Source organism: Mustelus asterias, chromosome 2 (assembly GCF_964213995.1).
Source record: "Mustelus asterias chromosome 2, sMusAst1.hap1.1, whole genome shotgun sequence".
Taxonomy (NCBI): Eukaryota; Metazoa; Chordata; class Chondrichthyes; order Carcharhiniformes; family Triakidae; genus Mustelus; species Mustelus asterias.
Genome location: NC_135802.1, coordinates 108,268,285 through 108,411,925, shown reverse-complemented (window position 1 = coordinate 108,411,925; position 143,641 = coordinate 108,268,285). Strand labels below are relative to the sequence as shown.

Sequence of the window (143,641 nt, the reverse complement as noted above, 5' to 3'; positions counted from 1 at the left end):
AAGATGCAACATTCCATTCTCTCTGAACACATTGGTCAAATGTAATCCACATAGGAATTCCAGCAAGTATTCCTTTCCAGTCTCAGCCAGTTTTTGCTTGTCCTTTTTAAAAAAAATCATGTCTTAAATTGTTTATAAGTTCACAAATAATTCTGGGCTTGATCCATTATGTTAATGGAATCTAGACAAGTTAAATGAGTTGCCAAGAAAGGGGCAGGTGGAATATAAGGTAGGGAAATGGGAAATGATTAACTTTATAGAAAGAATGGAAAAGCAGGACATGTTTAAAATGGTGAGAGACAAATATCTGTTGGGCTGTAGTGGAATTTAAATCCCCTTGCACATAAATCACAACATTAACATGCATGTATGACAAACACGGTAGCACAGTGGTTAGCACTGCTGCTTCACAGCTCCAGGGTCCCGGGTTCGATTCCCGGCTCGGGTCACTGTCTGTGTGGAGTTTGCATGTTCTCCTCGTGTCTGCGTGGGTTTCCTCCGGGTGCTCCTGTTTCCTCCCACAGTCCAAAGATGTGCGGGTTAGGTTGATTGGCCAGGTTAAAAATTGCCCCTTAGAGTCCTGAGATGCATAGGTTAGAGGGATTAGCGGGTAAATATGTGGGGGTAGGGCCTGGGTGGGAATGTGGTCGGTGCAGACTCGATGGGCCGAATGGCCTCCTTCTGCACTGTAGGGTTTCTATGACTTTCTATGACTTCTATGACAATTAGGTAAGCAAATGGTAAATCGGATTTTATTGCGAAGAGGTTTGAGGAAGTCTTGCTGCACTTAAATGGCTGGGGTACTGTTTTGATTTTATTTAAAGAAATATATGCTTGCCTTGGAGGTGATGCAGCAAATGTTCACTCATTTCTGGGACGAGAGGATTGACTTTTGAGGATGGATTGAATAGAATGAACCTGTAAATGCCAGAGTTTAGATAAAAGAAGGGTGGTCTCATTGCACTGTATATAATTCTTAGAGATTTTAAAAAGGAAGATGCTGAGAGGCTGCTCCCTTGACAGGGGAGTCAAGAACTAGAAGTCATAGTCTCAGGATAAAAGGGTCAGCTATTTATGATTATACAGAAAATATATTTCTGTCTTTAGAAAGTTGTGAATCTTTGGATTTATGTACCATAGAGTGATATGGATGTTGAATTGATTAATACTTATATTTTTGACCAAACATCCACCCCATCAACTACCCTGTGACACTGGAGCCTGCCTCAATCCTCTTGTGACTGAAACCTTCACACATGCCTTCACTACCTCTGGACAACTATTCCAATGTTGTCTGGCTGGCCTCCCAACTTCTATCCTATGTAAACTAGTCCTCACCACAAACTGCTGCCTCTATCTTATCTCACTCCAAACCTCATTTATCCATCACCCCTCATGCTTTACCTGCCCGACAATACCTCAAGTTTAAAATTTTAATTCCTGTCTTTAAATCCCTTCATGGCCTCATCCCTCCCCATCACTGTAGCTTCCCCCAGCTCTCCCAAGTCTTCAAGATCCCTACAATCCATCAAATCAGATCTCTCTAATGTGACCCATTAGTGATTGTACTTTCAACTGCCCTGGAATTTCCTCCCTAAACCTCTCTGTTTCTCTGTCTCACTTTTCTCCTTTAAAATACTACTTATTTGATCAAACCTTTGGCATTCTGTCCTGGTTTCTTTTTCTGCGGCTTGGTGTCAGAATTGTTTTATTGATATCATGCTTGTTAAGAGATGCTTCACTATGTGAAATGAGCTGTATAAATGTGTTATATTCAAGATAGGATGAGTTAATATTCTCACGTGATCAGACAAAAGAGTCCCAAAGTTCCATATGATTTCAAAAAATCTCCATCTACACCATCAGTAGGAGAGAATCCTCATCAAAATAAAGGAGACTGGGAAACATCAGGGGTGGGATCTTCCTGGCTGGCCATGTCAGGTAATTGGCGTGGAAAGCCAATAAGGTCAGGTGAAAAATCCAGTGCAGCGAATCGGGGGGGGGGGGGGGGGGGGGGGTGGCAGTGCACTGGGAGATTGGAGCCCCTAGAGCTCAGCAGTTGGCTTCCCAGCATGAATAGGCTCTGACTACTCCCCCTGACATTGCAACTTCTGTATTGTACAGAGTGCCTTAAATTACAACCACTTACCTCGCTGGAAAAACCTCCCGTTTTCTCACCTGTTCGACACAGAATGTTTCTGAGAAAATTCCGCCCCAGATATCTGTTGTTTCGATGGTACTCTGTACTCATCTTAGGAAGCAAATGAGGCCCAGAGTTGCAGGCACAACCAGGGCAAGGATTTCTGAATGTGTAATTCCCACTCCTGAGATTCACTATGGTAATGGTGTGAAGCCTCTGTTAGGTATATGAGGGCCTCTCAGGTGGATGTAAACAGCCTGGACCTCCAAAGGAGGAACAATAGATATCTAAAACAGCTTATCCTAGATCAGCTGTCTAGCTTAGAATGTTAATTGGTGCATTTCTGGAGGTAGGGGTACCTGGGAAATAACACTACTCCCCCTCCCCCACAATATTCTTGGGACAGATGAATGCCAAAGAAATGGCCCCAAGCTGCATGTCAGCTTGTCAGCTCCACAAAAATGATATGCCTGTCTGGGACCCTGGAATCTCTACCAGAGATCAGTGACCTGAAGTCAAATTTCAGCACAACTCTGGGATTGGTGATTATAGTATTTAGGACCTCAAATTTATATTAAAGCAATAATGAAATAAGGTCATTTATATCTTTTGGTAGAGTAAATGTCATCCCATTTCAATGGCTTAGTTTTGGTACATTTTAAATGTGGCAATTTTGGAATGGGCATAGTACTTTAGGCAATGATCACTTCTACAAAGTACTTTATCACTCTGATTTTTCATGTTTGCCTGGTTTTGTGCTGGCCAATTTCAGACCCCAACCAATATCTCTACAACTGCTGCTTGCTTGCACAAGAGTTTTGCACTTTGCATTGTTAAGCACTTTATTACCAAGTACATGGTCAACATGATAGCCCATAGGAAGATTCATGGGTGCACTTCTGCAGGATCTTTTGAGTGTTTTAGTCATCCCTGATACGTTTACGGATACTAGAAACAGAAAGTGCTGGAAAAACTCAGCAGGTCTGGCAGCATCTATGGGGAAAGAAAATAGAGTTCGTTTTTCAAGTCCATATTACTTCTTCAGAGCTTGACTCTCCTTCAGAGTTTTGAGTGCTATGGACTGGAAAATTGGCCAATAACTTCTGATTAGCGGTGGAAAGCTATGGGCTGCCAAAAGTGGAAGAGTTTTCTGCATTCTTTCCTGCCTTGGAAAGTGGAGCCCAAGCTCCTGATGGGAGCAGCAGCCTTCGGCCTTCAGCAGAGCCAACTCTGCCAGCCCCAACATGACGCAGGAGGATCTTTATCACGTGGCCAGACTAGCAACCATTGAGGTCCAACTTGGAAATAGCAGTTTTGCACTGAAAAGAGAAGGATTTTCCTGCTATTATAAAAGGTATGTTGAAACTTTTTAATTTTTTTTTTGCTATTTATTTTAAGTAGTTAATCCTATTGATATTGGCTCATTTAAAGTGTGATTTTTAGTTTTATTTTTATGATTGAAGAGGAGTATTTAATATGTATAAATGCACATAAGTTTTGTGATTTGTTCTAAATCTGTGAAACCACTATTTAAATCTGCATTATATTATTATATAACTTTACGTGTGGCACACTTATAAGGGTTCATATGTTTTAATTTAGAATATAGAAACTGAAAATGTAATTGGGAAGAAGAGAGGTCAGAAATTCTCAGACCATGATTTGGATGCCTTATTGCATGAGGTTGAGCAAAGGAGAGTTCACATTTTGGGCTGTGGAAGATCTAAATGTGTTCTTCACTAGTATTCTGCCTTGCTTACTTCGTTTATAATTCTCATATTTGACTGCTCTGTTTTGATGTTTCAATAAAGCATTTTTTATAATTTCATATTTAAATATTTTGTTTTAAGATTTCAATAAAGTAGTAGTAGAATTTTGCAAAGTTTAATGGAAATCATTTATTTAAAAAAATAATGTGACAAATACACTTGTATTTGTAATGCAACTAAACACTTTACTTTAGCAGCTGCACCATGACATTTTGTTTAATTACCTCATCTTTTCAAATTTCATATAAAATATATCTTTTCTCTAACACAGCGGTCTCCAAACTCTTCAGTACGAGGGGCCACATCGTATATTCTACACATCTTCGCGGGCCAAAGAAAAAAATCAGTTCTGTAAATGAATGAATAAAATTTATTGTATCTGGGCCGGATGTGACCCGCCGCGGAACAGATGTGGCCCACGGGCCATAGTTTGGAGACCCCTGCGCTAACACAACGATCAACAAAATATTTTTATACATTAACTCAACAGTTCAGTTGTTGCTAAACAAGGATATGAGGGGAAGGGGAGGGAGGATGTAGCCTGACTCTTCCATGCCTATGTCAAAGCCTCAAAAAGAACTTCAGTTAAGAAGCCAAGCTAAAAGTGTGATGTACCAGCCCAGTGGTGGAACATGACTCCGGATTTTCAATCTGCAATGGATTCTGCAATGCTTATCAGAGAGATAGTTCGCATCAGCTTACAGGAGGCTTGCATATGCCAATTTAAGGAATACTTTCGGAAAGCATTCGTACTAGCCAAGTTGCAAAAGGATCAATGTTGCATCAGGGAGACTCTTAAAATTGGCATAAACACTGCTTAAAATATATAGCAAAATCCAAATGGACTTCAGCTGAAACTTATTCCAGACACTAACACCTTGTTATGTATGAATGTACTTTTTCACTGGAATCAATTGTCATGACAATGTTGTACAATTAAAAAAAAATTATTTCACTTCCGTATTTATGTTAAACATCTTTTTAAAACATTTACAAAAACATTTAATCCACCCAAATAATATCTGCTGCCTCTACTCGCCGCAGCTAGACCACAAATAAGTGTGCAAATAAATAAGGGCAAAAACTCACCTATCATCAGCACAAGTGACAGAAGTTAGGGAGAGACTGCAGCTCAGCGCTTCAATACTGGCAGCTTTCCAAATCCGAATCGGAAGTTCAAACTTGGCACTCTTCCAGCGCGCATGTCCACGCGCCAGGACCTCTGTATCGTCCACACAATCCGCGCACAATCAGCTTAAGTCAGGATTCAGGGCAGAAGTTACATGCCATTAACTCTATTTTCTCTCTCCACAGATGCTGCCAGACCTGCTGAGTTTTTTCAGCATTTTCTGTTTCTATTTCAGATTTTCAGAATCTGTCATATTTTGCTTTTGTTTACAGATAATGTTTGCCAATTTGGCTTTTGTCAGTCAATCTTAAAGTTGGAACAGTAAGTTAGCTGTGTCATCTGCGAGGCTACCCAGATGTCCATGCAGAATCACAGCACTAATTTTTGCAGATGTGAAAATTTACTTTATAACACTGTTCCAGAAGGAATTTTTATTCAGCATATATGCACTGGATAAACGAGAATTTAAAATATTATTGCTCTGCATTGTGGACACAGTTTTAGATATATATATCTCTAAGTGCAGCGAGTACATCTATACCAGCAATACCCAACTTCAAATCATAAACTATAACTTGTGATGTACATCACAGAAGTTGTTAACAGCATTAAGAGCACATCACAAACTAAACCGAAAACCTCATCTAAAATTGTATGCCTTCACAAATTTTATTCATAGGAACATAGGAATTAGGAGCAGAAGTAAGCAATTCAGCCCTTTGAGCCTGCTCCACCATTCGATCAGATCATGGCTGATCTCTTCCTGGTCTCAAATCCACCTCCCCACCTATTCCTCATATCCCTTTAACCTGTTTTTGATCAGAGATATGTCTATCTCAATCTTACTGTTCAATTTTCAACAGTGAAATTAAAGTTTTCCACACAATTTCTTGGAAATTTCTTCAATATTGCCGGAACAATGATCATTGATCTCAGATTCATGCGGACAGGATTCCGAGCCATTTCAGCATTGGAGAGAGTTTCTGGAATTGGGAATGGAGGCAGGTCTGGCAGCCCATGAGATCAGTTAATGAAATTTGCCACCACAGCAGAGCCTGCCCTTTGCCTCAACTGCACTGCATGTTGCTCCGAGACATCCATGTCTCGGTGACATCACCCCATAGTACTACAGGAAACCATGAACGGCCGGAGTGTTAGCAACAGTCTGGGAGGGTCAGCGGGGGGTGGGGGGTGGGGGGGGGGGGGGGTGGGAGCGGGTGGTTAAGCTTCTGTAGAGTTTGGGAATGGGGCTGAGGGAAAGAGGGTGGTGATTGGGAAATGGAGACTGGGGGAAGGAAGAGTGGGTACTTGGTGAATGGTTGAGATGGGGATAAAGTGAGACTGAGGAATGATCTCGTCTGGGAGAAGAATGAGATAATGGGGGGCTATGGGGAGTGCAGGAGGCATCAGGAAGCATCAGAAGATGGAAGGTTGGGAGGAAAGCATAGAAAATGGGAGCAGTAGTAGGCCATTCAGTCCTTTGAGCTTGCTCCACCATTCATTATGATAATGGCTGATCATCCATGATCCTGCCTTCCCCCCACATCCTTTGATCCCCTTCTTGAAAATGTACAATGTTTTAGCACAACTGTTTTCTGTGATAGTAAATTCCACAGCCTCACCACTCCCTGGATGAAGAAATTTCTCCTCATCTCAGCCCTAAGAGAATCATAGAGGAATAATTGAATCCCTACAGTGCAGAAGGCGGCTATTTGGCCCGACAACCATCTTACCCAGGCGTTATCCAGTAACCCCACGTATTTACCCTGCTAATCTCCCTGAAACTAAGGGGCAATTTAGCATGGCCAATCAACTTAATCTGCACATCTTTGGGCTGTGGGAGGAAACTGGAGCACCTGGAGGAAACCCACAGATGTGGGAGAATGTGCAAACTCCACAGTCACCCAAGTCCAGAATTGAACCCGGGTCCCTGGCGCTGTGAGGTAGCAGTTCTAACCATTGTGCCACCATGCCCCCAAAAGGTTTACCTGTATCCATAGACTGTGACCCCTGCTTTTTGACACCCCTCCATCATTGGGAACATCCTTCCAGCACCTACTATGTCCAGTCCTGTTAGAATTTTATAGGTTTCTATGAGATCTTCCCTCATTCTTCTGAACCCCAGTAAATATAATCCTAACCGACTCAATCACTCCTCATATGTGAGTCCCACCATCCCAGCAATGAGTCTAATAAACCCTCTCTGCACTCCCTGTATAGCAAGAACATCCTTCTTCAGATAAGGAGACCAAAACTGCACCAGGTCTGGCCTCACTCACCAAGGCTCTGTGTAATTGTAGCAATGATGTGGAGATGCCGGCGTTGGACTGGGGTACACACAGTAAGAGTTTTAACAACACCAGGTTAAAGTCCAACAGGTTTATTTGGTAGCAAATGCCATTAGCTTTCGGAGCGCTGCTCCTTCGTCAGATGGAGTGGAAATCTGCTCTCAAACAGGGCACAGAGACACAAAATCAAGTTACAGAATACTGATTAGAATGCGAATCTCTACAGCCAACCAGGTCTTAAAGATACAATGTGAGTGGAGGGAGCATTAAGCACAGGTTAAAGAGATGTGTATTGTCTCCAGACAGGACAGCCAGTGAGATTCTGCAAGTCCAGGAGGCAAGCTGTGGGGGTTACTGATAGTGTGACATAAACCCAACATCCCGGTTTAGGCCGTCCTCATGTGTGCGGAACTTGGCTATCAGTTTCTGCTCAGCGACTCTGCGCTGTCGTGTGTCGTGAAGGCCGCCTTGGAGAACGCTTACCCGAAGATCAGAGGCTGAATGCCCGTGACCGCTGAAGTGCTCCCCTACAGGAAGAGAACAGTCTTGCCTGGTGATTGTCGAGTGGTGTTCATTCATCCGTTGTCGTAGCGTCTGCATGGTTTCCCCAATGTACCATGCCTCGGGACATCGTTTCCTGCAGCGTATCAGGTAGACAACGTTGGCCAAGTTGCAAGAGTAGGTACCGTGTACCTGATAGATGGTGTTCTCACGTGAGATGATGGCATCCGTGTCGATGATCCGGCACGTCTTGCAGAGGTTGCTGTGGCAGGGTTATGTGGTGTCGTGGTCACTGTTCTCCTGAAGGCTGGGTAGTTTGCTGTGGACAATGGTCTGAGGTTGTGCGGTTGTTTGAAGGCAAGAAGTGGGGGTGTGGGGATGGCCTTGGCGAGATGTTCGTCTTCATCAATGACATGTTGAAGGCTCCGGAGGAGATGCTGTAGCTTCTCCACTCCGGGGGAGTACTGGACGATGAAGGGTACTCTGTCCACCATGTCCCGTGTTTGTCTTCTGAGGAGGTCGGTGCGGTTTTTCGCTGTGGCGCGTCGGAACTGTCGATCGATGAGTCGAGCACCATATCCTGTTCTCATGAGGGCATCTTTCAGCGTCTGTTGCGATCCTCCTCATCCGAGCAGATCCTATGTATACGGAGGGCTTGTCCGTAGGGGATGGCTTTAACATGTTTAGGGTGGAAGCTGGAGAAATTGGGCATCGTGAGGTTATCCGTGCGCTTGCGGTACAGTGAGGTGCTGAGGTGGCCGTCCTTAATGGAGATGCGTGTGTCCAAGAATGCAACTGATTCTGGAGAGTAGAACATGGTGAGTCTGATGGTGGGATGGAACTTGTTGATGTCATCATATAGTTGTTTCAGTGATTGTTCACCATGACTCCAAAGGAAGAAAATGTCATCGATGTATCTAGTGTATAGCATCGGTTGAAGGTCCGACGCCGACAACTCCCAGTTTCCAGATGCAATTTTACAACTCATCCGCTTCATCCTGGACCACAATGTCTTCACCTTCAACAACCAGTTCTTCATCCAGACACACGGACCAGCCATGGGGACCAAATTCGCACCTCAATATGCCAACATCTTCATGCACAGGTTCGAACAAGACTTCTTCACCGCACGGGACCTTCAACCGATGCTATACACTAGATACATCAATGACATTTTCTTCCTTTGGACTCATGGTGAACAATCACTGAAACAACTATATGATGACATCAACAAGTTCCATCCCGCCATCAGACTCACCATGAACTACTCTCCGGAATCAGTTGCATTCGTGGACACACGCATCTCCATTAAGGACGGTCACCTCAGCACTTCACTGCACCGCAAGCCCACGGATAACCTCACGATGCTCCACTTCTCCAGCTTCCACCCTAAACACGTTAAAGAAGCCATCCCCTACGGACAAGCCTTCCGAATACACAGGATCTGTTCGGATGAGGAGGATCGCAACAGACACCTCCAGACGCTGAAAGATGCCCTCATAAGAACAGGATATGGCGCTCGACTCATCGATCGACAGTTCCGATGCACCACAGCGAAAAACCGCACCGACCTCCTCAGAAGACAAACACGGGACAAGGTGGACAGAGTACCCTTCGTCATCCAGTACTCCCCCGGAGCGGAGAAGCTACAGCATCTCCTCCGGAGCCTTCAACATGTCATTGATGAAGACAAACATCTCGCCAAGGCCATCGCCACACCCCCACTTCTTGCCTTCAAACAACCGCACAACGTCAACAGACCATTGTCCGCAGCAAACTACCCAGCCTTCAGGAGAACAGTGACCACGACACCACACAACCCTGCCACAGCAACCTCTGCAAGACGTGCCGGATCATCGACACGGATGCCATCATCTCACGTGAGAACACCATTTACCAGGTACACGGTACCTACTCTTGCAACACGGCCAACGTTGTCTACCTGATATGTTGCAGGAAACGATGTCCCGAGGCATGGTACATTGGGGAAATCCTGCAGACGCTACGACAACGGATGAATGAACACCGCTCGACAATCACCAGGCAAGACTGTTCTCTTCCTGTGGGGGAGCACTTCAGCGGTCATGGGCATTCAGCCTCTGATCTTCGGGTAAGCGTTCTCCAAGGCGGCCTTCACGACACCCGACAGCACAGAGTCACAGAGCAGAAACTGATAGCCAAGTTCCGCACACATGAGGACGGCCTAAACCGGGATGTTGGGTTTATGTCACACTATCAGTAACCCCCACAGCTTGCCTCCTGGACTTGCAGAATCTCACTGGCTGTCCTGTCTGGAGACAATACACATCTCTTTAACCTGTGCTTAATGCTCCCTCCACTAACATTGTCTGTATCTTTAAGACCTGGCTGGCTGTAGAGATTCGCATTCTAATCAGTATTCTATAACTTGAGTTTGTGTCTCTGTGCCTTGTTTGAGAGCAGATATCCACTCCATCTGACGAAGGAGCAACGCTCCGAAAGCTAATGGCATTTGCTACCAAATATACCTGTTGGACATTAACCTGGTGTTGTTAAAACTCTTACTGTAATTGCAGCAAGACATTCCTGCATCTGAACTCGAATCCTCTCACTATGAAGGCCAACATTCCATTTACTTTTTGCACCACCTGCTGCACCTGCATTCTTACCTTCAATGACTTGTGTATGAGGACACCCAGGTCTCATTGCATATTCCCCTCTCTCAATTTATAGCCATTTATATAGGTTCAGTGTGTGGGCATCTGCATGGCAGATGCAGTATAACATGGATAAATGTGAGGTTATCCATTTTGGTAGCAATAATAGGAATGCAGATTATTACTTGAATGGGTGTAAATTGAGAGAGGTGGATATTCAACAAGACCTTGGAGTCCTTGTGCATTAGTTGCTGAAAGTAAGCGCGCAGGTACAGCAAGCAGTAAAGAAGGCAATTGATATGTTGGCCTTCATATCGAGAGGATTTGAGTATAGGGATAGAAATGGTTTGCTGCAATTGTATAGGGCATTGGTGAGGCCACACCTGGAGTATTGGTATCCTTATCTGAGGAATCATTTCCTTTCTATAGAGAGAGTACAGCAAAGGTTTCCCAGGCTGATTCCTGGGATTGCAGGTCAGTCATATGAGGAGAGACTAAGTCGGTTAGGATTATATTCACTGGAGTTTAGAAGAGTGAGAGGGGATCTCATAGAAACTTATAAAATTCTAACAGAGTTATACAGGGTAGATTCAGAAAGAATGTTTCCAAAGGAGGGGGAGTCCAGAACTAGAGAGCATAATTTGAGGATAAGGGGTAAACCTTTTAGAACTGAGGTGAGGAGAAATGTCTTCACCCAGAGGGTGGTGAATGTGTGGAATTCACTATCACAGAATGTAATTGAGGCCAAAACGTTGTCTGATTTCAAAAATAAATTAGACACAGCTCTTGGGGCTAAAGGGATCAAGGGATATGGGGGGAAGGGAGGGTTCAGGATATTGAATTCGATGATCAGCCATGGTCCAAATGAATGGCGGAGCAGGCTCAATGGGCTAAATGGCCTACTCCGCTTCTAGTTTCTATGTTTCTATAATCTGCCTTCTTGTTTTTGCTAAAGTGGATAACCTCACATTTAACCACATTATACTGCTTCTGCCATGCATTTGCCACTCACTCAGCTTGTCCAAATAACACTGAAGCATCTCTGCATCCTCCTCACAGCTCAACCTCCTACCCAGCTTTGTGTCATGTGCAAATTTGGATTAGTTCCCTCATCTAAAATATTAATATCTATTGTGAATAGTTGGGGTCTCAGCACCGATCCCTATGGTACCTCACTAGTCACTGCCTGCAATTTGGAAAAAGACCGGGGAAAAAAGAAGACTGGGATATTGTGGATAGGTGGGAATATTGGGTCAGTGGTTGGGCTCAAGTGGAAGGGGAAAATGGAGTGGGGTCGGCATTGCCTGCAAATCTAGGAGCAGCGGTAACATGGTGAGTGGGAGGAGCATTGAGAGTATAAAGGAATGCTATATCCTGAGGACAATACTATAAACGGTGAAAAATTGTTTCCATTGATGGGCAAATGGGGAACCAGGAAAGAAGGACCCAAAATTCCCATTGGAAGAACCAAGGGGGAGAGGAGGGGAAAGTTTCTTTGAACTGAGGATAATTGGGCTGTGGAATCCATTACCACAGGTAGAGATTGAAATATTGGCTGGGATTCTCCAATCTCACTCGCTCCGCTACTCTGCCAGTGAGAACAGTGAATTTGGTGCTCAGCCAAAACTCCACTCACTGCAGCAGGACCGGAGAATCCCAGCCGTGGGCGAGGTCAGAGAATTTCGACCATTATTTAAAAGGGAAGAAGACAAATATTTGAAAATCATAGAAATCATAAAAACCCTACAGTACAGAAAGAGGCTATTCGGCCCATCGAGTCTGCACCGAACACAATCCCACCCAGGCCCTACCCCCATATCCCTACATATTTTACCCGCTAATCTACGCATCCCAGGACACTAAGGGGCAATTTTAGCATGGCCAATCAACCTAACCCGCACATCTTTGGACTGTGGGAGGAAACCGGAGCACCCGGAGGAAACCCACACAGACACAAGGAGAATGTGCAAACTCCACACAGACAGTGACCCAAGCCGGGATTCGAACCCAGGTCCCTGGAGCTGTGAAGCAGCAGTGCTAACCACTGTGCTACCGTGCCGCCCCAAGAATATAAAAGGATCTGGGGGGAAATAGGGTTACAGAGATAGCATGAGCACTTGGGGCCAAATGGCCGCCTGTGTTTTAATTTCTAAAATGCTATGAGAATTTTCTTCTGTTAAAACTGAGTCCTGAGAGTAGTTTATAAATGTTACTGAGCAGAGATGTAGGTGCAGCCCTGTGAGAAGTGCCCACAAGCCTACTGTGCGATCTATTGATTTGGTTCAGGTTGGTCTGTGCCACCCGATTTTGGTGCCTGAAGTCCCACTACAGATCACCCCTGAGGTTTCCCAGTTCAGAGTTATTACCATCACTTGAAACTGGAGTCCAAACAAGAATCAAAGGGAATTAGAAGAATATAGGCCAATTAGAAATGAATGAGCTGGGGAGACTGATTACAGATTGTGCAGTGCAGGAAGATTCTGGCAATGGTTTCAGGGTGAGTGCAGGGGTTTCTAGGGTTAAAATTAGTAGGATATTGGAGCAATGCATTTATTACTACCAGTTACATTACAGGAATACAATAACACAGATAGTCACAAACTGTCTATGTTATTGTATTCCTTCGTAAGAAGTCTCACAACACCAGGTTAAAGTCCAACAGGTTTATTTGGAACCACAAGCTTTTGGAGCGCTGGCACTCATCTGATGAAGGAGCAGCGCTCCGAAAGCTTGTGATTCCAAATAAATCTGTTGGACTTTAACCTGGTGTTGTGAGACTTGTTACTGTGCCAACCCAGTCCAACGCCGGCATCTCCACATCATTGTATTCCTTGTCATTGCAATGAGAATGGCTGCGACCCGTAACACTATTAGTTAACATTATAATTTCAGTCTTACCATGAATTGCTGGTGAAATCAAGGCTCTTTTGTCCTTCAGATTTCCCTCTTCCAAGGAGGGGTTACCTCCTGGTTCTTGGAATTTTCTGCACTATAGTTGCTGGAGTGGAACTCAGGTCACATGGGATTCTCAATAGTCATCCCGTATGAGTTATTTTATGGAGCAAATGTAGGAGCAATTCAAGATGGACTCATGGAGGACAAGCAGCATTTGAGATAAATGCACATCACAAAATATTACCCTACTCAAAGAACTTACAGCAAATGCAGATCCAAAGATGTGGAGCTCACTCTGAGAGAAATGTGCATCATCAAAAAGGCTGCAGAAGACTCTATGACATTCTGTATGGAGATCTTCGCCAGTCAAAAGATGTGTGGCTTAGGTTGATTGGGACATGCTAAATTGACCTTAGTGTCAGGGATTAGCAGGGTAAGTAAGTGGTGTTATGGGAATAGGGACTGGGTGGGATTGTGGTCGGTGCAGATTCAATGGGCTGAATGATCTCCTTCTGCACTGTAGGGATTCTATGATTCTAGGATTCTAGGATTAACTGTCCAGACAGCTGTGGCTATAGCAGCAATGGTTATCCTGGCACTTTTATAACACACACTCATTCAAGCAACCAAATATCACTAATTGCCCTCTTAAGGGATCAGTTGGTGGCGGGGTGGAATATATACTTACAAGCCTCCAACCAAGGATTTAATCGGCGTAGAGGCAGGAAAGTGGTGGGGTCCCCACCTTTGCCATGGGGATGAGCTTTAAATTCTATTCCAAGTCTCACAGGGAGTTGTTAGGAATGTCAACTTTTGTAAAGGGTTATTCTTTAAAATATCCATTTAATTCCAAGATAGAATAGAATTGGTGTCGAGAGGATAGCTAATTAGTATTTCCACATGGGCACAATGCTCATGTGATTTTTGTCACCACGGAGATGGGCTCTGAAAGGGGATGGGTGCATAGTAAGCCACTGTAGTATTGACTTACAGTGTTTTCTAAGATATCACTGAACCTGACAGAAATAGATCAATCTGCAAGAAAAAGAGGGAGATGGAGAGAGGCAGAGAGATAGATACAGCCATTCTTTATTGTTAACCACACAGAATGCAGATGGGAGTTCACACTCAAATTGAAGAGACTAAGTTCAAGAGGAATTATACAGGTCTGGAAGATTCACCTAACTTTAGGTAGAGGAAGGAATCTCCGCAGTAACCCTCCCCATGAAAGTCAGGTCAAGGATTAGAAGTTATCCAAGCGGAAAAAGAAAAAGAAAGCAAGTCATCGGGAGCTCAGAATAACTTTGGACTGGTTACTGGAGTATCAAGTCCCACTTAAGAGACAAAGTAAAGTAAACTGTGAAGGGGGATTTTGATTATTTAAAAGTGTGAATAGTGCTGAGATAATATTGGGTGGGATTCTCCGGCTGCGTTTGCCCTCAAATCAAAGAATCCCACCTGAGGTCATTGTTTCTTTGCGTGTCCGCCCCGCCCCCTGCCCGCTATGATTCCCGTGGTGAGCAGGATTGGAGAATTCATCCCATTGTGTTTTGTTTGTTCATTACAATAAAAAAATTAACTTTGAAATCTTGTCAAGTGATTCCTCCAGTTAGTCACTGGAAATTCCATATTGGCTGGGATTCTCGGATCTCGTTCGCCCCACCACTGCTGCCAGGGAGAATTGAGAATTTGGTGCTCAGCCAAAACTTCATTCACTGGAGCAAGACCAGAGAATCCCAGCCGCATGCGAGGTCTGAGAGTTATGGCCCTTATTTTAAAAGTTATTGGTCATTTCAGCATCGTAAAAATCATTACCTCTATTTTTATAACAGCAAAGTTTGATCTGAAACAATCCATGTATGGAATAATAATGAAGGACCTCTGATGAGTGAATGAGTAAATGCAATACATGCCATTGTGCTGAGTTAACTGATTTTAGACAGGAAATCAGAGAGGCTTTTGTATTAGTTTCAATATCCCTGACAGTAAAAGAAATATTGGTTATGGTTCCTGTTCCTTGCTTTTGTGGGTAGCTCCAGTTCATGACAACTAAGGACAAACTCAGGTCCGAGTTATAATCTTCACCATGTTTTGCTCTGTATAAGATAAGACAAATAAAAAGAGTAAATTCATTGCTTGTGAGTCATGTCAATTAGGGTGGTTGTGTGAAGGAAGGGTAAAATGTTAAGTTCAAAGGAAGTATGAACAGAATTAATCATAGATTGAGAATATTATGGTCATATCACTCCTATTAATTCATCCTTAACTGATAGCTTTGACCCAACTCTGTTGGCAGTCTGAGTGAATACACTTTTTGGCAGTATTGTTATGACCTTAGGTGGCAGCAATAGATCACTCCTAAAGAACATCCTCAATTGCAGGAGCAGGAAAGGTAACTGAAAGGAGATGTGCAATGGAAGGAGAGAGAAAAGAAGAGTGCAACACTTTCATAACTATCAGATATTCCTGAATGAAATGTGGTGAAGGAGAAAAACAGCTGGATTCCCTGGGAGGGAGGCTCAGGAAAAGTGTTTCATGTGCTACCTAACTTGCTGCCTACAACTGCACACTAGTGCCAGAAACGGTTCAATGACATGATGAGGACAGACAAGGTAACATATTGCTGACTCCTCCACTGCAACCAGGTGATATCAGCATATCTATAATCTGAGATATCCACTGGAACCTGAGGAGGAGTATAATGATAACAATGAGGATAATGATGAAGTGGAAGAGAATAATGCTGCCTCGGCAGAGAAGAATCCTTGAAGCAGGACTCAGCAAAGCAGCTTATGTCAACTTCTCAGGAATCCACATGTCCAAGCCTTTACATGTACACAGGAAAATAAGCTGCCACTATGCGAAATGTCCATTTGAAAGTGTATTGAAAAAGTCCCTCTTAATCTCTCATATTGGAAAAGCAGCTTTATAAGACCACAAGAGTACTCTCACCGACAACTCTTGAAGAAGTTGAGTCTCTTTGTAACACCACTCAGCTGCGAGTTGTAGAGAGGTCATGATCTATGCAGCAGGGGATAAACATTGTCACCCGTTTTCCACTTTGTTACATGAGATCAGGGTGGCAGAATTCTGAAGAACAAAGTGTTCTACTCAGCATGAGTTGTGCATTCAGCGAGTGATGGCCCCATCTATTCAGAAAGACCATGGGGTTTAGTGCTAAGTGAGTGCCATTTATTAAATTCTTTACTCTGTGGGATCTATCATAATGTTGCAAGGTGTTGACATCAAATTGAGCGCACTCCGCTGCCACTAATATTAACTCAGTGATGGGTAGGGGGCTTGCCCATGCATCAAGCACAAAAAGCTGACCCTTAGTGAAAAAGACTCAGCCTTTTTGAAGGACCCAGCATTGGGAAGGGGGGAGGGGGCACTGAGAGCCCATTGCTGCTGAACCCCTTACCCCTTCCCTGTGACACCTGCCCCACCATAGCTCCTCCCACCATCACTCTAGGCCACAGGTGGGTGTTGAACTAACAACAACTGCTGCCTCCTTGGTGTTGCAGCCTGTCCATAGAGCTGCTGGTCTCTCATTGGCTGGCAGATCTCGGTGGACAGGATTTCTGTCCCCATTGTCCCTGATCCCGGGGAAGGCTGCCGCGGTCCAGTTAACTGCCTGAGTGGTGGGCCTTCCCTAAAAGAGGTGATGTGGAGCTCTCGCTGAATCTCTAGGCAGCAGGCGAGACCCCCATCACCCCCAATAATTGCCCCAAAAGATTGACAGATAAGGGTAGGGCAGTAGATGTTGTCTATATGGACTTCAGTAAGGCCTTTGACAAGGTCCCCCATGGCAAACTGGTCCAGAAGGTAAAGTCGCATGGGATCAGAGGTGAGCTGGCAAGGTGGATACAGAACTGGCTTGGTCATAGGAAGAAGTCTCACAACACCAGGTTCAAGTCCAACAGGTTTATTTGGTAGCAAAAGCCACTCTCTTTCAGAGTGCTGCCCCTTCGTCAGGTGAGTGGGAGTTCTGTTCACAAACAGGGCATATAAAGACACAAACTCAATTTACAAAATAATGATTGGAATCCGAGTCTTTACAGGTAATCAAGTCTTAAAGGTACAGACAATGTGAGTGGAGAGAGTGTTAAGCACAGGTTAAAGAGATGTGTATTGTCTCCAGCCAGGACAGTTAGTGAGATTTTGCAAGCCCAGGCAAGTCGTGGGGGTTACAGATAGTGTGACATGAACCCAAGATCCCGGTTGAGGCCGTCCTCATGTGTGCGGAACTTGGCTATCAGTCTCTGCTCAGCGACTCTGCACTGTCGTGTGTCGTGAAGGCCGCCTTGGAGAACGCTTACCCGGAGATCAGAGGCCGATTGCCCGTGACCGCTGAAATGTTCCCCAACAGGAAGAGAGCACTCTTGCCTGGTGATTGTCGAACGGTGTTCATTCATCCGTTGTCGTGGCGTCTGCATGGTCTCCCCAATGTACCATGCCTCGGGACATCCTTTCCTGCAGCGTATCAGAGGGACAACGTTGGCCGAGTTGCAAGAGTATGTACGTCAAGAGTATGCAAGGGTATGGAAGAGTATACAAGAGTATGCAAGAGTATGGAAGAGTATACAAGCGTATGCAAGAGTATGGAAGAGTATGGTGCGTCAACACCAGATTCATCAGCCGCACTCACAAGACAACTCCGAACATCACCCAAGCACAACGCAATGCCATCCGCGCTCTCAAGACCAACTGCAACATTGTCATCAAACCAGCAGACAAAGGAGGGGCCATCATCATACTGAACAGAACGGATTACTGCAAAGATGTGTACCGACAACTGAACAACGGGGAACACGACAGACAGTTACCCGCAGATCCGAACAAACAACACCCCCGTCAACTCAATAGACTGGTCAAGACCTTTGATCCGGACCTTCAGAGCACCCTCCATGCTCTCATCCCACGTACTCCCCGCGTTGGAGATCTCTACTGCCTCCCGAAGATACACAAGGCAAACACACCTGGCCGTCCCATCGTATCGGGCAATGGGACCCTGTGTGAGAACCTCTCCGGCTACGTCAGGAGCATCCTGAAACCCATTGTACAAAGAACCCCCAGCTTTTGTCGCGACACTATGGACTTCCTACAGAAACTCAGCACACATGGAGCAGTTGAATCAGGAGCACTCCTCGTCACAATGGATGTCTCAGCACTCTACACCAGCATCCCCCACGATGATGGCATTGCTGCAACTGCCTCAGTACTCAACGTCGACAACTGCCAGTTTCCAGATGCAATTTTACAACTCATCTGCTTCACCCTGGACCACAATGTCTTCACCTTCAACAACCAGTTCTTCATCCAGACACACGGAACAGCCATGGAACCAAATTCGCACCTCAATATGCCAACATCTTCATGCACAGGTTCAAACAAGACTTCTTCACCGCACAGGACCTTCAACCAATGCTGTACACTACATACATCGATGACATTTTCTTCCTTTGGAGTTATGGTGAACAATCACTGAAGCAACTCTATGATGACATCAACAAGATCCATCGCACCATCAGACTCACCATGGACTACTCTCCAGAATCGGTTGCATTCTTGGACACACGCATCTCCATTAAGGACGGTCACCTCAGCACCTCACTGTACTGCAAGCCCACGGATAACCTCACGATGCTCCACTTTTCCAGCTTCCACTCTAAACACGTTAAAGAAGTCATCCCCTATGGACAAGCCCTCCGTATACACAGGATCTGCTCAGATGAGGAGGATTGCAACAGACACCTCCAGACGCTGAAAGATGCCCTCATAAGAACAGGATATGGCGCTCGACTCATCGATCGAACGTTCTGACGCACCACAGCGAAAAACCGCACCGACCTCCTCAGAAGACAAACACGAGACACAGTGGACAGAGTATCCTTCGTCGTCCAGTGCTTCTCCGGAGCAGAGAAGCTACAACATCTTCTCCAGAGCCTTCAACATGTCATTGATGAAGACGAACATCTCGCCAAGGCCATCTCCACACCCCCACTTCTTGCCTTCAAACAGACCATTGTCCGCAGCAAACTACCCAGCCTTCAGGAGAACAGTGACCACAACACCACACAACCCTGCCACAGCAACCTCTACAAGACGTGCCGGATCATCGACACGGATGCCATCATCTCATGTGAGAACACCATCCACGAAGTACCCGGTACCTACTCTTGCAACTCGGCCAACGTTGTCTACCTGATACGCTGCAGGAAAAGATGTCCCGAGGCATGGTACATTGGGGAGACCAAGCAGACGCTACGACAACGGATGAATGAACATCACTCGACAATCACCAGGCAAGAGTGTTCTCTTCCTGTTGGGGACCACTTCAGCGGTCACGGGCATTCGGCCTCTGATCTTCGGGTAAGTGTTCGCCAAGGCAGCCTTCACGACACACGACAACGCAGAGTCGCTGAGCAGAGACTGATAGCCAAGTTCCGCACACAAGGACGGCCTCAACCGGGATCTTGGGTTCATGTCACACTATCTGTAACCCCCACGACTTGCCTGGGCTTGCAAAATCTCACTAACTGTCCTGGTTGGAGACAATACACATCTCTTTAACCTGTGCTTAACGCTCTCTCCACTCACATTGTCTGTACCTTTAAGACTTGATTACCTGTAAAGACTCGCATTCCAACCATTATTTTGTAAATTGAGTTTGTGTCTTTTTATGCCCTGTTTGTGAATAGAACTCCCACTCACCTGACGAAGGAGCAGCGCTCTGAAAGCTAGTGGCTTTTCCTCCCAATAAAGCTGTTTGACTTTAACCTGGTGTTATGAGACTTCTTTCTGTGGTTACCCCAGTCCAACGCCGGCATCTCCACATCTTGGTCATAGAAGACAGAGGGTAGCAGTGGAAGGGTGTGTTTCTGAATGGAGGGCTGTGACAAGTGGTGTTCCTCAGGGATCAGCGCTGGGACCTTTGCTGTTCATAATATATATATAAATGATTTGGAAGAAAATGTAACTGGTTTGATAAGTAAATTTGCGGATGACACAAAGGTTGGTGGATTTGCGGATAGCGATGAGGACCATCAGAGGATACAGCAGAATATAGATCGGTTGGAGGCTTGGGCGGAGAGATGGCAGATGGAGTTTAATCCAGACAAATGTGAGGTAATGCATTTTGGAAGGTCTAATAAAGATAGGATATATACAGTAATTGGCAGAACCCTTAATAGTATTGATAGGGCGAGGATCTGGGTGTACAGGTACACGGATCACTGAAAGTGGCAACGCAGGTGGAGAAGGTAGTCAAGAAGGCATACGGCATGCTTGCCTTCATCAGCTGGGGCATTTGAGTTTAAAAATTGGCAAGTCGTATTGCAGCTTTTTAGAACCTTAGTTAGGCCGCACTTGGAATATAGTGTTCAATTCTGGTCGCCACACTACCAGAAGGATGTGGAGGCTTTGGAGAGGGTACAGAAAAGAGTTTTCCAGGATGTTGCCTGGCATGGATGGCATTAGCTATGAGGAGAGGTTGGAGAAACTTGGTTTGTTCTCACTGGAACGACGGAGGTTGAAGGGCGACCTGATGGAAGTCTACAAGATTATGAGGGGAATGGACAGAGTGGATAGACAGAAGCTTTTTCCCAGGGTGGAAGAGTCAATTACTAGGGAGCTTAGGTTTAAGGTGCGAGAGGTAAGGTTTAAAGGAGATGTACGAGGCAAGTCTTTTACACAGAGGGTGGTGGGTGCATGGAACTCACTGCCGAGAAAGGTAGTGGAAGCAGATACGATAATGAGTTTTAAGGGGCGTCTTGACAAATACATGAATAGGATCGGAATAGAGGGATATGGTCCCCGGAAGGGTAGGGGGTTTTAGTTCACCCAGGCAGCATGATCGGTGCAGGCTTGGAGGGCTGAAGGGCCTGTTCCTGTGCTGTAATTTTCTTTGTTCTTTGTTCTAATCTCCCCTCAGCCATTACCGATGCTCTTGCCTTGGTCTACAGATGTGAACATCTTGCACCTTTTTCCCAGCAAAACAACCTGGACTCCTCTTTCACTTTTAAAAACCAAGCCACTCAAACCTGTTGTTGGGCAAATTTAGCACAGCTCACACTTCATTCCTCCATTTTACCCTAAAGAGACAGTCCCAAAACATAAGAACATTATAAACTTTATATTTGTAACACAATAAAAGTATTTTGATAATTTTGTAAACATTGCAGCATCCATTGAAGATTTTACGGTCACGGACTGAGGTACGGTGGCACAGTGGTTAGCACTGTTACCTCACAGCGCCAGTGATCCCCGGGTTCGATCTCGGTATGGGTCACTGTGCGGAGTCTGCACGTTCTCCCTGTGTCTGCGTGGATGTAGCCCCAGTGTTCCAGTTTCCTCCCACAGTCCGAAAGACGTGCTGGTTAGGTGCATTGGCCATGCTAAATTCTCCCTCAGTGTACCCGAACAGGTGCCTGAGTGTGGCGACTAGGGGATTTTCACAGTAACTTAATTGCACTGTTAATGTAAGCCTACTTGTGACACTAATAACGTTAAAACTGTTGCTGGATGACATTCACACTCCCATCAATAAATGACAGAGTAATTAATCTTCACCAAATATTCAGTCAGATTGATAAGGCAAGGTGTATATCACAACAAACCCAGACTTACCTCTGTTTTATTTGCTGGCAAATCCCATTGTCGGCTTAAATGATTTTTCTAATGCTGTTCAATAAACACAGAGTAAACTGGTTCTGCACATGATATGGTTCCGATTATTTTACAAATAAGGCACTTTGCAAAATACTCTAAAATGCAATTTTAACACTTCCATATTTATAGAATCAAACTACGGCAGATTTATTGTGTATTTCCAATATTTTCTAATCTTATTTCAGATTATTGACTTGTAGATTTTTTTCCTTTGGTTCCAATCATATTCTTTATGCTTTGTGCTATTATGTCATTGTGCTTTTTATTAAGAGTTACACACTTTCTTTCACATTCCTGTGACAGTATCACTAAAAGTAAAAGAAAACATGGTGGCACAGTGGTTAGCACTGCTGCTTCACAGCACCAGGGACCTGGGTTCAATTCCAGCCATGGTTGACTGCCTATGTTGGGTTTGCACATTCTCCCTGTGTCTACGTGGATTTCCTCCGGGTGTTCCCACAGTCCAAAGAAGTGCAGGTTAGGTGGATTGACAATGCTAAATTGTCCCTTAATGTCCCAAGATGTGTCGATTAGGGGGATTAGTGGGGTAAATACGTGGGGTCACAGGTGTCGGGCCTGGGTAAGATGCTCTGTCGGAGAGTTGGTGCAAACACGATGGGCCGAAAATATTTCAAAATATAGTCCTCCTCCCCTCTCTGCTCTCTCTACTGTTCTTTTCTTTCGCGCCCGGGCGCGCTGCTTCAGATTTTTTTTCGAACTGCGCATGCGCAGTTCAGAGCTCTGATCGTTCCAGCAGCACTAAGCCCCGCCCACTGCACGGATCGGACCGGAGCCGGCAAAAAGCATATGGGCGCGCTGCAAAGAGGATTCCGGGCTCGGATCTATTTGATGCCCAGATTCGGCACTTAGACTCAAAATGGTAAAATCAGGCCCCTAATGACAGCCTCCCATGTTCACTTGCTCAGTGGAAACTAGTATAATTGACCTTCTCATCTCTTACTTTTCACAGCAGTAACATCACCATATCACAGCAGTGTACTCATATAGCATAGCCAATGGCAGATACTGTTCAAAACACATCAGGCAAGATCCCCCATTGAACGGACTAACATTAGTCCCTAAAGCAACATCACTAAAACCTAATCGTTTATCTTATTGCTGTTTGTGGGACCATGCTGTGTTCAAAATGGCTACCAGGTTCTCCACAATAGAACAGTGATTACAGCTCAAAAGAATTTAATTGGTTGTGAAGCACTTTGGAATGTCTTGAGATTGTGAAAGGCGCAATGCATTTTTCCTTTTTCATGCGGCTGTCTTTTGAGTTAGTAGCTCATATGGTGTGAAGTTTCTTCTGGGCTGTGAACAATACATTTCCTTTTTTTTCATCTAGTAAACTGTTAGGGAATCAGGACTGACCGTGACTCTGTGTCTTTACCCACAGAGGGAGACCGATTAACTAACGAAAAGAAAACACTTATTAGTTTTGTGGGCTTTATTTTGTGGAGTGCTTTAGGATCCTACAAGTGTGGAACTTAACTGATCCAGTTAAGTTCCACACTTGTAGGATGACAGTTGGTAAATTTGATATTGTGACATTGAGTTACAGATTTTACTGAATGTAACAATCTTTGATCTCACCACTAACTGAAATGCCAAGACCTACACAAAGTAGACTTTCAATGAATCTTTTCTCCATGTCATTTTGAATTCATGGCTTTCATTTCCTTTAGGTAATTCAAGAATGCAGGAGAACTGGAGCAGGAGAGGCATGGCTGCCTTCAGAGATGGATACTATCGCAAGTCTCATACACACTCTCCACCAGTGCAGAAACACACACCTCAGTGGAGATTCCAACAGAGATCTGTCATGTTGTGAGGCACATATTGCAGTATCAAGTGTAGATGCTGGAAAGAGAGAGAGACAACAATGGAGGGCTCCCATCGGTGGACTTAAGATACTTCAAACTCTGCTCAGCTGTATACAAAAAACTGAGCCTCAGGAGTCATCCATGGAAAGAACAATTCTGAAATAGCAATGAAAAATGTGTGTGGTTCAAGCAACCATGCAAGCATCCCCTGGGAGAGAGATTGGAGGAGTCTGCCTCTACCATGGGTGCCGTGATATCTCATGTATTAGCTCTGATATCCATCTCTGTGAAAAAGAGTGACAAGCTGCATGCTCATCCTCACCACTGGTCTGCGCACTCAATCTGCCACTTCAAACAGGATGGAGGAAACCTCCTCACTGAAGTGCGGCAAAATGCTGTCCAGAACTTGGCTGGTGGAAAAATACAGGTTAAGGTGAACCATGAGAGGGAAAATGAAGAAAGAGTTCATGGAAGTGGGGACTCTTCTCAAGGTGCATCCATATCTCATTCCTTGATAATGCACCATCTTTCCCCCAGCTCAGTCAGAACACCACATGCTAACTCCTTACTGAGCTTGCCCCTGCATAGCTCCAGGTGGGGCAGTTTCTGGCAGGGTCCTGATGAACTCTGGAATCCAGAGAATTCACCCATGGGCATCTCATCTGTCAGAGCAGGAGAACGAGCAACCTGCTTTTAGCTCTGTGGAAGCCACAAGGGTAGCTCTGTGTCATAGTAATAAAAATGGAAGATTGAGTCCTTTTAGTGCAGACCAGGCCTGATTTGGGTGTTTATACCAATATCAACCCTGTTATGTCTATGAAAATGAATCAAGCACTGTATTTGAACTCACTATTGTCCTGTCATGTCCATTGTTGAATCCTGAATTCCCAATGGGCATTAGCCTCGAGGAGAATGGAAATTATGGAAATTAGAGTGGAAAATGAGTAGAGGGAGTGAATCTGTCGGAAGAATTTATGACCATTTGTTTTTGGGGGGGTTGGGACCCAGGATTTAGTATTCTTGTACTGTGTAACTTCACACAGTCAGGTTACCTGAATCATTTCCAGATGAGCCCCATCACCAGCTTTCAAGACGAGAAGCCGCAGGCACCTTGAGCACATCAGGGTCATCCTCTCCTTCCTCCTCCACTGGGTCAGAGGAAGCCAAGCAGTCTGTACCTTCCTTCTCCTGCAGTTCCAGCTCCATTCCTCTCTACAGTTGAATTTTATACAGGGCATAGTAGGCCACTCACAGTCTGGAGACCCTTGCTGGTGCTTACTGAAGGGCACTCCATACCAGCTCCAGGCAACAGAACTGCACTTCACTAACCCAATGACTTATCCAATAATTACCCATTTGATTCTTGTTGTACCTCATCATCAGGGATAGGGTTAGGGCTATGAGTCAGGTCCTCAGAGGATAGCCTTTGTCTCGAAGTAGCCACCGACTCACTCTGCAGAGGTATAAAAACCTCTGGGGGATGTGATTGTTGAGGAATGAAGTTCCAGGTTATCTTGCAGAGACATGCATCAATACTTTCTGGTGGTCACATGATACATTGATGGAGTGGAATCTCATGATTTGTAAATACTCCAGGATAATGTGAGGGTGTCTTGATTACCATGTGTGCAGTTTAAGATTTTCTGTATTTGTGGGAATCCAGGCTGTGCACTAAACGTAAGAACCCTCCTTGTCGGTCTGGCCTCATCAGTGTCAAAACGAACATAGTCGACAAACCTGGCATTGGTCACCTGAGAGAATCAATTGTAGGCAGCAGATTGTGAAATCCTGAAGATGGATAATATATGGCACTGAAAGAGGCCATTCAGCCCATTGGGTCCATGTCAGCTCCCTGGGGAGCAATCCAGTCAGAAGCACTCCCCTGCTCAGTCTCTAATGCCCTCCAGCTTTATTTCCTTCAAGTCCCTGTCCAATTTCCTTTTGGAATCGCTGATTGTTGCTGCATCCACCACCCTCATGGCAGCGACTTTCAGTTTATAATGACACGCTGTTTAAAGTTAAATTTTTCCTCACATTTTCCCTGCATCTCTTGTCCAAGATATAGTCTGAAATCTTCCTTCCTCATTCGCAGTTGTGATTTTCCGGTGCTGCTGAAAGTTAATGGAATTTTGGCTGGAATGCCAAATTTTCCATTCTTGCTCGTAACAAGACTAGTGAATCCTGCTCAGAGTCCTTGTACAATCATCGAATATGAAGAGTTTTGACTTGTCTAAGCCTATCATAATCTTGTATAGTTGTCAAATCATCCCTCAATCTCCTTTGCTCCGAGGACAACAACCTTAGTTCTTCCAGTCTAACCTTGTAGCAACCACTCACACCTCCCAAAGATCCTATATGCTTTGCTAACTACTCTCTCAATATATCCTGTCACCTTCAAAGATCTATCGCTCAGGCATCTACAGGCTCCTCTCTTCCTGCACAGTTTTTAGAACTGTGCCATTTAGCCTATATTGCCTCTCCCCATCCCTCTGCCCAAATGCATTATCTCACACTTCTCTGTATTAAATTCCACCTGCCACTTGTCTGCCAATTCTGCCCACCTATCTATGTCCTGATGCATTTATATCCCGCGTTCGATTCCCAGCTTGGGTCACTATCTGTGTGGAGTTTGCACGATCTCCCCGTATCTGCGTGGGTTTCCTCCGGGTGCTCCGGTTTCCTCCCACAGTGCAAAGATGTGTGGGTTAGGTGGAATGGCCATATTAAATTGCCCCTTAGTGTCAGGGGGACTAGGTAGGGTAAATGCATGGGGTTGTGAGGATAGGGTCTGGGTGGGATTGTGGTCAGTGCAGACTTGATGGGCCGAATGGCCTCCTTCCGCACCATATGATTCTGTGATTCTATTCTATGATTCTATGATCTTCCTTGCTGTTTGCCACTCCTTCAAGTTTGGTATCATTGACAAATTTTCTCCATATTCCAAAATCCAAATCATTTATTAGAGCAAAATCAGCAGTGGTCTAGCACTAACCCTTGGAAAATGGCACTGTCTACCACCTTCAGATCCAAAAACAATTTATCACCACTCATTGCTTTCCAACCTCAAGCCATTTTTCTATCCAACAGTACACTGTCCTATTCCATAATTTTGCAAACCAGTCTTTTAAGTGTTAATTTGTTGAATCTGTTCTTAACTTCCATATAGACAACATCCACTGTATTCCTTTCATCAACCTTCTCTGCTACTTCACCAAAACATTGGGTCAAGCATGGTCTGCCTTTCCAAATCCGAGTTGGCTATTTTAATTAACTCAAACTGCTCCAAGTACCTTTTGTTTTTTCCCTGATTAAAGATTCTAAAACTTTATCCAGGACTGATGTTAGACTAAATGGCCTGTCGTTGCTAGGACTATCCTTACACCCTCTCTTAAGGGTGTCACATTTGCTACTCTCCAAACCTCAGGCACCTCCCCATACCTAGGGAAGCTTGAAAAATTAAGGCACACCCTTCTGTTATCTCCACCACCACTTCTTTCAGCCATTCAGGCCAAGTGACTTATCTACTCTAAACATAAGCAGCTTGTTTACTGCACCTCCTACCTTTCAATTTTCATTCTATCTATTACCTCCACTACCTCTGCTTCTCCTGATACGTTGTCAGATTCCTCTTCCTTAATATCAGCCTTGTCCTGCACCTCTAAGCATATTTCACCCTCTTTGTCCCTAATAGAATCCACTCCACCACTGCTACCTGTTTACTATATACATCTTCCCTTTTCTGTTTACTCTCATTCTGTTCTAATATTCTCTTTCTCAGTTTTTTCTTTCTGCTTCCTCTCAACCCAGCATTTGATCTGGTTTTCACTTGAAGAATTTACCTGAGATGCATCATTTTTGTTTCATCATAATCTCTTATCTTTTACCCTTTGCCAGCAGATTCATAGAAACATAGAAAATGGGAGCACCAATAGGCCATTCAGCTCACTGAGCCTGTTCCACCATTCAATAAAAAATAAAAAGAGTTTATTTATTAGTGTCACAAGTAGGCTTACATTAACACTGCAATGAAGTTACTGTGAAAATCCCCTAGTCGTCATACTCCGGCGCCTGTTTGGGTACACTGAGGGAGAATTTAGCATGGCCAGCACGTCTTTCAGACTGTAGGAGGAAACCGGAGCACTCGGAGGAAATCCACACAGACACGGGGAGAATGTGCAGACTCCGCACAGACAGTGACCCAAGCCGGGAATCGAACCCGGGTCCCTGGCACTGTGAAGCAGCAATGCTAACCATTGTATCACCATGTCACCCTGTGATCAAGGCTGATCTTCTAGCTCAATGCCATACTCCCACTCTCTCCCCATATCCCTTTAGTGTCCAGAAATCTATCTGTTTCTTTTTAAAATATATTCAGTGACTCGGCCTTATGTGGTAGAAAATTCCACAGGTTCACCACTCTTTGAGTGAAGAAATTTCTCCTCATCTCAGACCTAAGTGGCTTATCTCCATATTCTGAGACTGTGACCCTTTGTTCTAGACCCCTGCCCATAGCCAGGGGAACATTATCCCTGCATCCAGTGTCCAGCCCTGTCAGAACTTCATACGTTTCTTGAAAGATTTGGAGGTAAAGGAATTGAGGGTCATAAAGACCTTGATGGCCACTTGCAATCCATACCCACATTGCTCTCTTTGATGGGGGGGGTGGAGGGGTTATGTTCCAGGAGGCTGCAAAAAGCCTGTGTTTCCTGAGGTAGTGTTGCTCCATCATGTCAAGGAAGGTAACCATCAGAGGATACAGGGTAGACCATTTAGGGTGGCGATGAGGAGACATTTCTTCACCCAAAGAGTGGTGAGCCTGTGGAATTCATTACCACAGAAAGTATTCAAGAGGCGGCTAGATATAACACTTGGGGTGAATGGGATCAAAGGTTATGGGGAGAAAGCAGGATTAGGCTATTGAGTTGGATGATCAGCCATGATCATGATGAATGGTGGAACAGGCTTGAAGGGCCGAATGGTCTCCTCCTGCTCCTATCTTCTATGTTTCCATCTGCCTGTATACCTTGTTGCAGGGGATACCTCCTCCTTTGAGCTTGAATGCTGTGTCCGTCCCCTCTGTCCTGTAGAGTGGCAGGTGCTTGCAGAGAAGTATAGCGGCTGTTGCTGTTCCTGTTGCTGTTGCCATGGCTGACCCTACTGTTCTCATGATGTGGAGATAACCACTCCATCTGACGAAGGAGCAGCACGCTCCGAAAGCTTATGGTATTTGCTACCAAATAAACCTGTTGGACTTTAACCTGGTGTTGTGAGACTTCTTACTCTACTGTTCTCATCAGAGTTCCATGTTAAAGCTGCATAGGCTGGTTCTATGCTTCAGTGAAAGCTGACAGCAGGGAAGATCAGATCAAGGTGAGTGAAATGAAAGGTAGGTGAAATGACTTGCAAAAAGTTGGAAGGCACCCGTAAAGTAGTGAAAGCACGGTCTCAGAACAAGTCCTGTGAGCAAAAGTATTTATTTCATGCAAGGCAGGGCAGCAGTCACACAATTGCACTGTTTAACAGCATCCATGAATGTCAGTTTCATTGTTCAGCAAGTTCTGCGTTCACCTTGTTGGCCCTAGTGAATTTCACACAGCTCAGGAAAACTTAAAGCCAGAATTTGGCTTCAAAGGTTCAGTTAATTGGATATTTGAATGACAGCTCCATGGGATTTTCTATTACATTCCTGGAGTACTGTGAACAGTTTTGTTTTGTCCCCTTATTTAAGGAGAGATATACTGACATTGGAGGCAGTCCAGAGAAGATTCACTAGGTTGATCCTGGATATGGAGGGATTTTCTTATGAGGAGAGGTTGAATAGGTTGGGCCTGTGCTCAATGAAGTTTAGAAGAATGCAATGTGACCTTATTGAGACATATAGGATTCTCAGGGGGCTTGACAGGGTAGAAGCTGAGAGGTTTTTATCGTCTTGTGGAGAGTCTAGGACCAGAGGGCATAATCTCACAGGAAGTGGTCACCCATTTATGACAGATGAGGAGGAATGTCTTGTCTCAGCGGGTAGGTTGTTGCATAAAGTTAAATCTCACGGGATCCAGGGTGAGGTAGCTAAATGGATACAAAATTGGCTTCTGGACAGAAGCCAGAGGGTGGTTGTAGAGAATTGTTTTTCAAACTGGAGGCCTGTGACCAGCGGTGTGCCTCAGGGATCAGTGCTGGGCCCACTGTTATTTGTCATTTATATTAATGATTTGGATGAGAATATAGGGGGCATGGTTAGTAAGTTTGCAGATGACACCAAGATTGGTGGCAGAGTGGACAGTGAAGAAAGTTATCTCCAATTGCAATGGGATCTTGATCAATTGGGCCAGTGGGCTGCCGAATGGCAGATGGAGTTTAATTTAGACAAATGTGAGGTGATCATTTTGGTAGATTGAACCAGGGCTGGACTTACTCATTTAATGTTAGGGCGTTGGGGAGAGTTACAGAACAAAGAGATCTAGGGGTACATGTTCATAGCTCCTTGAAAGTGGAGTTACAGGTGGACAGAGTGGTGAAGAAGGCATTCGGCATGCTTGGTTTCATTGGTCAGAACATTGAATACAGGAGTTGGGACGTCTTGTTAAAGTTGTACATTGACATTGGCAAGGCCACACTTGGAATACTGTGTGCAATTCTGGTCACCCTATTATAGAAAGGATATTATTAAACTAGAAAGAGTGCAGAAAAGCTTTAGAATCATAGAAACCCTACAGTGCAGAAAGAGGCCATCTGGCCCATCGAGTCTGCATCAACCACAATCCCACCCAGGCCCTACCCCCATATCCCTACACATTTACCCGCTAATCCCTCTAACCTACGCATCTCAGGACACAAAGCAGCAATTTTAGCATGGCCAATCAACCTAACCCGCACATCTTTGGACTGTGGGAGGAAACTTGAGCACCCGGAGGAAGCCCACGCAGACATGAGGAGAATGTGCAAACTCCACACAGACAGTGACCCAAGCCAGGAATCAAACCCAGGTCCCTGGAGCTGTGAAGCAGCAGTGCTAACCACTGTGCTACCGTGCTACCTAGGATACTAGGATGCTACCGGGACTTGATGGATTGAGTTATAAGGAGAGGCTGAATAAACTGGGAGTTTTTTCTCTGGAGCGTAGGAGGTTGAGGGGTGACCTTATAGAGGTCTATAAAATAATAAGGAGCATAGACAAAGTAGATAGTCAATATCTTTTCCCAAAGGTAGGGGAGTCTAAAACTAGAGGGCATAGGTTTAAGGTGAGAGGGGAGAGATACAAAAGTATCGGGAGGAGCACGTTTTTCACAGAGACGGTGGTGAGTGTCTGGAACAAGCTGCCAGAGGTAGTAGTAGAGGTGGGTACAATTTTATCTTTTAAAAAGCATTTAGATAGTTACATGGGTACGATGGGTATAGAGGGATATGGGTAGGGAGGCCACGTCTGGCTTTAGGCCGGACAGTCCGGCTTTTGAGCACTCTGTCCTCCGTCCGGCGCTACCTCGAGCCGGATGTTAATTTGTCCTCCTTTTTTGGGTCTGACTAAAAAAGGGCAGGCGCTCGGCTCTTTCCGGAGGATTTCTGAAGTCAGCTTCATTCCGTGGAGTGCCCGAAGGCCGGTGACGCAACCTCCGCGCCTCTGAAGATGACGCAATGCTCGGTCGGAACGCAGCGCCCTCGGCTCATTCCGATCGGTGGCCGAAGATGAGTCAGGAGTGCTCGTTTGGGTGGTGACGTTCTCGGCTGTGTGGAGGCGATTGCCGAAGCTGACGCAATGGGCGAGTGTTTCCGGAGGGATCCGAAGATGAGTCGGGTGGAGCTCGGATGGTGACGCGATGACGTTCTGGTCTGAGCCAGCACGTTGCCGAAGATGACCCAGTGGGGGGGTGAGGGGGTGGATGGAATGGGTTGGAGCGGCTCTCCCGGAGATCTTCGGCTATTTCCGGCGGGTGGCCGAAGCTGACTCGGGAGGGGACGGCGGGGAGAGGCTGCCGAGGATGATGCAATGGTGCGCTCGGCTGTTTCCGGACGGTTTCTGATGATGACGCGATGCGGGGAGGCTGGCTGAGTGGATGTTGTCAGTGCGCACGCGCGGCTGCCCTTTGTCCTCCTTTTTGGAAATTTGGAAATGGCCACCCTAGATATGGGCCAAATGCGGGCAATTGGGATTAGCTTAGGGGTTTTTTAAAAAAAGGCGGCATGGACAAGTTGGGCCGAAGGGCCTGTTTCCATGCTGTAAACCTCTATGACTCTGGTGAATCTGTGGGTTTCTTTAAAGGGTTGTAAAGGCTGGGTTCTTACGTATGTTCAAGGCTGAGAAAAACAGATTTTTAATCAGTAAAGGAATCAAGAGTTATGGGGATAAAATAGGAAAGTGGAGTTGAGGGTTATATCCAATCAGTCATAATCCCATTGAATGGCGGAGCAGACTCAATGAGCCCAATGGCCTATTTCTGCTCCTATGTCTTATGCTCTAAATCTTTTTTATTCTTTCATGGGATGTGGGTGTCGCTGGCCAGGCCAGCATTTATATTGTCCTTCCCTAATTGCCCTTGAGAAGGTAGTGGCTAGCCACCTTCTTGAACTGCTGCAGCCCATGTGATTTAGGATTTTGACTCAGTGACAGTGAAGGAAGGCGATATAATTTTAAATCACGATGGTGTTTGTCTTGGAGGGAAACTTGCAGGTGGTGATGTTCCTTTGCATCTACTAGCCTTGTTCTTCTAGTCAGTGATGGGCAACCTGTGGCCCAGGGGAAACATGCGGCTCATCTGGGTTCTGAGTATGGCCCACGAGACATTTAGTTGACCGTTGCCATGCACAGGGTTGCCACATTCTGTCCACATGGCGTTTTCCTACCACTATGACTGATGTAATATGCACATAAAGCTGGGGCAAGTGAAGTGAGGTGCATACTGATTGCACACAACATTGGCTGAAAGCCGTGCACCCCCTCTGCTTCCAAAGTGTAAATATTTGCTTTGTTTTTATCATTTGAATTTGATGGTAGTTCTATTTATATATGATTAGCATTTTCTATAATTTGTTACAAAATATTCAGCATTATTTTTAGGTTAAATGTATTTAATCCTATTCATGGGATGATAGTTAGTGAACAAGCCTGATTTCAATCTTGCAGCCCATTGAGATGAAGAAGGACCAAACACTAGTCTAGAGGTTACCCATCCCTGTTCTAGATGGTTGAGGTTGTGAGTTTGGCAGGGGCTGATGAAGTTGGTGAGTTGTTGCAGTGCATCTTGTAGATGGTACACATTACTGCAACTGTGTTGGTGGTGGAGAGAATGAATGTTTCAGGTGATGGATGGGATGCCAATCAAGTGGGCTGCTTTGTCCTGGATGCCGTTAAGCTTCTTGATTGTTGATGGAACTGCACTTATCCAAGCAAGTGGAAATTGTTTCACCACACTCCTGACTTGTGCTTGTAGTGGATAGACTTTGGGGAGTCAGGTAGTCAGTTACTCTCCTCAGACTTTCGAACCTCTGACTTGCTCATGTGGCAACAGTATTTAAATGGCTGATCCTGTTCAGTTTCTGGTCAAAGTAACCCCAGGATGCAGCTAATGGGGGATTCAGTGATGGTAATGCCATTGAATGTCAAGGGGAGATGGTTAGATTCTCTTTTGTTGGAGAAGGTCATTGCCTGGCACTTGTTGGTGCAAATGTTACTTGCCACTTCCCAGCCCAAGCTGATTATTGTCTAGGTGTTGCTGCATATGGGCACGGCTGCTTCGGTATCTGAGGAATCGTGAATAGTGCTGAATATTGTGCAATCATCAGCGAACATCCATACTTTTGACCTTATGATGGAGGGCAGGTCATTGATGAAGCAGCTGAAGCTGGTTGGACCTACCCTGAGAAACTCCTGCAGCAGTCCCCAGAACTGAGATGATTGACCTCCAACAACCACAACCATTATCCTTTGCGCTAGGTTTGGCTCAACCGTTAGAGAATTTTCCCCCTGATTCTCATTGATTCAAATGCTGCCTTGATGTCAAAGGCAATCTCAAACCTCATCTCATGTGACCGGTGAGCCACATGTTTGGCTTTCAATTACTATAAAATATGAACCATTAATATATTTTAAATAAGCACCCTGGTGAATCTTTCAAATAGCTAAGCCATGCAAACCGGGAAGGTTCCACACTTTATCCCTGGATTTTGCTGGGAAATAGAATATTCTCTTTGTCAGCATTTGGATGAAAGCCTATGAATGGTGTCATTAAAAGACAATGTGCAGGTGAAAAGAAAGGTCAATCATTGGAGGACAGACTTGGGGACTTAATATATGAGGGTAGGAAGAAAAGGCATTTCTGGTTTGTAGGGTTGGTGATGCCCTCTGATTGTGATAGATGTTTAGCATGTACTATTGGACTTTCAGCATTTCACTTTCTTTAACAAGAAATAAATTCTGCAGTCCCAAAGTAAGGGGAAGACCATTTTGGACTGAGATCAAGAGCAACTTCTTCATTCAGAGGGTCGTGAATCTTTGGAATTCTTCAACCATTTGGGCTGTGAATGTTTATTTGTTGAATATGTTCAAGGCTGAGACTAATAACCTTTTGGACTCTAAGGAAATCAAAGGAAATGAGAATTAGGCAGTAAAGTGGAAATGAGGTGAAGGTCTAGCTATGACATGGCAGAAGAGGCTCAAGAAGTGGTATGGCAACTCTTGTTCCTATTTCTCATGTTCTTATATTACTAATATAAATATAAAAATACAGATACATTAGTTCAAGAATGTAGTTATAATTCCACACAATCATTCTTGCATTTTACTCTACATACGTAAGAATTACATATATAAATTCCTGGTTAAGAAATGCCTTTATTTAACTCTCCTGAATACCTTTAATTCAAAGTATAATCATTTCAATTCCTTAAAAAAATGCATTCTGCCCTTATCCTTCCTCACAGCAAGGCAGCAAATCTTGCTAGATATTGAGGGAGACACCATAGCCTGAGTTAGTCCTTGTTTATCATCAACTGGAACCATTCGCTAACAATCAGGAACACCAACCACAGCCAATATTTCTTTTTCCTGTAGGGCTATCGAGGCTATTTCAAAAGCCTCTCTGACTCAGTCTAGAATCAACACAACGGCATGTAATGCATTTACTCATTCAGTCGTCAGAGGTCCTTCACTTGTTGTTCCAGACATGGATTGCTTCATTCCAAAATATAATTTTATAAAGATAAAATATTTTGATAATTTTGTTGGCCATTCAGCATTCTAAGGAGATTTGAAGATAATTGGCTGAGGTCTGTTGTTAGAAGACATTAATATTCATAACTGTAAATGATAGGGAAATTAGTATACATTAAATTTTCAGTCAAAATCGGTCAGTAAGGAACATGGCTGTCAGAGATAACAAATACAGCATTTTTTGTTTTTATTTCTGAATTTTGACTAAAGGTTTTTCCTTTGGGTTTATACATATTCTTTATGTTTCTTTTATTATTAAGTATTTCACACTATTCTTTATTTCATGTGCCTATAACAATATCACAAAGAATGAAAATAGTCTGAATATGTCCTTTGTTAGAAACCCCCCAACACTATTTATCAGCCACTGTTTTCTTGCTATTCATAATTAGGTGGGCAAAAATTTAGATATGTGAACACAGATAAAGATGTAGCCTTTCCGATCCATTTGCTGCCTGGAAACTAACATAATCGTCCACATCCCCTGCTTCTCAACACCACAGTAAGAAGTTTAACAACACCAGGTTAAAGTCCAACAGGTTTATTTGGTAGCAAAAGCCACACAAGCTTTCAACACCACAACAGCAACTCGTCTACATCACGGCAGTATAACCCATGTACCCATGTTGTGTATTGCACTGAGGAAGACTAACACATGTTCAACGTCAGGCAGTCATTATTGAGCTAACTCTATTTGCGCCTCTCCAACTACCACACACAGGCAGATAATACTTGAATGTGGCCGACTGTGTGTGCCAACGTTTGTCCCTAATGCAATATTCTACTTATCTCACGATTTACCATATCAGATTGTTGTTTGTGGGACCTTACTGTGTTACAACAGTGACTGCATTTCAATAGAATTTAATTAGCTGAGAAGCATTTTGGGACATCCCGAGATTGTGAAAGGTGCAATGTAAATGCAATTTATCCTTTTTCATACAGTTGCCTTTTGAGTTAGTAACTCATGTGATGTGAAGTTCCTCCCAGAGTACAGATAATATATTTCCTTGCCTACTGTTTAGAGCAATGGTGGAACATTTTCTGTTATTCAGTTCACTTTCAGGAAAGATGTGCAAGAATGTAGCGTAATTAGCCAACCAGTCACTTGAACAAAGGAGAGCTAAGTGTAAGAGGGCTGGACAAATAACTGAACACTGACTTTACCCAGTAAACTGATAAGGAATCAGGACGAACCATGAATTAAGTAAATGTTAACCAAATGTTCCTTCTTCTAGAACAGTCTGGGACAAGAGGTCATAGTTGTAGAGTAAGAGGGCGGAGGTTCAAGACAGAGATATGGAGAAGCCGCTTCTCACAGAGGGTGAATCTATGGAACTCACTGCCCCAGAGTGCAGTGGATGCCGAGCCAATCAATGGATTCACAAAAGAGATGTATAAATATTTGATCAAAAGCGGGATAAAAGGCTATGGGGAAAAGGCAGGGAAGTGGAGTTAGGATGAGAGGAAGATCAGCCAGGATCATATAGAATGGCGGAGCGGGCTCAAAGGGCTGAATTGCCTACTCTCGCTTCTAATTCCCATGCTTCCAAGTTCCTATGTAATCTGTGTCTTTACCCACAGTGGGAGCCGACTAACAAAAGGAAAACATTTATTGGTTTTGTGGTCTTTATTTTGTGGGGTGCTTTAGGATTTTCTGGGATTGTTGATCCATTGAATCAAATTCCACACCTGCAAGCTGACAGTTGGTGAACCCGATACTGTGACATTAAAGTACAGGTTGTACTGAATGTAACAACCTTTGACCCATGTGATACAATGCATACAGAGTAAGGCTTTTATGTCCAGGACATGTCTCTACTACCTAACAGTAGCCCAAATTCCGTGCCTATTCATGTTAAATTTTAACTGCTTTTCTTGACCCAAGTTCAGTATTTCGATTTCCTCCCACTGATCTTCTGTTTATTCCATTAACAAATATGCCTAGTGTAGCTAAGTTCTGCAAACAAGGAAGGTCCTGTGCTTGATTCCTGGTTTTGCTGGGAAGTAGACCAGTATGTCTGTCAGCAGTCAAATGAAAGCTGACGTCATGCCTTTGAATGGGGTCACTAAGAGACAATATGCTGGTGGGGAAAAAAGCTCAATTCTTGGGGACAGCATTGGTGCCTATTTGAGGGTAGGAAGAAAAGCCCATTACTCGCATGTTAACTATGTTATAAACATCCTTCACTGCAATGAATCTTCAGTATATCCTATTTATGGTGCAGATTTTCAGCATTTGCAGCCTTTATAGTCTCAATATAAGGGGAGGATCATTTTGGACTGATATCAGGGGGATTTTCTTCACTCTGGAGTTTGAATCTTTGGAATTCTCTGCCCCAGAGGGCTGGGCATGCTCAGTCGTTGAGTATCACACCAAGGAATCAGCAACTCACCCAAGCTTCTTCAACAGCACCTTCCAAACTCATAACCTCTGCCACCTAGAAGGTCAAGCCCAGCAGAATAATGGTAATACCATCACCTGCAAGTTCAAGTCACCCACCATCCTGTCTTGGAAATATATTGTCATTCCTTCACTGGTACTGGGTCAAAATCCTAGCACTCACTCCTTAACAGCAGTGTGGGTATACCTACATTGGGTTGACTGCAGTGGTTCAAAAAGGCAACTCACTACCACCTTCCCAAGGGCTATTAGGGATGGGCAATACTGGCCTAGCCAGTGACATCCACATCCCAAGAATGAATGAAATAAATATACTCAAGTCTGAGATTGATAGGTTTTGGAGGGGAATTTTCCTGTCCCGCCCGCCATAGGAATCAAAGTGGGTGGGCGGGGGGGGGGGGGGGGGGCGGGGAGTGGGGAGGGGGGACATTCAAAGGTCTGTTGACCTCACATGGGATTTTCCGGTTTTGGGGCGAGTGAGGCCGGAAAGTCCCACCCTTGCACACTCTAAGGAAATAGGGTTTGGATAAGAAATGTGAAGTTGAGGTTGAGGTCAGCTGCTAAATAGTAGGACAGACCCGATGGGCCCTGGTCTATTCCTGCCCCTATTTCTTATATTCTTATGGTGCTAAAGATTATCTACATTTTGTATATATTTATAATTCAAGACATATGAATGCAATTGTGTATACAGAAGTCCCTAGTTAAGCAACGCCTCGATTTTCAAATTTCTATCCTTGTCTTCAAATCTCTCCACAGCCTTGCCCTCCTGTAATAATTCTTGTTCACCAGTTAAGGGAACAATGACAACATGTTTATTTATAGGTAAAGGCTATACAGAGGCTTGCAGCCTCATGGCTGCAGCCAGCTCCTGAGGACCAAAGGCCCCTGTTTACCAGGCTGATCCACCACCCTACTTCCCAATTGGTTCCCTGGGTCGTGCAACCCTTAATCTGCAAATTGATCTTTAAAGGCACATCCCTCCCCCTCTAAGTCCTTTTATACAAATATCAATACACAATTTACACAGTCTCAGAAAATTGGGGCGGCATGGTGGCACAGTGGTTAGCACTGCTGCCTCACAGCACCAGAGACCCAGGTTTGATTCCCAGCTTGGGTGACTGTCTGTGTGGAGTTTGCACATTCTCCCCACGTCTGTGTGGGTTTCCTCCGGGTGCTCTGGTTTCCTCCCACAGTCCAAAAATGTGCGGGTTAGATTGATTGGCCATGCTAAATTGCTCCTTAGTGTTAGAGGGATGTCAGGGGATTAGTAGTGCAAATACGTTTGGTTACAATGATAAGGCCTGGATGGGATTGTTGTCAGTGCAGGCTCAATGGGCCGAATGGCCTCCTTCTGCTGTGGGTATTCTATGATTAAACATTTAGTACATGAATCCAGTCCATTATAAACTAAGTCTTTCAGGTGGTTTCTGATTCCAATGGAGAGTGGTGTAACTCCTCTGTCTGGGGTGCTTCCACTGGACTGCTGTCAGTAGAAACCATAATCACAGGTGTCTTTTCAAGCACAGGCATCTCAGTTCCATCTGTTTCCATGGGGACATCAGTTGCGCATGTAACAGAATGACCTGGTACTTCAATGCTTGGACAGCCGACATCATTCCTGGATGGTAATATAACCCCTGATGGCAATACTGGCTGCTGGAGCAACTCTTGCTCTCTCAAATGATCCATGTGTTTTCAGATGATCCTTCCTTCTATGTCCACTTGATAAGACAGGGTTCCAGTTTTGGATACAACGACTCCAGAGATCCAAGTCAACCCAGTTTCAAAATTCTTCACATACACGGCTTCATCCACTGACAATGACTGTGCTTGACCTAGATGAATCATGATTAGTCTTCCAACTGCTTTGGTTGGCCTCTACCCTCCCCGACAAATTTGGAAACACGAGGCTTGGTCTCGTTCTGAGATGATGGTTCATTAACAACTGGCGGGACTCCTGTTGTTACATGTGGAATGGTCATATAGCTCAGAATGAATCATGAGATTCTGATCTCCGGGATCCCTACTGACTGCTACTTTAGGCTAGACCTAAAGGTTTAGACAGCAAGTCCATTGGATGCTGGGTGGTAAGGCGTGGTCCTAAAGTGCTTGATATTATTGAGGGCAGTGAAGTTATGAAACCCAGAACTCGTAAAGGCTATTCCATTATCAGACACTATGGCAGTGATTTTACTGGCTTGCGCCACCCAATCATTGGCTGGAGAGAGTCAGTAAAATCACATGAGAGGCAAGAAGCCAGGTTTGCGCCTGATTTCTCCGCTCTCACGATCTTACCGGCACAGTCAGACCATTTCTGGCGTGAAGCTGAACATGTTAGTTAAACTTATTGAAATCATCATTTGAATGGAATTAGTGAGCCTGGGACTCAGGGCTCACTTGCCTTTGCGCCCTCACCGGGAAAGGTTCTCTTAGGTGAGGAAAATACCTGGTCCCCAGCAACAAGAAACAGTCGTGTTGGCCTAGCCGGTAGAACCGGAGGCCATTGATGCCCCCCCCAGGGCAGTCAAGGGCAAGGGGGGGGTGCTTCTTGGGCAGTGCCAGCCTGACACCTTGGCAATGCCCACCTTTTGTGTGCTTTGTAACTCCAGTGCTGTTCATTGCCAGCGCTGTCTCCAATGTTCACTTAAAATTTATATCCACATGTGCTAGCAACTTCTGTTGAATAGCCTCATTATTCATCTGCAGACTATCCTGTCCCGCAGCATATCATTCAAAGTGGTTCCAAAGTTGTAGTGCTCCGAGATTTGTTTCAACCTGGTAATATAAGTTATAATAGTTTCCCCTGGAGCTCTCTACTTTAAGTTACACTTAAATCTCTGCAATATGATCGAAGGTTTTGGATGGAAATGTGACTTTATCAATTCAATGATCTCACTGAATGACTTGGAGTTGGACGCGCTTGGGGTTGTGAGACTACAAATCAAATTGTAATCCCACATGGATTCAGGAAGATTGCCTTTCTCTTCCCCTCATCCTCTATTTTGTTGGCCTGAAAATAATAGCCCAAACACTTATGTATTGTGCCCAGTCCTCCACAGAGGCATCAAAGGATCTATCGGTCCAAGTAGCTGCATTTTTGTAATTACTCTTCTTTGTCTCAACTCCACTCAACTTCAGTGGAAACTGCATACTCACAGTTTGAGGCTTATTTTACCCTCAGCGCCAATGGAATAATTCTTCTTCACCTGTTAAGGGAAAAACAACAACACATTTATTTACAGGTACAGGCTATATAGAAGCTTGCAGCCTCATGGCTACAGCCAACTCCTGAGGAGGTTCTGGACAATGGCCCCTGCCTACCAGGGTGATCTGCCAACCTGCTCTCCAATTGATTCCCTGGGTCATGTGACCCTCACTCTGCAGATTGATTCTTAAAGGGACAATCCCACATCTCCATAATTTCCTTCAGCCCTACAACCGTCCAATCTATCTGCCCTCCTCCAAATCTTGCCTTTTGAGAATTCCCTTTTAATGGTTAGTCTTTCCTTCAGTTGCCAAGGTTCCAAGCTCTTGAATTCCCTACATAAACCTTCCTTAACTTCACTTTCCTCATTTAAGACACCCTTTAAAACTTACCACTGTGTCTAGGCTTTTGGTCAAGTATTGCCGAGTCTGGCTCTTTGTCAAATCTTGCTTGATAATCCTCCTTTGAAGTGCTTTGGGATGTTTTACTATGTTAAAGCAGTTATATAAATACAAGTTGTTGTTACAATTGTGCTATAATAAAAATGTTTTAATGGATGTGGACCTATTTATTTTCATTATTTGTAAACTGGTAATTGTTACATGTAGCATGGTGGCACAGTGGTTAGCACTGCTATCTCAGTGCCAGGGACCTGTGTTCGATTCCAGCCTTGGGCCACTGTCTGTGTGGAGTTTGCACATTCTCCTCGTGTCTGCGTGGGTTTCCTCTGGGTGCTCCGGTTTCCTCCTGCAGTCCAAAGATGTGCAGGTTAGGTGGATTGGCCATGCTAAGTTGTTCTTGTGGATTACCCGTGGTAAATGTGTGGGATGCTCTTTCGGAGCCTGTGCAGACTCGATGGACCGAACGGCTTCTTCCTTCACTGCAGGGATTTTTTGGATTGTTGCTCTTTCCTGTTGCATAAAACAAATATATTTGTGGGGAACACGGTGTTTCAGAACAGAAGCCTGCAAAACATGGTTTTATTCTTATCTATGCAATGAATTGTGACATGAAACAGGATGAACCTTCGGTGATTTCCACCTCAGCGATGCTGAGCCCTTTTAACAATGTGGCTCCAAGGGCGGAAGCAGCAGCGGACCGGAGCTGAGAAATTGCTCTTTGTCACGTGACCGGGGTAATCCAGTGTCAGAACAAAATCGAAAGGAGCCGGTGTTGTGGCCAGACCCTGGGTGCTGTGGACAGGTGAGTGAGTTCCAGGCTGCCTGCCTGCCTGTCTGCTGGGGAGTGCGGCTCTCTGCTGGGCGGGAGCGCGGCTGTGTAACTGACTGTGAGTTCCTGCCCGTCGGATGGGAAGCGCGCTGTATTTGACAGTAAGTTCCTGCCTGTCTGCTGGGCTGTCTGCTGGGAAGCGGGCTGTGTATTTGACAGCAAGTTCCTGCCTGTCTGCTGGGCTGGCTGCTGGGAAGCGGGCTGTGTAATTGACAGTAAGTTCCTGCCTGTCTGCTGGGCTGTCTGCTGGGAAGCGGGCTGTGTAATTGACAGTAAGTTCCTGCCTGTCTGCTGGGCTGTCTGCTGGGAAGCGGGCTGTGTAATTGACAGTAAGTTCCTGCCTGTCTGCTGGGCAGTGGACTGTGTATTTGACAGTAAGTTCCTGTCTGCTGGGAAGCGGGCTGTGTAATTAACAGTAAGTTCCTGCCTGTCTGCTGGCAAGTGGGCTGTGTAATTGACAGTAAGTTCCTGCCTGTCTGCTGGGTTGGCTGCTGGGCTGTCTGCTGGGAAGCAGGCTGTGTATTTGACAGTAAGTTCCTGCCTGTCTGCTGGGTTGTCTGCTGGGAAGCGGGCTGTGTATTTGACAGTAAGTTCCTGCCTGTCTGCTGGGAAGCGGGCTGTGTAATTGACAGTAAGTTCCTGCCTGTCTGCTGGGCTGTCTGCTGGGAAGCGGGCTGTGTATTTGACAGTAAGTTCCTGCCTGTCTGCTGGGCTGGCTGCTGGGAAGCGGGCTGTGTAATTGACAGTAAGTTCCTGCCTGTGCTGGGCTGTCTGCTGGGAAGCGGGCTGTGTATTTGACATTAAGTTCCTGCCTGTCTGCTGGGCTGGCTGCTGGGAAGCGGGCTGTGTATTTGACAGTAAGTTCCTGCCTGTCTGCTGGGAAGCGGGCTGTGTAATTGACAGTAAGTTCCTGTCTGCTGGGCTACCTGCTGGGCTGTCTGCTGGGAAGCGGACTGTGTAATTGACAGTAAGTTCCGGCCTGTCTGCTGGGCTGTCTGCTGGGAAGCGGGCTGTGTAATTTACAGTAAGTTCCTGCCTGTCTGCTGGGCTGTCTGCTGGGAAGCGGGCTGTGTATTTGACAGTGGAACATTGCTACTGTAACAATTCCTCGCCGGGGATCGAAGTTGCAACATGCGAATCTCTCAGGACAGCCGCCTTACGGGAACCGATGCTTCATATCGATTAATACTAAATTTGGCGGAGCTTTTTGACTTCCCGTTCCGCATACTCAAACCGAGAGTTTCCTCATTTTCATTTTCCTTTTGACAGCGAATCTTGTTCCTTTCTGTTTGCCAGATATTGTCCTGTTGATTGCTGTGTCCCAGGCTGGGTATTGACTTAAGGATTCTGCGCTGGGGGGATTCTATGGATTCGTAAAAAACGTAGATGCTGGAAATACTCGGGTCTGCTGGAGGAAGAAAGATTGACAATTGGGAAGTTGTTGATGTTGTTAGCTCCTAATTAGATTCTTGCCTTTCGATGTTACTGTTGTAGTATATTTAAAAAATCCAAACTAAAGTAAATGTGGAAGTTGATTGTAAATGGTAGATTGCCTTTTAAAAAACATTTAGACTGTTACGTGGGTTAGAGGGATATGGGCCAAATGTGGGCAATTGGGATTAGTTTAGGGGTTTAAAAAAGGGAGGCATGGACAAGTTGGGCCAAAGGGCCTGTTTCCATGCTGTAAACCTCTATGACTCTATGATCCAAACATTCACTTCTGGTATGTGCAGTAGTTTTGAAACTGCATTGGCACGTCACCATTCCGAGGGAGATGAGACTAATGGCATGACTCAATGGCAAATAAGTAATGACAGCTCTGTGCAATAACTATGGGAAATGTGTTTCTTTCAGGTTTATGAAATAGTGAGGCTAACAATCCCAGTGATCAGTCAGAATAATACAGATGATTCCTGTGTTAAAATGCTTTTATCATTAAAAAAGATTTGTTTTCCATCGCTGATGGGGTTGATTCTTCTAGTTCCAGTGACGCACAGTCAATCAGCACCTTGCTCACTGATGAACTTAGATGTATTTATATAGTAAAAGAACATGCAGGAAATCTGAAATAAAAACAGAAAAAGCTGCATAAACTCACTGGCAGCATCTGTGGAGAGAGAAGCAGAGTTAGTGTTTCAAGTCCATAAATGTCTTTTATTGTGCTTAAACATCCAAAAGCATTTCACAAGTGTTGTTGTTGAACAGAATTTTTCACTGAGCTGCATGAGGAGATATTGCAGCAATTACTCTAACTCTTGGTCAGAGGTTTGAAGGAGCATCTTAAAGGAGGGAAGAGAGGCAGAGAAGGCTGAGGGAGTCAATACTATCACTTAAAGCCTTGGCAACTGAAGGCTTGAGCACCAGTATTGGAGGACTCAAATCAGGGATGCTCAAGAGGCCAAAATTGGAGGAGTGCAGATATGTCTGAGGTTTATGGGGCTGGAGGAGATTAGAGATAGGGAGTGGCGAGGCTGTGGAGAACATTAAAAGTAAGGATGACAGTTTTAAAATTTGAGGTGTTGCTTTACCAGGAATCAGATCAACGAGGACAAGGATGATGGCTGAGTGGGACTGGGTGCAAGTTACACTACGAGCCCATATTTGGATTAACTGAAATTAGTGAAGGGTAGAATGTGGGAAGTCAGTTGAATACGGAGGAATAGTCGAGAAGTAACAAACCCTCAGTTATGCCCTTATCAGCAGATGATCTGAGGTACGGGTGGAGTTGGGCGATGTTACCAAGTTGGTGATAGGTGGTCTTGGTGATGTATGAGTATGCAGAACCAAGCTTGTTTTGGGATAAAGCATGTATTGGAAGTCGGTCAAGCAGCCTGATGATTTAGAGACGGCAGAGGGGTTAAGAAAGGGGGTGGTGAGGTAGAGCATGTGGAAATGGGGCTAGGATTTTGGTTTTTGGGTGCATGTAATGAGAAATAGAAAGAGGCCCGGGATAGGTCCTTGAGGAACATCAGAGATAATGGTGTTTGATTGGGAAGAGAAACTTGCTTCTCTTGTCTGGCAGTGACTAGATTGGTAAGAATGAAATCACAATTTAGTTGGAAAGGAAAAGGCCATCATTGCCAAACAGATCCTTCCATCATCTGACATTCATGTTGTGCACTTCCTTCGTGGGATTAGAAATAAGATAAGCTTTACTGACTTTTTCCCTTCTTCCAAGTCCAGTGGCACAGAGACCCGTTACTGTGTTCTGTCAGTGCTGTGGCCATGGCAATGAGTTATGGACCTACATAGTTTCTATAGCTCACTAAGCTATCAGACAAACTGGCAGCTGGTTATTTGGTGCACCATTCCTGAAAATAAGTTATAATTTTAAATCAAAATGAATGACACTAAGAAATTCAAAAGGGGGACATACAGCTCTCAAAGTCCCTCTCAAATCATTTCCCTATCTACATTCAGTTTAACTTGTAGAAGATTCATACTCTGTTACAAGTGTATTTTGGTTTTACAGTAGAATTTTTATTTCCAATGCAATCTGTAACGAGGTTACAACTTCTTAGGTTTCAGAGAAGAGTCAGTGATGTGTATTAACAAATTCTGAAGAATGTTTTGATTGCACAGTGAGCACTTTTTAGAAATAGTCGATGCTGAAATTACCCAGGCCAGTCAGCAGCTATAACAAAAAGAGAGCGCAGAATTAGCTGGCATTGTGGATTTACCCCTCTCCTGGATTTAAATCCAGGCCAGACTGGTGGGACGAAAATCGGCTCTTCCAGCTGATTGCAAACATCCTATGCAAAATGGGGTTCAGGCTGCTCTGACGGTTTATGTACTCTCTAATTTGGTGCAAATTGGCAATAGCAGTTGAAGAGGCCACAGAATGGCCAGTTGAATAATCAGTTGAACTCATTGATTCTGTAGAAAGTATTTCTGGGATGAGGCTGTGGCATTGGGGCAGAGTAAAATGAGCCTGTACTGCGTTTGCCTGTACTGTTCCTGACCTGGGAGTGTGAGAAGCTGATACGGAGTGCTAGATTGGAAAGAGATGCATTCCCCAACAGTGACATCCTCATCTTGCCGAGGACAAAATTTAAGGAGGAAAACTGGCTTCTTGAGTGAAATGAAAACAAGAAAATGCGAGAAATATTCACCAGGTCTGGCAGCATCTGTGGAGATAGGTAGAAGCGAAGCTAACACTTCAGGCCGATGAACTTTCTTCAGAAAGGTGAAAGGTCCGTTTCGATGAAAGGTTATCAACCTGAAATTTTAACTCTGTTTCTCTCTCCACATTTGCTTCCTGACCTGCTGAGTGGTTCCAGCATTTTCTGTTAATATTCCGGATTGCTTTCAAGGGCAGTTGCTTTGGGACTGAAATCAACGAGGATTATACCTGTAGTTACAACAGCGATGAGTAATGATTATAGTGCACCGCATTTGAAGAAAGTACATGAATTGCTGTAAGATATCGCCTTTATCTCAATCAGATTTGGACTTTGGTATCATTGTTCGACTTACTCTGAGTAATACCTAAAATAAAGTAAGGAAGCAGACAATACATTCATTGGTGTACAGGAGCAAACAGCTCATTGGGACAAAATGAAAAAATGCTGGAAATACTCAGCAAGTTAGACAGCTTCTGTGTAGAGAGACAGAAGTCGAGATGACCTTTCGCCAGAACTCACAAATAAGATCACCTTGACCACTGCCTGACCTGCTGAATGTGTCCAGCAATTTTTGTTTTTATTTCAGGTTTCCAGCATCTGCAGTATTTTGGTTTTGAGCTCATTGGGATAACTCATTGGGATAACTCATTCCAATGGTCCTGGTATTTCTACCTGCTCCTAATTAAGGCAAATGAGAAAAAACCTTGCATTTGGTTTTATGATTACAGAATGCCCCAAAGTATTTTACGGACAATAAAGTATTTTTGAAATATTGCCACTATTATAATGTGGTAGCCAATTTCCACATAGCAAGCTTCCACAAAGAACAATCTGATAACGAAAATCTGTTTTTACAATTTTGATTGATGGATGAATATTGGTCGGGGATGGAATAACTCCCATGCTGTTTGAAATAGTGCTGTGGGATCACCCGAGCAGGCCATGGTTGAACTCTCTCCTGAAAGACGTCACCTCGCTTGGTGCAGCACTCCCTCAATATTGCACCGAATTGCACGGAGTGGAACCTGAACCCACAACCTTTTAACTCGGTGAGTGTGCTATGTACCCAGCTGTGGTACAACACAAAAATCCCCCCTCCCCCCCCCCATCATCACCATCATCATCCCAAAGGCCCCTGAGAACCTGTGATTATTTACCGAGCAAAGTCAGATAGTAAGGCCAGATAGGATAAATATAAAGATCATCAAGACAATTAACACAGATAGTGTTTAAATTTGATTATCTGGTTTGTGGTTAATCACGTCACAAGTTGGTACTATAGGCCCAATGAGACAGGCTCGCAAAGGCAGCGATAAGGAAGTGTGTCATCCCTATTGCACAAGGGACGTCTATTCATTGTAGCAACCAGCAAGTCTGTACATTTTGAAACCATGCCCTATATACCACTTGAATGTAAGATTGTGTTGGTGGAACAATGGATTTTTCAACCCTGATTTTGAACTTGTCATGTCCAGTAGGCTTTAATCAGTCACATGTTTGATTTTATACCCCATTGGAGTTGGGTTAATATTGAGTTGCAAGAACTAAATTGGGATTCTCAAGCTAATCCTCGGGAGTTTTACCAAGTGCGGAGAAATCAAACCAATCTATTTAGTTGAGATTTGAACTCAAATGTTGGTGCAACACAATCCCAATTTGTGGAATATCTGTAAGTTAATTCTTAAAGTCCAGTTATCTTTCTGATAAGTCTACACAGCACTCCAACCCCCAAAGGCCAATATATCCTTACTAAAGTGTATGAGGTACTAAGTGAGGATTCTGCATCTGTCTTCGCGAAAGGCAAAATGCAACAAGAAAGGAGGCAGTGATACTCTGGTCTCAGGGAGATGTCACCCATGATCTTACTGAATGGCGGAGCAGAGAGGGGTTAAATGTCCCACACTTCCTATTTCTTATGCTGTTATGAGAAAGAACATTGGTTTGAATACTGGCCCCTGAGGAGCAACCCTGTGTATCTTCCTCAAATCTCATCTGTTTCTTAATTCATAATTTCTGTCCCTCAGCCAATATTTTATCCATGCTGTCATCGCCTCTTTTATTTCCATCAGCTTCAAATAGGTCTATTATGTGGTACTTTGTCAAATATCTTTTAAAATTCCACACTCACCATATTACTTTCATCATCCTTCTCCATTACTTCATCAGAGAACTTGATCAAATTAGTGAAACATAGCATGCTATCTTGTTCAGGCATCTTGGTGTGGAAGGGGGCCCTCACCTGTCTGCTGGAGAGCCGACAATAGACCTCTGGTATTCACCAGTGTCACTGGGGAAGTGGAGGTTGCTGCTGTAAGGACAGGCTCCAGAGTCCCATGATCACAGGTAAGTAATGTGGGGACGGGCCTTGGTTTGTGGAGTGGGGTTGTGGGGAGGGTACTCGGATGGCCAGCAACAAAGACAGGGTTGACTCTTAGAAGCCCTCCACAACCCACCTCCCTGCACGCACGCACGCACACACTCGCACTCATTCTCACTCTCCTCTCCACTTACTGAAGTCTGAGTGCCTTTGATTGAGGGACCCCACCCTGGGGGTGGCAGATTAACTGCACAGTTCTATATAGTAAAGACAGATGAAAGTCCCTATTCAGTACCTCATCTATGACCTCTCACTCCATGAATAGATGTCCTTTATAACCCTTAATTGACCCACCCTTCCCTGATTATCTTTTTCCTATTTATGTATTTATACAAAACTTTTTGGATTTCCTTTTTGTTAGCCACTAATTACTCTCATTCTATTTACACCTCTTCTTCCCCTTTGATTTCCTCTGTACTTGCTGTTTTGAATTTGTCTTGAAATTCCGCATTATAACTACTTCTATTTTCCTGTAATCTGTCTGCAAACTTTTGCCCCAACTCTTTTCCACCATTTGCTGGCCTACAAGATACATCCAGTCGCTGAAGAGCTCTTCCACTGTTCTTTAATTCTAATCAAATATAGTGTCCTTAATCCCTCAACTACATAGTTTCTCTTCAGTACTCTCATAGTTTATTTGGTCAGTTTGGCTATCTCATTCCTTTCTTCTCTTTCTCTGTTTTCCTGAAAACCTTTTGCCATAATTTCAAGTTTCTAATCCTCTTTGAGTAAGGCTTCTGTTATTGCCACTGAATCATTGTCCCGTGTGGCGACTTATTCTTGCAGCTCACTAATCTTCTTAAATGCTGTGTGCATTTATGCATGTACTGAAAACCAATTTTAGGCTGCCTTACATTTGCCTCCTGTTTGACCCTTTTTCTATATATGAACTATTCTTGAGTCCCAGAGATATTTGTCTCTCCCAGTATTCTGAGTGCCTTGTTTCTTCTCCTGTTTTATCCAGTTTAGCTTGTAAACCCTTGCCTCTCCGCACAGCACTGGTTCCCTCTCCCTTGACGTCAATGATGCCAATTCTGTTGTTCATCTTGAACAAGTCCCTCATACCCTAGAACTGGTTCCAATTCCTCAGGAATCAAGTTCTTTCTTCTGCACCATATCCCCATACACAGTGCTCAGTTTTCAAGGTGTTGTTTAGCTTTGCTCACTAATCTTTCCCACAACCCTGCACAGTATAGACTTTTCCAGAGGCAGGCATCTCGACCATTATTGAGGAAAAACCAAGGTCATCAAGAGAGTTGAGTCATCAGAGTAGATTTACCAGAAAAATTGGGATGGAGGGGTGAAACCCTTAGAGGAAGTGACAGGAGAAGAAACATAATCCAGGTAATATAATCTTTGGCTTTGAATAGTTGCTTGTAGTTATCCCATTGCCAGAGTCATGGTGGCAGAAGTTCAAGAAATGAAGGATCAGAGGTGGATATGTAAAGGTGAGGGATGGGCTGAAATTGGAGATTATTGACATTCTCAGTAAGAGCAAGGAGGATGTGAGGAGGAATGGAACAGCTGTTAGACATAGTGGAGACCAATGCAAATCTTCATTGTGATAATATCCCTTATGAGAAAGTGAGTGGAGGATAGGAATAAGTTCAGTCAAATGGAGGGCTGAATGTTTAATGCTAAGAGTTTAATGTGGATAAGTGTGAGGTTCTCCATTTTGGCAGATAAAATAGAAAGGCAAATTATTATCTAAATGGAAAGCAGATTCAAAATGCATTTGGGCAGAGGGACCTGGTGTCTTTGATCATGAATCGCAGAAAGCTGGTATGCAGGAATAGCATGTAATAAAAAAGGCAAATGGGATGTTGCCATTTATTGCAAAAGGACTGGAGTATAAAAGTAGAGAAGTGTTGTTGCAATTGTATAGGGTGTTGGTCAGACCACATCTGTGTCCAGTTTTGGTCTCCTTATTTGAGGAGGGATGTGGTGGCGTTGGAGGCGGTTCAGAGGAGGTTCACCAGATTGATTCCCGGGATGAAAGGGTTGATATACGAGGAGAGATTAAACAGTTTGGGCTTGTGCTCGTTGGAGTTTAGAAGTATGAGAGGGGATCTCATGGAGATAAATAAAATTCTAAAAGGGATTGATAAAGTAAATGTGAACCAAATGTTTCCTCTTATGGATCGATCTCGAACAAGAAGTCACAGGTATAGGTTGAGAGATGGTAGATTTAAAACTTAGATGAGGAGGAACTACTTCTCGTAGACGGTGGTGACTTAACAGAACTCGCTGCCCCATAGTGCGTTGGAGTCTGAATCATTGGTTTCAAGAAGGAGGTAGATACATTTCCAATTTAAAAAGAAAGAGGAGAAGGGGATATGGGGAACAGGTGGGGAGGTGGATTTGAGACCAGGGAGAGATCAGCCATGATCTGATTGAATGGCGGAGAAGGCTCAAAGGGCTGAATTTGCCTACTTCTGTTCCTAATTCCAATGTTCTTATGAGGGTGATGTTGAATGTTTGCGGTGTGTCAGTTCAAATAAGAAACGGTGGTTCTGGAGACCATCCTGGAGAGTCATAGTAATGTAAATTGATTGTATACCCATTGGTGAAGTGGATAATTGGAGCAGATACCCAAAATAAATGTGCGCTTCAGCTGTAATTAATATCTAGAACATCAAACTTTGCTCTAGCCAGAATAATGACTTAATACTGCCGTGACACAGTGGTTTTGCTAATAATTAAAATAGAAAATGCTGGGTAAACTCAGCAGATCTGGCTGCATCTGTGGACCAATATTTAGACAAGTGCAAGAATATTAAGGATCTAGAAATGTTTAACTCAGTGTGTTTAACCTGCAGGAGTAGGATTTGAAAACACAAGCCCAAATTAGCCACAAGGAATTTTAAGATAGTAGGAAAATAAACTTCATATCATTACTCAACATATGCAAATTTGGCACATAACCCCATCCATGTTCCGGCTCTGTCCCCTTTCCACAACAACTTGCCATCCAATCCCAATTTCTGCCCATCCCTAATCTTTACATGGTCCACCTCTGAAAGAACAAGTGACAGATGGCCCTGTGGGTGAGGTGGGGGACGGGGGCAAAAATGGGGCAAAAAATAAAAGTCAAGATGGAGGAGGAAGGTCACGGTCTAAAGTTGTTGAACTCAATGTTGAGACCAGAGGCTGTAAAGTACCTAATTAGAAACTGAGGCCTTGGGCTTCACTGAGCATTCAGCAGGACAAGGATAGATCTGAGGGCCTGACAGCAAGATGGTGAGTTGAAATGGCAAGCAACAGGAAGGCTGAGGTCATGCTTGGGCACTGAGCGAATATGTTACGCAAGTGGGCCCCACACCTCAGGAAGGACATACTGGCACTGGAGCGGGTCCAGCGGAGATTCACACGGATGATCCCAGGAATGGTAGGCCTGGCATACGATGAACGTCTGAGGATCGTGGGATTATATTCATTGGAGTTTAGGAGGTTGAGGGGAGATCTGATAGAAACTTACAAGATAATGAACGGCTTAGATAGGATGGACGTAGGGAAGTTGTTTCCATTAACAGGGGAGACTAGGACGCGGGGGCACAGCCTTAGAATAAAAGGGAGTCACTTTAGAACAGAGATGAGGAGAAATTTCTTCAGCCAGAGAGTGGTGGGTCTGTGGAATTCATTGCCACAGAGGGCTGTGGAGGCCGAGACGTTGAGCGTCTTCAAGACAGAAATTGATAAATTCTTGATTTCTCGAGGAATTAAGGGCTATGGGGAGAGAGCGGGTAAATGGAGTTGAAATCAACCATGATTGAATGGTGGAGTGGACTCGATGGGCCGAATGGCCTTACTTCCGCTCCTATGTCTTATGGTCTTATGGTCACCCAGTGTACGTTTAGTCCTCCCAGGCTAGAGGGGACTGTGTTGGGAGCAGTGAATACAGTAGACCAAATTTGAAGGAGGTGAAAGTAAAACGCGACTTCACCTGGAAGAAGTGTTTAGGGCCTTAGATAGTGAGGAGGTAAAGGGGCAGATGTTGCACCTTCTGCGATTGCGTGGGAAGGGGATGGAGCTGTAACATGGATGGTTATGTGCTAAATTTACATATACTGAGTAATTATATGAAATTTATTTTCCTAATGTCTTAAAAATTCCTTGTGGCTAGTTTGGGCTTGTGTTTTCAAGTCCCACTCCCGCAGTTTAAACACGCTGAGTTAAATATTTCTAGATTCTTAATATTTCATATGTCTAAGTATCTCTCCAGCACCCCATTCTAACCTCACTTTCGCCAGTCTTTGCTAATTAATCAGCTTTACTCATGGTTTGGAAAACCACATCTGACTACATCTCACTTGGGGGGTAGGATCCTGGCTGGGAGAATATATTGGTAGCTAGAGAATGCAACGGTTTCTTTTTGCTGCCAGTGTCAGCCTAGTCTCAAGTATTCCAGGCAATGTTCAGTGTGGATTATATAGGATGTTGTTAACGTGATCCAATGACATGCCTTTGTGAATCCTAATCTCTGATCATTTTCTACTTGACCAGTGTAAAATATGTCAATGTCTATATCGTCCAACATTGTGGGCTGAGTGATTTGATTTATTATTGTCACATGTATTCACATACAGTGAAAAGTGCTATACAGACAAAGCATACCGTTCATAGAGAGGGAAAGGCGAGAGTGCAGAATGTGGCGTTACAGTCATAGCTAGGGTGTAGAGAAAGATCAACTTAATGCAAGGTAAGTCCATTCAAAAGTCTGACAGCAGCAGGGAAGAAGCTGTTCTTGAGTCGGTTGTTATGTGACCTCAGACTTTTGTATCTTTTTCCCGAAGGAACTGAGGCAACTGGTCTGGTGCTTGCTGTACCGTGTAGCATTTTATCTATAAGGGTCAGCAGAGCGAGCCAAAAGTGAAAATTGTTATTCAATTAATCTGGATTGATTTTGATTCCAAGTATCTGCCTCGAAAGGGTAATATATTCATGCACTCTCACCCAATTTCTTCAGATGTGTGTCTAAAGGATGTTCAAAACATTTTAGTTGCTGTATTTACAGCAGGGTCAAGCATAATAGAATGAATATTGCACGTGCATCTTGTGTGGAGGTGAAGTTGACAGAATTGTTGAATCATAAAATGATTTTCCAGCAAAGTCGGCCATTTGGCCTGTCCTATCGTGCTAGCTCTCTGCCAAGTACAACTCAGAGTACCACTCGGCTGCCTTTTTCCCCCACAGTATGTTTTCTCGAATAAATTATTCAGTTTCCTTTTGAAAACCATGATTACATCTGCCTACACCACAATGTCAGGAGATGCATTCCAGATCCTAACCTTTAGCTGTGCTTTTTAAAAAATCCTCAAGTCACATCAGCTAAAATTGATGTCTTTTGGCTCTCAATTCTAATGCCAACGCGAATGTTTCTCCCTTCCAGACCCTCCAACAAATGGAACTCTATCAAATCCCTTCTTAATCTTCAATCTATTAATGTAATTGAAGTTTCTCTCAAAACACAATATCTGTGAAAACTATAGCTCTAATTACATGTGTCTACGAGCTAATCAGATGACTCGAGTAGGTTTTCCGGCTTTGACAATGAGGGACTTTCTCATCTGTAGTAATCACTTGGAATTTTTAAAATGAAAAAGGTGGTAACTAAATGTTGGTTAACTCAGTTGACTGGACAGCTGATTCGTGATGCAGAGTGATGTCAAAAGCGTGGGCTCAATTCCTGTACCAGCCGAGGCTATTCTCAACCTTGCCCCTTGCCTGAGGTATGGTGATCCTTGGGTTAAATCACCACCAGTCAGCCTATGGTCATCTGAAACCATGATGACTTTAAAAAGTACAGCGATGCTAAAATCAGAAAAGAATAAACTTGACTTGTTAGTTGCACTTTTGCTCAATCATGGGATATGAAATTGGTCAACAGCAGTAATGCAAAGCAGAACAACAGGAAATTTGGTAGCCTGTTTTTCATTGCACCCACTTTTCTGTTCCTTTGACTTGACTTAATGGACATTGAGTGAAGTGGATTTTACAGCAATCTGATGCTTCATAGTTTTTTTTTGAACTAGAACATTGAATACAGGAGTTGGGACATCTTGTTGAAGTTGTACAAGACATTGGTAAGGCCACACTTGGAATACTGTGCAATTCTGGTCACCCTATTATAGAAAGGATATTATTAAACTAGAAAGAGTGCAGAAAAGATTTACTAGGATGCTACCGGGACTTGATGGATTGAGTTATAAGGAGAGGCTGAACAGCCTGGGACTTTTTTCTCTGGAACGTAGGAGGCTGAGGGGTGACTTATAGAGGTCTATAAAATAATGAGGGACGTAGACAAGGTAGATAGTCAATATCTTTTCCCAAAGGTAGGGGAGTCTAAAACTAGAGGGCATAGGTTTAAGGGGAGAGATACAAAAGTGTCCAGAGGGGCAATGTTTTCACAGAGGGTGGTGAGTGTCTGGAACAAGCTGCCAGAGGTAGTAGTAGAGGCGGGTACAATTTTATCTTTTAAAAAGCATTTAGATAGTTACATGGGTATGATGGGTATAGAGGGATATGAGCCAAATGTGGGCAATTGGGATTAGCTTAGGGGTTTTTAAAAAAAAAAGGGCGGCATGGACAAGTTGGGCCGAAGGGCCTGTTTCCATGCTGTAAACCTCGATGACTCTAATACCAGCTTTTTATTTCCAATTTAATTTAACTGAATTAAAACTTTCAAATAGCTGTTTTTGGATTATTAGTGCAGGTCTCTAGATGAGAAACCTAGTAGCAGCTATTACACCATATTACTGAGAATATGTAATGATGGAAACTTGCATTACCGTGGGAGCACACATACCCTTTTATACTATATTTTAGTGATGTTTAAAGTAACTTTTAAAAACTGATTTTCACCAATTACCTAGCTTTTTTGGCTATAATTCTTCTCTGGCATCTGTATAGAATATGTTTGCTGTAAAAAGCAAACAAAAAGGTTTTTCACTCAGCAATAATAATTGACTTTAAAGGTCCTTTACTCTTTTTTCCTTAAATAAACATGATTTTTCACCTTGCCTCTTGCATTTTTTTTTGGAAGTGAGTTTAAATTCCACCTGGTGTACTGTCTGCCTGATTGTACAGAAAAAATTGGATATAATAAACTGGAATGCTTTATCTTCAGTGCAATATTGTGAAAGTTGCTAATGTACCCCTGTGACCAATTATGGAGCCAACCAAGATGACCTTTCAAAGAACTGAATGTGATCTGTTGACCATTATTGTTGTGTACATATAAATCTCACATGGGGCTTCACAATTGTGAAGATTGACAAATAGCAACTATCCATGAATTTAGAACAACTAAACACATCTTAAGTTAGGATTATTTCAATTGAACATTTGCTAATTGAATATTTAATTAATGATTTACTATCTTCTAAATTAGAACTATTTGGTCCATTAGTGTGCTAATTTCCACAGCTTCCTTTTTTTTTTATGGTGTTTCAATCAACAGGATTTTTTCAGCAACTTTGTTACTGAAATTGTTGGTTAGTTGGTTAGTGAATATTTGCTAAATAAGGATATAAGTTTCTGGCAAATGTTGAATAAATAATTCTCAAAGAATTAAACAAATTATTTAGTATGCTTCTAATGATTGCATGCAGCTCACTTAGACTGAATAGTTGGCAATCATTGCTTTTTGCCTCAGTCATAGATGGAACTGGTGGATGTGGAGCATGACTTACAATGATAGCGGATCTCCTAATAGCTACAAAGCAGGACGGTACAGGAAAGTAGATGTTTATTTAGAAAGGACACATTTGTGCATAGTTCCGTACCAACATGTCCCAACTTACTGTATTGAGGGGAAAGATCAAAGATGGAAATTCCTGTTTTGGTACATCTAATAACTTAGATTTTACTTTTGTTTCTTGACTGGTTTGGAGAATGGAAATTTCCAAAGGATATAAAAAAAACCAATCTGAATGATAGGTTGGAAGGAATGCATTAAGAGGAATTATTATGTAAATGAGGTATCTTCTCTGACAAGGGGGGATATGATTTATTCTAAAGTTCTAAAGGGACTAGATATTGTTGACAATGACATAGTTCATCTTGTACAAAACAGTGGTAGCAAAGGACATGACCGCCAGCTGCTTTCTCACTCTGGTATTGTTTGATTCTCAAACTATTACCATTTCCATTGCTACTTCTATTCCTGACCTAGAGATTGTAGTTTTAAATAGCCACTGTGCCACTGAACAGAGATGACGGTGGGATGTTTGTGACTATCGATCTCTCATCAGTCACATTGACCATGAGCATTTCATTTGCTTGAATGGTAAGAACGATTGCAGGGTGTTAAAAGAAAAATGATAATTCTAGACATATTCGAGTGCATTGCTTGGATGGTATGTTGGATTGTGCTGAAATAAGAGCTGCAGTTGAGTATTTCTGACGGTCACAGTTATTGAAAAGAGAGCCACATCTTAGGAATGGCTATTCTAATACCATATTATTTAAAGCCTGTTTGTCTAACTTCACTTACTTTTAAAGATTCATATCTTTGCTGACTAAAACCTTTTTTATGTCTTGTCCATCTTGCTCCAAATTCTCAGTGGTCAGTAACAGACAAGTGGACGCTTTGTTCGGGGTGATGGGGCTGGGTGGTTTTGAGGGAGTTCCCCTTGACCGCGGACAGGGAGGGAGGTTGAATGTGCAGAATTTTAATTTTTCCCCCGGGATGATTTGACTTGTGGAACAGCATGCTGGAGTTCCAGTCACTTTAGGCATGTTGCTGAAAAACAGATTGTGGCAGAAAAGGGTAATAATAGCAGGTTTGGGCCTGTTCACTTTTGAACAGGTCACTTTTGATCGATTGGGGATTTACTGAATTGGCGACAGATCCTTGTTCATTTTGATTTCTCCCAGAAGGGTACATAGGGATGGCATTAGTGCATGTGTGTACATGAGTCTGATGCCTTTTGCTTACCCTAAATATATAGCATAACTATTGAGGCAAACAGCCTTTTTTTTCCCTTCTGGTTCCCATACCAGTTAACTTGCTGGGCTCTTGGGATCTGTGCTGCCTATGTGCAAAATCAAAGGCAGCTTTATTCTGTTGTCAGACCACAAGGAATTTGGTTGAGGCCAAATACTTATTCATGCTTTACTGTGTGTTGGATTTTCATCCGAGAAATTGGATGCATCAAACACAGGTATCAAAGGATAATATTCTAAACCATTCCTCCACTTAACTTTCTCAGTTAGTTTTAATGCACATTAAGGCTTTTTAGATGACGACAGTATTTATGTTAGAATGCATTTCCAATAGCAATTTTGTTTTACAATTTCTTGTCTATTATAAACATTTAAAATGTGGTTAGCACTACTGCCTCTCAGCGCCATGGACCCGGGTTCGATTCCCGGCTTGGGTCACTGCGGAGTCTACACATTCTCCCGGTGTCTGCTTAGATTTCCTTCCAGGCCTCCGGTTTCCTTCCACAGTCCAAAACACATGCAAAGGTGCATTGGGTATGCTAAATTCTCCCTCAGTGTACCTGAACAGGCACCGGAGTGTGGTGACTAGGGGATTTTCACAGTAACTTCATCACAATGTTAATGTAAGCCTACTTGTGACACTAAATAAATACATGTGCAATATTATCTGGCTATGATGAGGAAGTTGCTTCGTATAATTTTATTGAACATACAAAATTAGGATAATGTGTGCTGGTATCTGGAAGGAATATGCAGGACTGAATATTGTCATTTTTGCAAAAATTGTGATATTTGTGTAATATTGCAAAGCTTTCTTTGTATACCTACCTATATCACTCTCACATCTGCACTTGCATGAAATTCAGAACGGTTACTGTTTGTAGATTTTCAGTCATTGAGGATAATTATCTGACTTTTTATGCAAAGAATAACTCATGCTGGGTTTTTTAAACAATAGACTTAAATTAAATAGATTTAAATTGTGTATTAATGAATGCAGGGGTCAACTTCAGACCCAATTTGTGTTCATATTGGACACTTGCAAACCTTTTTGATCTGATCATACGAACTGACATGTCACACGCATGTTATTAAAAGTCAACATAATGGATGGATTTTATGGTCAGCAGTTGCCCACAAACTTTCTATGGGATTTTGGACTGGAACTTGGTGATTAGGAAACCATTTCGGCACAGCTAAGTCTAAAGAGCAAGCAGCCATGCATCTCCTTAAGCAATCAAGTTGAAGAACTCTTCCTGAGGTTCTTCTGCACTGTAGGATTCTATGATTCTAATAAGAGATCGAACCAGGAAGAATCAGCTATTTTAACCAATGTCAAACCACGTAACGAAAGAAGGGATTGAGAGAGAGGGAAACAAAACTCAAATTTGAATGGTAAATTGTTTTTATTTTTGAAATCTTCAACAAATTAACATCTGAAAGAATGAGACTTCACATTTGCAAAAGTAATTTTTCAATGCTCTTGTTTGTTGGTAATTAAAACTTGTCATATACTGTTGAAGAACTTGTTTATAATAGAATGGGCACACCTTAACATTTTTTGGCATGGTTAGTTGGGATCTATCGGGTAAAAATAGCAACTTCCTGACATTCCAATGCTGAGCCTCTTGGCAAGAGAGCAACATGGCAAAGCTTCTGGAGGAGCAGAACACATTGCAGCAACTTCCTGATTTGCTTGTTGACTGTGTACGTGTGGTTGCTGTTCAGTTAACCCTTCAGTAACACAGAGCTGATAAACCTTGATTATTTTCACCACAAAATCGGAATCTTTTGATTTTCTCAAAGCTGGCAGTGCAAGCATTCTTGTTTCAAAAGCAAAATACTGCAGATGCTGGAAATCTGAAATAAAATCAGAGCGTGATAGAAATACTCTGCAGGTCGGGCAGCAGCTGTGGATGAGGCAGAGTTAATGCTTCATATCAGAGATGACCCATCTTCAGATTTTGACAAATGTTATGTTTTCTGCTTTCTGTCACATCTAAGATACTTAAGGAAAGTTCACCAAACAGGGGATATGGACTAGAGCAGGACCTGGGATATTTGGGGTCTTCTGTCCAGATAAAACAAGTGGATGCAGTTTGATCACTGACTTTGGGAAATTATTGGGAGATTACTTCCATGTTGCCGATGAAGAACAAGAAATGAAGTGGCAAAGTCAAATAATTTGTATGTTCTGAAGTTTTAATTTAAATCTATTTTCCTAGTGATCCATTTACTATTTTGTTACTTCTGTGTCTCATACTAAAGGATGCTAGGAGACTCTACACATCCCACTGCAATGTCCTAGGATTTGCAAGGGCACAATAGAGGCAGTTTAGTGCAATTACAACATGTGTCTCCTGTATGCCAAGAATAGACAGCCAAACGATCCCAGAACCAACTAATTAAAGCAAAGCCCTGCAGCTCTACAATATCCAGTTGAGAATTGTGGTGGATGTTGGGGAACAAACTTGCAGAGGAAATTCCATAAACAGCTCCATCTTGAGCAAGGCACATGAATGCAAGAGACAAGGTTGAAATGTTTTGCAAGTCTCTGGCCAAAAGTGCCAAGTGGATAATCCACTTTAGCTTTCTTGGGAGGCCCTTGCTCTTATTGATGACAATGGCCCACCAATTTTGGTTCAGTTTGCATGACCATTGGAAGCACCAGTTGCTGGTGGCTATCATTCTGAAGGTTGTGTGTGCCAGAACTCATCAGACCTGCTCCCAAACAATTTCTATTACAGTTATGACATGTCTCCAATGTGGAAAATTGCCAAGTAGCTCCAAGGGGAAAGCTTGAGCAATTTGCTGTCACCCCCAACCTCTGTCGGTACTACCATTGTAGAGACCACATTGCAAGTCATCCTGATAACTATTTTCTGAAGTGTATTTGTGTGTGTTTTACTGCAGCATTTGAATGACATCTGGTTTTGAGTGTCTAATGGTTGTCCGAATAGGAATTTCCATTTTTGGTTCTTTTTGTTTTCCATTTTGCCTTGTCTTGTTTGCTGGTGGACTGATTACTGACAACACAGTGGTTATCATTTTTTCCACCTGCGCCTTTGGTTTTCGATAGTTTTGATGTTGGCTACCTTTTTTTTTCTTGCTTCCTACTGTCTACTTTTGCTACTTAAATAACATGCTCCAGAGTCTTAGTTGGTTTTGTGAAGAATTGCATATTGTCGCCAGATTTATAACCATTTTCTTTGTCACACAATTTCTGTGTGGATTTTTTTAACCCTCAAATCTGGTGGTTGCAACTTTTCTGTCTCATTGAGCATGCCTGTATTAAGTTGGCATGATTGATTGGGCAGCTGGTATGATTTGTTCCTTCTGGAATAATACTGCAAGTTCAGGAAATTTGATCCTCCTTGGACTGGCACAGCTTCTACCCCCCCCCCCCCCCCCCCCCCCACTCCCCCCCGCCACCACAATCTCTAACCTGAGACGTCTTCTTGCTCTTGGACTGTGGCCTCTTTTAGAATGTTCCTGGCTTGACAGCACCTTGAGTCTGTTGTTCTGGTAACGATTAAAGCTTGGGGCACTGCCACAGACGTGCAATAGGGATGGTCGCTGTCCAAGACCTTTCAGCAACATTGAACTAAGGGGTGTAGAATTATACAGAAGCCCTGCAGGCTGTATGACTCGCATAGAATATTCAATGTATTACAATCGTATTGAAGCACCTCAGAGTGCAACTTAATCAATTTGAAAAATTAAATACTTTTGTACTGTTTGAAATGACCATTTTGAAATGTCTGTAATGTCTCTTTGTCTGGTAACGATTTAAGAAAAAAAATGCACGTACAAAATTCACTGTTTTTATTAGCACAACTCCTTCCCTCCATCAGCTCAGTGAATATTGGGGCCTATGTGTTAGAATGTTTTTTGGAATTGGGGGTGATCCCACAGGCCTCTCCCATGTGTACATCTGACAAAAGGACTATTAATGGTGCTCAACTTTAAGCCTCCTTTTTTTTTTGCAAAAAGATTTTATTTGTAAAATATCTGAAAGGACATTACAAACATTTCAAAATGATCATCACACACACAGCGCAATAATATTCAGGTTTCTCAGGTTGCACTCTGAGGTACTTCAATACAGTCAAAGAGACATTACAGACATTTCAAAATGGTCATTTCAAACAGTACAAAAGTATTTAATTTTTCAAATTGATTAAGTTGCACTCTGAGGTGCTTCAATACGATTGTAATACATTGAATATTCTATGTGAGTCATACAGCCTGCAGGGCTTCTGTATAATTCTACACCCCTTAGTTCAATGTTGCTGAAAGGTCTTGGACAGCGACCATCCCTATTGCACGTCTGTGGCAGTGCCCCAAGCTTTAATACATCCCTCAGCATGTTGTCCTGGGCTTTGGAACGTGCCAGTCTGTAACACTCCGCCAATCAGCTGGAGGATCAACAAATTTCAGGCAGACCAAAGAGTCTTTCACTGAGTTGATGATCCTCTAGCAACGGCTGGTGTTTGTCTCGGTGTGTATCCCTGGGAACAGCCCGTAGAGCAGAGTCCTGCATCACGAGCTGCTCAGGATGAACCTTGACAAAAATCGCCTCATCGCTCCAGATTTTCTTTACAAAGGCGCATTGCTCAAGGAGGTGCACAAAAGGTCTCTTCCCCACCACAGTCATCTCAAGGGCAATGTGCAGATAGAGTGAGATTCCAGGTGTGTGGGAAGGATCTGATGGGGAGAGCCTTTTTCACCACCAGCCAAGCTAGATCTTTGGTGCTTGTTGGAAAGTTCTGGTGATGAGGCATTCTGCCAAATTCTCCCTCTCGGGGAACCTTCCGATAAGATCCATAATCTCCTATTTTCACAGAACTTCCAGGATGGTACATGCAGACAACTGCTTGACGACTTGTGGCCAAAGACGTTTATTGCATCAATTTTTCCATGAGGGACAGATGATACGGCACAGTCTAAATATTTGGAGTGCTCCAGGGCAGTGTGGCCAGATCCATCCGTCACAGCATAGGGAGAATGTCTGCACAGATTTGGTGTTTGCGTACCAAGGATTTATGCACACTTTGATGTACACAGGATTAGGACGATGTTGGGCATGACTTTTTCCCCCATTTGTTGGGACTTTTTACATTGAAACCCTGCGTGTGGACCACTTTTGACCTCCAGATGGAGCGGAAAATGGCTGGGGTGATTTCTACAGGGCAGGAGTGGGGTATGGGCCAGACCTGCGTCATGTACAGTAACACCAAGAGTGCCTCACACCTGATGATCAGGTTTTTACCTGCAATGAAGAGGGAGCGTTGCTCCCAGGAACCCATTTTATTTGTTTATTTATTACTACTTGCTCCTTCCAGTTTCTGACCTGACAATGAAGGGGACAAGGGATCAATCAGCCCGGTTTCCAAAGGACATGGCCTTGTTCTTGCCATCATTTACTTTGGCACCCAAGGCCATTTTGAACTGGTCGCAGATGTTGATCAGTCTGCGCACTGACAGTGGATCTGATGGTGATGCCGTCCTTGTACAGAGAGACTTTGACCTGCATGCCTCTGCTGCCTGGGATCGCCACCCCTCTTAATGCTTGAATCATTCCTGATGGACTCGGATGTACACAAACAGGAGGGGGAGAGAGGGGCAGCCCTGCTTGACTCCAAATTTAATTGAAAAGCTTTCTGATTCCCACCTATTGATTGAAACAACAACCCCCATCGACTGCAGCCGGTACAGATTCTGCATGTTTTTCTGGAGTTGGGATATTTTCCCCGTTTTTCTTGCCTTCTGAACACCTTTTTTGAGGATGAAAAACCTCGTGATGTTCTCCTTTATTGCTTCCCGTCAATGCGTCAGGGACTCGAAGGAGGATTTCACAGTACTCCAACCTTTGCAATCCCTTCAGAGTTCCTCTGTGTTAGAATCATAGAATCATAGAAACCCTACAGTGCAGAAGGAGGCCATTCAGCCCATCGAGTCTGCACCTACCACAATCCCACCCAGGCCCTACCCCCACATATTTTACCCGCTAATCTACGCATCCCAGGACTCTAAGGGGAAATTTTTTTAACCTGGCCAATCAACCTAACCCGCACATCTTTGGACTGTGTTCTCTGGGGCTTCCATGCAATTGTACACGCCAGTAGCCACAAAACGTTATTGATAAAATCTTTAACGTGCTTGCTGCAAAGGCAGACACTGCCTCTTTTATGGTCTGCCTTAGTTAATAATCTCCTCTTAGCACATTCATTAAACATTTAAAGTCCATCGGACATAATTCTCACTCCATGTTTGTTTGACTTATGTTACCATGCTGCTGAGTGACTGATTTTGGTTTTGGATCTTTTTAGCTGCATTCTCCATTTTATCTAGCTTGCCACAACTTTTATTATGAAGTGAGATTGCATGTTTGATGTATGATTGATTAGGTGTCTTTATTCATCTGTCACTTTTTCTTAACATTTATTGTACATGACGACATCAGTTCTTTTGATAAGTCTGAACTGATGACATGCAAAATTCTAGAAACTGGCTTAACTTGTTCCAGAATTTTCAATTCCAGACTTTTTAGTCATACATCAAATTTATTTGCTAATTGGCCAGGGTTAAATTTGTTAAGTTGTATCCTTGGCTTCCTGTAAATGATCACTGCATGGCTAGCTTAAAGATCTTTTGTTTTGTTCTGCAATGATTCTGCAGTATGTGCCTTGTAGTTAGGTTTTGCTGCTTTCTGTAGTCATGTGCTCCATTTTGCTTTCTAATCTGGTTCTGACAATGCCCTCAACTAAAATTCCACCTTTAACAAAGCTGCTGCTTACTGCACCTATCTTTTCACATCATACCTTTTAAAATATTGATCAGTACTTTCTCCTTGAGGTTGAACTCTGGTTTGAACACATGCCACCTGCATGTAATCTTCTTGGATGTGATGCATTCCTCAAATTTGCCTACATAATTACTATTGAATATTGGACGGTACAGTGGTTAGCACTGCTGCTTCACAGCGCCAGGGACCGGGTTCAATTCTGGCCTCGGGTCACTGTGTGGAGTTTGCATATTCTCCCCGTGTCTGTGTAGGTTTCCTCTGGGTGCTCCGGTTTCCTTCCATAGCCCAAAGATGTGCAGGTTAGGTAGATCAGCCATGCTAAATTAACCCTTGTGTCAGGGGGATTAGCAGGATAAATATGAGGGGTTACGGGAATAGGGCCTGGGTGGAATTGGTTGGTGCAGACTCGATGGGCCCAATGGCCGCCTCCTGCTCTGTAGGGATTCTACGAATTCACTTCAAAACATTGTTTCCAGTTTTTTTGTTTTTCCTTCTGGTCTTCTATGATGCAGGTGTTTTAAAACTCCCAATACTATCCAGATCAGATGTCTTTGTAAGTTTGTGTTTTATGTGATTTATTGTGCATGGAGGGATTTGCTGATAGTTTGTGAATAGCATTCCACTGATGCCATACATGAAGCTCATTCAGCATATCTATTTTGCACAATTGAACTGTGAACATTTCTTTTCCCCTATTGTCCTGATTCTTTAGAAAAATCCTGTTCAAATGCTCTTAAAGGATCGTTCCTTTTTAGAAAAGTGAACTCTATAAAACTCTCCCATTTGGCTCTGAGCAGAAGCTCGGAGCTGCTGTAAAACACACAGGAGCTGCTCCCTGTGTTTACATTAATCAGGCACCCTAACCTGATGTCAGATTCCTAAATCTATTGCAACATGCAGATGTTTGTACTGTGGAGAACTGTGTACTTGGGGTCAACGACACTCCTTTTAGTGTAAAAGCATATTTTGACAGTTTTAGTTTGTTTTCATTTTCTGAACTGGGTAAGTTCAGACTTCTGTTTTTTTTCCATCAGTGAGTGAGCTAGCTTTACCTTTCTGCTGTTGGCTCCTCAATGTTTTATCACTCCACGCCTCTCAACAGCCTGTAACTTTGGGCTTGTAATTTGCTGTGGCATCCACTTTTAGACATGCCCTTGCATTTTTAGCTCTTTGAAACTCTTGCATGGCAGGATCCTGACAGTGTGAGCGATAAGGGAAGCCGACCATCTCGGACCCGAGTGAACAGGGCAAACAATCGTGTATTCCCGTAACCAGAATGATTGAAGGATTCATAGAATCCCTACAGTGAAGAAGGAGGCCATTCAGCCCATCAAGCCTACACCAACTCAGCATCTTAACCAACCCATCCCCCCCACCCGCCTGATCCCCATAACCCCTAATCCCTCTAACCTACACAACTTGGAATAACAAGGGGCGATTTAGCCTGGCCAATTCACCTAACCTGCACATCTTGGATTGTAGGAAGAAACTGGAGCAACTGGACGAAACCCACACAGACACGGGGAGAATGTGCAAACTCCGCACAGTCACCCAAAGCCAGAATTGTGAGGCACCAGTGCTAACCACTCTGCTTCAGTGGCGCCCAGAAGCCACATTATCACATGACCCTGTCAATCAACCTAATCAAAAACCTCAGGGAAAATCTTCATCTATAAACACAAATCCATTATATCTCTCCTAAGTAAATACTAGGTGGCTAAAATGAGAAATTATCCTGCTCTCCCAGCATCTGAGCTACATTCCCTCCAAACACACTGCTTGTTTAAAAAAAAAACCCTTAAAATAGCATAGTATCATCACATTATGCTCCACTTGAACCTCCTTCCATCTTTGCTCATCTAAATCTATCATCCTGTCCCTTTATTCTTTTCTCCCTCAATTGTCTAGTTTCCCCTTAAATCCATCTATACCATTCACTTCAATCTCTCCCTGTGGTAGTGAGCTCCACATTCTTATTACCCTTTGGCTAACAAAGTTTCTTCTGAGCTTCCTATTCTTGATTGTTAAATGATCAGTGCTAGGATTTGAAAAATTGTAAATTAGAGTGGATAACATCATAATCAACTTCGGTACTGTACAGAAAAGCAAAAGAAAATAAATACTGGACTGAGAGAGAAAATCAAGGACAAAGGAAAAGTTTTAAAAATATATAAATTTCCAATGATTCATTACCTGAGAGGTTGATTGGCGGTAATTAAAATTTATCATGTTGTTAAAAGGATTGAAATGGACAAGACTTATTTTTCTGTTATCAGAAAGTTTGTATCTTCATATTGTCCATGATCAGTGTATTTATGTGTGAAGTTGGTGTGTTTTCTTACCGTCAGTGATTTGTCCCAATTTAAATACTTTAAAGCTTTTGTGAATTTCAAAATAAATGTTTATTATTAATATTATTACACTTGTCCCGGAGGTTTTAATGTTATGTCTGACACACATTTCCTTCCTTTGTATCTTTGTGTGTATGGTTAAAAAAAAATACAATTAATCGTGGTAATTATTTCAATCTCTTTTATAGCAGACCTGCAGTTTCTTTGATGAAGTAAAGCTTTGCCTGAAGTGGAGGACTTGTGAAGCAGAGAATTCTCAGTAAGTTGGAGGCTTCTTGTAGTTGAATTGCCAGCAATTCTTCTCTCAGTGAACTTTGGGGAGAAGCCTTCTCAACCTTTCAAGGTAGAGCTGTATATTTGGCTGTGTAGTTGTCTTGTAGCTAGTTTGATGGCTAAGATGGTGTTTTGATGGTGTCTGACATGGTGTTTCTGATCTGAGTAGCATCTGCTGTTATTTTTTTGTAAAGGATGGGTAACAGAGATGGCCGTCCTAACCATGTGATGTGTGAGGAGTCCAATGTCCGCCATCCTTGTCTTGTAGTCTTTTGCACTTTGAGACAGCCAGGATTTTTCTAACTGAATGACCCATTCCATTTACATTACTCTTTTGAATACCTGTTTAGGAAAAGACATTGAGTTTTGATGCTTCTGTGTCCCGGGGTGAAGTAGAAAGGCGAGTCGGCTGATGTGTGATGGTCTCCTTCTGTTCATCCTTAATAAAGGGATTCATGAATCTCACGGGAATGTAATTGTCCATGTGTTAAGATACTTTCTTGAATTTCAGGTCTGTCTGGAACTGATATGCTGTCGTGTGATATGCTGCCAGCCACCTTTAATAGCTGTTAGCCGGAATTTTACCACCCCGCCCGCCACGAGAATTGGAGCGGGCGAGGGGCAGAAATTGGGAAGGTCCGTTGACCTCAGGTGGGATTTTGGGTTTCAGGACGAGTGAAGCTGTAAAATCCCACCCGTTATGTCCATTTTAAAATTTTGGAATATCTTCATGCCTGTACTGGGCATGACACAGCAATGGGTTTAGTTTGTATTTACCATCCAAACTCAGCAATAACAAGTCATTCAATATGATCAGATGTGAGCCAGACAATGCAATGACGTTTTTGCATGGTTAATGGTGGACCAACAGCAACTTCTGCATTTCAGTGTTTAACAGTGCATCCACCAGTGCCCCAAGTAACTGTACAGGATTTGTATGTAAATTGACAGTGAATGCTATTAGACTTGCTAAAATAAAAGCAAATTACTGCGGGTGCTGGAATCTGAAACCAAAAGAGAAAATGTTGAACAGAGCTTTGACAAAGGGTCATCTGGACTCGAAACGTCAGCTCTTTTTTTCTCCTTACAGATGCTGCCAGACCTGCTGAGATTTTCCAGCATTTTCTCTTTTGGTTTTGCTATTAAACTTGTTATTTTGATAGCAGATTATGGGCTGATGATTCCAAGAATAGATCTTGCTTTTAAATGTGATTTTGCTTTTCTCTAATGCGTCACTGTAGTGCAGTCCTGGAAAAATCTACACGAAGACCTATCGATAGTAGAAGAACTTTAACAGCGGGGAAATATTGTTTCAAAAAGGGACAGAGGTGTAACAATGATGTGCACTATAAATAGTTATTTTACTTTGTAACCTACTGTAAATCCCTTTTAACAGCATACTGTTTTGGAGCTGCAATATCATTAATAGTGTAGGGGAATGAAATGAAGCTATTGACAAATATGCAGTAAACTAACACTTGGGGAAAATCATGTAACTTTAAATAATTCATTGGTATTTCAGTAAGATTCAAGGTGCCCTGTGGATACTATCTGGTACAGTTAAGAAAGACCGACTACTCAGTTGATGATTTAACATTATAAAAAGCTAGAGATGTTTGCTATAAGGCTGAGGACTAACTACTGCATTCTAACAGTCAACATTATTAAGCACAAATGTTTACAATATTCTTTTGACTAATTTTGATGATTAATTATGAAGTTGTACCCAATTTCGGAATAACGCTTTTGCTGTTCCAAGCTGGTGTCTTACTGCTTCTGATCAATATCTCGTTTAATGCTTCTGAAACAATGAGGAGCAGGATTTTTCATGCAACCCACCATGTGTTTCACGGAGGCAGCTCGCCATTGGCCGGTGGAGGGATCTTCTGGTCTTGCCGTTGTCAACAGGGTTCCTGTTGAATGCACCCTGCATTGCCAGGAAACACACAGCGAGGGTGTACCATCAGAGGGATTGGAAGATCCCGCCGGCATGAATGGCGGGACATTTCCATCTGAGGAGTTTGATGGGCTGTAGGGTCTCCAACAACGTTCTGGAGGAGGTAGGATGTCCTTACTGGAGCTGCTTTTAAGGCAGTGATGACATTTTTTTGTAAATTTATTCTTTGGCAAGGTCAGCATTTGTTGCCAATCCCTAATTCTCTTTGAATTGAATGCCCTTCAGAGGGCATTTGAGAATCAACCACCACATTGCTGTGGATCTGGAGTCACCCATAGGCCAGGCTGGGTAAAGATGGCAGATTTCCGTTCCTGAAGGATATTACTGCAACATTCAATAGTCTACATTTGTAAATGTACAATGAACTGTTAGAAAATTTAACCAGGATATCTTGATGTTGAGAAATGCCAGAGAAAAAACATTAACTTTATGTATAGGCTGGGACGTAACCAGAATATCTTGAAATGTAATCTAATTGAATGATTTCATACCTCCCTTTATCAGCAGAATCAATACCTCGACACAAGGCTTGTGCTCATCACCACAGCAGCAAAAGTAAGTGATTTAACAACTGTAGACTATTCTAATAGTTCTTCTGCCTGCTGTAAATTGCCCATCCAAGCAATGGAATCCATATTCTCTAGCAATAATCTATTAGAAGTGCTCTTCAACTATACTGTTTTAAAAAAAATAATGGCTTAGAATTAAGTTAATGAAAGAATGGAACTTGTAACGTGCTACAGATACAGAACCACTTGAGATCATGCAGAAAAAGATTTACCAGAATGAAACCAAAACTGAGAGGTTACACTAATCAGGAAAGATTGAACAGACTAGAACTCGTTTTTCTAGAAGAGAGAAGCCCAAGGAGTGACCTGAAAGAGGCTGTTGAGATTATGAAAGGGTTTGATCGGGTATACGTTGAGAAGACACTTGTGGGTGGAGACCAGAACTAGAGGCCATAAATATATTAAGATATTAACAAATCCAGTAGGGAATTCTGGAAAATCCTCTTTACTCAGAGAGTGTTAGAATGTGGAGCTCGCGAGGGAGGTGTTGAGGCAACTAGCATTGATGCATTTAAGGAGAAGCCAGATAAACACATACATCTCTTCCTTTCTCCCTCATATGGTTCTGGGGTTGGAGGAGAATGTATTCCTGGCAAGCAGTCATCTGAATGGACCAGTTAGGCTGAATGGTTTCTGTACTTTAAATACATTTTAATATCAAATGATGCACAAGAGCATTATTAAGAATAGTTAAGATTATCCTGAGAATATTGATTATAAATGTTTTATCGATGGACATTTTTCGCGAGACAATCTTGTGCTAAGAAACAAGAAAGCAATCATTTTTTAAAAAAATCTCATGCCCAGCATGGAAAAGCTGTGTCTGCATTGCCTGGGAATTGTTTTAGAACCAGCTTTGGCCTGAGCAGGGGATACTATGCTCGGCAACCCTGTACCCAGGTCCTGCATTATGAAAACACAGCAACACTTTAGCTGACTTCTTGATATGTTTACATTTAATCACATGGTCAGGGCTTGTATGATCTGAAAACTGTTATAGTATTAATTGCAGTTAACCAGCAGATGACAAAGTGGACACATTCGCATTAAATCTATCAATTATTTTTATATTATATATATATATATATATATATAAACCTAATCTACTTATGCTACTTATGAAAGATTAACAATCAAAATTTGAAATAAGTAGATCTGGATGTGGGCAAAGCTTTATTTTGTTGGAGACAGAGAATTAAAGCTTCGGGTATCAATATGTGTTTTGATGGTTCATCCTTTTGCAATGCAGTTTCGTTCTTAATCACAGATACTGGTGTTACTAATAGCACAGGTTGTGGAGGTAATAGAATAAAATCTGTTATAAAAATAAATCAAAAAAATGATTATCATGATAGAATTAGCAAATGTATTGTCCATTTCACAATAAGCCAGTTAAAGATAGCTTGCTAATATATGGAGTAGAACTTTTTATTTAAATAGGTGATTTTCAAGCTTTTCTCAGGGGTGAACCTACTGCAAATACTAACCTATTCCTGAATATCCACTGCCCTAACCTCTAAAGTTGATAACTACTGAATAAACATATTGGCCCAAAACTTCCGGGTTCTCCAGTGTTGCATTTAGGGAGCTACCCCAAAGATGTGCTGGGAATCCCTCAGGAAATTCCCACATAAGTGTTTACCTAGCAATTGACCAGAAGTGCTAACTTCCTCTGGACAATTGAACTGGGCTGGGAACCATCCAACAGAAGTGGTTTAAATTGCTAACTTCAGATAGTTCTGCCAGTTTTACCCTGATAGTTGTTCTGAATGAGTTAGAAGTAAACAAAATCCCTTCTAGCTCCAGAGTAATGATTTAAACACCAAGACCTAGTCTTGTAGAGGACCCACCGTACTAACCTCTGCCCAGTCTGACCCCCCTCTTCCTGGTCTGAGACAGGCTATGCAATCACAGTGAAGGTAAGTCTGTCGAGAGCAGCAATCTGACGGAGATTGGCACTCTGTGGAAGTTATGTGCCATTGTTGTGGTAACTAGTAGTAAGCAACAACAACATGCGCATGCGGGATCCTGTACTTATTTAGTGCCTTTCACATTCTCAGGATATCCCAAAATCCTCTAAACGTACAAAAATGACAAAGCAGCCCACTTGATTGGTACACTATCCAGACCCTCCATCACAGATGCACAGTAGCAGCTGTGCATACCATCATCAAATGCACTGTAGGAACTCACCAAGGCTCCTTAGACAGCATCTTCCAAACCCACGACCGCTACTATCTAGACAAAGGCAGCAGATACATGGAAACACCACCACCTGCAAGTTCCCCTCCAAGCCACTCACCATCCTGACTTAGAAATATATTCATGATGTGGAGATGCCGGCGTTGGACTGGGGTGAACACAGTAAGAGTTTTAACAACACCAGGTTAAAGTCCAACAGGTTTATTTGGTAGCAAATACCATTAGCTTTCGGAGAGCTGCTCCTTCGTCAGATGGAGTGGAAATGTGCTCCACATTTCCACTCCATCTGACGAAGGAGCAGCGCTCCGAAAGCTAATGGTATTTGCTACCAAATAAACCTGTTGGACTTTAACCTGGTGTTGTTAAAACTCTTACTTAGAAATATATTGCCATGCATTCACTGTCGCTGGGTCAAAAACCCTGGAACTCCCTCCCTAACAGCACTATGGATGTATTTAGATAGCAGCGGTAGGAATACATGAGAATAGGATACAGAATCCAAGCCCTGTGTGTACATTTTATGTTCATCAGTCCTTGGAATGCCAATAAAAGATTCCACTGTTTGTCAAATCACTAATGCTTCACCGTTGCAGTGAACTAGCACAATTTTGACCTAATCGGTATTTTTATGCTGAGCTGATGTAAAGTGATGGTGCTTTAGTAAAACAACAACAACATTAGTGATAAAGGAGCTTTGTTTTAATTCAGCTAAGTGTTGGCGCATTATATGTATTTAGTCTTTTTTTTTCTATTAACATACCCAGAAATTAAAATAATTGTATGTGTATCTCTCATCTAGACTTCTACAAGAAACAATGAATGAAACAATAAAGGATAAAAAAAAAGTAAGTAGTGTAAATGTTACCAAATATCTTTATTTCAATGACTTTCAAATCTTGGCAGGTTTGTGGATTTCTTCTAAAACTATAAATTGTACTCACTGTTTTGTGTACAATCTTAAGAATGAATGGGAGCTTTGTAGATCATTTTATGACACCCAGTAGGATGAGAATTGGCAGGGAAGGTTCATTTGAACTTTTCTGGGTACAAGTCCCCAGAAATAAGTTGCATTTAAGGCTCATCAGGACATCCTCTGTTTTTCTTTCTGCTGCTTTTGGGGTAATGAGTTTGAAATATTTAGTGCTAGCACATTGCCCACATTCATATTCAAAGCCTGTTAGCCATGTCACAAGTTGTTACCCTTTATTGTCTCTGCAAGCAAACAAGAGTTTGTTCAATGATAGAATTTCCGTCTAATGGCCAGTTGACCAAATTCCAGAAGACACTTTGCACCAGTGGGTTTTGTAGCCATTTTGAAAATTTGTGTTGATGATCATGCTACATGAGTTCTCCATTCTCCACTTCCTTTGGCTGGGGCAGAGCAAGACAAGTTGATTATTCAGAATCACAGAATTGCCCTGGTGCAGAAGGAGGCCATTTAGCCCATTGTGTCTGCACCAGCTCCCCAAATGAGCATTATGGCTTAGTGCCATTCTCCTGCCTTTTTCCCTGTACCCCTGCATATTGTTTCTATATCAATAATTATCCAATGCCCTCTTGAATGCCTCGATTGAATCTGCCTCCACCTCACTTCCAGGCAGTGCATTCCAGATCTGAACCACTCTCTGTGTGAAAAAGGTTTTTTGCACATAACATTTGTTTCTTTTGCAAATCACTTTAAATCTGTAGCCTCTCGTTCTTGATCCTTTTACGAGTGGGAACAGTTTCTCTCTATCTACTCTGTCCAGGCCCCTCATGATTGTGAACATCTCAATCAAATTTCCTCTTGGCCTTCTCCTCTCCAAGGGGAACAGTCTACAATCAATCCTCATAACTGAAGTTTCTCCTTCCTAGAACCATTCTTGTAAACCTCTTCCGCACTCTCTCCAATGCGTTCACATCCTTCCGATAGTGTGGCACTCATAACTGTACATAATATTCCATCTGAGATCTAACTGGGGCCTTTTTTAGGGTCCACATAACCTCCTTGCTCTTGTACTCTCTGCCCTTTATTAATAAAGCCCAGAATACAATCTGCTTTATTAACTGCTCTCTCCATCTGTTTTGCCACCTTCAATGACTTCTGCATACAAACACCCAGGTCTCTCTGCTCCTACAGCCCTTTAAGAATTTTACCCCTTGTATTGTCTCTCTATGTTCTTTCTACCAAAATGCATCACTTCACATGTATCTGTATTGAACTTCATCTGCCGTCTATGCCCACTCCACCAACTTGTCTATGTCCTTTTGAAGCTCTGTATTGTCCTCTTCACAGTTTACAATACTTCCAAGTTTTGTATCTACTGCAAACTTTGAAATTGTCTCCTGCACACCAAGATCTGGATCATTAATATATAATAGGAAAAAGAACTCCACTACAAACCTTCCTCCAGCCTGAAAAATCTCCATTGCCCATTGCTCTCTGCTCCCTATTATTCAGTCAATGTTATATCCATGTAGCTACTGTCCCTTTTATTCCATGAACTACTAACTTTTCTCAAGTCTGTGGTATGGCACTGTATCAAATGCCTTCTAGTATGGCAGTGGGTTGGATAGCAGAGCAGGGGCTGAGAGGAGATGGAAACTGGGTTTAGAAACAAAAGGCAGAAAAAGTGAAAACAAAAGAGGAAGACAAGGAAATAAAATACGAGAAACAAACAGTGGCTCTATTGTCCCTAGAGATGGGCTTAGTGTAAGGAAAAGTGGTAGAAAACAAATTTAATAGTTCTTTATCTTGGTGCATGTAGCATAAAAAACAAGAGAAATGAAATGACGGCACAAATAGAGCTAACTGGGTCTGATCTGATGGCCATTACTGAGACATGGTTACAAGGGGATCAAAGTTGGGAAATCAATATTCAGAACAAAGACCAAAGAACAGTACAGCACAGGAACAGGCCCTTCAGCCCACCAAGTCTGTGCCGACACACAGATGCCTCTCTAATCTAATATTTTCTTGTCTCTACGTGGTTTATATCCCTCTATTCCCTGCCTATTCATGTATCTATCCAGATGCCTCTTGAAACTCGTTATAGAATCTGCTTCTACCACCTCCTCCGGCAGTGCGCTCCAGGCATTCACCGCCCTCTGTGTGGAAAAAACTTGCCCCTTGCATCTCTCTCAAATTTTCCCCCTGCCACTTTCAACCTATGCCCCAAGTAATTGACCCTTTGACCCTGGGAAAAAGACACTGACTATCCCCCCTCATCCTCCGACGCTCCAATGAAAACTATCCAAATTTGTTCCTTTCTTCATAGTCCATATTCTCCAAATCAGGCACACAAACATCCTGGTAAATCTCTTCTGCACCCTTTCCAATGCATCAACATCCTTCCGGTAGTTTGGCGACCAAAATAGTACACAATACTCCAAATGCAGCCTAATCAAAGTCTTATACAGCTGCAACATGATTTTCCAATTCCTATACTCAACGCTCCGACCGATGAAGGCCAGCATGCCATACTTCTTCTTGACCACCTTGTACATTTGAGTTGCCAACTTCAGGGAACTATGGATCTGCACACCTAGATCCCTCTGTATGCTAATATTTCTAAAGGCTCTTCATCACTTCACATTTGTCCGGATTAAATTCCATCTGCCATCTTTCGGCCCAAGTCTCCAGCCGATTTATATCCTGTTGTATCCTCCTCACTATCTGCTACCCCCCAAAGGGTACCCTTCCACTGCTACTCTCTGCTTTCTATGCCCAAGCCAGTTTTGTATCCATTTTACCAGCTCACCTCGGATCCCAAATGACTTCACCGTCTGTATCAGCCTGCCATGAGGAACCTTATCGAAGGTTTTACTAAAGTCCATGTGTACAACATTTCCCAGTCCTGGCCAACATTTCTTGTCACTTCCTCAAAGAATGTGAGACACGACCTCCCCTTCACAAAACCATGCTGCCTATCGCTAATAAACCTATTCTCTTCCAGATGTGAGTACATCCTGTCCCTAAGAATCAACTTCTCCAGTAAATTCCCCACCGCTGATGTAAGGCTCACATGCCTGTAATTTCCCGGATTGTCTCTTCTGCCCTTCTTAAACAGAGGAACAATGTGAGCTACTTTCCAATCCTCTGGTACCTCACTCGTGGCTAAAGAGGATACAAAGACTTTGGCCAAGGCGTCAGCAATTTCTTTCCTTGCCCCTCTCGGTATTTTGGGATAGACCCTATCTGGCCCTGGGGACGTGTCCACCTTATTGTTTTTCAAAACCTCCAATACCTCCTCCCTTTTTATCTCAACATGTCCTAGAATGTCAACATCCTCCTTTCTACACTCACAATCCACCACATCCTTCTCCTTTGTGAATACTGATACAAAGTATTCGTTAAGGACCTCACCCACCTCATCTGGTTCCATACACAAATTTCCTTCACTGTCCTTGAGTGGACCCACCCTTTCCTTAGCAACTCTCTTCCTCCTTATATGTGCATAAAAAGCCTTGGGATTCTCCTTAATCCTGCCTGACAAGAACATTTCATGGCCCCTTTTTGCCCTTTTAAGTCCCTGTTTAAGCTATTTCCTGCTATCTTTGTATTCCTCAAGAGCCTTATCTGTTTTCAATTTCCTGAAATTTATGTATGCCTCCTTCTTTTTCACTAAACTCACAATCCCTCTTGTCATCTAGGGTTCCCAAATCTTGCCATCTTTATCCTTCATTTTTTCAGGGACATACTTGTCCTGAATTGTTAACAACTGACTTTTAAAAGACTCCCACATATCGGATGTGGATTTACCCTCAAACAGCCGCCCCCAGTCTACATTCCCTAGCTCCTGCCTCATACTGTCATATATTAGGTATCCAATTTAGTACTTTCACTCTGGGACTATTTCTGTCCTTTTCTACAAGGATCTTGAAGCTTTAATAAATGATCTCAAGGTTAAGGATCCCCTAGGAAATAGTGATCGCAGTGTGAGGCAGTTTAGCATTCAGTTTGGGTGTGAGAAAATTGGGACTGAAATATCAATGTTAAACTTAAAAAAAGGGAATTACGAAGGTATTGAGGATGGAATTGGCCAAAGAGGACTGGCCATATAGATTAGTAGGTAAGACAGTAGATGAGCTGTGGCATACGTTTAAATGCATAATTCATGATTCCCAGCAAAAATACATCCCAATGGAGGGAAGACTCTAAGGGGAGGAAAAACTTAGCATGGATAACCAAGGAAGTTAAGGAGGGTATGAAGTTGAAAGCGGAAACATACAAGATGGCAAAGGTTAGTGGTAGATCAGAGGATTGGGATAGATTCAGAAAGCAGCAAAGATGGACTCAAAAAATAATCAGGAAGGAGAAAATAAACTGAGAGAAAAATATAAAAATAGACAAGAGGGAGAAATAAAAGAAAGCATTGATCCCCTGAGAGAATGAAACTGCAAAGTAATTATGGGGAACAAAGAAATGGCAGAGGAGTTAAATAGATATTTTGCTTCGATCATTACTGTAGAGGATACTACAGGCATCCAAGAAATAGTAAAAATATGGGGGAGGAATTAAATATAGTCACCATCACCAGAGAATTAGTTTTAGGCAAACTAATGGGGTTAGCACACAGTTGATACCCAGCTGAATGCAACCATGAGTATCATCACTGGAACACTGCACTCAACACCATTCCCTTGGCTCCTTGTCCTGGCAAACATCACTCCTCCACATATCCACCAACTTGCAACAACCCACAAAATGATAGAAAAAGTTTGCGATGCCCTTCATCTGCCACCCCATGCTGATATATTTAGCTCATCCAAGGCACAACTCCCATCAAGAAGGCAATCTGGAAAAGCCCTCCCATGCAGGACCTCAATGCAAATCCCATCTGGACAAATGAATAGAAATCATTGGACACGGCAAACAAGTACCTGGTCTCAAACTCAACCCAACAGTTGACTGGTTTCAACCTTCCAAGGAAAGAGTGGTCCACCCTCAACAGGTTCAGGATTGGCCATGGTCCCTGCTTGTCTAACCTCCACAGATGGGGCATTAGTGCCAGTCTCCAATGCGCCTGTGGGTGAGCAAACTATGTAACACATCATAGAGGAGAGTCCAATCCACAGACTCCGAGGAGGCCTATCCACACTCGACACAGCAGGACTGGAAGAAACTGCTTGGCTTAGGGACTTTGCATTGGCTAAATAAGTAAGTGGGGAGGCGGGGAATAGGGGGGGAGGCGGGAATCGGGAGGGAGAAGGGGGGGGAGGCGGGGAATCGGGAGGCAGAAGGGGGGGAGGCGGGGAATCGGGAGGGAGAAGGAGGGGAGGCGGGGAATCGGGAGGGAGAAGGGGGGGAGGTGGGGAATCAGGAGGGAGAAGGGGGGGAGGTGGGGAATCGGGAAGGAGAAGTGGGGGGGAGGTGAGGAATCGGGAGGGAGAAGGGGGGGAGGCGGGGAATCGGGAGGCAGAAGGGGGGAGGCGGGGAATCGGGAGGGGCAGGCGGGGAATAGGGAGGCAGAAGGGAAGGGAGGCGGGGAATCGGGAGGGAGAAGGGGGGAGGCGGGGAATCGGGAGGGAGAAGGGGGGAGGCGGGGAATGGGGGGGGGGAGGGGGTGAGGCGGGGAATCGGGAAGGAGAAGTGGGGGGGAGGCAGGGAATCGGGAGGGAGAAGGTGGGGGAGGCGGGGAATCGGGAGGGATAAGGGGGGGGAGGTGGGGAATCGGGAGGCAGAAGGGGGGAGGCGGGAATCGGGAGTGAGAAGGGGGGGGAGGCGGGGAATCGGGAGGCAGAAGGGGGGGAGGCGGGAATCGGGAGTGAGAAGGGGGGGAGGCGGGGAATCGGGAGGCAGAAGGGGGGGAGGCGGGAATCGGGAGGGAGAAGGGGGGGAGGCGGGGAATCGGGAGGCAGAAGGGGGGAGGCGGGAATCGGGAGTGAGAAGGGGGGAGGTGGGAATCGGGAGGGAGAAGGGGGGAGGCGGGGAATAGGGGGGGAGGCGGGAATCGGGAGGGAGAAGGGGGGGAGGCGGGGAATCAGGAGGCAGAAGGGGGGGAGGCGGGGAATCGGGAGGCAGAAGGGGGGGGAGGCGGGGAATCGGGAGGGAGAAGGGGGGGAGGCGGGGAATCGGGAGGCAGAAGGGGGGGAGGCGGGGAATCGGGAGGCAGAAGGGGGGGAGGCGGGGAATCGGGAGGGAGAGGGGGGGAGGCGGGGAATCGGGAGGGAGAAGGGGGGGGAGGCGGGGAATCGGGAGGGAGAGGGGGGGAGGCGGGGAATCGGGAGGGAGAAGGGAGGGAGGCGGGGAATGGGGGGGTGAGGGGGGAGGCAGGGAATCGGGAAGGAGAAGTGGGGGGGGAGGCGGGGAATCGGGAGGGAGAAGGGGGGGAGGCAGGGAATCGGGAGGCAGAAGGGGGGGAGGCGGGGAATCGGGAGGGAGGAAGCGGGGAATCACTTTATGGCGGACATGAACTGCCAGGGATGGAGGGTAGCGGGACTGCTGAGGACGGAGGGCAGCGGGTTTCCATTCCAAAAATAATTGATTGCCAACAACCAAGTTCTTAAGTGGAAGCCTACATAGTTTTGGAAGGAACAATGTTTGCCTCACCAAATCTCTTGACTTTTTTGAGAGTGTCTTTAACCAAGTGGATGTTACAAAGCTCCGTTGGATTACCTGACCTTTGATAAAGTTCTAGTGAAAAGTTGCTTCACAAGGACAAGGCTGGGTATCCAACATCAAACTTGTAGATGGATAAAAAATTGGCTGAAAGAACAGTAAGTATTAGACAACTAACATTGAGGCTTCAGTCTATAAACTTCTAACCTGTTGTGATTAAAATTGCATGGGTAAATATAAATAAAGTTTATACTTGTCCTCTGCGGGGGGCAGTCAGATTTTAATTTCAATTTACATTCTCAAAATGAGTGTCATTTTTCAGGACTATTTTCTTTTGCTTAACCTGACTTCACTCGACATTGATTTATTATTGTCACACGTATTAACATACAGTGAAAAGTATTGTTTCTTGTGTGCTACACAAAGCATACCATTCATAAGAGAAGGAAAGGAGAGAGTGCAGAATGTAGTGTTACAGTCATAGATAGGGTGTAGAGAAAGATCAACTTAATGCGAGGTAGATCCATTCAAAAGTCTGACAGCAGCAGGGAAGAAGCTGTTCTTAAGTCGGTTGGTACGTGATCTCAGACTTTTGTATTGTATTGAAGTGGAAGCAGTAGTTTCCTAAGCTTGTTAAATAGATTGTTAGCTTTTCAGTATAGCCCATTGTTTTAAGCACAACATTGAGATGAGATGTGATGGATTGTACAAACGAATAAACTGACTGATTTAAAAGATCAGGCTACCTGGACAAGGTACCCAAAAAGTTGTTGCTGGTGAAACTGTACTCCAGCATTAAGGTGGTAAGAGGAAGGAATGGGTGAGATGGCCAATCCTCTGGTGTGTCCAGACCCTACCCTGAACACTGGGTCTTTGCATGCAACCTTTTCTCTTCTTCATCTATCAGCTATTCTTTTAAAATTTTCACTTGAATTGTGAACTGGGATCTCAGCAGTGTTTGCTTTAAAATTTTCACCTTTGTCTTTTGGGCAACTCTGACAAGGTAATATTTATTGTTCTTAACTCTTGAGGGCATTGAGTCGCCCATGTAAGGAAGGCAGATCTTTCTCACTGAACTAGTTCAACCTTTTGATCAGTTTATAATGAATATAAATGGTCAGATTTGTAGAATTTAGTTCCGCAATTTGGAATTTAAACTCATCCCAGAATCATAGCAATTAGTTCACTGTACTCTTCTTCACCCCGTGTAAGTTACTGGAAATTTCTGTTGCCTGGAAGCTCAAACTAAAAATAGTTCTGAAGTTGCGTTGCTGAATCTGCTGACTGTTATGTTGAAAGGAATTTCCATTGTGACTCAAAGCATCTAAGTTCTGTGGTGCTGTCACTTGTTCCAGATACTTGTATAAAAACACTGCTTTTACTACTAGCTTTCATATTCAGTGGTGTGAAGTGACCATTTCTAATCTTTTCTACTATGCTAAATCAGGAATTCATCAGTGTATGGGTGAGAGATCCAAGAGTCAATAAAGAAGATTCATGGCATTCCTACATAGATTATGAAATTTGTGTTCATGTAAGTGTATTTTTTTTAAAAAATCATATCCATTTTCTGGGAATAACACTTTCAGGAATAATTTGGCTAAAAGATTACATTAAATATCATTCAAACATTTATAATTTATGCTTAAATATTATGATTCCTCTAGATTAGTTATAGCACAGTTAACTGTTTTAGAATAACTTTGCAGTTTTACAGCTACTTATTAATGTTAGCATGTGGCACTTTCAAATCGACCGTCTGACCTCCAAACATGTTAAGAGTTTTAACAACACCAGGTTAAAGTCCAACAGGTTTATTTGGTAGCAAATGCCATTAGCTTTCGGAGAGTTGCTCCTTCGTCAGATGGAAGATATCCACTCCATCTGACGAAGGAGCAGCGCTCCGAAAGCTAATGGCATTTGCTACCAAATAAACCTGTTGGACTTTAACCTGGTGTTGTTAAAACTCTTACTGTGTTTACCCCAGTCCAACACCGACATCTCCACATCACTTCAAACATGTTAGCAGATGTGAGATCACCATATGAAGTTTAGACTGATGCAAAAATTCTCTTTATAAAATAAAACCTCAAATTATTTACTGGTCCACTTGGGAATTTTAGAAATCTCTTTTCAAATCTTTTCAGATCCTGAGAGAGCCAGTGGTCCTGTCCCTTTTTTAAAATGAGTTATTTGGGGGAGAGAACCTCTATGAACATTCAATCTCTCACAGAGATCCTTTTTGATGCTGTGCGCTTATAGGATGCAATATTGCACTCCAAGCAACTGACCATTCTGTGAACGCTTTCTGCCGCAACGTACTTCATTTTTGCATTTTTTTTTGATTTAAGCAATTTCTTACTTATTGATTGTATGAACCTATTTCCAAAATTGTCGGCCCCAAATGGTCATTAATCTTCCTCTTGTTACCACATGCTTAGTAATGTTTTGGGGGGGGAATGTTACCAAAAAATGACAGGGTGTTGTTTCCGGCGAGAAAAACGGGCGTGTTTCTCTCATGTCGGTTTTCTCTCCGGATCTTATGACACTTTGCCTAAACAAATCAAGGGGGTGCGTTCATGCATGGGGGTAGTGGGGGGGGGAATTATTCAACACACTGACAAAACCCGGCTGCACTGAGATCGGGGTGCCATGTTTAAAGGACACCCAACTCATAATAGCAATAAACTCCAACTCCCCCCCCAACCTACCATGGAGGTCTCAAGACCTCTCCTCCCAACCCCCAATCGGAGTTGGCACTTCTCTTCTTCCCCCTAATCATCGCCCCTGTCCCAACAGCCATCGCCGACATCCCTGGCTCCTCCATCTGCTCCCAGCCCACAACCAAATCTGAATGAATCTGCCCCCCCCTTCCCCCATGAGGCTCCCACTGGGGCTTGCCCCTTGGCACTGCCAGGTTGGCATAGGCATGGTGCCAAGGAGCAATCCCAGAGGGCATTGCCAGGCCATGTCCCTTTTCCCCCAAGAGTTATACTCATCATCATATCCCCAGGGAGACCCCCACGACAGATTCACATCTAGGTGAACTTGTTGAAATTGTGCTGATCCCTGACATCAAGCCGACGCGGTGCCAGTATTAGGCAGGTGATCAATATACGGTGAGGGGATGGGTTAATAAATCCATTCAAATTAATGTAAAGCAGGTTCACACCTGTTATGGGCATGGACCTGATGACGTCGCCAGCAAGTGGTGGGGAAGATCCAAGATCGCAATCTCGCCAGCGAGATCTGTGACTTCTGGATCTTGCGCCCCGCTGACTCTCTCAGACAGTGAACGCAGGCACAAGATTGTCTCCATAAACCTTGAAATCACAAACTTGATTATTTATGTTAGAAATGGCAGAAAGTAATTCCCTATTTATGCTTACCTCACCTTAATGTGGTTTGCTTTCAGTTTTAATATTGCTCCCATTTTTCTTTCCAGTTAAGTGAAAATTTGAGCTATTACCCTGGCCAGAAAGGGAAGTGCACACAACTCTGAGTGTTTCAGAAAAACAAAACTTCAAAACTTTACCATCAAATTGAAATCTTAACCCACAAACACTCTTTCATCTTTCAGATCAGGCAGACATTTCTCTTGGTGTCAAGAACACGTTGTGGTTGTCTTTCTGGACCCACACATTTGAAACCTTGAATTACCAGAACTACTCATTGTTTATAAAACACATTTATTTTTAGGCATGTGTAAACCTAGTGGTATAAAAATGATTTTTTTTCAATGATTAATTTACTAATTCCATTGATATTTCAACATTCAATGTTCAATCTTCAATCGCAATTTCCAGCTTTTTACTTTTGGCCGTTAGTGAATGAAAAATACTTTTACTTCACTTCTCGATGTAATTTTGAGTGATAATTATCTTACAGACTAATAGCATGTGTTTCACAAAGAAGACTTCCTGTGTTCGAAGACGTTACAGAGAATTTGCTTGGCTCAGGCAGCGACTTCAAGACAATGCTGTATTGATGTATGCTTTTATTTTTGCTTCTATTTTTAAAACCAGTCTATCTTGTGCAGTATTCACCCCCCTGGACAGAAAGAAGACTTGTCAAAATAATAGTGCAGTTTTTAATTGGATGTCCTAATGTGTGGCACAAAAACATACCTTTCTCTCTCTTTGTGGTAAAGTGCCCAGTCATTGCTTGGCATTGCTCAATCTCTGGCAGTTGTGGGAAACTGTAGAAAAGTTTTGTCTCTGCATGTTAGTAGAAATATGCTGAGTCTGGTGTTTAAAGTTCAACATTCTAGAATTTGTTGCACAGAGTGTAGAGCACAGAAATAAGCCATTCGGCCCAATTGGTCCATGTGGTGTTTATGCTCCATATGAACCACCCCAAACCCTTTTTGATCCTTTCTCCCTTGCGTTTATCCAGTTTCCCCTTTAAATGATCTCACATTTGTCTCAGATGCTCCTTTGTAGTGATTTCCATGTACTGGCCATCTGGATAAAAACTCCCTATTGAGTTTATTAGTAACTACTTTTTATTGTACTTTGCGCACTTATTAAAAGTAAAATTTATCCAGCCTGTCTCGGAGCTTGACTTTTAGTTGAGTTCTCTGTTTTTCAATTACCCTGTTTTGAACTTGGACTGTTCGTAGTGTTAGTTTGGCTTTGCAATACTGGAATAGAAATGTTTTGGTTAAACCCAGGGTAGGAGAAACAGAGGATCATTGCTTTTAAAACTATGGCGTTCTCTGTATGCTATACTTAATGAAGAAACAACTTTTAAAATCTTACTGAAGCATCAATGGGCCCTTGAATTTAGCAAATGTCATTGTCTGTAAGGATCATTCAGGTATAGACAGGCCCCTGACCTGCTCAGTGTTTCCAGCATGTTCTAGTCTGGTTTCAGATTTTCAGCATCTGCAATTTTTCCTTCAGTAACAGACAAACATTAGTTAGAGTGGCAAGACATTTCCTTGGCTTGTGTCCCCATGTATCGGCTGTTTGAAATGAATCTTACACAGCCTCCATTATCATAGAAGCTAATCATAGAATCCCTGCAGAGTAGAAGGAGGCCATCCGGCCGGTTATGATAGATAGAACAGATAGAACAGTACAGCACAGAACAGGCCCTTCGGCCCACGATGTTGTGCTGAGCTTTATCTGAAACCAAGATCAAGCTATCCCACTCCCTATCATCCTGGTGTGCCCCATGTGCCTATCCAATAACCGCTTAAATGTTCCTAAAGTGTCTGACTCCACTATCACTGCAGGCAGTCCATTCCACACCCCAACCACTCTCTGCGTAAAGAACCTACCTCTGATATCCTTCCTATATCTCCCACCACGAACCCTATAGTTATGCCCCCTTGTAATAGCCCCATCCACCCGAGGAAATAGTCTTTGAACGTTCACTCTATCTATCCCCTTCATCATTTTATAAACCTCTATTAAGTCTCCCCTCAGCCTCCTCCGCTCCAGAGAGACCAGCCCTAGCTCCCGCAACCTTTCCTCATAAGACCTACCCTCCAAACCAGGCAGCATCCTGGTAAATCTCCTCTGCACTCTTTCCAGCGCTTCCACATCCTTCCTATAGTGAGGTGACCAGAACTGTACACAATACTCCAAATGTGGTCTCACCAAGGTCCTGTACAGTTGCAGCATAACCCCACGGCTCTTAAACTCCAACCCCCTTTTTTTAAAAGCTAACACACTATAGGCCTTCTTCACAGCTCTATCCACTTGAGTGGCAACCTTTAGAGATCTGTGGATATGAACCCCAAGATCTCTCTGTTCCTCCACAGTCTTCAGAACCCTACCTTTGACCCTGTAATCCACATTTAAATTAGTCCTACCAAAATGAATCACCTCACATTTATCAGGGTTAAACTCCATTTGCCATTTTTCAGCCCAGCTTTGCATCCTATCCATGTCTCTTTGCAGCCTACAACAGCCCTCCACCTCATCCACTACTCCACCAATCTTGGTGTCATCAGCAAATTTACTGATCCACTCTTCAGCCCCCTCCTCTAAGTCATTAATAAAAATCACAAAGAGCAGAGGACCAAGCACTGATCCCTGCGGCACTCCGCTAGCAACCTGCCTCCAATCCAAAAATTTTCCATCGACCACCACCCTCTGTCTTCGATCAGACAGCCAGTTACCTATCCAATTGGCCAACTTTCCCTCTATCCCACACCTCCTCACTTTCATCATAAGCCGACCATGGGGGACCTTATCAAACGCCTTACTAAAATCCATGTATATGACATCAACTGCCCTACCTTCATCAACACACTTAGTTACCTCCTCAAAAAATTCTGTCAAATTTGTGAGGCACGACTTGCCCTTCACGAATCCATGCTGACTATCCCGGATTAATCCGCATCTTTCTAAATGGTCGTAAATCCCATCTCTAAGGACCTTTTCCATCAATTTACCAACCACCAAAGTAAGACTAACCGGTCTATAATTACCAGGGTCATTTCTATTCCCTTTCTTAAACAGAGGAACAACATTCGCCATTCTCCAGTCCTCTGGCACCATCCCCGTGGACAGCGAGGACCCAAAGATCAAAGCCAAAGGCTCTGCAATCTCATCCCTTGCCTCCCAAAGAATCCTAGGATACATTTCATCAGGCCCAGGGGACTTATCGACCTTCAGTTTATTCAAAACTGCCAGGACATCCTCCCTCCGAACATCTATTTCCTCCAGCCTATTAGCCTGTAACACCTTCTCTTCCTCAAAAACATGGCCCCTCTCCTTGGTGAGCACTGAAGAAAAGTATTCATTCATCACCTCGCCTATCTCTACTGACTCCATACACAAGTTCCCACTACTGTCCTTGACCGGCCCTAACCTCCCCCTGGTCATTCTTTTATTCCTCACATAAGAGTAAAAAGCCTTGGGGTTTTCCTTGATCCGACCCGCCAAGGACTTCTCGTGTCCCCTCCTAGCTCTCCTAAGCCCCTTTTTCAGCTCATTCCTTGCTAACTTGTAACCCTCAATCGAGCCATCTGAACCTTGTTTCCTCATCCCTACATAAGCTTCCCTCTTCCTTTTCACAAGACATTCCACCTCTTTCGTGAACCATGGTTCCCTCACTCGGCCATTTCCTCCCTGCCTGACAGGGACATACCTATCAAGGACATCCAGTATTTGTTCCTTGAAAAAGTTCCACTTTTCATTAGTTCCTTTCCCTGACAGTTTCTGTTCCCAACTTATGCCCCCTAATTCTTGCCTAATCGCATCATAATTATTTTTATGAAAAGTAAATCTATCATTGCATGGGAGTGATGCAAAATTACTCAAACATTTTATAGTATCATGATTTAAAAATGATTTGTTTGCTGTTTTGAAAAGAGCCTGTCCCAACATGTGTAGGTTATCCCTAGGTTAGGGGAATTAGCGGGATAAATGTGTGGGGTTATAGAATAGAGTAAGAAGTCTCACAACACCAGGTTAAAGTCCAACAGGTTTATATGGTAGCAAATACCATAAGCTTTCGGAGCACTGCTCCTTCGTCAGATGGAGTGGAAATGTGCTCTCAAACAGTGCTCTCTGTGCATTGTTTGAGAGCACATTTCCACTCCATCTGACGAAGGAGCTGCGCTCCGAAAGCTTATGGTATTTGCTACCATATAAACCTGTTGGACTTTAACCTGGTGTTGTGAAACTTCTTACTGTGTTCACCCCAGTCCAACGCCGGCATCTCCACATCATGACTGTTATAGAATAGGACAGGGGCAGAGGGTGGGCTTGAGTAAGATGCTCTATCAGAGAGTCTGTGCAGACACGATGGATTCAATGGCCTCCTTCTGCACTTTAGGGATTCTATGATTCATAATATGGCCTGCCACCCTTATGTATACATACACACTCAATGTGGATGCTTAGATGGGTGTTTTGATCTACTTTTTTCTACCCTGTATGCCTCCACCCCTGCCCTCACACAGTTCGCAAGACTGTCTCTCAATGTTGTACTAACTGAAATTGGCCAATTTGAGACATTGACTTTTCTGATAAGTCTTGCTCGGTATAGCACTGCCAATTAATGGCAGCTTTGCACTTGGCATTTATCCACTGAGCCAATGGAGATAATTGGAGCTTATGGGCGATTAAAAATAATAAAGGTGTGAGACCCAATAACGCAGGATATTCTGGTCTTCAGTTCTGAAAGCTTTGGCATGGTTGCACAATATGTACTTCATTTACACAAAACACTTCCTGTTACAGTTTGTGGTTTTAGAGTAATGTTGTTTATATTTCCCAGTGATTGCAAAAGATTAACATTTTGTGGTATGTTGATGACTATTGAAAGCTCATTTATCATTATTTCCTTTGCAGAAATTTACCAGAGTTTCCTCCTAAAAACCCTTTTTTTAGTGCCAATAACCCCCAACTTGTTGAGCAGCGTCGGCAAGGCCTCCAAGAATTTCTAGAGAAGTAAGTACGTACTGCACAGCTTCATTTTTATTTGCAGGATTTGTCACAGCAAGTGAGCCTAATCATGTTTTGTACAGGGCAATATACGAATTGAACTTATTTGTAGCAGCTAGCTTTAAATTAAATTGACATACATGCATAATCTTTACTTTTCTCAGCACGTCAGATAGCATTTCAGCACCTTTAGACATTTGTTCATGGAATATGAGCGTCGCTGTAAAAGCCAGCATTTGTTACTCATTCTGAATTGCCCTTGAGAAGATGGTGGTGGTGCTTTCTTTAACCAGTGTGGCCCCAGTGGTATAGGAACATCCACAGTGCCTTGTAGGGAGGGAGTTCCAGGATTTTAACCCAACAACAGTGAAGAAATAGTTCAAGTTTATTTAAAGTCTGTTTATTAGTTACAAGTAAGGCTTACATTAACACTGCGATGAAGTTACAGTGAAATTCCCCTAAATGGTGATACAGTTCCAAGTCAGGATTGTATATGGCTTGGAGGGAGCTTTCAAGTGGTGGTGTACCCATGCATCTGCTGCCTTTGTCCTTCTCAGTGGTAGAGGTCATAGGTTTGGAAGGTCTTTTTGAAGAAGCTTTGGCAAGTTGCTGCAGTGCATCTTCTAGATGGTGTACAATGCTGCCATTGTATGCTGGTGGTGTAAAGAGTGAATGTTTAAGTTGGATGGGGTAGCAATCAAGTGGACTGATTTTTTTTTTCCCCCCCGGATGTTGTTGAGCTTCTTGAGTATTGTTGGAAACTATTCCATCGTACTCCTGACTTGTGCCTTGTAGATGGTGGATAGGCTTTTGGGAGTTGGGAGATGAGTTACTCTTTGCAGAATTCCCAGCCTCTGACCTGCTTGTGTAACCACAGTATTTATATACCTGGTCCAGTTCAGTTACTGGTCATTGGTTATCTCCATGACAGTGATGCCAATGAGTGTCAAGGGGCCATGTTGTGGTCATCACTAAGGAGAAGGTACTAGGGAAGCTGAAAGGTCTGAAGGTGGATAAATCACCTGGACCGGATGGACTACAATCCAGGGTTCTGAAGGAGATAGCTGAGGAGATTGTGGAGGCATTGGTGGTGATCTTTTGGCAATCATTGGAATCAGGAAATCTGGAAAAAGGCTAATGTTTCACCCCTATTTAAGAAGGGAGGGAGGCAGAAGATGTGAAATTATAGGCCAGTTAGCCTGACGTCAGTCATGGGTAAGATATTGGAGTCCATTATAAAGGATGAAAATGCATGGTAAAATATGGCTGAGTCAGCACGGTTTCATCAAAGGGAGGTCATGTCTGACAAATCTGTTAGAATTCTTTGAGGAGGTAACGAAGAAGTTAGACAAAGAAGAGCCAGTGGATGTGATTTACTTGGATTTCCAGAAAGCCGTTGACAAGGTGCCTTGCAGGAGGCTGCTAAATAAGCTAGGAGCCAATGGTGTTAGAGGCAAGTTACTGGCATGGATAGAAGATTGTCTGACAGACAGAAGGCAGAGAGTGGGGGTAAGGGGGTCCTTTTCAGGATGGCAACTGGTGACTAGTGGTGTTCCATGGGGGTCAGTGTTGGGACCGCAACTTTTCACTATACACACTAATGATCTGGAAGATGGAACTGAGGGCATGGTTGCTAAATTTGTGGATGATACAAAGATATGTAGAGGGACAGGTAGTGTTGAGGAAGTGGGGAGGCTGCAGAATGACTTGGACAGGCTAGGAGTGTGGGCAAAGAAGTGGCAGATGGAATACGATGTGGGAAAATATGAGGTTACGCACTTTGGTAGGAATAGAGGCGTAGACTATTTTCTAAATGGGGAAAGGCTTCGTAAAGGGGCTTGGGAGTTTTGGTTCAGGACTCTCAACGTTAACATGCAGGTTCAGTTGGCAGTTAGGAAGGCAAATTCAATGTTAGCATTCATTTCTAGAGGGTTAGAATACAAGAGCACGGATGTACTGCTGAGACTGTATAAGGCTCTGGTCAGATCCCATTTGGAACATTGTGATCAGTTTTGGGCCCCATACCTAAGGAAGGATGTGCCGGCCTTGGAGGGGGTCCAGAGGAGGTTCACAAGAATGATCCCAGGAATTAAGGGTTTGTCATATGAGTAACGGTTGAGGGTCTATACTCAATGGAGTTCAGAAGAATGGGGGGGATCTAATCTTAACAGAATACTGAGAGGCCTAGATAGAATGGACGTGGAGAGGATGTTTCCACTAGTGGGCGCAACCTCAGAGTGAAGGGACACTCCTTTAAAACTGAGATGAGGAGGAATTTCTTCAGCCAGAGGCTGGTGAGTCTGTGGAACTCTTTGCCGCAGAAGGCTGTGGAGGCCAGGTCATTGAGTGTCTTTAAGACTGAGATAGATAGGTTCTTGATCAATAAAGGGATTAAGATTAACGGGGAGAAGGCAGGAGAATGGGGATGAGAATCATTATCAGCCATGATTGAATGGCAGAGCAGACTCAATGGGCCGAATGGCCTAATTTTGCTCCTATGTCTTATGGTTTTATGGCAATTGTTGGATTCTCTCTCTTGTTGGAGATGGCCATTGCCTGGCACTTTGAGGCATGGATGTTACTTGCCACATAGCAGTACAAGCCTGAATGTTGCCTAGATCTTGCTGCATATGAACATGGAGTACTTTAGTATCTGAGTTCAAATGTAACTCAGTGGTCTTATAGAGACAGCGGAAAGAGGTAGTGGTGCTAGAACTGGATCTTATTGGTGTACATGTTCAAACTGATGATGTTGCTGAAGGGCAATATGTAGATGGAAAATAGGAGGTGGTCACAGAGGTTCTTTGGGGCACCAGAGGTGATGGTGTGGGAGAAGGAAGTCATTGCAAGTGATTTCTGGCTAAGCGTGGATAAGAAATGGAATCAGGAGAGAGCACTCCTACCCGGTGGAAAGGCATTGGAGGAAGATGGTGTGATCAGTCATGTCAAAGACTGAAGACAGATTGAGAATGATGAGGATGGATAGTTTACCTTTGTCACAGTCACATAGGATGTCATTTGTGGCTTTGATAAGAGCTCTTTTGGTACTATGGCTGGGGCAGAAACCTGATTGGAGGAATTCAAACATGCAATTTTGGGGAAAGGTTGGGCATGAATTTGGGAAGCGTCTCTTCACAGACTTTGGAGGGGGGGGGTGGTGTTTTGTAAGGACAATGGGTTCATTGTTTTTTTGGAGAGAGGGCTGATGATGATAATGAGGACCTCAACTAGCTGAGAAGAGGGCCCAAGGAAAACAGAGGCCAGCAGATCATCTTAGCCCATTGTATACCTCGGCAGCAAATGTACCCAAGACAGCCATGCCAGGGTGGGAACCCTGAGTCACACCAGATAATGCTGAGTTGACCACCACAGTGCAAACCATTATCTCACAAGACAGAAGGCTGCCACCGAGTAAAGGAGAGAGAGGGACAGTGCTTGAAGAGAGATTTGTTAACAATGTCAGCTAACATGGAGAAGTTGAATAGTCAGCAGTTGGGGTTAGGACTGGATCATACAGGTCATGTCCAAGCATTTGTAATGATGTGCAGTTGATCTGGATTTTCATGTTGCTGGGACTGAGCTTCCTCCAAATACAAGGTGTGATTGAAGTGCTCGATCCTGAAGATTATAAAAGTTAGTTCATAAATTGTGGGCTGATGTTATCCGAGACATTAACTTGTTCCCCACCCAACTCGCAACTGAATAAATGACTTGAAATTAACGTGCAAATGGATACAATTGAAAATTATTACTGGAACAGCTGTGTATATGTTTGAAAACGCAAAGTGACGGCCCCACCAGAAAAAGATAGGGAGGCCAATGTGTATTATCACAATTACATTTTGTACTGGAGATTATAGTTGTAACCACCGTCATTATAACTCTACAAAGCATTTGGATAAATACAAGTTTGGGAAAGGATTAGAGGGATATGGGTCAAACACGGGCAATTGGGACTACCTGGGAGGGCACCATGAACTGGTTGGGCCGAAGGGCCTGTTTCCATGCTGTATTGTTCTATGACTGTATAACTATGAAACCAGCAGCAACTTTTGATGTGTACACATGTAGAAGATTGATATATGAGCTCCACTGGAGCTATGCGTACGTCCCAACCTTTACTTCACTCTCTAAAATTATTAAAAAGTGAAAGATAATTGGTGTTCTTTACTTGCTGGTTTGCTGTCTGAAAATTCTGCAGTGCCAGTGTCTGTTTAGATGCTTGATGGCATCACTGTTGCTGGGTGCTCCCTTTAGGTGACACCGCAATGAGATTAACCTTGGGAAAGGTGAAATGTGGATCACAGGAATTGCTGGACCTTTGTGAGCACCTTTCTTTGTAATTAGTGGCGAGTGCTTTCACCTGACTAGTGACTGGAGAATCCAGGCCAACGGAATAAAAAAAGGCATAATTAAAGCCAGTATTTTAAAGGAATTAAGTTAAAAATGTAAGCCGTCTAAAAGTTGTTTTTAATCAATAAATCAATTTTGTTTTATATTTGGCTTTAGTTTGGTCCTGACTTGCCATAATGAACTATATTTAAAATACAATCTGTAAATATCTTCGAATACCAGTTTATATCTCCTGGACAAAACCTTTTAATGGCCACTGCCATCTTGTGGTTGCAAGTTTGTACTGCAGTAAGCTTGTAGATGAAGCTCCAGTTTGTTGCTGAGAATTATTTCATTTCATAGAAATCATAGACACCCTACAGTGCAGAAGGAGGCCATTCGGCCCATCGAGTCTGCACCGACCACAATCCCACCCAGGCCCTACCCCCACATATTTACCCGCTAATCCCACTAACCTACGCATCTCAGGACTCGAAGGGGCAATTTTTAACCTGGCCAATCAACCTAACCCGCACATCTTTGGATTGTGGGAGGAAACCGGAGCACCCGGAGGAAACCCACGCAGACACGAGGAGCATGTACAAACTCCACACAGACAGTGACCCGAGCCGGGAATCGAACCCAGGACCCTGGAGCTGTGAAGCAGCAGTGCTAACCACTGTGCTACTGTGCCGCCAAGCTGGTATTTCCTTCTCTTGTGAAGAGGAAGCAAATTGCCCCTATTCTCCTATTGTATACTGCACTAAAATGTTCAAACATTAAATTCATGCATGCAGCTACTTGAATGCTTTGATAACAACTTAACTCTGCGTGCGCAATTATTCTTATTCTTATGCTGTTAATACAAAGTCACATTCATGTCTTTTTGAACCTGCTGGTAGCTTCTTGCTAATGTTGCAAGACATGTGCAATAAGCAACACTGAAACACAAGGCTGGTTTTTGCCCAGCCTATTCGAGACTAGATCCAAAGTGGCAGGTGCTGCTGGTGGAAGCTGTATAATTTTGCTGGCACTTTTAGTCAGAGCCTCAAACAGAAATTGTTCATTCCCACAACTTTTAGCAAGAGTGTGGGGCCATTTTACTCTAGAGTTGTTAGTGGTGCTGTTTAATTGAGGCAGTGGTACCTATTTTCGTTTAACAGCCAATCCAAACAATTACAAATGCACAGGTTCAAAAATGCCTGTATGAAGAGGGTGATGCAATATCTGATCATGGTGGGCAGTGCAGTAATGGATGTGTTTCCAGTGGCATGAAATTCCCTCTCTCTGCTATTTAAATGAAGGTATTTATTTCAAATTGGTTTATTAAAAGATAGAAAATTCAAACAATCAAATTAAGGTGTTTTCTAGCCTGCACATTAGGTCCATAGAATGTAATCTATGATGCTGACATTTTTGGCAAATTGTCATTGTTACGACTGAATAAAAGCAAATTACTGTGGATGTTGGAATCCGAAACCAGCTTTGACAAAGGGTCATCTGGACTCGAAACCTCAGCTCTTTTCTCGCCTTACAGATGCTGCCAGACCTGCTGAGACATTCCAGCATTTTCTCATTTGGTGTCATTGCTACCACATTTGTTTGACACTGTTAATAGCCACTTTGATCTTAATTCTTAAATTTATACAGATTCAAGTCATCTATGATTCTCTGAGTTTAAGCACTTGGCTGTGTAGGCTAATTATACCCTTTCATAGTGTATGAGCAATTCTGCATCCAGCACAAAGTCACACCAGAATACAGGACTGTGAATTGGTTCTGAGCCAGAGTCAGGATTTGGAATCCACTCAGCCAGCCTGCCATTTTGGCATCTGTGTTTTATTCACTCAATAAACATTTTTTCCACTTTTAATTCAGACAACAATCTGGGATAATTAAACCGATCAAGAGTACCGGTAAATTACTGTGAAGCAATCATTGCCCCAGGCTTGAGACTGGCTAAGCTGGCTTTAAATTTAATACATGCACTAGATAATATTCAGAATCTGACAGGTAAACTCTAAATATCATGGGTGTTGGAGATAACTTTGCATTTGTGAACACTGTCAAGCCTTGTCCTAAAGTTTTTTTTGGATAAATACCCGTGCCCTATTTTAGCAAGTGATTCTTGCTAGTGCCATGTTTATCAGGCAATGTAAAGTGTATGTTACGCCTCATCAAACACAGTTAGTGCCTGGCTTTGACTTGACTGGAAATACTGCAGCACCAGTAAGATATGGATCTCTCGATCTCCAGATGGCACACTGAATGGATTATAGCTAGAAAGTCACCTGGCTGGTATTTCAAAGCCAATCACAGCCTCTTAGTTTGAACAATGATTTGAATAATGATAATGTTTGATCTCAATCCTGAAAGTTGTAAGAGCAACCTTTACTCGGTGATGCGATCCATTTTCTGGTATGCAACTCATCTACTAGAACTGTGCCCTTTAGGTCTCCGGTATTTATTTCAGCAGAGTATTCTTTACTGTAAATTTCTTAATGGGTAAGGGGAAAGGAAGAATAGCATATGTTGAGAGGCAAATCAAATGAGTGAGTGCTAAACAGCCAGCTGATAATGTGGGACAGCTACTGATCAGCTCCCATGCTGGCTTCAAGTCATGGCATCTAGTGCAATTGGGCACAATAGTCTAGAATGTTTTCCTGTCCGTAATGACATTAAGGGAGGTCCTGTGGTAATGTGGACAGTGTCCTTGCCTCTGAGCCAGAAACTCTGGTTTTGAAGGTGAATAACTCCTTCCAATGGCCCCATGGTTGAGGGTAAGAGAAGGAGAGTTTTCTGGTCAGCTAGAACTTGCAAAAGGTAACGGCAAAACACTGCAGTACCTTGTCGAGCATAACCAGGGACGAACACAGGGAAATAATGGTCACCAACACCTTAGGGCATGGTATCGGAAGAATGATACCAAAGTGCACAAGTAGTGAGGAGTTTTTCCATTTGTGTTTCCAAGATGTGAGAAATCATACCTGTTTTTAAAAAGTTGGCCAAAGTGAAAGGGTACTTTGAATAAAAATTACTTCTCCCCCCTGTTGCCAGTTTATCTCTAATATCCTTCTCCCCCCTTTTAAGTAATGTATCAGACATAATCTTCATGCCTTTATAAACTCCTCTTTGACCTCCCCCTCTGGATGGGCCAGGTCTTTGATGTATGTGTTGCATGTGCTTATTTAGTTCATGTTTCAGATGTAGTGGCATGCGCAAAACATTTCCTCATGCCAATTTAAACATAGCACCAAAACTTATATTTGTAATAAGTCAGTTCTTTTTCCCATAACAATTTGGTTTTGATAGTGCTGGTTGTCTTATTTAGCATACTGATATTGATAAGTTAGAAGAAAATTGTACATTTCAGAATTTTAGAAATACATTTGTTTGCTCATACTAACACCAGTATCCATGTGAAATTATCAGTACTTCACCCATAGCTTTTACCTCAATACTACGACAGACAAATCCAGAAGGATTAAATCTATAATCTACATACAGCATGAAATATTCATCTGCTTTCTGTTACATTTTACTGTAATTCCACCTATACCTCAGCTGAGTTCAAATGCCATTGTGTCAGTAAAATCCATGTGACATTACTAGTTTTTTCAACAGCATGCGATTCTACTTCAAATATTTATCTACCTTCCAAAAATCTTGGACTGGCAAAATATAAGTTGACAGAGAAATTAATTCCAAAATGGTAGCTATATGACATTTGCAGTCAGAAATTGCAGCAGAATGAGGAAGGTAGCTTTCATTGATTACTAATTTGAGTATTGTGGAAGACAGACATATAAAACCATAGACGCCCTACAGTGCAGAAATGGTCATTCGGCCCAACAAGTCTGCACCAACTCTCTGAAAGACCATCCCACCCAGTCCCCTCCCCTCTGCCTTATCCCCCCGCAGATTTACCATGGTCAATCCACCTAACCTGCACACTTTGGGAGGAAACTGGAGCACCCAGAGGAAATTTATGCAGACACGGAGAACGTGCAAACTCCCCTCGGATAGTCACCCTAGGCTGGAATCGAATCTTGGTGCTGTGAGACAACAATGCTAACCACTGTGCCACGTACCACTCACATTGTCAAAGCTTTTTGTATTGCACTGATCTGGACAATTCACAAAAGTACCAAATTGTAAAGGGAACAACAATTTATACTGCATGTGAAGAGCATGTTAATTAGTTGGTGGGTGAACTCTGATTGGTAGAGGTGTTGCCATAGAGAATGTACCCAGTTAACTAATAACTGACAGTTAACTGCCAACCTTTGTTTAAATTCAAATCAGGCAGATTGGCTCTGGTTAAAGAATTGCCATAGGGAATGAATCTGAGAATGAATGTTTCCTATTCTTTCTGTATGCAAAGAACCGGGTCCAACTGAATCTTAAATTGGTGGTCAGCATAATTCTTAGCACACTCAGGATTGTTTAGCAAATGTTGTCCAATTGTGGAATCACATCTAATGTTAGAATCAATGTTTTTAGTTTTGCAAGCACGAGCTGGTTGAGTACAGTAATTTTTGCCTGTTGCGAACAGCCAAAGGGACATACTATTTGTTACAATGCGCCGCCAATCTTTAGGATGTACGGCCTACATACTTAGCATCAAACTAGCACTAAAATTCAAATTCACATTACTCATTTGTGTGATAGGCAAAATGTCTATATAGTAACAGCGTGAAACGGCTAGATTCGCTTGTCACTTACTTTTTGAGATACCTTGTCCTTCCAGGGTAATTTACAGGTAGAAACAAATCATTATTTTTACAAGGGTTTTCTTTTGTAGTTTTATTAAATGCTGATGCAACATTCCTGCAATCCACTAGGATCATTATTTAGATCTTTGCTTTTGAGTTATTTATTTCAATATAAATATATTTTGGGGTAAGAACTGTGGCTAAGATTTGAAAACCTGCCCCTCTTGCTTGATGATGGTGAATTCCAGATGCCTTTGGATATTTAACTATGGATTTCATTCAATTTCTCTGTATTAGAGTTTTAATGAGATTGATATGTTGATGTGCATAGTTTGCATACGTTTGAACAGGAACAGCACTGTGACCACAGTTAACAGGGACCCCAAAGCTATTATTTAAGACAAATTTTTGATCAATTTGTCATGAATGTTGTATCCGAAACTGTACACAGAGAAAAAGATCTTCCGGCACGTAATGAGTGATGAACTTCATAATCTGGGGAAAATATGTGTATTCCCTAATTAAAAGAAAACATTTTCTTAAAGCATTCTAAAATTTAAAAGGAGGATGTATTAAAGCAACAATCCTAATCGCTTGAAATCATTTTTAGGTATTTAATTATTTAGGTGAATGCTCAAAGATGACATGAAAACATGTTTGAAAATAACATTCAGTTTGGATTATGGCTAGTCTTAAAGCTTGACTTTATCATGAGCATTTTCAGAAAGGCAACTGTCGTTCCAGCAACTTCTTTTTGCAATAAATCTTGAAGATTGTTGTCCTAACCCTGTTCCTGCAGCAGTGACTGTCACCATTTGGCCTCTAAGTGGCGCCATTTAACAGCTGAGAAATAGTTATCTACATCAGTCGTTCCTAATCTTTTATATGTCACGGCACACCTCTATACTGTAGAAATATTTTGAGGCACATGTCCTATTTTCTCTGACGTGCCCTCTAGCAAAATACTTTTTTGGGGTGATATTCGGTCTGCTTTCGTCAGAGAATGGTGACGCTGGCAGAAAATCCGGAGGGAATTGGGAAACATGGGTTTCACTGTTTTACTGTGCATGTGTGGATGTCGAAAATCTGATTTCCACCATAATAATGCTGGGCACTGACAGCTTCAGTTCTAGCTATCACAAAACCTGGGCCATTGATTTAGAAAAATGTAAATACAATATAAATGTAAACTGTATGAAAGGAACTTTGATTTCCTTAAAAACACAGTTCGCAAATAATTTATCCAGTTCATACAAAATTTAATATGAAACCGTTATCAACATGAATGTTAACCGTTTCTCTCCACAGATGCTGCCTTATTATCTGAACTTCTGCAGCATTATTTTTTCTTATGTCAGATTTCCAGCAGCTGCAGTATTTTGTATTAATATTTTGAACACTACTATCTCGGGTAGAAAAGTGAAGTATGAGGAAAAAAGCAATAACATAATTAAGAAAGAGAGAAAGCTGAAGCAGCATAATGCCATCAACATAACTATAGACACACATTATCGACCTGGTTTCAATCGCTGCAATTCTCTGATCTCGCCCACAGTTGGGACTCTCTGGTCCTGCTGCTGTGAATGGAGATTTGGCTGAGCGCCAAATTCTCTGTTCTTGCTGGTAGTGGTGGCAGGGCGAACAACATCAGAGAACTCAGGCCAATATTGTGATTTTCAGAACAGCATATGCCATTTTTACCTTGCCCCTCTGTCTCTCTCGCTTCTCTCAGGGTTTTTGCACCCTTTTTGTGCGTTCGCTTTTTGTATGGGCACATGGGGCCTTTGTTTTTGGCTCTGAGTCCCATTGGTCATGGGCCTGACCAATGTAAAAAAAAATCTAAACTGCGCATGTGCGGCTCTTTCCTGGCTGGCACATGTGCGGGAGGCCTGAGGTTTGTCAGGTTTTGGAGATGCCAACCACAAAGCTGAAGACTGTTATTTTTAATTTAATTAAATGAATCTGTAATCATTCTGAATCTTTCTTTGCGGCACACTTGAGGGGGGGGGGGGGGGGGGGGAGTCGTGGGTGGGTGGCACATTGGTTAGGAATTACTGATCTACATCCTTCTCAATTCCACCAATACCTAAAATTGTGTCCCTTCAATAGTGACTAAACATTACTTCAGTTTGCGTTAACAACAAAAGAGCACCAGTAAGCCATTCAGCCCCTCCATCCTGATCTGCCACATATGAGCATGATCGATCGATATCCTAGCTTGCTCCACCTGACTTGGCTCCACATCATAATACCTTGGTTCAGAAAAACTATCAATCTCAGATTTAAAATTATCTGAGCTAGCATCTGCTGCTTTTTATGTGAGAGAGCTCCACACTTCTCTGACCTTTGCACGTAGAAGTGTCTCCTGAATGACCCTCAGGCTCTGAATTTAAGATCTGTCCCCTTGTCCCAGACTCTATCACAAGTGGGAAAGAATTCTCTCACTATTTCCCCATCAATTCCTTTCAAAAAACTAAAAACCTGAACTAAATCTCCCCCATTAGCTACCTAAATACCAGAGACTACAGCCTAATTTATACTGTAGTCTTGTGATAATCTAACCATTGGAACTCTGATAACATTCCATACTCCTCCTGAGGCCATTATGTTCTTTCTAAGGTGCAGGCCCAGAATTGTGCACTGTATCCCAGATATGATGTAAGTACAGTTTTGTACAGCTGCAGGACCTTTATACTCTAGCCCATTAGTTATAAAGCCTAACATTCCATTACCATTTTTTTTTGCACTTAACCAATAATTTTAGTGACCTGTGCACATGAACTCCTACAATCTCTTTGAACATTCACTGTTCTTAGTTGTTGTGTACAAGTTGGAAAGCCAGTTTTTAAATAACTGGAGGACATTTGTAGAAGTTTCATAGCTACTTGAGGTAGGATACTTGTTACATGCATACATGTACAATGCATGGGCAATTTTAACTCTAAGGATTCTGGTTTCTTAATAGCTTGTTAAAATCCTATCATCAATCTCAAAAATGACAACATAACATCCATTGGTACCTGTCTCCCAGATAATGAAGAATAGAAAATGTTTTTGCTACATTTCAATTTTTTGCACTATAGAGATGCTCCTCAAAAGCTGGGATGAAAATAGTGTATGCCAGGGATAATGTTTAGTAAGCGAGTGTTCATCCTGAAGCTGTATGTTAGTCATAGTATATTGTCATCTTCCTAGCAACTATGTAACCGGCAGGAAGTAGTATACATATTGGACATAACCAAGTATGAATAAATGGCTCAAACCATTTAAAAATTGACAACATTTAAGGAATAAATATTTTCATGTATTTTTTTTTGCACCTAACTTCAAGTCTTTTATATTGATAGAAAATGATGGAATTCAGTCCATAGTGTGTACTGCAGATTCATATAACTCATTTGCCTGTGAAATTTACATTTTTTGGATTGTTTTTTTTTGTGAGCACACTTTTGAAACCTGTTGTGCTCTCATTCTTTGCTCCTCCCTTTATTATATATTCATTAGTTGTTTATAAAATTGGCATTGATTTTCAAGTTGTTTTCAAATCCATCCAATACCTCCCTATCTCTGTAATCCCCCCCAGCCCCACGAACCTCTAAGGTATATCTATGCTTCTCTGACTCTGGCCTCTTTGAGCAGTCCTGATTTTAATTGCTCCACCATTGGTGGTTGTGCCTTCAGCTTCCTAAGCTTAAACTCTGGAATTCTTCCCAGACCCAAACCTCTCTACCTCTGTTCCCTCCTTTAAGGTGCTCAGTAAAACTGACAACTTTGATCGAGCTTATGGCCACAGAAGCATAGAATTCCTACAGTGCAGAAAGAAGCTGTTTGGCCCATCAAGTCTGCACCAATTCTCCAAAGAAGCATCATACACAGGCCCTCTCCTCCGCCCTATCCCCCTAACCTCGCACAATTACCAAGGCCAATCCATCTAATCTGTACATCTTTGGACTGACCGTCTGCCACTATCTATGATAGCTCGGTGGCTAACGTTGCTGCTGTGAAACACCTTTGGATGTTTACATAGAATAGAATCCCTACATTCGGCCCATCGAGTCTGCACTGACTCTCTGACAGAGCATCCTACCCATTCTCCGTCCCCATAACAGTTGTGTATTTACCCCACTAATCCACCTAATCTACACGTCTTAGGACACTAAGGGACAATTTAGCATGGCCAATCCACTTAACCTGCACATCTTTGGACTGTGGGAGAAAACCGGAGCACTTGGAGGAAACCCACGCAGACACGGGGAGAATGTGCAAACTCCACACACAATCACCCAAGGCCGGAATTGAACCTGGATCCCTGGTGCTGTGAGGGAGCACTGCTAATCACTGTGCCACCATGCCACCCTGTTTTATTATGTTAACAGTACTATATAAGTTGTGATATACTACCTCAAAGCCATACTATCCTACCGAAAATCTAGTACTGGTAATTCACTCCATATCTGCCCAGTCCCAGGGTGCTGTTTCTCAATTAATGCTGATAAGACGGTGTCCTCAATAAATCAGTCAACCTGTATTTTAACAATATCTGAAAAAAAATTTCCTCCTGCAAGAACTGACTTTACCAGAGAATTTCAGATTATTTTTAAATATAACAACTCTCGGGCAAAATCATTTGTTCAAAGCTTCCGTGAATGCCAGGCATTGCTGGAAGCTCCTCACTGCAGTAAATGTCAACAGGTACCCTCAGGTGAAGTAAGCACGTAACACACTCCTTTTTAAAACTATATTGTGCTTTGTGAAAATACGTGTTTGCTTTACTCAATATTAAAGTGAACTCAAGTTTTCACTGATGTATAATTCTAATGCTTGTTTGCCACTGTGCCAGAATTATTATTATGCAATGATTAATAAACGTTCACGATTGTGATGTGTTTTGGACTTGTGAGCAAAGGAACCATGCATCTTTCTGGAGGATGAAAGTTATGTAGTCTTTGTTATAATATCCATGTGACTTGGGATGGATTACATTGAACCACTGGTTTCCAACATTACGTGCTTTTGCAGTTGGAGATGCAGTGCTTATTTATTTTGGGGAGAAAGAACAGAAATGGAGGAAATGTTTACTTGTATTTATATCTGACGTGAATACATTTACTTCCATCCCACTGGCACTGGTATTCCTGATGTTGAGTACAAAAATTCATTTATATTAATAAAAAATCTACAGTCAAAGCTTGCTTCCTAATGATATGACCTTGGTTTAAATTGCCAAAGAAGTCTATTGAGAAAATTCCATTATTTTGAAGGCAAAGCAAATAATAATTTATTTATGCATCTCCTTTAATTTTAAAAATGAAGGTTGTTTTGTAATTTTTCTTTTGTGCTGCGTCATGCCCAACTGCGGGTTTCTGTTGCTGTAGAATGAATTAATTACAGTGATCTTGTGTTTCTTGTTTTGAAACTTTAGAGCAAAAGGCCCATTTCCCCCCTGCTCCCCCCACCCCCGTCCCAGTTTTCAGTGACATGCAAATTCTAAATGTTAAATTAACCAATGAATGTAACGTTTATTGGTTTTTGACTTTACTCTGATGTCCTTCTCAATTATTCAATCCTGGATGATGAGCTGAGTGTTGGTGGGATATGCGTCAGTAGAGAACATCATACAAAGGGGAATTTCACAGCCAAACCAAGTTGTTGTTGACTTTTACATGTGTACTTTAAAAAAAAATAATCAATGCATTTGGGCGGCACGGTAGCACAGTGGTTAGCACTGCTGCTTCACAGCTCCAGGGACCTGGGTTCGAATCCTGGCTTGGGTCACTGTCTGTGTGGAGTTTGCACATTCTCCCTGTATCTGTGTGGGTTTCCTCCGGGTGCTCCAGTTTCCTCCCACAGTCTGAAAGACGTGCGGGTTAGGTTGATTGGCCATTCTAAATTGCCCCTTAGTGTCCCGGGATGCATAGGTTAAAGGGATTAGTGGGTAAATATGTAGGGATATGGGGGTAGGGCCTGGGTGGGATTGTGGTTGGTGCAGACTTGATGGGCCGAATGGCCTCTTTCTGCACTGTAGGATTCTATGATTCATAGATGCATTCCCAGCTCCAATATTCAGGAATTGAAAACCTGGCTTTTTCAAATCCCCCCCCCCCCCCCCCCCCCCCCCACAAACACTGCCCTCATCATCACACACCCACAAGCCAACGCAAGGATCCTGAGACAATTATATTGTTGCCATGCTGAAATCAGCTAAGCCAGCATAAACCTGCTTTCTGACTCAGCTACTCACTGCTTTAACTGATGAACTGTTGACTAAGCACCGATATTTTTGATGCACTACTGTAAAGCTTTTTGCAAAGAAGAGTATGAAACTATACATCTTCCTAAACTTTTAGTTCAATTCCTACAGATACTAAATGTTTTTGCTGAGATTTTGTTTTATCATATCACATGCTATCATTGTGTATATTTTTATAGAAGGCACTTAAGGTGATTTTTTTTTTGTGTCTTGCAGAGTATTGCAGATCAACATCCTCCTTTCAGATAGCAGATTGCACCTCTTCTTGCAGACACAGCTAAATCCTACAGAGATCGAGGCCTGTGTCTCGGGTCAGACTGACTACACAGTTGCTGATGCAGTTCATAGTCATGCCACTTCTAACCGAAGGTTCCCTGTAGAGGAAGCATAGAAAGTAAAGATTTGTTTAGATTTAAACTGCAAAAGGTACTTCATATGATGCCTTACTTTGTGTTTTTAATCCAACATGGACATTATTTTTTTTAAAAGCGTTGTTAATTGAACAAATTTTTATAGAGCTGTGACAGCTCATCATAGAAAGCTGCTCACACCTACACACTGAATTAATGAACGCAGTAGAAATTCAATTATCTGCATTCTGATTATATGAATTTCATTTTGTTAGACTTGGGTTATTTCCTTTTAAATTATCTAGCAAAAAATATCAGACTCTACTCCAAACACCTAATTAAAAGACCAAATTTCCTGTCTCTCTGTGACTGGAGATAATTAAGGTTCTCCTCTGTTACTCAGGCTTTAACTGTGTTGTAGAAACCAATTTCCTCTTTATTATTTTATTTTCATCAGCACTTCATCCTCGGGGCTTGGAAATGGCAGCAATGACAACAACGCAAAGCCGTAAAAGATGAACATTGCGAGAATCTGTTTTGTGGCTCATTTTCTGCTTTGGGCATATGTTCAGAATCCAGACTGCTGATTATCCAAATGTATACCTCCAAATGGACCTCATTCACAAAAGAAATTTGTGAAAGCCCATTTTGATGCACTGATTTTCTTCGTGGACAGGAAAATAATGCCAATTTGTGGCTATGGTGAAAATTGTTCAGTTAACTTTCTGACTGTGAGATACTATATTTTTAATTGCACCTTCTGGGGTGAAGAGGTGCAGGACATATACAATTGCTGTAAGCACCAGAATAAATGATTCAAAAACTTAACTCCTAACTAGTCTCGTACTTGGATCTTCTGACTGCAATGTATATTTGTGGGGTGGAAGGGAACAGTATGCATTCTATCTACTTTACTGTTACTGAGGTCTGTCATACAAGAACTGCTGTTTCTTGGATGAAAATAATGTGATGCACAGAGGAAATGTCATCCAATCGCTCAAATCACTCATGGGCTGATTTTATACTAATGAATCACTCGGTGGATTTAGTAACATGCTTGCCATTGAAACTTTTGATTTCAGCCTGCAAATTTAGTCACATGATCAGGATGGGTAAATTCACTGGTTAAAACCCTAAGCAGTAACTTTCATCATTGGTTATATTGACCTTTTGTTGAGTAACAGTGCACTATGCTCCATTAAAACAGTTTGTATCTGTTTGGGGGATACAAACTTAAAATATTGTACTCGATAATGTAAAGAACTGTTCATTTGATTTAGTGACCTGAAGTGTTGTTTTAACTGTTTGGAAAAAAATCCTGGTTGTGTTGATTGTCAGTATGACTCTGTTAAGAAAATGTATTCTTGCTCCATCCAGCAATTATTCTTGGTCTTCAATTTGCTTAAGTGGCCCAGGACAGATAGCAGGAAGTTAGCAAGATCAATTCCTGGTTTTGGCTGAGATGGAGATGAGGTGGGGGTGCTGCAATTAGTCAAAGAACCCCTGGGGTTGCCTGGCTCCCTGCTCCTGATTGTTAGCTTGCAATTGCTATGAGGAGTACATGTGTTGGTATTGAATAAGGAGAGAATCAGGCTCTGTTCTGATGCCCTTCTGAACAACCAGTCAGCCAATAACTGGTTTCAAGCTTTCTCATGAAAATGGCCACAAGGTTGAGGGAACAGAAAGAGACCACTGCTTGTGGAATCTTGACCCAGTAGGGAGCTAATACCTTTATGGAAGGGACTAAATTGATTAGGAATGTGTTGGAAATCAGCATGTTAAACAAAAAAAATCCACCAGCATTCATAATTTACTATTATTTTGAAGATGGTGAATTAATGTCCAATTTTAACATTCTACCCCAAATATAAGATTTTAATAAATCATGATTTGATTATGGATTTAAAAATGATTTATTTATATTTTGTGGTCTATGGATCTTCATATTTGAACCATTATACACTCCAGTACCTTAATTATTTAACTACTTGTCCTGAGAACAATCTGCTTTGCACTCCTTTTCCATCCTGATCTTATCAAGAAAATTGACATTCAAGGTAAACAGTCACTACCAAGATTATTTTGGTTACATTAATGCCTCTGTATACTGTTGAAATAAATCATTGAGTGGCCTAGTTAGACTGGGGAAACTGGGTTTAGTGCTGAATTGGATTTTCTCTTGTTACTAAAGGATATGGTTTAATAATGCTCAAATAATTATTTTCCATTCTACTAAATAATGCAAAAAGAACTTTTGGGAGCTGTAAGGCTCTGGTTTAAGTGTTACAAAAAGCAGTCATTATTTGTCTCCTTGATGCTGTGAATCTGGATTTGTCTTTATGTTTTTTTTAATAGCTACAATTTGTTATTTGTTTAGCTTGTTGGCCATGATACGCTATCGGAGAGAGCTGACAAACTCTGCAATCTGGATTAGTTTTGTAAGAAAATGTTTAGACAGTGAAAAAAGATGCTGGTACTTCACTAGATGGCTCCTAGTATGCTCTACTTGATTTGTCTAAGGGTTTCTCCACTATGGACTCTTTCTTTCAAAAGACAATGTTTACAGAATGGTGCACTACTGTACTTTTTATTACTTTAATAAATTTATCAAAATGTATGTGATTTGTGAACTATTCTGATTGACCAAACCATAGAGGGTAGATCATTGATAATCTGATGCATGAAATGAACCTATGGTCTGGTAACCTGCAGGAATTCTTACTATTCTGGAGACTGAAGTGATGGAATGCTTTGAGGGGCAAAATGAGTGCAAAAGTTTAAACATTTAACGAATGTACATGTTTAATGGGAGGAAAACCAAATCTGAAACTTTGTGAGCTATGTATACAGACTCTTTCTTTATCTCTCAGCACTGCTGTAGGCCATTAGCACCCAGTTTGTTAAGAGGTCTGTTTTCCCTGACCATATGGCATTAGGTGGTTATGAAAGACATTCTGCCTTGTCTAGACCAATTAACGGACTCTGGTACTACTGCACCATACATTGCTTGACAGCTTAGTGGGCTTTAGATTGCAATCTAAATGCTGTTGCGCACTTAAGGTGCTCCTCGACTATAAATTGCCACCACATTTTTTTTTATTCAGTACTGATTTTCTGTTAAAATAACATGGAAGCAGAATTAACAGTGCTGACCCTTTTTTAATCTTAGTGATTCTAGGTTCATCCAAAGCTGTCAGTACATCTGTAGAATATTGTATTATATAATAACTAAAAGTGAAGTTCAGATAGGGTGCAGAAAATATTTCTTGGACTTCAATGTTTTTTTTCAGAAACCATCAGGATGCAATCTGATATTTCATGTTTGTATGAAGTGTATATTTTTTCTTTGCATACTTGCAGATACCTGCATTGAGATATTTGGGGTTTTATTTTTAATAAGAGCACCCAAATTATAACATTTAATCTTTCTGCATCCAATCTTTCCAATCTCATCCCTCTATGAAACTAATTCCAATGTCATGGCATCTAATTGCATTTTCAATAATTTGAATGAAATTTTGGTCTTAATGTTCTTGTTTGGAGGATCATTCTGTATGTTTATTTTGGGGATGTTTATTATGGTAACAGTTCAGAACTTGCTGTTTGCTTTTTATTTCCACTGATTTTATATTTTTATGACAATCCTAGTTTACTTTATCTATACTATTTTTAATATTGATACTTTTCAAGGTCATACAAAATACTTTCTAAACTGTAGGTAGAATCTCTGCTAAACCAATGCAAAAGATTGAGGAATTTCAAGTGAAGATCGTGTCCAACACAAATCTTTGTTACTGGTTTCAGAACAGCGCTGGTAGATGTGTCCCTCAGATCAAATTAATCACTGGTGAGTTTCTTCTAATTGTGGTTGCAGCACTGTGAGGAGGTTCCTAATTTTATTTGGGCACAGTAACAAATAAAAGGTACCTTTTTAAAAGGTTTTTAAGTATACCTTAAATTTATTAATCAATGTGTACATTAATGAAACTATTAATGGTTCTGTAAAGATTTTGTAAGTCACCTTTTTAGTTTTTTAAAAATTGGGTCCCAGGTAGTGGACGAGGTACATTCATTAAAAATGCTTATTTTTTTTGTTATCAACCCATGTTTAGTTGTATTAATAAACAGCACCAGCACTCAAATGCATCAAGCAATGTTTATTAATGCAAGGGAAAAAATAAAACAATTGCTTTCTAAAATACTACCTGATTGTTCTAGTTCATGAAGGATTTTAAGGTTGTGAATATGGAAATAAGTTGGAACAGGAACTTCAACCACAACTCCTGTAAACTATCACAATTTCTGCTGGATTGTCATTTGTGCTCCGAGTGGCAATTCTAGACCCCAATCTTCATTCATTCCCTTTATACTTAGGATTAAAGTTTATTTATTAGTCACAAGTAAGGCTTACGTTAACACTGCAATTAAGTTGCTGTGAAATTCCCAAAGTCGCCACAGTCCGGCGCCTGTTCGGGTCAATGCACCTAACCAGCACATCTTTCAGAATGTGGGAGGAAACCAGAGCATCCGGAGGAAATCTTAGTCTCATTTCTAGTGCAATGGCAGTTTTAGTGCAAAAGCAAACTGAAGCACTGTTTCAACTAAGGTTCAGCTTCGACATTTTCATAGCCTTAGCGTAAAAGTTGTCACTACTATTCCAGTATTTTAATTACATAACCAAGAATTTTTTTATTGCTTCACTCCATTGAACAATGAGAGTTCCTTTCTCTCCCTGTACAACCAATTCAGCACAAGTCAAATTGTTTATCGCTTGCATTTTTAAAAATCTGTTATACTTCAATAATAAAAGCCATTTGTTCAGTTGCATAATTAATTTGAATCCCAATGCAAATAATTTGCTGGACACTCTGATGCTACTACCCTGCCTAACTTCTACCATAGAAAATTTGATAATTTATTAATTACTTTCAGTATCCAGATCATTTATGTAAGTTGTTTTAATGGGTATTCAAGAAACTATGCATTCTTAAACTGGTCAGGAATAAACTATTTTTAAAAAAACTATAGAAAGGCTTGTACCAATTGATGGATATGTTGTAGTGGAACATTCAAAGATGACTAGCAAAACACCTACTGTAATCTGTACTGTTCCCCATTATTAGTAATTTGAGTTGCCCAATTATGGAAATTAATTGCAATAATTAGGAATTTGTAACTGATTCGGATACTATCTACAGAATATAAAGTTATGTTTTAATTTGATTAGAAAAAGGTTGCTCTTTTAATCGCTAATTGATTTAGGGCAAATAAACTTTTTTTTCCTGTTTTCATTAATCTTTATGGATTAGATTATTTTAGTGTCACCAAATACCTTGAGGCTTAATTTCAGGATTATAGAAGACCACAATTTGCAGGTACATTTTTATTCAATTGCCAAGCAACATCCTTTTTTGTATGTAATCTTTTAACATAGTATGGCAAGGAAACACAAAATAGTTACAGCATATGTGGACGTTATTTCTTAACATAATCTGATGGCCTATTTATCTGTAATTTGCACCTCCAGCTAAATTTCCATAGTTTTAGTGTCTGGAACGAATGTATTAATATTTATGTTAAAACCTAGTCATTCTATAAATAGATATGGGGCGATGTCTGTCTTTCTCTCCCATTCTACACCCCCCTTCCCCCACACCTCAAAGTCTTCCATATAAGCAAAGCAAATTTGTGCACTAAACACTACATGACAAATATCCAGGCACATTCTTGTACCATTTTCCAATGGTGAATGTTTGCTTTTGCAATTAGAATGTCTGTCATGGTTAAAGGTGAAACATATCCACAGGTGAGGATGATGGTGGTAGCCTGTGGAAAAACTAAAAATTTGGTTTTGGGTTTTCCGAAAATTGAGCAATTTATAGGAACTTTCTCCTTTTTCTACTATGCCCTCAAAAATGAAAGGCGTGTACACTGTGTCTTTGGTTGTAATTCACTAAGCAGCAAATAACAAGGATTGACTGATAGTAGATTGGGCAAATTTGATTAGCACATTTGCCAAATTTCTTGCCATTTGAACCAAATGTGTATATATCTCCAGTTTCTTTTACAAAATTATATAGATTTCTGGGTGGAGTTTGCTTGCTGTATGATTTTTGGAGTCTGTATCCGTTTGAAGATGACATTTTTTTGGACATGGTGCTGTGGCGAGGAAGCCCTGATTGGAGAAGTAACAAAAAAGGCAGATGCTGGTAGAGAGCAGAGTACTGTAAAATCTTGTATTCATAACCACCTGATCTTGACAACTGAGCTGGCTTTTTTAGAATTTTTAAGGAAACTATGATTCTTAGAGTTTACCGCAGGGTAATCTCTTTGACCTAGCTATAGTGTGATTTTGTAAATGGTTGTAGTTTTCAGGGTAGATTTCTCAATAACTGAATCGGTTTAAAACAGTACACACAATACAGAACCTCTCGCCCTGCCCCCTCCAATTGTAACCCAATTGTGACTTAGTTACTCTTTAGTTATCTGATTAACCGTACCTGGGTTCAAATGCCAATGCATCCAGAATCCATACTGTGTTTATAAAATATGAGAAATGAAATATCATAGCTTTTGTATTTAATATGAAATATTGTAACAGTTAATGGAATGGCAAGGAGATGAACCTAAGGTGAACAAGCCACCAGTGTTGAATTTCTGTGTGGCCAAGGTTTTGAAGTTCTCCAGTTTTACAACAAGACTCTATGCCAATTAGTAAGACTCTAAATTTACCTCCAGAACTGATTTGTCATGTTTTTAAAGAAACTTTATAGCTCCAGGATAATGCATCAAGTTGAGGTAGCCCAAAGTTTGACCTAGAATTTCTTGTTTGGTCAGATCTAATTCTAAATTTAAAAGATTCATTTTTTTTGGCAGCCCAGATGGAATTAATCCCTTCAGTTGGATAACTTTTTCACGAGCCCATCAGATTTTTTAAATATCCGTGTATTTCATCCGGTTCATGGCACAATTGTTGTTTTCATGTTGTCTAGCTAGTTATTTGTTGATATAAGACTTTGTTGGTCTTTTTGAGGCTCTCCATGAAATTCACGTACTGCCCTGGTCCCTAACTCTAAAGGTAGATGAACTGCTGTAGTGAATGAGTTAAGTCGCAATAAATTTGGGATCCGACTATATATATATATAATTTACAACTGGAGTTACTAATGGACTGTTACTCGCTAAGAAAACAAATGTATAATGGGGTATCACGCTAAAAATGATTAGTTTTACAAGCATTCACGCTGGAAGTGGAGTACTTTTGTCTTGCAGTAAACTTTGGAAGAGAACCGACTTAATTTGTGGCAGGAATGCGGCAAGTTTGGCTAAAACAACGGCAATATTTTAAGACAATTGCCTATTCATTGTCAAAGGCTGAGGTTATGTTAATTATATAAAAAACACTTAACTTGCTAGATTTTGTACCTGACGGCTTGAAACTCGAGTCCTTTTATTTCTTTTGGATTAGGTACAGTATAAATACGACCTACAACTGCAGAACATATGAAACATAAACAGAAAAATACACAAAATAAAACTAGTTCACAATGGTGTACGATCAAAGCTAATAATTAGATTCAGCACACACTAACATTAGACATGAGATGAAGTTTCAAATTATTTCAACCATGCACTTGCTAAAAATTTAACTGCGCATCACTTTCAGATAAACTTATTTTACAACGAAAGCCTGAAATAATTATACTTCCATTCATTGTGGTCTTTTAAGCGATTTTCCACAGTCTCCAGTAGGCGTCTAAAAACAATTTGGACTGAGTACTTTGGTAAAAAGCCAGAAATTACCAACACCAAATCGACTTAAAACTGGAGCAAGGCTTTAATGAGAGGTTTTGCAACACGCATCCCATTTTGGAAACACATTTAATTGGCTTTAAGTGTACGTTTCTCCTTTAAAAGAAGCCCATGCAGTGGTCCGTAACAAATATCAGAAGCAAGGCTTATTGTGGTTAAGGCATTGCCTGTAAATGACTCCTCGGGTCGGTTTGGTATTTGAGTTAAGACTCAAAAAAAACCCCAACCTTTTAACAACAGCTTCAGAAAAGTATGTTTTTTTTCCTTCACGACGGTTAAATGAAAAATGACATTTTATAAATTATGATCACAGCAACGCCATACAAACAAACAAACACCAGAATTGGAGCAATGTACCTGTCTATAAAATTCCAGATAGTTCTCACCTCAGCCAAGGCCTGGACACTTGAGCTAATGAATAAAAGTTCCGGCTTTTCTCGGAAATGCGGATTATTATTTTTTATAATGTTGTGTTTTTGTTGTTGTTGTTGCAGCAATGCTTTCTCTGGCAGTTTATTCCTAAGTGCTGTTTTGTCGATGCTGGTGGTATTTCTGTGCCACTTTTTTTAGTGGCAGGTAGCGGTAACCCGGCGCCGGTAACCCATAGCAACCGCGCACGAGCCAGCCAGAGGCAGCAGTCAGCATTGCTGCAGCCAGCCAGACACAACAACAAGCAGCACTCAGCAGTGGGGGCAGGGAGGGGGGCACAAGACATAACAACCCCTCCTCTGCAATAACTTCCAACCACTTTTTAAAAAATAAACCAGGGATCAGTGCAAACTATTTGTTTTAATTCTGGCACCACATACCCCAATCAATCGTGGAGGCGTCTGGAAAATCGAAACCTAGTTATATTAATAAATTCATCCCACACAAAAAAATAAAGATACCCATTTTCAAATTTAGCCGCAAGCAATTTATATTAATGTAAATAAAATACCAACTCTGTCGATTTAAAAAAAAATCAGATATATTTTCAATTTTAAAAAAAATGTTTTGGGAAAATCAAGAGTTGCACTGAACAAAAACGCTTCTAAATTACTGCAGGATACTCTTTTTTAAAAAAATCGTTATTTGATTGTGGCTGGTTCTTTCAATAATCAGAAGCACTGAGCAGATGGGAAAGTAACTGGGGATATATGAAAGGGGCGAGTTCTCTGCATTAATATAATCAACCTATTCTTTACTGAGGCAGGATAAACCATTTTCTATTAGTCTTTATTGTATCTTTATTATATTTTGTGAATGGTATCCATTGATTACAGAATGAAGCTGTGGGCCACCCTCGTTTTCTATATTATCTGGTATAACGGCTATTCTATTATATTCTATTATCGTCTCCTGTTATAATTAGGCAGATCCTGAGATTCAAAGGAGGAAATGCACGCACGCACTCTATGCGATTGTCTTTGAAACCACAAATCAGCCGCCTTTGTTAAAACGTTCCTGCAACCAGGCACAACCAATAATTAAGGCAGAGTTAAAGAGCAAACCTTCAAAATAAATAATCTGAGATTTTGTTTTTAAAATAAATCAACGTAATTTAAAATCGCTGATCTATTTCGATATCATCTTTCATTTTAAACTTTTGCTACTGATTCCTGTTTTTGAAAAATTGATTTGCACATTCTTTCTAACTCACCTGCAAAATAGGGAAACACGTTTATGCTACATATGTATATATAAACTGTTATTTTCTTGAATTGTATTTTTTTAAGACAATGTGGTCTTCAGAATTGGTGATTACACACAGCCGCCGCTTATGTGGAGACAGGTTTTTGATCCACTCAAAATAGCACTCAGCATCGGGCTATGGGAGTGTTACCACTGACGGTGCAGTAGGTGCCAACTACTTACTGTACGTGGAAAGGTCAGTATTAAGCGTACCCATCTCACACACGTTTACACTATGTCCCAGCGACGAGCAATGCGTGCCTGTGTCAGCTTCAAAATATCATGTATTTTTTTCGCTGATACCGATGTCTTCGGATTCCCCTGACACAATCTGCTTTGCAAAATCTCTGGAAGGCAATCTCTGGTTCCATGTCATAGTCACGGATAATATCTGACCTGCACCTCTTCCCCACATGAATGCAATTGTTTACTCAATCAATCTCCTTTTGTACGTATTAACAAATAAACATATAAGCCTTAATTTGTTCTAGTATAATATCGTCTTAAAAGAAAAATAAGTTGTCAATTGAATTAAGCTTTGATGCACTTCCAACAAATGATTACAGATACGATTTATTTTTTGCCTTCATTTTTATATATTGTGGATTGCTCAGGCTTTACTTAACAGCAGAAAAAGCAGAATTTTAGTTCGCACATCTGTCAGGAAAACAACAGATGCTATGGTATGTGTGAAGGTGTGATGCAAAATAATACTAAGCGTGCAGAATATCAAAAGTTTATAAAATCAGTTACATTCAATCTATTGAGTTTTTCAAACATACTCATTGCGTATTACCGTTTCAAGACAAACATTCATCTCTCCAGATTTGGGTATTTAATCTGATGTATACGTGTGTATATGAAGAAGAGCGTGGAATATACCTTCACAGATATTACGTTCAGACTATAATGTGATGTTCTCTGATAACCTAATCGTTCCACTTGGGTGCTACAGTACATCTGATCACTATTTATCATAAACAGATTAGCCATTTGTTATTCTTGGATTAACTGGTTATTTTGTGGAGATATGTGCAAATACTTGTATACTCCCCCATTCGCGGAACACATCATCCTTAGGGGTGTCACGTTAGGTGGAAGAATGTAACATTAAAAAAAACGCGTGTTCAGCGGATTTAGAATCATGATTTGGTAGAAAAAGGGATCAATTTATAGTCCATTCATTTTAAAGAGCCATATGGCAATAGGTTAAACCCTGGTCTCGATGTAAAAAAAACAATTAAATGTTGATTTCTAAAGAATTTGACAGGAAAGTTGCTTTATAATAATGAATGTAGCAGGATAGACTGCAGCGATAGTGGGGTAATTAAGGGTGAGTTGAGATTGTGTGTAATGCGCTTAATGTTGCTAATTGCTTCTCTGTGTTGGATATTGCTGTAGGTTTAACTACTTGTTCCATGAAGTAAATTCTACGAGATGCGGGGGGGTGGGGGGGAAGCAGAAAACGGCGAGTTCAAGGCGCAACAAACATCTTCTGCATGTAGCAAACTTTCCCCTGTTGGAGGCGCTGGTTCAGTGAAATACGCCAGTACTGCTGCTGTCTTACATCTGTGTTTCTGTAAAATAACATCATTGATCACACAGTACCCTTTGTGTTGGAAAAAGTAGGGTTTACACCAATGTTCAGGTATCCCTTTCCCAAGAAAAATACAATATTTCCAATATTAACTCTTAATTTTTAGAAATTTCCTTATTTCAGACAATATATTTATTAATCGCAGGTTTTTTCTGTGCTCACAAAGTTATAACCATAGCAGTTATTGATTTTCTTAAATTATTGTTATTGCATTAGCACTTAATACATGTTTTTAATAATTGATTTTACATTTTTATAGCTCCTATCATATGAATCACGGTCTGTATTAGAGCTCCATATATTTGATGAAGATTTCTCTGAGGGGATCACGTTGTGCATGCGAGCTTTTTGGCTCTTGTAAATCAAGAGAGGAAAATCGGTTTTCTGATGAAGGATTTGAGCTGATTTAATTTAATTTCTTGCATGTAGAATAACATTATGCGAGGTCTTATTTCTTATCTCTTCTGAACATTGTTGCTTCATAAATTCGAGTCCATTAGGCTAAAATGCACAAAGGAAAACACAATTACCTAAAGCTGGGCCAGAGAAAATAGGGAAACGCCTAAAACTGTAGTGTTTTTTCTGAAACGTACCAAAAATGTACAACTGCCTTTGTGGATTTGTGCCCTTAACTTTACATTTACAGCATTTTGAGTGTTTAAACTAATTTAAATTGGTCAATTAAATCAGTTGAAAATGAGCCTATTGAAATTGATGTAGGCATGTAAACTGGCTTTGAGGCACTACCTCCCTAATGAAACACTAATGAAAACAACCAGCTGTTCATAGTGCACTTTTCTCTTTATTGATCCTTTGAGGACTATGGCAACATTTTGCCATATTTTTTTAAAAAAGTTTTAAACACACTTTACCCATCTTATGGTTAGTTTAAGTTTATTTTAATTTATATCAAATTCACTAAGTACCACGCCTTCAGATGATGCTTATTTAAACAAGATCTGTGGTTCAGAAAAATACAAAGGAAATTATCCAGTTTCACCTGGTATGTCAAGCAGATCCAGACCCATTAAGCAGTGTGCATTACTGGCTTGAGAGTTGGGTGCAGATTATTGCAGCAGTGATGGCACACCTGGTCTAAGCTTGCTTCTTAATTGGTGTATTATCTTGTCACTCAGTCACTTTAGTTTGACCAATGACTGGTGGTACAGAGCAGATTTGCACTGTATTCTGAAACTACCTGTAGGGTAATTTCACACAACTTGGGTCTTTGTTCTTTCCCAAAGTGCAATTGTCAGCGATATATAAAAAACACAAGAATAATATATCAATTCACTCAAATACTGCACCACACATACCAGCCACTGAAGACAATAGTCACTGCAGACCTAAACGACTGGCTACATAATGAACCAAGGCAGAAGCATGATTAGACGGCATTGCTCACGATTTGCACTCTCACCTCTAGGTCAGTGAGTTAGGCTTGCTAATGAATCTATTTGATGCGTCAGGTAAAACTGGTCCATTTAAAATTTAAGGGATTAGTCTCACTTTTAGTTGACATTATCCCTTTTTGCTGGTTCGTACAGGTCAGTTCGCAGTTCATCCAAAAAGGTGTTGTGCAAGCCTCCTCACTGTGCAACTCAACACCCTCCTCAGCTATTGAAGAGATTTTGCAAGTAACAGCATAGAGCGATACATCTGGCTACCATTGCTTTTATTTTGGCATAATTAAAGTATGTAGTAATGGGAAGAATAAAAATAAATTCTGATTAAGAATATATCCTTGTGAAGGAAAATGTGTAGGTTCAAGTTTGCAACAGTTTCAAAATTGAAATTTGGCAGATTTAAAATAAAGTATGAAGCAGCTTATTTGTGACAATAAATGGTCTGGTCATTAAATCAATAACTGTTGAGAAATGAATCTCAAGCATTTTCTAACCTAAAGAATTATCACTATTTCATTTGTTCGAGTGCTGTAAAGGTTAATATCTGAGGTATGTTATGATAGAAAAAGGCAACATTCTTTACTGACATTTACCATTTGCTGCAGCAGATGGTCTTTCCTTAAGTGGTGCTTTTTGTGCAATAACAAAAGCCAAAAGGCCTCATTGAAACACTGTGTCATGAAGTAATGGAATATGTAGGGTCTAGGCTGGAAATACACAATGAATCGAGAAGGTTTTATGTAATTAATTGACCAGTCTTAAATAGTTACTGTGATGTAAGGAATTTGGAACTCATTAATTTGGATCCTGACAGTTTTCATATTAGGACTGGCAAAAATGGATTGGAACGCTCATTCTTTGTAACAGCTAGAATTTTACATGACAGTGAGGTTTAGCAGAAAAAGACCCTGTGTCAGAGTATAGCTGCCTAGCCTGTAATCATCAGCACTGCTGGGTAATAAAAGGTAATGAAAAAGACAGAAAATAATAACAGAATTTCTTGATGTTAAAAGTAAGGGGAAAGCAGACCAGCAGAGGGCAGCTGCCACTTTTTTCCTGATTGTATTTTTTTGGATTATAGTGCTGTATACACTAACATTAAAATGAATAGAATTTGTAAGTAATGAAGTGTTGATCTGTACCCTATTCCTGACAGGCTAATCACAACATTACTCAAGGCAATCAGCAAGGTCATATCAACTCTTGCGCCAGGCTTTTCTAATTAGAAAAGAATAGACACAACATACCAATGCCGAAGCTGAAGTTAATTTTCTGTTTTCTTTCTCCCTCTTTCTATTTAGCGACCTTTTTGCACATTACATTATTCTAAGATAATGAAGTGTATGAGTTTTGAAAATGTCATAATTATCAAGTACAAATGTTGCATCCATTTTGTTTGGCATGCACAATGTATACTCCAAAGCTGGACATGTGTAGTTCTGTAATAGTCATAGTTCTTTTGGATCCTTGTACCAGTGAGGGAATATTGCTATTTGAAATAAATCCTAATAGACATTTTAATTTTAAGTTTTTTATGTTTAAGTTTATTTATTAGTGTCACATTAGGCTTACATTAACACTGCAATGAAGTTAATGTGAAAATCCCCCAGTCGCCATACTCTGGCATTCGTTCGGGTACACTGAGGGAGAATTTAGCATGGCCAATCCACCTAAGCAGCGCATCTTTCGGAACTGTGGGAGGAAACTGGAGCACCCAGAGAAAATCCACACAGATACAGGGAGAACGTGCAGACTCTGCATAGACAGTGACCCAAGCTGGAAATCAAACCTGGGTCTCTGGCACTGTGAGGCAGCAGTGCTGACCACTATGCCACCGTATCACCCCCAATTTACTCTAATCGTACTCGGCTATATCAACAAAGTCCCACCAAAGGAAACCAAAATTTAGCACTGAATATATTAAATAGCACACCAGAAGCCTAGTGAAGTTACAAGAGCAAGAGTTAAGTCCTTCAGAAGGAAAGCTGAAAGATGAGCATGCTTTATCTGCTTTTGTCTTGATATTATTTGTATATTGTACATCATTCACTAACTGCATGCTGCGTCCCAACTTTATACAAATTGTTACGTGATGGGCCTGTATCAGCAGGTACTGATTATAAAATGTTGCTGTATAAAACAGAATTACCCTTGAACATTGTCCTATCACTAGATTAGATTTATACTGTTTTGTCATTTTCATGTCAACCTTTGGCTTTGTGTTCTGGGGGAAATTAAGCTCAGATTGGAATAGATTTCCCTGTACTTCCTCAGGGTCAAATTAGTTATGATCAGTGTATTAAACAGGAAACAGTTTTGTCCACAAACTCTGAGACTTTATATTAAAATTTAACAGGGCATGGCATTGTTTGAAAAAACAATCTTTATACATTGTTTAAATTTGAAATTTCAGGGATGTAAAATATTACACATAAAACAAAGACCAACAGAAACTATGGCTGAATCATAATTAGAACATTTTGTAAAATAATGTATTGCCTCGCAAAACCTAAGCTCATATAAACACTGTGTAGCCAAATGATAGTGTTGCACTTGCTGGATGGCTAATTAGTTAAATATGGCAGTTTAGCATGGAGATTAGAGTCAGGGTGTGTGTGGTTAATTTAATAAACTGATTATCGATACATGCATCGCTTCCTTTGGATGGGGACTTTAAAACAAGGTCCTATTTTCACATTTGGTGGGGATGGGGTGGTGGCACAGTAGTTAGCATTGCTGCCTCAACGCCAGGGACCTAGGTTCAATTCCCGGCTTGGGTCATTGTCTGAGTGGAGTCTGCACGTTCTCCTTGTGTCTGTGTGGGATTCCTCCAGGTGTTTTAGTTTCTTCCCACAGTCTGAAAGACGTGATGGTTAGGTGCATTGCCCATGCTAATTCACCCTCAATGTACCCAGGCGCCGGAGTGTGGCGACTAGGAGATTTTCACAGCAACTTCATCGCAGTGTTAATGTAAGCCTACATGTGACACTAATAAATAAACTTAACTTAATCCCATGGTATTATTCAGAGATGAACAGGGCAGTTCTACTGGTGACTTGGCCAACATTGAGCTAACCTCATTAAAACCCTTTATTTTGACTTTGGTGTTTGTGGGACCTTGTTCTGCCCAAATTGCCTGTTGTGTATCTTTATGCAGTAACAGTGACTGCCCTTCTAAAGAAGTACATTAGTTCTGAAGCTTTGAGATATCCTAAAATCATTAAAGTCTCTTGTATAAATGCAAGTTTTTTTTCTGTTTCAACATTTTTGAACAGTTTGTGTTAGATTGTCTTTGAAACAAAATAAATCCAAAGTGGTCATGTTTCGAATTACAATGTTTGTGAAAAGTAACCGTGGCATTAAAATATGCTGTTGTATAAATGTATATGGACGCTTAATATATTTGTCTGAAATTCCCCTGTCCTCTTTTAACGCAAGTGTTAATTGGTTCATTTAGAATGGGATAATGCTTCTGGTTCGGTAGTAAAAAGCAATGTGGGAGAATGAGGTAAGTGTACATTTTCAGCTCACTCAAGGTGTAAATTGGAGGCCTGTGTATTTTTCAACTAAAATGTATTTAATTTGTGGATTTTGCAGTTCAGAAATCTCCCAGATTGGATTATTGCTGGTCAATTGCTGAGCTCAGCTGGGATGGTGTTGGGGGCGCCAAAATTGGTCTCGACTTCCCCAGTGTAGGAAGAAGAAAAATCAGCCAAGGTTCCTGCTTGTGATTGTTATCCAGTGACCCCTGATGGAAAGTGTGCCTGTGGAACTGGAATTAGGGCTGCATCAGACTTAGCTATGGTACTATCCAGCCATTGCATGGTTGACTACCCTACCGAGAGTCACTGCAAATGTTTTCTGGATGAATAACAGCCACTGGGGAGAGAACCGCTCGAGTGCCTATGCATCTACATATCTGTGTGATTCATCCTTACGTGGGGGGCGGGGCGGCGGGGAAGAAAAAAAGGAAGAATTATTTTTTAACCACACAAGTCATTTAAGAAAACAAATCGTTGATTGCATGGAATCATTGCAGGCATGTATTATACTTTCAGTATTAATGCCATGCTTGATTAGCTTCGGGTTGTTATTCTGAAAATCTGGTGGACAGGGAGACTGGATTCCTGAGTCAGCTTTACAGGGAAAAAGGGGGAAAATACGGAGCACATTGCTATCAGCGATGGCACATCATCAACATGAGCTAATGACTATTATAAATTAAACTTTATTTGGACAGCTTTTGGAAGAAACAAATATTTGCTTCTATTTAACATGTGAATGATTGCGTATTGTTGAATGAGAAAAGTGACTGTGAGCTTGGCTTTGTTGCCTATGGTTTCTAGTTCTAAGTTTTTTTTTCTGCAGATCGGATGCAGTTGGAGGAAGAGATTCTTAATCCGTTTGTAAATTAATTAAATGGATAGATTGTGCTGCACTAATTAATATTTCAAAGTTATTAACCATCCATGCAGATTGTCAATTTCTAATACTGAATATTGAAATATTTTAAGGTTTGCATAAGGAGTAGGTGGAGGGTATTGTGTAGGGTTGCCGAACTTCCAAGATGACCTGGGAGTTTCCAGGAGTTAGAACTGAACCTCCCAGGCACCACCACTGTGAACAGATCAGGAGAAAATTCATTGGTGCATTAAACAAATAATATGTTTTTAAAACATTTATTTTATTGGAGATGGGGAAACAAAACTTTTATCCAGGTGGGGGCTGGGGACTGAAGATCAGGTGATCGAAGCTCCACGAATACTACCGATCAGAGCTTGTAAGCCTAAGTGATGGGATGTAAGAGATGGGTGGCTTGGTCCAAAAGAGGAAAGGAGCAGCGACATTGAGTAAAGAAGTGGTTAATATGGAATTAGGAACTAAACAGATGAAAAGGATGGAAGGGGGAATAATAGCATTAGGGAAGTGCATTCACTCAGTGATTTGCATCAGGTTTTCAGTTGGTTTGGACAGAAAAAATACAGCTGCAGGGTGTCCCCTGCTCTCAGTATTGTTACAATTGATTGGTTGAATTGTGGATGCATGGGCTCAGGTGCCTGCACAATTGAAGCAAATAGTAAGTAATATTGTTTCTATGAGTATCTGTGTGCTTTTGTGGACATCAACTTTGAACTAAATAGTAAGTGTGCCAGGAAGCAGTGTGGGGGAACTGGAGTGCAGGTTTGGGGGTGGGGACGGTGTTGGGGAAGGTGTGTGCACACACACACACATAGTGCTTGCACTATACGGAAAAGGGAAAAATAGAGCTTAGAAATGCCTGATACTCAAAGAGCAAAGGATACATTGTATTGATGGATTCCAGCAGATAACCATGCTTTGGGGGACAAATGAAGCAATAATAGAACACAAAATTCGATCTTACTGAGAGTTATATGTGATATTCAAAAAAATGTAATATGTAGTAGGTATATCACGTATAAAAGCTTAATTTGAGTATTTAGAAATTTCTGAAAGAAAACCCAAAGATGGTTTAATCTTTATAGATTTTTGGAACCAGTTGCTGAATTTGCTCAGGTTGCTTCTCAGCTTTCCCCTTTTTATATAATAACTTAATGAGTGGAGCAGCAGAAGAAATTTGATTACAATGCAGCAAATCTTAATTTGATCCAGTGAAGTTAAAGAAAATGTGGACACATCATACATGACTATGATTAAATGTGACTGAGAAGTGTTACAGAGAAATATTACAGGAAGTATGTGACATAACCAGACTTTGAATGTATGATGGATAGATATCGACAAGACAGGATGGTTCAGCAGTGAACTGTGAAGTCAATTCGTAGGTCAAGAGACAGGATGTAAAACTTCATTCTGCTCCTAAAATTGAGCAGGAGAATGTACCTGGTATGAACCTTGCATTACGTTACATAATTTAGGATGCTCCACTCGAGGCTGTCATACACAGGCAGCTGCACATGCACTCCTTTTACTATTAGTTCCACTAACTGGCTGCTCAGACTCTTTAACATCATGCTTTGACTATACTTTTAAAAATAAAGTTGTTGAAAACTTGTAAAATATCATTGTTTCATTTGTTGTATATTTTTGTGGATATGTAAGGTATCACAAGCTATATAGTTAAGATGTCTGTGTGCTAGTGTGAACCCCCTAGTTAATGTCACATTGTAGCATGTTGATAGGTATATAAAACTCTGAGATTACCTTCAATTACATTTTTATGAAGGTAAACTCTTCAGGGAGAACAAAATATTATCAGTATTTTCAGAGTGCTAAAACTGATCTCAGCATGTGTGGTCTGCCAATCACAACATGAGAGTTACATTTTGCAGTTATCACATCATCAGTCAACAAAGCAAGACCATTTCCTGAGGAAGCAGCCTGTCCAGTAACTGAACATGTCTGCAGCAATCCTTCTGCTTGTTTTTAGCTTCTTCACGGCCCTGAGACCCACTAAATGAATTAAAGTATTACATGGTGGGTGTTTTGGACATGAGGCACCAATTTCTTTCTGTACACTAACACAACGTAAATTGCAAATACAATTCATATCAGTTTCATGATTCAGAAGTTGAACCAGTTATTCTGTGAGGACATTTCAATAGATGTAATATGTCCTGGTTAAGGGGATTTTTGAATATTGCAGACAACTGTCTCCGGAGAGAGGTGGGAGGCAGCTTGCAACACATTAAGCATTAGAGTGACCTCTGTGCTTGTAATGGGCTTCATTAAAACTAAATAAAACTTAAATGAATACTAAAATATTTAATTATAAGATTGCTTGAATGTTATAAATAGAATATGCGATGGCCAACAGTGAAATATTATTTTAATTCCCACTTGAGAAGAAGCATAACTTACTTATTGAAATACAATTCACTTTATTGCCCCACAGCATATCCTCTATTTATTATAAATTAATGGATATTTGATAATTAAGTATTCTTACTGTATCAAACAATTATTTGCATCGATTACTTTTATTTCATGAAGTGAAAACTTTAATCTATAAATTTTGCTGAATAAATGCTTTGGCTGGATTATACATGGAGCCTTGTTTACAATCAAAGAGGCCCCTGGTTTTGATGCAGTTAGTAGAAATACTAGATTATCAAATATCAATTAACGTGTAATAAATAGAGATTGCCTTCAAACTGACCTTGTAATCATAGAATAGCTGCGAAAGACACAACTGACATTTCTAGAATACATTTCTGGTGACATTTCTATATTTCAACTACTTTATTTATCTCCCCCCCCCCCCCCCCCCTCCCTCCCTCCCCTCTTTGTCTAAATGTCTTTTACCCAGTATTTTTTAGGTACCAAAATATGGATAAGCAGGGTAATGGCTTTGCAGACCTTGGATACTATCAGTCTTGAACCAGCTGCTGGGCATTGCACTAGGGCTGCCTGAGGTAAGTTGTAGAGTTGATTTACCCCTTCTCAACATGAACATCTTCTAATCACAGGACCAAGATCTGGAACTTTCACCATCAGCAAATGTATGCACAAAGCTACATGCTTATTAGGACACTGGTGTACTTGGGCTCCGTGCAACAACCATTTTATCAAAACTGTTGGGGTGTAAGAGTAGGAGAGAATTTAGATATGCAACTTCATATTTCAAATATTTATGAAATAATCAGAAGCTAGAAATTGTCTTGTACTCTAGCACAATCCCTCATGCCATTTTAATTTTAGCTTAGAGTCCTCCATTTTGGTTTATATTTTTCTCTTTTCAATGCATATTTTTGACACAGGCACAATGGGCTGACTGGACTCCTCTGTCATTCCCTGATGTTTTGCAGTAGGAATCCCACCTCCCATTGTCCTTCTATTGCATGTCTACTTTTGTGTGGATGCGGAGAGATAGTGGCAAAGAAAAGTTACCATCCTGCAAACAAGATATAGAACAAATAGACTACAAGACAACCCAATCCACTACTTTATAAAACTCATATAAATAGTGTGTAAATGATGGACAATTCAATGAACTCAACCTGACAACATATGATCAATGGACTTTACTACAAAATGCAGAGTGCAGTAGACCTTTCATTTCAATTCTGTAAATTAAGGAGACCTGCATTTTTCATAATGTAAATATGTATATACGTAAATGTTCATAACTGTCAATTCTTTCATTTATTTATACTTTTTAATGGCTGAGTTTTCATAACCACATAATTTATGATGATTACTTGTTTTATTTGTATCGTCATTACAACCAGCCACCAAATAAACCAATTATCTTACCATCTCCCATCATTATGGGTGTGAGGTTTTGTTGTATGATTTCACAATAGCAGATGAGAGTTTTGGTAGATAATAAGCTGTTTTGGAAACTGTAGAAGGTTACACGAGGTTGTACCAATCAGATCTGAGCTGAGACTATTGGGCTGGATTTTTATGGAATTGGGGAAACTCCATGGAGATATAAAAATGGTGGCTGGGACCTGATTCCTGACCCTATTCCAGAGGTGCAGGTTCAGGGTGCAGTCTGCTGTGGGTCGCGAGTCTGCATCCTGCAATCCAGACCTGGCTGACTCCATTGCGGGGATAGACATGTCCGAGCCCTCTGGAGTTAATTGGCTCAGCTTTTAAAGGACTTGTGATTCATGGCACCTCATGAGGTGATGTGAACCACTGTCTGGATATGGGAACCTTTTGAAAGGTAAGTTCAAAAGGTCTTATCCACTATCACCCCCATGTCAACCTTTGCAACCCCAACTACCCCTCCATGGTCACTTGAACTCTCCATGCCAAGCCTATGGTATTTACTTGGCCATTCACCTATTGTACAATCGGTATAGAACTAATGAACCCTAAAGTGACAATAGGACGTATTAAAAAAGCTTTAAAAAACATACGTTCATAACCTTCTTAAAAAAAACTCCTCCACTGCAGCCTATGATGGAAATTATCTCGACCTTTTAACATATCAATAGCTGAAACTGAAAATATTTCAAACTTCTTCACCCTGTATAAATAAATATTGTGCAAATGACAGAATAGATCAAAGATTCAGAGCTATCAATCAGGTAATGTTTTCCTTGGGCACAGTTGTTTCAACATGTTAATGGATGTCTGGGGGGCTACCAAGAATGCCTAATGACCAGGGGCATGGAGAGGCTCAGTAGGGGGACATGATGTGGTGTGGATGTGACATGGGGAGTGAGGGGCGAGGGCCTGAGAGTCTTACAGTTCTTTTTATAATTGCACTGAAGGTCCCAAGGCACTGAGGTGGGCCTTTTAAATTGCTTGTCTCGGCACTGAGCATACCCTATGGCTGCCTCCTAACTCTTCCGTGGGGCAACAGAAACAACTCTTGTCAGCATCCCCACGCCCCAGAATGAAAGCCCCATCTTTTCTGGTGCTTTCTCCCAAGCCAGGAAGTTGCCTAACTCCCACTACTGGCCTGAAGATGAAAATCCAGCCCAGATTGCTAGAAATATTCAGGTGATCTTGTTGTTAGCATAGACAATATCCATTGTTGAACTAAATATGAGAAAGCGCAGCGTGGTGGCAGAGTGGTTAGCACTGCTGCCTCACAGCGCCAGGGACCCGGGTTCAATTCCGTGGGTGACTGTGTGGAGATTGCACATTCTCCCTGTGTCTGCGTGGGTTTCCTTCGGATGCTCCAGTGTCCTCCCACAGTCCAAGGATGTGCAGGTTAGGTGGATTGGCTATGCTAAATTGCCCCTTACTTGTCCCAAATTGCATAGGTTTGGGGATTAATGGGGTAAATGTGTGGGTTATGGGTATAGGGTGTGCCTGGGTAAAGATGCTGTGTTGCAGAGTGGGTGCAGACTCAATGGGCTGAATGACCGCCTTCTCCACTGTAGGGATTCTATGATTCCATAAAACCCATGTGACAAATTCTGATGTCTGTCAGCAGTTAGATTTTCTATTTTCTCAGACTGCCCTGGTGATTTCTCATTGTAGATCTGTATTTAATTGGATCACATGTTCCCTTTTATCAAAAATAAAATAAATGTCTGTTTTCATTCTTTATTATCAGGTGACAAAAATGGCAAAGAGAAGCGGTTTTAAGTCATATGATTTTGTTAAATTATGAATGTTGATGGGAACAAAGTGCAGCAAATCATGATCTACCTGTTGTGATGATTGTTTAATGTTTCTCAAGCAATTACCGTTCCCTCTAACCATCATAAACGGTAAAGATCTCAGGAATTCAGTGACTTGTCTGAGCAGCAAATTTGAAAAGCGGGTTTTAGCCATCATATGCGACATGTCCTTGCAACAGCATTAGACAGAACAATCTTTTTGCTGTCATGGGCAAGGTGTATTGTGGGGTTAATTTTTGTCCCCACGCTGCTGCTGCTGCTGCTGAGCTTCATCTGCCAGGATCGCACATTGAGAATTCAGGCCAGCTGCCTTCCATGATTTTCCATCCATCAATTTTAATGGAACAAAAACCTTGGGGGAAGAGAGAGAGGGGGCTATGCGTGCGCTGGGAGAACTGAAAATGAAAACCTATCCTTTTGTGTTGACAAATCTGGCTCTTTCTGTGATCAAAGTTGTAAGACGTTTTATGTATATAAAAAAAAAAGCAGTGCATACAAAGGCAAAACTGTTATATTACTGCACTGTGAAACTATAGCACAGAACAGGGGAGGCGATGGCCTGGTGGTATTATCGCTAGGCTTTTAATCCAGAAATTCAGCTAATGTTCTGGGGACCTGGGTTCGAATCCTGCCACAGAAGATGGTGGAATTTGAATTCAATTCAAAAAATCTGGAATTACGAATCTATTGATGACCATGAAACCATTGTCCATTGTTGGAAAATCTCATCTGGTTCATTATTATCCTTTTAGGGAAGGAAATCTGCTGTCCTTACTTGGTCTGGCCTATGTGTGACTCCAGAGTCACAGCAATGTGATTGACTCTCAGTTGCCCTCTGAAATGGCCTAAGCAAGCAAGTTGTATCGATCAAGGGCAACTAGGGATGGGCAATAAATGCTGGCCAGCCAGCGACGCCCATGTTTACGAGTAAATAAAAAAAGAAATGAAGAGAGGTAGATTCTAAAGATACATTGGCCCTATTCCCCTTGTTGAGTTGTCCATAACCAGGGGCATATACCTAGGTAAGCAGGAGGAGGTTAAGAGGGCATTCATGTTTTCAACCAGAGGGTGGTCGGGATCTGGAAATCACTGTCTGAAAGGGTAATGGAAGCAGAAACCCTCAAGATTTAAGAAGTACTTGGATATGCACTTTGAATTCCATGACCAACTAAGGCCATGGACCAAGAGACAGAAAGTGGGATCAGATGGATGGCTCCTTGTCAACTATACATCGTGATGGGCCAAATGGCCTCCTGTGCTTTCAATTTCTATGGTATGATATTTAAAGAAAAACTAGGTAGAAAAGTTTCAAAATAATTTTATAAGTAAAGCACAAATGAAATTAGTAAGCTGGTGCAAAATAGTTTGCATGTCCTTTTTAGGACATCACAGGAGGAAGTTTCCTGGGCCAGATCGTACTATTTTCATCGAAGGGATCTGCTGTTATGTTTTAAAGTCAAAGCTTGAAGCAAATTGCACAGTGAAATAAGTGATGGATCCTATTCTGAGTTATTGGAGTAGGTTGTAGTCAGACACATCAACAACAAACACAACATTATGGAATGCAAGGAAAATCCAACTGCCAAATTACTAAACATATACATCATGTGCACTGAGACATAAAATGAAAAGTATTTACTTCTCTTCTGTTTTGCAATTGTTACAATCCCTGTAGACACTGATAACTTTAAAAGGAAATTCAAACTTCCAGTTCATAGCTGAAAGAATGACACGTCACAATTTCACATTTTAAGACACTTACTGTAACAAATGACTAAAGACACTATTATCTAAACATCATCTTTGAAGGCCACTTATACTTTAGGTCACAGAACAGAATACTCCTTATTCTTAGCCCAACCAAAAAAAAACAGACTTCATGGGTATACTTTACACTGTCCTTTACATGGACATTCAATCTGCCTTGGAAAGCAGTAGCAGAATTGGACAGATTCAGCATGGATTTATGAAAGAGAAAACATGCTTGACAAATCTGCTGGAATTCATCAAGGATATAACTAGTAAAGTTGCTGAGGGGGAGCCAGTGGTGTGCTTTATTTGGACTTTCAGAAGGCTTACGGCAAAGTCCCACAAAAGAGATTAGCGTATAAAAGTAAAGCACGTGGGATTCGGGAAGTGTATTGAGATGGTTAGAAAACTGGTTGGTAGACAGGAAACAAAGAGTAGGAATAAACTGGTCTTTTTTCGAAGTAGGCAGGCAGTAACTAGTGAGGTACTACAGGGATCAGAGCTAGAACCCGAGCTATTCACAATGTATATTAATGATTTAGATTTATCTCCAAATTTGCAGATGACACAAAGCTGGGTGGGAGGGTGAGCTGTGAGGAGGATGCAGAGATGCTTCAGTGTGATTTGGACAAGATGAGTGACTGGGCAAATGTATGGCAGATGCAATATAATGTGAAAAAATGTGAGTTTATCTACTTTGGTAGCAAAAACAAGAAGGCAGATTATTATCTGAATAGCTATAAATTGATAGAGAGGAATGTGCTTTGAGACCTAGGTATCAAACACCAGTCGCTGAAGGTAAGCATAGAGATGCAGCAGGTGGTGAAAAAGGCAAATGGTATGTTGGCTTTCATAGTGAGAGGATTCGAGTATAGAGATACAAAAGTGTCCCAGGGAGAGATACAAAAGTGTCCAGAGGGGCAATTTTTTCACACACAGGGTGGTGAGTGTCTGGAATAAGCTGCCAGAGGTAGTAGTAGAGGCGGGTACAATTTTATCTTTTAAAAAGCATTTAGATAGTTACATGGGTACGATGGGTATAGAGGGGTATGGGCCAAATGCAGGCAATTGGGATTAGCTTAGGGGTTTAAAAAAAATAAGGGCTGCATGGACAAGTTGGGCCGAAGGGCCTGTTTCCATGCTGTAAACCTCTATGACTCTATGACTATGACTCTACAGGAGCAGGGTTGTCTTGCTGCAATTACACGGAACCTTGGTGAGGCTATACCTGGAATATTCTGTGCAGTTTTGGGCTCCTTATCTGAGGAAGGATGTTCTTGCTATAGAGGGAAGGCAGCAAAGGTTTATCAGACTGATTCCTGGGATGGCAGGACTGATGTATGAAGAGCGATTAGGGTGGTTAAGGTTATATGTACTAAAGTTCAGAAAAATGAGAGAGGATCTCATAGAAACCTGTAAAATTCGAACAGGGCTAGGTAGAGTAGATGCAGGAAGGATGTTCCCAATGGTGGGGGAGTCCAGAACCAGGGGTCACAGTCTAAGGATATGGGGTAAACCTTTTAGGACTGAGATAACCAGAGAGTGGTGAGCCGATGGACTTCGCTACCACAGAAAGCAGTTGAGGCCGAAACATATGTTTTAAGAAGGAGTTAGATATGGCTCTTGGGGAAAAGAGGATCAAAGGATGAGGGGAAGGTGGGATCAGGTTATTGAGTTAGATGATCAGCCATGATAATGAATTGTGGAGTAGGCTCAAAGGATCGACTGGCCTATTCCTGCTCCTATCTTCTATGTTGCCCAGAATTAACCCAAAGTTATTCTTTGCTCCCAAGGATTATCCTGTCCTCTTCTTTTCTCAGGCTGATGATGTGCAATCTTAAACTGAACTTTGCCAAAGGCTCCCATTCCCTAACCCAAGCTAGATGACTATTGCAGCATTGTTTTAACTCCCCACAAGTTTGTTCTTTTCAATCTGAGCATGAGCTTCTACTTGCATTCCTACGTAGCAAACCATAGAAACTTTTTTACCCTCTCACTGCATCCTTTCTCTTGGATCCAGGGAGACCCAAAACCTGTCTGTGATATTCCAAGAAAGCCTGTAACCTGGGGTCAGACTTTCCACACAACCTGCTGTGTGTTTTGTGGCAGCAGAGGCAGCCCACTATTGGCTGGCAGCAGCATCTTCTGGTCCCGCCATTATCAATGGGTTTCCCATTGAATGCACCCCTCGCTGCTGGGAAGATCCTGCTGGCATGAATAGCTGGAAAGTTTCTGCCCCGGTCTTTACAATGGATTCAACTACATCATTCCCCATGGCAATGTATATCTTATGGGCATTATATCCCCAGGTAGAAATGTTAATGAACTTGCCTTGAGAAGCCAACTCTCTCTTATCTTGGAACCAAGTGGACAGTTTAAAGCACAATTGTTTACAGTCCAATATTCAAAACACTTTTCTGGGATTTTGGGACTCTCGGGCCAGAATACTATGGTTTATTGCACCAGTGGGATTTTCCCACTGGGCACCAAATTCTCCAACTTTGCTGCAGTGGATGCGTGGCATCAACGGTTGGTAAGATCACACCCTTAGTCTCCACTGTTAGCTGATTGCTGTTAACATAGAGAACATAGAACAGTACAGCACAGAACAGGCCCTTCGGCCCACGATGTTGTGTCGAGCTTTATCTGAAACCAAGATCAAGCTATCCCACTCCCTATCATCCTGGTGTGCTCCATGTGCCTATCCAATAACCGCTTAAATATTCCTAAAGTGTCTGACTCCACTATCACTTCAGGCAGTCCATTTCACACCCCAACCACTCTCTGCATAAAGAACCTACCTCTGATATCCTTCCTATATCTCCCACCATGAACCCTATAGTTATGCCCCCTTGTAATAGCTCCATCCACCCGAGGAAATAGTCTTTAGTTAAGGCATCCATTAATAGTTAAGGCATCCAAACAGCCATACCTTGCACTTTCCTCCCAGTAAAACAATCTTTGATTTAATATGTACAAGTGTGGAGTCTCATTCCTTGAGATTTTAATTATTGTTTGAGCCACGTTTTAAAAAATGAATCATTAAAATTTTTTTTTCTGTTTTATCCCTCTCTCTTTCTCTTATTCTACCTTTGGTTCCTTGGCTGAATTTTGCTTTCCGTATCTGATTTGACATTGAATTTAATATTCTAAATGGAACCTCCTGGCTCAGACTCTTGCCTCATTAACAATTCTTCAATCTGAATGGTTAAGGAGGTACAAAGTTCTTTCTTTCACAGATTCTGGATTCCCTGTGGAGGAACTGCACTGAAATGGATTACTAATTGCAGCACGTTGCACTGGAAAAGCCCAGAGAAAGTCTGCAGACAAATGTAAATGTACTGAAAGGCTAGCAGCGGCCGTTTGCTGCTGACTGTAAAGTCGGGGTCACTGGCTGTGAAACGCTTTGGGACATCTCAAGATTGTGAAAGACCTTATAGAAATGTAAAATATTTGTGTGCTCCACAGGCTGGTGAAGCAAAGATTGCACTACCATTGTATAAAAGCAATCAAGTCCAATTGTAGAGTTCATCAGAAGGACTGGGCAGGAAATTCCTTGTACCTTTTACCAGTGGCTAATCGGCTGCCTGATAATCTTGAAATATATGTAGCTGGATGCATGCTATTTTGGGACTTTGGGTAATTCCTTTCTGGCTTGTGAAAAAAACAAAATAGCTGACCTTTCGGATGTGAGTCTGGGTACCAGAAGAACCCTGTGGCTTCAAAGGTGGGAGAAGTGATCTCCAGTATCATTGGCTGGAGTTTAATACCCTTCCCTGTGGTGAGTTTGGTGGCACGGGCATTTAATCAGCTGAGAGGGTGGCAGATAGGGACCTGGCTGTCTTCCCATATTAAGCCAGGGTGGGACAACCGATGGATGGCCTTCCTGCCCTGCCACCAATTGAAGCCATTAAATAAGCAATTATGGGACCAGTGGCTGGTGAGGGACTTGCATTGCAGGGAGCATGACAAGCAAACCTTGGTCTGGGATGAGTGTAGCACTGACAGCAGCCACCGCCTCCTTCATGGTGCTGCTGTTCAATAGAGCTGTCAGCCTCTGATTGGCTGGCAAAGCTCTGTCAGTGGGGCTTACGCCCTGGGGTCCTTGATTCTAGGGAAGGCCTGCTGCTGCCCAATTAAGTGCCTTTGAAAGAAGTTTTATTCATTCAAAGAATGTGAGCTTTGCTGGCTAGGCCAGCATTCATTGCATTTCATTTGGTCAGCCTTCCTTAAAAGCAGAAATGTGGAGCTCTCACTGTCTCTACTGTCAGCAGGTGAGAACCCCATTGCCCCTATTAAATCCAGCCCATTGCATGGTTAGTATGTTCACCTTCAAGTCCTCTTTGAAGAGAGGGCGCATCTCTGTTATTGATTCCAGACTGATCATTTACGTACTGCTCCTCCATCATGCTTGAGTAGCTGACTCTGTTGTAACAAATCTGGGGTAATGCTTGCCATGAGAATACTTTTGTGCCCTGTGCTTCTAGTGTGCTATTTTCTCCTATTATTATTAACAAGATGCCTAACTCTAGGTTAGAAAGGTTCCCTGTGCTATTCACTTCTATCATGATCATTTAGTTTTCTCTTAACATGTATTTCTGCAAAATCTTAACTGGTATGAATCTGCCTTTTTGTACACTTTTCATTTTGCTTCATATGCCAAAAAGAATCAACTATCACAACAATAGCAGTCCTTTTTTTCTATTGGGACAGACAAAGCCACTGATGTGTATTGACCTATTTGATAAAATTATCAAACACAGGAGAATATACTTTCATTTTTTCTTCACGATTTTCCCTTTTACCATTCTCTTCTGCCTATATATTTGATTAATTCTGCCCCCATGCTTCTGCCATTATCTGCTTCTCTCACTGCCTTTTTCTCTCTATCTTTTCCTCTTGCTCTTTGCGTCCTGCTCTTTGTCTCTCCTAAGCTGCTTACCATGCAGTTTTGACAGCTGTTGACAGAAACATTGCCACCTTACTGTTCTAACTACTTCTGCCAATTCTTCTCAGCATTACAAAGAAAACACTGTTGGTAATGTCGTCTGCCTGACACCCTATAGTTTACAATGGCAAAAGACCATTTTAATAAGACCTCCGAGGGGCCAACTGCCACTTCCTTCGAAGAGCTTTCCTGTAAGGAAGTGCAGTAAAAGTCCCGAGAGGAAACTGTAGAATACACTCCCACTGAGAGAAGCCTGTGTCTTCTGATTTCATTGTCTAGGTGTCAATAAAATACAATATTACTTCTGACAGGGTGAACTTTGCTGTTTTGTGAGGTGCTGGTTTAAAGTCATCTTCTATACAGAATATCTTCATCTAATGGTTGTCGTTAACTCATCCGTGTTAAGAATATGTAGTCAACATATTAAAATTTATTGGAAATTCTCTGCGTAAAACATGGTTATTATTTGTAATAAATGTTTTCTTCTGCTGGATTTCTGTTTCTACACTGTAGATACATAAAAATAAATATTACATGCAACCTTGGGGACTCCCCTGGTGTTCCATTTCAAAAATGCAAGAGTCGATTCTTATCAATTTATTTGAAAATTAAAAAAAAATCTTGAGTCACTATCTTCATTTAACATTGCAATTTTCAACAAAAAAAAATGATGGTATAAATTTCTGGTGCTCAACATGCAAAAGAAATGTAGTGTTCAAATAAAAGTGCTGGAGAGAAAATGTAGCCAAGTAATCCCAGCGCTAATTAGCATTGGAAATGAGACACTCAGATTTTTTCCTTTTTTAAATAGATGTAGAAGGGAGTGGAAGAGCAATGCAAGACCTGGCCTATTGTGCAGCACATGTTGTTTAGAAAATGGCTTATCCAATGTCTGTCTACTATCATGGGATCCCAACTAATCCACACATAAATTATTAATGTAACACATGTAGGTCACAAAACCAGTTATCATGTTAATCATCTCTGAGCATTTTACTGAGGAAGAGAGGGTAGCCCCTTTCTACTGCTCCGAACATTTCCTCGTTGTGACAGAGGGTGTTTTTGATTCAGCCACCAGGGTAACTTTGTGAAGCTAATCCTTTCATTGCTTACAAAACCTCTCAATGATTCAGTTGCACAGCCTTGCGTTCTTCCGGCAGTAATAAAAGTAGAAGTAATGAATTAGAAAATGTACTATTGACTTTGGTTATAGGTTGCGATGAATGGATTTGTATTGATGGAACCAATTCATCTATCTGTTTAATTTAATATACAGCTCCGACTTCATTCACAGATACTTGGACATTTTAGAATAAAACTTCAAAATGAGATATGCAATCTTTGTGGCAGGAAATATGAATAGTACAAATTAAACAAGTAAGAGAATAACCATGCATCAATGTGTAGATAAATGTTATCATTTTGCTGAGCATACTCTGACACGTTTGTGCCATTTTTGCTATCCTCTTGTATATAGGGAACAGATCCGAATATAGTTCCACATGTGCCATCAACCATCCATTCATTCATCGCATGAGGCAAAATAATCAAAGAATTGAACATTGGCTATTTGATTATGTGAGGCATCATAGCCAATTCCGATTCTATTTTCATCTAATACCCACAAACACAATAACAATCAGGAACCATGGTTAATTCCATCCTCTATTCCTAGCTGACAAGCGATCATTTAGACATCTCAATGTACATAACAGGACAATATAATTTTTGTTATTTTTTTTGTTTGATATTTTTAGATATACGTTTTTGTACTCGGTAAGGTGATTGAAATCAAAGCATTGGGAGGAATTCTCCTAAAAAAAATAATTCCTAAGTGTTGTCCCCAGCAGGAAAACCAGTAAGATTCCTGCTGGCGAGTTTGGGGCAATTCAATTTGCAAGTCAACCGCACTTAGAAATATTTAGGAGCCTGGGGAGATTCTTACTGAATTCTCCCACACTTACAATTTATTTTGGAGTGGGGACCTAAAGGTGCCGGCTAAACGACTCCTCGGAGTCCTTTAAAAATGGCAAAGATAAGTTGAAGGTTCCCCCATCTTCAGCCCCCTCCCGCACCCCCCCCCCCCCCCCCCAAGACATTGCAATCTCCCCCCAAAGGCATAGGGAACACCCCCAACCCTTGATCCTGCAGGGGCAAACACCCCACCATCACTAAATGTCCGAGTCAACCCCCCCCGCCCCCCCCCAACACCGCACAGGCATGGGGTGGCACACTGGTTAGCACTGCTGTCTCACAGCGCCATGGACCTGGGTTTGATTCCTGTCTTGGGTCACTGTCTGTGCAGAGTCTGCATGTTCTCCCCTTGTCTGCATGGGTTCCTTCCGGGCGCTCCGGTTTCCTCCCACAGTCCGAAAGACGTGCTGGTTAGGTGCATTGGCCATGCTAAATTCTCCCTCAGCTTACCCGAACACGTGCCAGAGCGTGGCGACTAGGGGATTTTCACAGTAACTTCATTAAGTGTTAATATCAGGCTACTTGTGAGACTAATAAATAAATGTAATCTTTCTTGCCTGCATTGGGGCATTGACATCTCCAAGTGAGTGATACCCCAGTATAGGGTTTTCTAAATCCCCGCCTCTTTCAGGCACTCTCCTCAGGCCCTGCCCCTTGCCAGTGCCACCCTGGCACTGCCTGGTTGGCACTGCCCACCCATGCCCCTGACCATCTGAGGGCTTCATTGTCCTCTGGGCCTCCCAGTGTGGCCATCGTGATTGATCTCCGTTTGGGGAAACCAGTCGTGACTCGTGTCGGTTTCCTGCTGCACCTGGGAGTCAGTGAATTGCAGGAGCCAGGAGAATCCAACTCCAAACCGACCCTGCATAACATATTTACACATGTTAATCTGGTTCACACCATTGATGGTTGTGAACCAGATTACGATGGGGCGCGGGGGCTGGGAAAACCCCAAAGGGGGTTCTCCCCAGCACTAAACACACTAAGGCCCCTCACCTACGATTCTCCAGCCCCGCGTGGGCCCAGCACGATCTGCGCATGACTGTGCAAGGCCAGAGAATCATGACCATTGTTTTAATCCTCCAAACACAAAATTAAGAACTGGGGTTAAAGGAGCACAGTCAAATATAGAATTTTCAAAGATTATTTATTACCCACAAGTAGGCTTATTTCAACACTGCAATGAAGTTACTGTGAAAATCCCCTAGTCGCCATACTCCGGTGCCTGTTTGGGTACACTAACCAGCACATCTTTCGGACTGTGGGAAGAAACTGGAGCGCCCGGAGGAAACTCACGCAGACACGGGGAGAATGTGCACACTCTGCACAGACATTGACCCTATCTATGACTACCCTGCCACAACTTGTACCTTAACCCATAGCTGAGGAAGATCCTCAAAAGCATATGTGAATTCTTCCAATTCCTACAAAAGTCTTTATGGTCTAGATGAGTAAGGTGATAATTTTGTATTAAATTGTGCCTTTGAAGGTGCTATTTAAATGTAAATTTCAGTTCAGCATTGCTGACTAAAATCAGCTAATGAGCATTACGATTGGAATTGAATCCTTTATTTACTATTTGGAGAAAATTAACCAAAACTATTGTTTGACCGTAACATTCATTTGCAGTTACTGGGAAAAATAGGTTTTCAAATAATGATCATACTTCTATATGGCAAATAGAATATCTTTCAATAAAATTAAACAAGTGTCCTTTCATCCTTAGATGAAAAAAATGTAATAACACAATTGTTCAAAAATGCCCCAAATAAACTGCCAAAAATTAAAATATTCTGGGAGATGAGCTACTATGTGCTTCTTAAAAATAACTCATGTGCCTTCAACGCCTTGCTGCTCATGTTTTCACATACCTATATAATTTTATTCCATACTAATAGAAAAGAAAGAATTTTGACAACCCGAAGCCCACTTTCAATGTGATTAATTATTTTTACAAAACTAGATTTCCTCCATTGTGTTGCTCATTTTAAAAAATGTATCCATGGTGACCAATGGATCAAATCAGACAGCGAGGCTTAAAGCCTGATCCCTGCTCCAAAATGATTACGTATCATTTTCCTCAGGTTTTCTTGGGGTGGCCATTATTGGCCACCATGCTGTCAATTAAATAATGATGGGTGGGTGGAGTTTACTGTACTATTTCTGTCCCCTCTCACCAATGGAAAAGAAAGCCTCTTCTGAAGAATTAAATGTATCAAAGGTTCTTGTAAAAATTAAATGGGAAGTGAATATCAGTGGTAAATTTTCTTGTTTGTCACATAAGACATAGGAGCAGAATTAGGCCACTCGGTCCACTGAGTCTGCTCTGCCATTCAATCATGGCTGATTTTTTTCTCATCCCCATTCTCCTGCCTTTTCCCCATAACCCCTGATCCCCCTATCAATCAAGAACCTATCTGTCTCTGTCTTAAAGACACTCAATGACCTGGCCTCCACAGCCTTCTGCGGCAAAGAGTTCCACAGATTCACCACTCTCTGACTGAAGAAATTCCTCCTCATCTCTGTTTTAAAGGATCGTCTCTTCAGTCTGAGGTTGTGCCCTCTGGTTCTAATTTTTCCTACTGGTGGAAACATCCTCTCCACGTCCACTCTAGCCAGGCCTCGCAGTATCCTGTAAGTTTCAATAAGATCCCCCCTCATCCTTCTAAACTCCAACGAGTACAGACCCAGAGTCCTCAACCATTCCTCATACGACAAGCTCTTCATTCCAGGGATAACCTATGATATTTGAGGATAAGGGGTAAACCTTTTAGGATTGAGGTGAGGAGAGATTTCTTCATCCAGAGAGTGGTGAATCAGTGGAATTCACTACCGCAGAAAGTAGTTGATTTCAAAAAGAAGTTAGATACAGCTGTTGGGATTAAAGGAACCAAGGGATATGGGGGGGAAGGGGGGATCAGGATATTAAATTTGATGCTCAGCCATGATCATAATGAATGGCAGAGTAGGCTCGAAGGGTTGAATGGTCTACTCCTGTTTCTAGTTTCTATGTTTCTATTATTTAAGTCTGCTGACCCCACTTTAATGCAGGTGATAACTTCAACCATATATATATAACAACACCAGTAATACCTGCACTGAAAGCAATTTTCAAGTTAATTACTTTCTTAATAGTTGAATTATTTTAAAATATTACAAATACAATGAGACACAGGCAGGGAGGAGTAATTAGTTTCATGGCCCTGTAAGCCCAAATAGAGAAATAGCATTGTAATAGCAGAGAGAAAATACTGAAATGCTTGCATGGTCTTATTTGTGCCACTGGCCTCTAATGTATTAACAAGCTTTGACACAAAAATTGTTTCATAGAACAAGTCCATTTAATAATGTCCATTCAATTCAATTATGCTCATCCAAATCCAATAGTCCGCACAAAGATTTTCTACAATTCCCTCTGAGATAGTTTCTGCTATTTCTTGGGATTTAGTACTTTAGACATGAAACTAAATTTGATTATTTAAATTAAAATTGGATGACTGTTAGGAATATAAAACAAATATGAAACATTTAGAACTTGATAAAATGGCAATTTATTTGATAAATGGGCTTCACAGTTTTCTGTGTCAGTACATTGCAGACGACAGCCGCAGTTGGTGAATGTGCAGGCCCCTAGCTGTGAGATTGTTCAGAAGCACTGGCCGAAGCTTCTATTAACATAATGAATGTTAATTTGGAGTCCAGAAAAATAGATTTAAAAAGATGGAGAAACAACTATTTTCACTTATTTGATGCGAGTAATTCTTCCATTTAATGTTCTCTATTACCTGAAGGTCCACGTTGCCATCCTATCCGCAGAAAGTAACAGCCACTTCATTCAAAATTCTAAACTTTGTGGATGAGCTGAGACATTTGAGGAACGATCGTCAGCTCAGTTTTAGGGTGGATGGAAATAGAAGTTTGCTGACTCCCCACCAATTGCCACGACTTCTGGGATTCTTCAATGGCTGTGACAGCAGTCATTGAAAATGTCCACCGAAATATCAAAACAACTTGGTGAGAGGAGTAATTCAAACTGTGCTATTGGTTCTGTTTTATATGACCCATGATTCCTTTTTAAAATCTGAATGGTGGGCTATTTAAAATCCAGGTAGTCTTGGTGGCTTTTGCCTTATTTTTATAAAAATGAGCTGTTGTCATGATATGAGTCTGTTTGAAAATCCCAAACGGATCCGATCAGTTTGAAACTCCTAAAAGATGTCAGCGGAGGCCTGGATCCAGATGTCCTGCCCCTGAACACAGCTTCCGCCATTTTCGTGGCTAAGGGATGAGTGGGGGTAGGGTCTAATGTCAATATCTGTGCTTCATGGAGGCAACTGCATGTTAAGCTGCAGCTATCTCAGTCAAATCTGATTTTGGCTAGTGGGATATCCAAAACACAACTTGTGCACTGGTAGGAGAAGATTTAGAACCTGCCAGAATTTTTTGGGGTTGGGTACACTTTTGAAGGTGAGCCCGGAACATCTTTGGGAGAGATCACGTGCCCTTTGGGAGCGATAATGTACTCGTTGGGATTGATAAAAATAGCCATTGTAAAAACATATGAACTCATTGGAACTGTCGCGAGAACCGTCAAGCTGTCAAAGAATTTAAATCTCCTGCCCTTTAAATATTACAGAAAACTCTTTGCAGTGTTAAAAAAAATCAGTGCTTGCTTTTTTACTCAGTTTGTTGACATAAACCTGACAGCTTACATTGGAGGACTAGTGCTACTTGACTGATTTTACAACTTATCATTATCACAGTTGTGCGTGTCAATTTATGGTTTAATATACAGCTCCGAGTAGTTATTAACTTTTTGAAGTGGGACTGTGAATACAAGTGCTCATTGTTTTAAGTGATTAAGTATTTGAATGAAGTTAAATATAGAGTGAATATTTTTTTAATGAGAGGTATTTTTGGAAATAGTGAATTCATCAATAGATCTTGAAGAACTTTAGTTAATCTCAGAATGTGTGCTGAGGACTGCCCATGTTGGATACTTAGTGAATTGGCATGTAGTTTGTAAGGGCAAAGGGTGGTAGGTGGTGGTCATGGGTGCCATAGATTGGCTTGAGTTGGCACTAAGTTGGCATGGCATAATGCTAAAGTGCAAAGGGACTTGGGAGTCCTAGTCCAGGATTCTCTAAAGGTAAACTTGCAGGTTGAGTCCGTAATTAAGAAAGCAAATGTAATGTTGTCATTTATCTCAAGAGGCTTGGAATACAAAAGCAGGGATGTACTTCTGAGGCTTTATAAAGCACTGGTTAGGCCCCATTTGGAGTACTGTGAGCAATTTTGGGCCCCACACCTCAGGAAGGACATACTGGCACTGGAGCGGGTCCAGCGGAGATTCACACGGATGATCCCAGGAATGGTAGGCCTGACATACGATGGACGTCTGAGGATCGTGGGATTATATTCATTGGAGTTTAGGAGGTTGAGGGGAGATCTGATAGAAACTTACAAGATAATGAACGGCTTAGATAGGATGGACGTAGGGAAGTTGTTTCCATTAACAGGGGAGACTAGGACGCGGGGGCACAGCCTTAGAATAAAAGGGAGTCACTTTAGAACAGAGATGAGGAGAAATTTCTTCAGCCAGAGAGTGGTGGGTCTGTGGAATTCATTGCCACAGAGGGCTGTGGAGGCCGAGACGTTGAGCGTCTTCAAGACAGAAATGGATAAATTCTTGATTTCTCGAGGAATTAAGGGCTATGGGGAGAGAGCGGGTAAATGGAGTTGAAATCAACCATGATTGAATGGTGGAGTGGACTCGATGGGCCGAATGGCCTTACTTCCGCTCCTATGTCTTATGGTCTTATGGTCTTATGGAGCTATGAAGGGCCATGTGGGTGGGTGAAGGAGCATAGGTTAGCATTGAGGGTATGAGGGGAAATGGTGGGCAGGTGGAGGGGTATATGGTGGCATGGAGGGTAGAAAGGGCCAGATGGTGGCTGGAGGGGCAATGGTTGGTATAGAACATGGAAGGGGCCATGTCAGGATGGGGTGTGCATGGGTTGGCATGGATGGAGCATGGGACATGTGAGTTGGGGGTGAGGGGTGAGAACTGGAATCTGTTATTAGTTTTATTCCTTTTTTAATCAAAGTGCCAGAGCTGGTGTGTCATTCAGCCCGCCTCAGCACCTAGCAACATCTGAGCAGTTCCTGGGGGCAGTGGCCATGACTTGCATCTTTGCCCATCAACCCCACTCCCTGGACTGAAAATTTGAACTTCCAGGGCATCAGGCTTTTGGAGTCAGGAATTGTCCTGACTCTGTGCTCCCAACCTGGGAGTGAAAATTTAGGCCTATTATTCTAGAAGTTATTACGAAAGGCTAGTTTTATTTCATTTGAAATCAATGGAAATAAAATTCTGGAGAGAGAATGGAGCTGCTGCCTCACTAACGCCGAGTTTACACTATTACACAAAGTTAAAATCTACCCTTGAATCTATTGCCTACAGATGAGCTAGATGTTTCCGAATGATTGTTCTTTGGTAATTCAACCTCTTGAGATCTGTATCCCTCGGGTCCTGTGCCAGGCTATTTCTTTCCTTGCTGTAGGAACAACATTCTTCCTTGTCAATGCCCTTGTTCTCACTAGTGCCGGGTGAGAACACTTGGTGATGAACAGTAATGGTGCCATTTCCAACTTTCATTAACCTTCTCCACTCCACCCCTTCCTTCCGGAAGGAGTGGGGTGGAATGGGTGAGCGTCCCAAACTAGAGCAGGGTGTGTGTCATACCAGGAAGAGAGGGTCTGTCCCATGAATGAATAAAAAAGAACACTGTCCCACCCCCTCTCACTTTCTCTCATCCCCGCCCTCCCCACACTCTTTATCCTTTTCTCACACTATCTACCCCACTAACTCTGCCCCCTCACACTCTGCCTGTCTCCCTTACCCATTCACTTTCTCCCTCGCACTCTGTCTCCCTCACTCTCTGTCTGTCTCCTTCACAAACTCCGTCTGTCTCCCTCACACACTCTCTTTCTCTCCTCTCTCTCTCTCACGCTCTCTCACATATTCCCCAGTCACAGGCTCACTCAGACACCAGGGGCACTGCTCCTGCTGTCTTGTGCTCTTCTTTTGGTGAGCCGAGGCCTCGCTCCAGGCATCCGGGCCCTGCTCCTGACACCTGGACCCGGTCCTTGACACCTCTGCTCCCTATGCCCTGATACCTATGCTTCCTGGGCTATGCTCCCGAGCTTTGGCTCCTTGGGCCCTAATCCTCAGCTCTGGGGCCCTCGGCTCTCTAGGGCCCAAACTCACCGTTGCTGGTCACTAGTGAGCCTATCAGCAGCCAGCATGGAAAAGAAGTGGCCAGTGATTGGAGTAACAGCTTCATGCAGATTCTTCCATTCAAATTTGCCTGTTTGACCGTCATTTTGAAAATTCCCTCCGGGGGTCACATAGAGGGGCTTCAAGGGCTGCATTCGGCCCTTGGACCACACACTGGACAAGTTGCTTTAATTGATGTAAAGATTAAAGTCACCTTGCAGAACCTTTCTTGCAATCCCCATTATTTCTTGATGTTTACTCTATCCTACAGTGTAGCTACTGTCCGAGGGCATATGAACTACTCCTGCCAGTGAATGCTTTTTTAATTTCTTATTTCCACCCAGACTTATTCTACATCTTGACCTTCTGAACCAAAAGTTCTCACTACTTTACTGATCTCATAACAATTGATCTTCCCCCTCCCATTCCAAGTGCCTCTCCAGCCAATTGGCTCAGTTAGGGATGGGGCAGGTGTGGTGAGGAGAGCATGGTGCTTTTTATGAGTTTGTTCTCTGTATCTTCACATTCTTTTCTTTCTTATTGAATGCCATGGACTGTTGAAAGAGGTTTGCATGCCGATTAATTGCTGATTTTCAGTCGTGTAGAAGCTCTTTCTGTGGCCAACAACTCCTGGAGTAGGACTTGAACCCGGGGACTTCCAGTTCAGAGGCAGGAGTGTTACCGCCTCAGCTACTCGGGCACCATTTAGCAGAGCATGGGGTTGTTGGTGTGGTGAACAGAAGATGTACTGTGAGGATGCATTCACTACTTTCACTACCCATGTCAGGTCATTGTTTCTTTGCCTATATTGCTGCCCCAGGTATGGCACCAAACCCTGGGCATTCACCTCTCTATCACTCTCCAGGCTGTGTTTTGAGTGCTTCTTTCCCACCGAGGGGAACATTGTCCCCTACCTCTGTGATCAGGGTATATCCAGTGCAGCATCACTAAACTGGGGGTGTCCTCTCCTTAAACTGCTATGACATCCTTCTATTCTTGCACAATGATTTTCCATCACTCATGATTTTGGGTGTGCAACCTCTCTTTAATAGGTAGTGCGTTTTTAACAAGGGGAACAGACTGCCTGGAGCACGTGACTTCCAGACAACACTCACAAACTTCCAATCTCACAAAATGTAAGAAGTATTTAGATGATCACTTGAAATGCCATAGCATACAAGGCTATGGGCCAAGTGCTGGAAAAGGGTATTAGAATAGATAGGTGCCTGATGACTGGCATGGACACAATGGGCCAAAAGGCCTCTTGCTGTGCCGTAAAATTCTATGATTGCTGGACCCCCTGCAGTGCACAGAAGCTGGAGGCAGCATAGACAAGAAGTCAAATGAGGTATGTGGATGAGAATTGCTTACAGCTCACCTTAATTAGATTGGGTGAGGGCGGATTGCAAATTGTGACCCCCAGAAAACTGGGGCAATCATCATTAAACAGATTGACCAATAGTTGTCACATTTTTCCCTCTTCAAAACAGGGGAATAACATCTTCAATCCTTCAGTCCTCTGGAACTCCTTCAATATCTAATTCGGCAATGGTTTGAGCTATTTGATTGTGATATGGACCAATATTATTTCCACCTTTACTTCCCTCAGCTATCTAGGATGCTTCACATCTGGGCTGGGTGACCTTTCCACTTTGATCATCACTAATACTTTAAGTACCTCCCTTTTTATCTATTGTTATCTGACCCCATCACTCTACCACTTCCTCCTTTACCGTGATGATGGTTGAAAGCACATATTCATATTGAATGGTGGTGCAGGCTCGAAGGGCCGAATGGTCTACTCCTCACCTATTTTCTATGTTTCTACGTGATGTTGACGGCATCTCTTCTTCTGTGAAGGCAGGTGCAAAATATACATTCTACACCTCGGCAATACCCTCAGATTCCACAAGAAGATTTCCTTTCAGGTCCCTTATCTCACTTCCTTTGACCATGCTTTTACTATGTATATGTTTATAAAACGTGTCTTCTTTTGTTATCCACTTACTCTTTGAACCTACTGCGGCATCCTCAATA

At 42.1% G+C, this 143,641-nt stretch overlaps 1 protein-coding gene across 5 annotated transcripts; it reads left to right on the top strand.

Moving 5' to 3' along the window:
* The first annotated feature begins 41,762 nt into the window (after nucleotides 1-41,762).
* On the top strand, nucleotides 41,763-106,098 carry snx10b (sorting nexin 10b). Of its 5 annotated transcripts, XM_078240082.1 has the most exons (10): nucleotides 41,763-41,872; nucleotides 66,694-66,764; nucleotides 68,593-68,838; nucleotides 69,240-69,290; nucleotides 72,306-72,351; nucleotides 80,494-80,580; nucleotides 82,935-83,035; nucleotides 87,359-87,457; nucleotides 102,965-103,174; nucleotides 103,556-106,098. In XM_078240082.1, the coding sequence occupies exons 5-9, from the start codon at nucleotides 72,322-72,324 to the stop codon at nucleotides 103,137-103,139; spliced, it is 492 nt and encodes a 163-aa protein (XP_078096208.1). In that variant the 5' UTR covers nucleotides 41,763-41,872; nucleotides 66,694-66,764; nucleotides 68,593-68,838; nucleotides 69,240-69,290; nucleotides 72,306-72,321; the 3' UTR covers nucleotides 103,140-103,174; nucleotides 103,556-106,098. The 5 variants fall into 5 exon arrangements, with proteins under 5 accessions (XP_078096208.1, XP_078096200.1, XP_078096190.1 ...); XM_078240074.1 differs by lacking the exon at nucleotides 68,593-68,838 and having other exon boundaries at nucleotides 66,694-66,848; XM_078240064.1 differs by lacking the exon at nucleotides 68,593-68,838 and having other exon boundaries at nucleotides 41,769-41,872.
* The last annotated feature ends 37,543 nt before the right edge of the window (nucleotides 106,099-143,641 follow it).

What these genes read in the sequence shown, in the direction of transcription:
- snx10b (XM_078240055.1), top strand. Translation starts at nt 41,977, where the DNA reads ATGGGAAGCGCGCTGTATTTGACA. An exon ending in TCATCACCACAGCAGCAAAA is followed by an intron (nt 69,291 to 72,305) that starts GTAAGTGATTTA and finishes TCTCTCATCTAG; the next exon opens with ACTTCTACAAGAAACAATGA. An exon ending in CAAGACAATGCTGTATTGAT is followed by an intron (nt 83,036 to 87,358) that starts GTATGCTTTTAT and finishes TTTCCTTTGCAG; the next exon opens with AAATTTACCAGAGTTTCCTC.